At 53.6% G+C, this 144179-nt stretch overlaps 1 pseudogene across 1 annotated transcript; it reads right to left on the bottom strand.

Moving 5' to 3' along the window:
* Positions 1-29039: 29039 nt before the first annotated feature.
* Positions 29040-139796, bottom strand: LOC147116004 (NACHT, LRR and PYD domains-containing protein 3-like; annotated as a pseudogene). Its single transcript, XR_015078877.1, has 10 exons — positions 139787-139796; positions 96407-96544; positions 53338-55201; positions 49866-49952; positions 46321-46407; positions 45350-45520; positions 45085-45255; positions 39735-39905; positions 31379-31549; positions 29040-29268 (listed from the first exon to the last, which is right to left on the bottom strand). The product of XR_015078877.1 is annotated as an NACHT, LRR and PYD domains-containing protein 3-like (transcript).
* Positions 139797-144179: the final 4383 nt, after the last annotated feature.

The raw sequence follows: 144179 nt of genomic DNA, 5'->3' as shown, positions 1-144179 counted from the left end.
TCCAGAGCAGGACATGGGGTAGTGAGTGTTCTCAGACCCTGCTGTCCAGAGCTGGACATGGGGCGGTGAGTGTTCTCAGACCCTGCTATCCAGAGCAGGACATGGGGCAGTGAGTGTTCTCAGACCCTGCTGTCCAGAGCTGGACATGGGGCATTGATTGTTCTCAGGCCCTGCTGTCCAGAGCTGGACCCGGGGGCAGTGAGTGTTCTCAGACCCTGCTGTCCAGAGCTGGACATGGGGCGGTGAGTGTTCTCAGATCCTGCTGTCCAGAGCTGGACATGGGGCAGTGAGTGTTCTCAGACCCTGCTGTCCAGAACTGGACATGGGGCAGTGAGTGTTCTCAGACCCTGCTGTCCAGAGCTGGACATGGGGCAGTGAGTGTTCTCAGACCTGGCTGTCCAGAGCTCTGTAGGGGGTTTTTCCTGCTCTCTTGCCCGTTCTGGCCCCCTGCCAGGCTTCGTGCAAGAATTACCCTTGAGTGGTTCGACCCACCACCCCCCCCTACGGTTCTAGACCTTGGACTTAGATGCAGAGAACAGTCGTGCAGAGAAGAGGACTCAAAAGACCAGGCTGAATAGCACGAAATGGATGCTTTTATTTTTGAACAGTTTGAAGCATTACAAAATACATGTCATAGGCACAGATTAAAATAACTACAATCATGCACAAATTTATGAACTTGACTCTATGGAAATGGGGAACACACGGCACATCGAAAAAGGGGAAACACATTACGATTACCCTTAACTCCATCCCCTATACCTAAACTAAGTTTCGACCTGGGGAACTTGGGATCATGCTCACCACTCTCGAAATCGCGAAAAGGGGTTCGCAGACTTTTTGACACCGCTTCCCGTCGTCACGTGGATTGGAAGCTTCTGGCGCAGTCGATATTCTCTCCTCCCTCGAGGCGGTGGGGTAGGCCCAGCCTCGATGAGCGCTCGTCAAGGTTGAGATCCACAATCGTGGATTTTTGTTCATGGAGCAGACCTAGATGCAGGTTATGCACATGGGAGAATCTTGTGGCATCGATCGCCGGTTCTCCAGAGGGTTTATTCTCCGTCGGCCTGGGTCGTCGATGATCTCCCGACCCCAGTACCCGGGCCACCCTTGTCGTCTTCTCGTCGTGGCCGAGCCTTGTTTGGCTGAACACCGGCCAGGTTGTCCTTTTTCCGAAACCGTCCGTCTTTAAAAAGACGAAAACGTTTTCATCGATTCTGCATCTGCCGAAGTGGAAGTGGCGCCGATCCTGGCCCCGTCCGAAGAAGTTGAAGTCGTCCAAGAAGAAGAAGCAGCCGCCGTCCAGTCAAGTGAAGTTGTTCAAGTAACCCGAAGTCCGAAGTTTTTTTCGATGGACTTTCAATCCATAGTTATACTCTTTTGGGACAGTCTTATCTCCCGCCAAATCATAGTCCTGTCTTTGTATTAATTTTGGCGGGCAGAAATCTCTGCAGGGGCGCTTTGTCTTGTAACGGAGCCGGTGATAACTTAAACTGGCCTTCCTGGCCGATAATGTCTGTTAATGTCCTTTGCATTGTCACCGCGGCTCGGTTCGCATATTGATCGGTCCGGACATTTTCCTTGATGGCTGCTAAATGGTTTTTCCTTTGTACGATAAATGGGTATAAGTGTTTTTACATTGTCCGCCCATATCTTGATGGGCCCCATCCTGTACTTATAATCCATTGAATATGTATGCTGTTGCTCTGAGTTTCGGTTCCCAGATACTGGCTTTCGTGGGCTCACTGTCTTCAATCCACAAGCCTGTCTGGCTTGCAGTAACAGAAATAAAATGGTTCATAAACTGATCATGGGGCCTGGCGGCCATTTTGTATGCCCTTTTTATCAAAGGTTTCTCTGTGCAAGCTTACTTTGGTCAATAAACAGTCTTATTTTATCCAGTTTTCTTGCGTGATTTTTGCTGAAAATTGCGAATCTTACAGGCCCCCCTGTGATACTGATAGCTTGCTTAAAGTATCAATAATCCTTGATGAGCAAATTTTCCCTGATTCCCCACATCCAAACATTCCTGGCACTTAACTATCTATGCCCCTCACGACACATGCAGTTCCCATTTCCGGAGAAAATGAAAATTACCTCATGCACATTTGGAATCATAGACAGCAAATCTTAAACTATAACACCTTCACCTGTCAGATGGGCAGGGGTTGATACCCTTTTGCGCCATCTGCATGCATCTTTTATTAATCCAAAAAAACTTAAGAACAACTAATAACATAATACTTATTTCCTTATAACCCAAAACAAGCAAAAAAAAATTTTAAATGGAGGGACGCTTAATCTTATACTAGCAGCTTAGAGTGGGGTATCTGCTTCCCCCATTCGCACATAGCGTTCTCTCCATTCTCCTGTGTTCTCGTGCCTCTGGAGGCGTTTGCCTCTTTTGCAATGCACGAAGAGCAAAAATATCACAATCAAAACCTGACATACTACTAGGATATGGGATGCTATTCTAATCCAGGCGGGGACCTCTATGTTGGTGAACAAGTCCCACCATGGTGGGATGGTTATGTCCAATATGTCTTTTCCTATCTCTAAAGTCTTCTGCTCCAGTGTGTAGAAATGTTTCTGCGAAATTATAACGGCTTTTAAAATCTTGGTGAGGTGTTCGGGAAGAGGGGGAATGACATAACCAAAATGCGCGACAAATCGTTGTAAGTCTGTGAAATTCTCTTTGATAGTGATGTGTACGGTGGAGGGCGCAGGAATGGGAACAATTCGTTGTTGTGCCACTTGAACCTCGGCCCTGGGTTTGAAACAGAAACTGCTATCACCGACCGAACACCACTCGTGTTGTCCATATCGGTACTGAGGCGCTGCAGTGGTGACGCAGTATGTCCCACCCCCGATATATGCTACCTGTGGGGGCACATGGTCCTCTGCCATTGCCTCCATGGTGCAATTCACCGGCTTCGCGCTAGCGGTTCTGAACCCGCACTGTGGTTTCAAAAAGGCATTCAAGTGCTGGGGACACAGGATGATGTGTGCTCCCCGGCTCCGACATCCCAAGAGGTCGGTGCCTGTCATCGTACGCTCCCATCTGATGACGTAAGGCGGGACCACTGCGTAACGAATGTGTGCGCCCCCCCTGAATGACTCCAATGTTCTCTACTCTGTATACCGGGGCGGGCTTTGCTGCGGGACCCAACACCGGCATTCTTACTACTATTCCCATAATAGTGTGATTCGAATGTCCGCAGTCCACTGGAACTGGGTATGCTTCTGCGGCTAGTCTGAGCTGGCACGGGCTTAATGCATTCTCAAAAGGGTGGAGCGCTTGCAAGTGCTTGTTGCTGATCCAGGACGGGACCAAACCCTGTTTTAAATCCTCAAGATTACTGTGGCCCTCGCCCAGTAACCACGCCCCGTACAGCACACAGGCCTCGTTTTGCGCAGCTTGATCGGACGCATTCCGATCCTCCTTAATGAGTGCATTTACCGTTCTCGCGTGTTTCTCCAGCTCAGCAATTATGTCCTTAAAGTGTAGTGTCATGGCCTGGTCCTCATGCAACTCAGAACCCACGACCTTGTTTCCGTCTGTAAATATGTTCCTTAACTGGGCTTTTAAACCGTTGATCTGTGTCTGCAGCTCCACGTTATCTAGAGCGTTGACAACAGATGTCCCGGTATTAAAAGCAGTGAATATGTCATTTACAGTACCCCTTCTTTGCCTCCCGACTCGATCCAAAACTTCTGGCGGTGTGGTGTATAATTTGTCTCTGTCGATGTCGGCAAAGTCAAATTCGTAAAATTGTCTAAACATACGGGTTAACAGGACCTGGTATAATTGTTCCGTTTCTTTGGGACACCACTCCGGCAATCTTACCTCAGTGAGATTTAAAATCACTGAGGCCACCGCGTAGTGTACCCCTTGGTACAGCACCTGACCGGTGGGTACCAATACTAAACCGTTCCCGGGTCCCTTGGTGGTGGTTGGGCACCCTCCTTTCTGGGCTAGTGCTACCGGAAGCGTGGGCAGGGGCTTGCGTGGGCGGGTGATGAGTTCAGTGGCGTTCACCGGAATAGGGGAGTATGGGGCTCCGCACGCTCGAGTGCTAACATCCCATCTCATCCCCTTCCCTTCATCCTGCCACTGCCTCTGGAAGAAGATGGACACGCCCTTGGGGCAGACGTGTCTCGAACCCCACATACAGACATATATTCCCTCATCCGGTTCCCACCATTTGTCCCAACACACACGTAATTGTCCGTGAGTTCCCGTAATAGTCCGATGGGTATTATTACCCAGTCGCTCCCACTCGACCGTAGAGTTTCTCATGTCCTTTCCCAGCTTTCGTAGCCACCACCATCGCCTTGGTGGTACGTTCCCATTGCACACCAGACAAATCCTCTTTCCCACGGTGACACTGACTCTGGGCGCTAGGATCCTCACTCGAGGGCACGTTAATGAAGTCTCTTGGTAGGCAAAACCGAAATTGCTGGAATATTCCGTAGAATTCGTTCCCAGCCAACCTGGCCATCTCCCTTGGCGGAAGTAGGTGGCGGTTTCCTCTACCTCTCGCTCCCCCGTCCCATCCATTGCGATGGGGGCCGTGTCCCCGGAGCACCCGAAAATGATGACGTCCTTGGTGCGGCCTCGGTAGGCCCACCCGCACCCGATCGCCATGAACGCGACGACAATCCTTTCCATCGTATCCCAGGTTTCTGTAACCAACAAAATGATGTAGCCGGGCTCCCGATAGGTGCTGGCCTAAATTAATTGGACGCGCGGGTTCCTGGACCCCGCTCCCTAACAAACACACATACCGGGCAGACCTCAAAATTGTACTCTTAACACCATATACTTTACATTCCTTAAACTATGACCATAATTACCTATCTTAACTTATGTACAGCGCCGCCCTCCGTGGGGCGGCTTTCCGAATCCCTGTGAGGTCTGTCGTGTGCCACACCCTGCGGTGGGGCTGCATTGATCTTTGGCTTTGATCCCCCGCAGCCTGTCGCTGCTGAACGGGGATCATGTCTTCCTGGGGCTGCTTTAAACCGTGGTTGGGGAGGATGGGGAGAATCTGGCCAAAATTTTCTGGGCTGGGGCGCTCGAGCCGACCTACGAGGGGCTGCTTTGGGTTGGGCTCCCGGGGCCGATGGACCGGGGGTCGTGACTGTTACCGTTACAGTCTGTGGTTCCTCCACAGCTGCCAGCTCCAGCTCCCCTCCCTCAGGCTCCGCCCCCCCGGGGTCGGGATCTGTGGCTTCCGACTCCACCTCACCTGTCCCTACAGGTAACGAGTCTCCACCCCCACTCCCTACCTCCCCCAAGCTTGAGTCGAGGGCGGGACTGCCGTCCTCTGACTCTTCCTCCTCCGTGATTGGGTCTAAAGCGAGGTTGAGCTGTTCGGGCTCTCCCCTGCCTAAATCCCATTCAAAAGATGAGACCTCCCACTCCAATGGGATGGCCTCTCCCTTCACGCAGGCTACTGCTCCAGCCTGTGTGGTCTGTGACTCTGTTACAGGCTGAGGATCTTTGTTCTCAGACCTGGTCCCCTTTGGTGGCCCTTGTGTACCCGGTTTAAACAGTTTACACTGGTTGATGTGAAACCATTTGGTACGTCGGGGCGTCTTCACTGCATAAACCATGGGGCTGGCTTTGTCTACAATGCTGTATGGCCCCATGTACAGTGGTTCAAAACTCCCTACCCTGGCGTAGTTTCGGACCATGACCTGGTCCCCGACTACCCACTCTTGTTGTTTCCGAGGTTCCAACAACAGTTTATTTCCCTGGTGCTGTTTTCCCATGTTCCCAGCCGCCTGCCCATAAATCTGTCTCAGGCGCTCCAAGAGGGTTTGGGCGAATTTGTCCCGTTTCACCTCTCGGAGCTGGCCCTCAGTGAGCACCGGGGCTAGCACATGGGTGGGTGTTCGCATGATCCTTCCAGTCATTAACTCGTGCGGGGAATACCCCGTGCTTTTGGACTGGCTGGCTCGGATCCCCATGAGGACTAAAGGCAGGACCTCCGCCCATTTCTGGGGCGAGCCCATTGTCTCTTTCCTCAGCTTTTCCTTGAGGGTCCGATTCATACGCTCAACAATCCCGGATGACTGGGGATTGTATGCTACGTGCCACTTTCCCTCAATGCCCAAGAGCATGAGGGCGTTCTGCATTACTTGACCGGTGAACTGACTCCCTTGGTCGGACTCTACAAAACGGGGGAGTCCCCACCGTGAGAACACTTCCCGAATCAAGATCTTAGCAGTACCCAGTGCCGTAGCTGTTCTGCACGGGAAGGCTTCTACCCATTTGGTGAACACATCTACCAGGACAAGGCAGTACTTATAGCCTCCCTGGGCGGCGGGCAGGGGCCCTATGTAGTCGACCTGAATCGACTGCCATGGTCCCTCTACCCTCCTGATGTGCCCCATGGGCACCTTCCTTTTGTGGGGGTCTGGGTTGTTAGCAGCACACACAAGACAGCTTGCGCAGAACTCGCGGACATCGTCCCGAAGTCCCGGCCACCATCCCGCCTGCTCCACCCGTTGCCAGGTGACCTCAGGTCCGGGGTGTCCCGCTCCTGGACCCTCGTGGGCCAATTGCAGGAATTCCCTTCGGTGCTGCTGCGGCACAACCCACTGCTCCTCTCGGAACAGCATACCTTCTTTGACTGTGAGGGCTGCCGTACTGTACGGACCTTCTACCTGTTTGCCCTCTGTGAGGGCTTTTAGGACTGCTTTTAGGGCGGGATCCAGGGTTTGGACGGTCTTTAGGTCTGGGGGCGGTGTCACCCCTGTGTTCCCGGGAATTCCCTCCCTGCCTTGGATCGCCGCCACGGGTTCGGGTTCGTATGGGTCCCAGAGAATGCCGTTGCGGGCACCCTCCCTGGCTAGCGCATCCGCTTGCTGGTTGCCCTGACTGCGGGGTTCTGTAGTGGAGTGAGCCTTCACCTTATGGATGAACACCTCTCCTTTCTCCCCCACAGCTGCTAGGATCTTCTCCAGCAAGGGCTTAACTGTTAAAGGCCGCCCGCCCGCGGAGGTGTACCCGCGTCGGGACCAGATGGCGAGGTACTCTGTACACGAATTGCACGTGAACATGCTGTCTGAGCAAATCGTGTATGGGGTTGGGAAAATCTCGGGGTGGGTAACCACGTACGCCACCGCGGACAGTTCAGCCTGCTGCGCGCTCATAGTGCTGGGGAGCTTAATTGCCAGGGCAATGTTTGCCGCAGGGTCATAAACTCCACACCCTGTGAGTCGCTTGCCGTCAGCTACAGTGCTAGAACCGTCTACGTAGATCTCGCGGCCCGTGGGATGTATCCCGGCCCGTAAACCTATGTTAACTTCCCATACCCCTTCTACGGAACATTGATGGGCTGTCCCGGGATATGCCATATTGGCTGCGAGCCTTGGCGCGCAGAGGCCTTTAACTTTGAGATCCATCTGGGAAAGGAGGAGGGTCCAGCGCGCAATCCGAGCGCTGCTTACGGTCCCATCCTTAATCCTCCCGTCCAGAAGCATCTTCGTGGGGGTGTGATGGGTGAGGAGCGTAATGGGAGAGGTCCCTGTGAAGATCACTGATCTGTTCACAGCCCAATGCGTGGCCAGGAGATGCCGTTCGCAATTGGAGAAACTCCTCTCCACATCCGTGAGCACCCTGGAGGAATAAACTACTGGTCTTAGCTTGCCGTGCCGCTCTTGGAGCAGCATTGCGCTCAGGCTGTCCCCACTAGCGGCTACCTCCAGAAAGAACTCCTCTCCCCCATCTATGGCCCCTAGGGCTGGCGCGGTCTGCAGATCTCTTTTCAACTTCTCGAATGCTGCCTGGCACCCCTTGTCCCAAGACCACTCGACTCCCTTGGGTAAGAGTCGAAGTAGCGGGGCCGCTGTGGCAGCATAGTCCTCGATGAAATCTCTGCAGTACCCGGTCAATCCCAAAAAGGACCTTACACCCGTTACTGTGTTGGGAATCGGCAGATCTTGTATAGATTCCCGTCTGGCCTTATCTATGGCTCTTTCCCCAGCGCGGATGGCCAGACCCAGGAATTTAACTTCCTGCTGGCCGATCTGGGCTTTCTTTGGGTTTACTTTGAAACCCTTCCTTTCTAACAGTTCCAACAATTCGGCTAACAGTGGGCCGTGCTGCTCCCTTGTATCTGTGAACAGGAGTAAGTCGTCCACATACTGCACTATCTGGTTGGGCTGGCTGAACTCTTTCAAACTCCCCGCCATGCACTGATGGAAAATGCTGGGGCTGTTGTGAAAACCCTGTGGTAAGCAGTTCCAAGTGTACTGTTGCCCTTTGAAAGTAAAGGCAAACTTGTACTGGTCCTCCCGCCGCAGCGGAATGGACCAAAAACCGTTCGAGATGTCCAGCACCGTGAATGTGGTCGCCGATGCTGGAATACTCCCTATTAAGTCTGCAACTGCTGCTACCGTGGGCGCGCAGGCTGGGATATTACTATTGAGGACTCTATAGTCCACCGTGGCTCTCCACGAATTGTCCGGTTTCTTTACCGGCCATAATGGGGAGTTCACGTGGGTGGCTATCGTCCTCAACACGCCCTGCTGTACCAATGAAGATATTGCTGTCTCCATGTCGGGTTCTGCCTCCTTGGGGAAATTATACTGCTTTTGGGGTCGGATCATGGGGTCCCCGTCTACGCTGACTTCGAACCCAGTGACTCTCCCGCAGTCGTGCTTGTGGGTGGCGAACGCGGTCAGATTTTCTGACACACGCGCCTGCAAGTCCGTTGGGACGTTTGTTATCATGAGCTCGAGATCGTAACCTCCTGACGGCTTCATAGTGCACAGGGCCCCCTTTTCTTCCTTCCCCGGGATTACGACTACCTTACCTAAACCGCCCTCGGCTCCCCAGAGACAGTGATTTCTCAGGTCCACGAGGATCCCGTGTTCCACCAAGAAATCAGCCCCGAGGATGCCTTTCCCCCCCCACTCATTCCACTTCAATAGGATGCACGTCCATGTGGTGTGGAGCGCTCCCAACTGAATGGAGAGCGGGAGGGAGTGCGCGCCAGCCTGTGCTCTACCTGTGAAACCCGCTACTAAATATGGAGCCTGGGCAGACAGAGGTGAGGCAAAAGGTTTGTCCGTGTGGATCACGGTACACGAAGCTCCCGTATCCAACAGGTAACTACCCCTTTGTTTCTCCACCTCCATCTCCACCACAGGTCTTCTCCAAGCGTCATAGCGGAGCGGACACAAGTAGATGGGCTGCGCGGGCGTCAGTCATTTAGGTGTTTCGGCTGGGGTCTCGGGGGCGATAGGGCTGTTAGCAACCGCTACCTTCCCCTGCCAGGTCATCAGAGACCGCATAGTCTCCAAGACTGACTCGATCGCAGCGGGGTCCACAACCGCACCACCCCCTTTATTCGGGGCAGAGGCTACGGTTGGGTTCTGGACTGGTGTTGGGGCAGCGGCCTGCACTTGTGGTTGTGCTGGTGTTGGGTAAACTCTCGGGCCGTTGACGACTCGGGCTTGGGCTTGATCTTGGGCTGCGGCGAACGCTCTCTCCCTCTTATCCTTCCAAGGATTCCTACAGTCCTTGCGCCAATGACCCTCCTTCCCACACCCGTAACAACTGCTATTTGCTTGGGGATGGCGATTTCCCTCCTGACGCCATTCCTTTTTAGCAGAGGCTGCGGGTCTCACCTCATGCACCTTTCCTTTCACAACAGGCGTTTTCTTGCCCTTGTTGTTTCTATAACTGATCGTGAGCTGATCTAGTACTACTTCCTCCGTGGAGCGGGCATTAGTGGGGTCAAACCATGCTTTGGCCTGTTCCTTCACTACTGGCAGGCAACCTGCTACCAGGCACCGAAGCCAGTGAGCCCTTTGTTCGCCATCCAGCCCGGCCCGGGCCGGCCCGCCCGGGCAGCTGCGCCGATACACTGGCCACAACCTGTCGGCGAAAACCCGTGGGGGTTCTCCCTCTAGCTGCACTGTCTTTTCTAAACGGAGGAACGGAGTTCCGTCCCCCTCTCCCATGATCTCCAGAATCTCATCCCGTAGCAACTCATAGTCCCTGTGCCCTCTCTTGCTCTCGTCAGGGAGACACTGGAGGAGCGAACTGTCCAGGGAGAACAGCAGCATTTTAGACTGTTCAACCCCGTCGCAGTCATTGACTGCTGCGGTCTGCTCCACGTCCCTGAAATGCACGGAGGGATCTCCTGACTCGGAGAGTTTTGGGATGTGACTTATCATCTCTCTTAGCTGTCGTGCGCTATGAGGCATTATGATCTGACTCTCAAGGGGTCCGTCACTGCCATTTTCTTCATTTGGACCGATCCTCCGGTGTCTCGTTGGACACATTGGCGCCGACCCCGACTCTACTGTCTGGGGTTGCTCTACCTCAGGGCTCTCTTCCTCTACCGTCTCCGTCTCCTGTCCCGGAGTCCAAGACTCCTCATAGGCAGGAGGCGCAGAAGGTTCGGGGGTTGGTACCCCAACTGCCTCTTGTGGAATCGGTCTTTTGGATTCCTTGGCTAGCAACAGCTGACTCGCTGGTGGATTTATGAGACACACCAACCCGTTTGCCTTCGCTAGGGCCTTTCTCAGGTCCTCTAGCTCCCGGTGGCAAGTGCTGTGGTCGGTGTTCTCAGATCTATCCTCCATGGCCATCTTATATGCTGCCCTGGCTCCCAGGAGCTTTTCCTCTTGGGCATCTACTTGTTTGGCTAGACGGGAACACCTCTCTCTCATTCTACTTTCACTGGCCTTGGCCTCAACGACCTGACATTTTAAATATTCTACCCGGTTTTCGTGGCAGCGAATTACAGAGCGGCGTTCCTGGTTCAGCGCGTCAAGCGATTCAATCAGTTTTTGACCTCCCGCAAACTTTTCCTCTACGCCTTTAAGCAAGCCGTTGATCTGGACTGTCTGTGCTGCAACTACCTGGTCCAAAAGCTGGACTTGCTTCTTGTAGCACATCAGCCAGACCGCCTTTTCTACAGATTTCTTATGCTCTCTACCCGCTGTCCACTTGATGGCTGCGTCTAGCGGGCGCCTATCCCTTAGTAGATCAGATATCCATTGTTTTGTGAGGTTGACTTTTCCGAAAACATAATCTGCTATTCTTTCATCCATCACATTTCGTTTATTCAGATCTTGATCTAACACACTACTTTCCTGCTGCCAAGGTCCTGCCGCGGTCGCCATTTCTGTAGGGGGTTTTTCCTGCTCTCTTGCCCGTTCTGGCCCCCTGCCAGGCTTCGTGCAAGAATTACCCTTGAGTGGTTCGACCCACACCCCCCCCTACGGTTCTAGACCTTGGACTTAGATGCAGAGAACAGTAGTGCAGAGAAGAGGACTCAATAGACCAGGCTGAATAGCACGAAATGGATGCTTTTATTTTTGAACAGTTTGAAGCATTACAAAATACATGTCATAGGCACAGATTAAAATAACTACAATCATGCACAAATTTATGAACTTGACTCTATGGAAATGGGGAACACACGGCACATCGAAAAAGGGGAAACACATTACGATTACCCTTAACTCCATCCCCTATACCTAAACTAAGTTTCGACCTGGGGAACTTGGGATCATGCTCACCACTCTCGAAATCGCGAAAAGGGGTTCGCAGACTTTTTGACACCGCTTCCCGTCGTCACGTGGATTGGAAGCTTCTGGCGCAGTCGATATTCTCTCCTCCCTCGAGGCGGTGGGGTAGGCCCAGCCTCGATGAGCGCTCGTCAAGGTTGAGATCCACAATCGTGGATTTTTGTTCATGGAGCAGACCTAGATGCAGGTTATGCACATGGGAGAATCTTGTGGCATCGATCGCCGGTTCTCCAGAGGGTTTCTTCTCCGTCGGCCTGGGTCGTCGATGATCTCCCGACCCCAGTACCCGGGCCACCCTTGTCGTCTTCTCGTCGTGGCCGAGCCTTGTTTGGCTGAACACCGGCCACGTTGTCCTTTTTCCGAAACCGTCCGTCTTTAAAAAGACGAAAACGTTTTCATCGATTCTGCATCTGCCGAAGTGGAAGAGGCGCCGATCCTGGCCCCGTCCGAAGAAGTTGAAGTCGTCCAAGAAGAAGAAGCAGCCGCCGTCCAGTCAAGTGAAGTTGTTCAAGTAACCCGAAGTCCGAAGTTTTTTTAGATGGACTTTCAATCCATAGTTATACTCTTTTGGGACAGTCTTATCTCCCGCCAAATCATAGTCCTGTCTTTGTATTAATTTTGGCGGGCAGAAATCTCTGCAGGGGCGCTTTGTCTTGTAACGGAGCCGGTGATAACTTAAACTGGCCTTCCTGGCCGATAATGTCTGTTAATGTCCTTTGCATTGTCACCGCGGCTCGGTTCGCATATTGATCGGTCCGGACATTTTCCTTGATGGCTGCTAAATGGTTTTTCCTTTGTACGATAAATGGGTATAAGTGTTTTTACATTGTCCGCCCATATCTTGATGGGCCCCATCCTGTACTTATAATCCATTGAATATGTATGCTGTTGCTCTGAGTTTCGGTTCCCAGATACTGGCTTTCGTGGGCTCACTGTCTTCAATCCACAAGCCTGTCTGGCTTGCAGTAACAGAAATAAAACGGTTCATAAACTGATCACGGGGCCTGGCGGCCATTTTGTATGCCCTTTTTATCAAAGGTTTCTCTGTGCAAGCTTACTTTGGTCAATAAACAGTCTTATTTTATCCAGTTTTCTTGCGTGACTTTTGCTGAAAATTGCGAATCTTACAGCTGGACATGGGGCAGTGAGTGTTCTCAGACCCTGCTGTCCAGAGCTGGACATGGGGCGGTGAGTGTTCTCAGATCCTGCTGTCCAGAGCTGGACATGGGGCAGTGAGTGTTCTCAGACCCTGCTGTCCAGAGCTGGACATGGGGTAGTGAGTGTTCTCAGACTCTGCTGTCCAGAGCTGGACATGGGGCAGGGAGTGTTCTCAGACGCTGCTGTCCAGAGCTGGACATGGGGCAGTGAGTGTTCTCGGACCCTGCTGTCCAGACCTGGACATGGGGCGGTGAGTGTTCGTAGACCCTGCTGTCCAGAGCAGGACATGGGGCAGTGAGTATTCTCAGACACTGCTGCCCAGAGCTGGACATGGGGCAGTGAGTGTTCCCAGACCCTGCTGTCCAGAGCTGGACCCGGGGCAGTGAGTGTTCTCAGACCCTGCTGTCCAGAGCTGGACATGGGGCTGTGAGTGTTCTCAGACCCTGCTGTCCAGAGCTGGACATGGGGCAGTGAGTGTTCTCAGACCCTGCTGTCCAGAGCTGGACATGGGGCGCTGACTGTTCTCAGACCCTGCTGCCAGAGCTGGACATGGGGCGTTGATTGTTCTCAGACCCTGCTGTCCAGAGCTGGACATCGGGCGGTGAGTATTCGCAGACCCAGCTGTCCAGAGCAGGGCCCGGGGCAGTGAGTGTTCTCAGACCCTGCTGTCCAGAGCTGGACATGGGGCGGTGCATGTTCTCAGACCCTGCTTTCCAGAGCTGGACATGGGGCGGTGAGTGTTCTCAGACCCTGCTATCCAGAGCAGGACATGGGGCAGCGAGTGTTCTCAGACCCTGCTGTCCAGAGCTGGACATGGGGCGGTGAGTGTTCTCAGACCCTGCTATCCAGAGCAGGACATGGGGCAGTGAGTGTTCTCAGAACCTGCTGTCCAGAGCTGGACATGGGGCATTGATTGTACTCAGACCCTGCTGTCCAGAGCTGGACCCGGGGCAGTGAGTGTTCACAGACCCTGCTGTCCAGAGCTGGACCCAGGGTGGTGAGTGTTCTCAGACCCTGCTGTCCAGAGCTGAACCCGGGGCAGTGAGCGTTCTCAGACCCTGCTGTCCAGAGCAGGACATGGGGCGATGAGTGTTCTCAGACCCTGCTGTCCAGAGCAGGACCCGGGGCGGTGAGTGTTCTCAGACCCTGCTGTCCAGAGCTGGACATGGGGTGGTGAGTGTTCTCAGACCCTGCTGTCCAGAGCTGGACATGGGGCAGTGAGTGTTCTCAGACCCTGCTGTCCAGAGCTGGACATGGGGCGGTGAGTGTTTGTAGACCCTGCTGTGCAGAGTTGGACATGGGGCGGTGAGTGTTCTCAGACCCTGCTGTCCAGAGCTGGACATGGGGCGGTGAGTGTTCTCAGACCCTGCTGTCCAGAGCTGGAAATGGGGCAGTGAGCGTTCTCAGACCCTGCTGTCCAGAGCTGGACATGGGGCAGTGAGTGTTCTCAGACACTGCTGTCCAGAGCTGGACATGGGGCAGTGAGTGTTCTCAGACCCTGCTGTCCAGAGCTGGACCCGGGGCGGGGAGTATTCTCAGACCCTGCTGTCCAGAGCTGGACATGGGGCAGTGAGTGTTCTCAGACCCGGCTGTCCAGAGCTGGACATGGGGCAGTGAGTGTTCTCAGACCCTGCTGTCCAGAGCTGGACCCGGGGCAGTGAGTGTTCTCAGACCCTGCTTTCCAGAGCTGGACATGGGGCAGTGAGTGTTCTCAGACCCTTCTGTCGAGAGCAGGACATGGGACAGTGAGTGTTCTCAGACCCTGCTGTCCAGAGCAGGACATGGGGCGGTGAGTGTTCTCAGACCCTTCTGTCGAGAGCAGGACATGGGGCAGTGAGTGTTCTCAGACCCTGCTGTCCAGAGCAGGACATGGGGCGGTGAGTGTTCTCAGACCCTGCTGTGGAGAGCAGGACATGGGGCAGTGAGTGTTCTCAGACCCAGCAGTCCAGAGCTGGACATGGGGCAGTGAGTGTTCTCAGACCCTGCTGTCCAGAGTAGGACATGGGGCAGTGAGTGTTCTCAGACCCTGCTGTCCAGAGCTGGACATGGGGCGGCGGTGAGTGTTCTCAGACCCTTCTGTCCAGAGCAGGACCCGGGGCAGTGAGTGTTCTCAGACCCTGCTGTCCAGAGCTGGACATGGGGTAGTGAGTGTTCTCAGACCCTGCTGTCCAGAGCTGGACATGGGGTGGTGAGTGTTCTCAGACCCTGCTGTCCAGAGCTGGACATGGGGTGGTGAGTGTTCTCAGACCCTGCTGTCCAGAGCTGGACATGGGGCAGTGAGTGTTCTCAGACCCTGCTGTCTAGAGCTGGACATGGGGCGGTGAGTGTTCTCAGACCCTGCTTTCCAGAGCTGGACATGGGGCGGTGAGTGTTCTCAGACCCTGCTATCCAGAGCAGGACATGGGGCAGCGAGTGTTCTCAGACCCTGCTGTCCAGAGCTGGACATGGGGCGGTGAGTGTTCTCAGACCCTGCTATCCAGAGCTGGACATGGGGCGGTGAGTGTTCTCAGACCCTGCTGTCCAGAGCTGGACATGGGGCAGTGAGTGTTCTCAGACCCTGCTGTCCAGAGCTGGACATGGGGCGGTGAGTGTTCTCAGATCCTGCTGTCCAGAGCTGGACATGGGGCAGTGAGTTTTCTCAGACCCTGCTGTCCAGAGCTGGACATGGGGTAGTGAGTGTTCTCAGACTCTGCTGTTCAGAGCTGGACATGGGGCAGTGAGTGTTCTCAGACCCTGCTGTCCAGAGCTGGACATGGGGCAGTGAGTGTTCTCAGACCCTGCTGTCCAGAGCTGGACATGGGGCGGTGAGTGTTCATAGTCCCTGCTGTCCAGAGAAGGACATGGGGCAGTGAGTATTCTCAGACCCTGCTGTCCAGAGCTGGACATGGGGCAGTGAGTGTTCTCAGACCCTGCTGTCCAGAGCTGGACCAGGGGCAGTGAGTGTTCTCAGACCCTGCTGTCCAGAGCTGGACATGGGGCTGTGAGTGTTCTCAGACCCTGCTGTCCAGAGCAGGACATGGGGCAGTGAGTGTTCTCAGACCCTGCTGTCCAGAGCTGGACATGGGGTGGTGAGTGTTCTCAGACCCTGCTGTCCAGAGCTGGACATGGGGCGCTGATTGTTCTCAGACCCTGCTGTCCAGAGCTGGACATGGGGCATTGATTGTTCTCAGACCCTGCTGTCCAGAGCTGGACATGGGGCGGTGAGTATTCTCAGACCCTGCTGTCCAGAGCAGGGCCCGGGGCAGTGAGTGTTCTCAGACCCTGCTGTCCAGAGCTGGACATGGGGCAGTGAGTGTTCTCAGACCCTGCTGTCCAGAGCTGGACATGGGGCGGTGAGTGTTCTCAGACCCTGCTATCCAGAGCAGGACATGGGGCAGTGAGTGTTCTCAGACACTGCTGTCCAGAGCTGGACATGGGGCGGTGAGTATTCTCAGACCCTGCTGTCCAGAGCAGGGCCCGGGGCAGTGAGTGTTCTCAGACCCTGCTGTCCAGAGCAGGACCCGGGGCAGTGAGCGTTCTCAGACCCTGCTGTGCAGAGCTGGACATGGGGCAGTGAGTGTTCTCAGACCCTGCTGTCCAGAGCTGGACATGGGGCGGTGAGTGTTCTCAGACCCTGCTGTGGAGAGCAGGACATGGGGCAGTGAGTGTTCTCAGACCCAGCAGTCCAGAGCTGGACATGGGGCAGTGAGTGTTCTCAGACCCTGCTGTCCAGAGTAGGACATGGGGCAGTGAGTGTTCTCAGACCCTGCTGTCCAGAGCTGGACATGGGGCGGCGGTGAGTGTTCTCAGACCCTTCTGTCCAGAGCAGGACCCGGGGCAGTGAGTGTTCTCAGACCCTGCTGTCCAGAGCTGGACATGGGGTAGTGAGTGTTCTCAGACCCTGCTGTCCAGAGCTGGACATGGGGTGGTGAGTGTTCTCAGACCCTGCTGTCCAGAGCTGGACATGGGGTGGTGAGTGTTCTCAGACCCTGCTGTCCAGAGCTGGACATGGGGCAGTGAGTGTTCTCAGACCCTGCTGTCTAGAGCTGGACATGGGGCGGTGAGTGTTCTCAGACCCTGCTTTCCAGAGCTGGACATGGGGCGGTGAGTGTTCTCAGACCCTGCTATCCAGAGCAGGACATGGGGCAGCGAGTGTTCTCAGACCCTGCTGTCCAGAGCTGGACATGGGGCGGTGAGTGTTCTCAGACCCTGCTATCCAGAGCTGGACATGGGGCGGTGAGTGTTCTCAGACCCTGCTGTCCAGAGCTGGACATGGGGCAGTGAGTGTTCTCAGACCCTGCTGTCCAGAGCTGGACATGGGGCGGTGAGTGTTCTCAGATCCTGCTGTCCAGAGCTGGACATGGGGCAGTGAGTTTTCTCAGACCCTGCTGTCCAGAGCTGGACATGGGGTAGTGAGTGTTCTCAGACTCTGCTGTTCAGAGCTGGACATGGGGCAGTGAGTGTTCTCAGACCCTGCTGTCCAGAGCTGGACATGGGGCAGTGAGTGTTCTCAGACCCTGCTGTCCAGAGCTGGACATGGGGCGGTGAGTGTTCATAGTCCCTGCTGTCCAGAGAAGGACATGGGGCAGTGAGTATTCTCAGACCCTGCTGTCCAGAGCTGGACATGGGGCAGTGAGTGTTCTCAGACCCTGCTGTCCAGAGCTGGACCAGGGGCAGTGAGTGTTCTCAGACCCTGCTGTCCAGAGCTGGACATGGGGCTGTGAGTGTTCTCAGACCCTGCTGTCCAGAGCAGGACATGGGGCAGTGAGTGTTCTCAGACCCTGCTGTCCAGAGCTGGACATGGGGTGGTGAGTGTTCTCAGACCCTGCTGTCCAGAGCTGGACATGGGGCGCTGATTGTTCTCAGACCCTGCTGTCCAGAGCTGGACATGGGGCATTGATTGTTCTCAGACCCTGCTGTCCAGAGCTGGACATGGGGCGGTGAGTATTCTCAGACCCTGCTGTCCAGAGCAGGGCCCGGGGCAGTGAGTGTTCTCAGACCCTGCTGTCCAGAGCTGGACATGGGGCAGTGAGTGTTCTCAGACCCTGCTGTCCAGAGCTGGACATGGGGCGGTGAGTGTTCTCAGACCCTGCTATCCAGAGCAGGACATGGGGCAGTGAGTGTTCTCAGACACTGCTGTCCAGAGCTGGACATGGGGCGGTGAGTGTTCTCAGACCCTGCTATCCAGAGCAGGACATGGGGCAGTGAGTGTTCTCAGACCCTGCTGTCCAGAGCTGGACATGGGGCGGTGAGTGTTCTCAGACCCTGTTGTCCAGAGCAGGACCCGGGGCAGTGAGCGTTCTCAGACCCTGCTGTGCAGAGCTGGACATGGGGCAGTGAGTGTTCTCAGACCCTGCTGTCCAGAGCTGGACATGGGGCGGTGAGTGTTCTCAGACCCTGCTGTCCAGAGCTGGACATGGGGCAGTGAGTGTTCGTAGACCCTGCTGTCCAGAGCTGGACATGGGGCAGTGAGTGTTCTCAGACCCTGCTGTCCAGAGCTGGACCCGGGGCAGTGAGTGTTCTCAGACCCTGCTGTCCAGAGCTGGACATGGGGCAGTGAGTGTTCTCAGACCCTGTTGTCCGGAGCTGGACATGGGGCAGTGAGTGTTCTCAGACCCTGCTGTCCAGAGCAGGACCCGGGGCAGTGAGTGTTCTCAGACCCTGCTGTCCAGAGCTGGACATGGGACGGTGAGTGTTCTCAGACCCAGCTATCCAGAGCAGGACATGGGGCAGTGAGTGTTCTCAGACCCTGCTGTCCAGAGCTGGACATGGGGCGGTGAGTGTTCTCAGACCCTGCTGTCCAGAGCAGGACCCGGGGCAGTGAGCGTTCTCAGACCCTGCTGTCCAGAGCTGGACATGGGGCAGTGAGTGTTCTCAGACCCTGCTGTCCAGAGCTGGACATGGGGCGGTGAGTGTTCTCAGACCCTGCTGTCCAGAGCTGGACATGGGGCAGTGAGTGTTCGTAGACCCTGCTGTCCAGAGCTGGATATGGGGCAGTGAGTGTTCTCAGACCCTGCTGTCCAGAGCTGGACCCGGGGCAGTGAGTGTTCTCAGACCCTGCTGTCCAGAGCTGGACATGGGGCAGTGAGTGTTCTCAGACCCTGTTGTCCAGAGCTGGACATGGGGCAGTGACTGTTCTCAGACCCTGCTGTCCAGAGCAGGGCCCGGGGCAGTGAGTGTTCACAGACCCTGCTGTCCAGAGCTGGACATGGGTCGGTGAGTGTTCTCAGACCCTGCTGTCCAGAGCTAGACATGGGGTGGTGAGTGTTCTCAGACCCTGCTGTCCAGAGCTGGACCCGGGGCCGTGCGTGTTCTCAGACCCTGCTGTCCAGAGCTGGACCCGGGTCAGTGATTGTTCTCAGACCCTGCTATCCAGAGCTGGACATGGGGCGGTGAGTGTCCTCAGACCCTGCTGTCCAGAGCTGGACATGGGGCAGTGAGTGTTCTCAGATCCTGCTGTCCAGAGCTGGACCCAGGGCAGTGAGCGTTCTCGGACCCTGCTGTCCAGTGCTGGACCCGTGGCAGTGAGTGTTCTCAGTCCCTGCTGTCCAGAGCTGGACATGGGGCAGTACGTGTTCTCAGACCCTGCTGTCCAGAGCTGGACATGGGGCGGTGAGTGTTCTCACACCCTGCTGCCCAGAGCTGGAGACGGGGCAGTGAGTGTTCTCACACACTGCTGTCCAGAGCTGGACATGGGGTGGTGAGTGTTCTCAGACACTGCTGTCCATAGCTGGACATGGGGCAGTGAGTGTCCTCAGACCCTGCTGTCCAGAGCTGGACATGGGGCGGTGAGTGTTCTCAGACCCTGCTGTCCAGAGCTGGACCCGGGGCAGTGAGTGTTCTCAGACCCTGCTGTCCAGAGCTGGACCCGGGGCAGTGAGCGTTCTCAGACCCTGCTGTCCAGAGCTGGACATGGGGCGGTGAGTCTTCTCAGACCCTGCTGTCCAGAGCTGGACATGGGGCGGTGAGTTTTCTCAGACCCTGCTGTCCAGAGCTGGACATGGGGCGGTGAGTGTTCTCAGACCCTGCTGTCCAGAGCTGGAAATGGGGCGGTGAGCGTTCTCAGACCCTGCTGTCCAGAGCTGGACATGGGGCAGTGAGTGTTCTCAGACCCTGCTGTCCAGAGCTGGACATGGGGCAGTGAGTGTTCTCAGACCCTGCTGTCCAGAGCTGGACCCGGGGCAGTGAGTGTTCTCAGACCCTGCTGTCCAGAGCTGGACCCGGGGCAGTGAGCGTTCTCAGACCCTGCTGTCCAGAGCTGGACATGGGGCGGTGAGTGTTCTCAGACCCTGCTGTCCAGAGCTGGACATGGGGCGGTGAGTTTTCTCAGACCCTGCTGTCCAGAGCTGGACATGGGGCGGTGAGTGTTCTCAGACCCTGCTGTCCAGAGCTGGAAATGGGGCGGTGAGCGTTCTCAGACCCTGCTGTCCAGAGCTGGACATGGGGCAGTGAGTGTTCTCAGACCCTGCTGTCCAGAGCTGGACATGGGGCAGTGAGTGTTCTCAGACCCTGCTGTCCAGAGCTGGACCCGGGGCAGTGAGTATTCTCAGACCCTGCTGTCCAGAGCTGGACATGGGGCAGTGAGTGTTCTCAGACCCTGCTGTCCAGAGCAGGACATGGGGCGGTGAGTGTTCTCAGACCCTGCTGTGGAGAGCAGGACATGGGGCAGTGAGTGTTCTCAGACCCTGCTGTCCAGAGCTGGACATGGGGCAGTGAGTGTTCTCAGACCCTGCTGTCCAGAGCAGGACATGGGGCAGTGAGTGTTCTCAGACCCTGCTGTCCAGAGTTGGACACGGGGCGGCGGTGAGTGTTCTCAGACCCTGCTGTCCAGAGCAGGACCCGGGGCAGTGAGTGTTCTCAGACCCTGCTGTTCAGAGCTGGACATGGAGTAGTGAGTGTTCTCAGACCCTGCTGTCCAGAGCTGGACATGGGCGGTGAGTGTTCTCAGACCCTGCTGTCCAGAGCTGGACATGGGGCGGTGAGTGTTCTCAGACCCTGCTGTCCAGAGCTGGACATGGGGCAGTGAGTGTTCTCAGACCCTGCTGTCCAGAGCTGGACATGGGGCAGTGAGTGTTCTCAGACCCTGCTGTCCAGAGCTGGACATGGGGTGGTGAGTGTTCGTAGACCCTGCTGTCCAGAGCAGGACATGGGGAAGTGAGTATTCTCAGACCCTGCTGTCCAGAGCTGGACATGGGGCAGTGAGTGTTCTCAGACCCTGCTGTCCAGAGCTGGACCCGGGGCAGTGAGTGTTCTCAGACCCTGCTGTCCAGAGCTGGACATGGGGCTGTGAGTGTTCTCAGACCCTGCTGTCCAGAGCTGGACATGGGGCTGTGAGTGTTCTCAGACCCTGCTGTCCAGAGCTGGACATGGGGTGGTGAGTGTTCTCAGACCCTGCTGTCCAGAGCTGGACATGGGGCGCTGATTGTTCTCAGACCCTGCTGTCCAGAGCTGGACATGGGGCATTGATTGTTCTCAGACCCTGCTGTCCAGAGCTGGACATGGGGCGTTGATTGTTCTCAGACCCTGCTGTCCAGAGCTGGACATGGGGCCGTGAGTGTTCTCAGACCCTGCTGTCCACAGCTGGACATGGGGCGGTGAGTGTTCTCACACCCTGCTGTCCAGAGCTGGAGACGGGGCAGTGAATGTTCTCAGACGCTGCTGTCCAGAGCTGGACATGGGGTGGTCAGTGTTCTCAGACCCTGCTGTCCATAGCTGGACATGGGGCGGTGAGTGTCCTCAGACCCTGTTGTCAAGAGCTGGACATGGGGCGGTGATTGTTCTCAGACCCTGCTGTCCAGAGCTGGACCCGGGGCAGTGAGTGTTCTCAGACCCTGCTGTCCAGAGCTGGACATGGGGCAGTGAGTGTTCTCAGACCTTGCTGTCCAGAGCAGGACCCGGGGCGGTGGGTGTTCTCAGACCCTGCTGTCCAGAGCTGGACATGGGGCGGTGAGTGTTCTCAGACCCTGCTGTCCAGAGCTGGACATGGGGCGGTGAGTGTTCTCAGACCCTGCTGTCCAGAGCTGGACCCGGGGCAGTGAGTATTCTCTGACCCTGCTGTCCAGAGCTGGACATGGGGCAGTGAGTGTTCTCAGACCCTGCTGTCCAGAGCTGGACATGGGGCAGTGAGTGTTCTCAGACCCTGCTGTCCAGTGCTGGACCCGGGGCAGTGAGTATTCTCAGACCCTGCTGTCCAGAGCAGGACATGGGGCAGTGAGTGTTCTCAGACCCTGCTGTGCAGAGCAGGACATGGGGCAGTGAGTGTTCTCAGACCCTGCTGTCCAGAGCTGGACATGATGCGGTGAGTGTTCTCAGACCCTGCTGTCCAGAGCTGGACATGGGGCAGTGAGTGTTCTCAGACCCTGCTGTCCAGAGCTGGACATGGGGCAGTGAGTGTTCTCAGACCCTACTGTCCAGAGCAGGACATGGGGCGGTGAGTGTTCTCAGACCCTGCTGTGGAGAGCAGGACATGGGGCAGTGAGTGTTCTCAGACCCTGCTGTCCAGAGCACGACATGGGGCAGTGAGTGTTCTCAGACCCTGCTGTCCAGAGCTGGACATGGGGCGGCGGTGAGTGTTCTCAGACCCTGCTGTCCAGAGCAGGACCCGGGGCAGTGAGTGTTCTCAGACCCTGCTGTCCAGAGCTGGACATGGGGTAGTGAGTGTTCTCAGACCCTGCTGTCCAGAACTGGACATGGGGCGGTGAGTGTTCTCAGACCCTGCTGTCCAGAGCTGGACATGGGGCGGTGAGTGTTCTCAGACCCTGCTGTCCAGAGCTGGACATGGGGCAGTGAGTGTTCTCAGATCCTGCTGTCCAGAGCTGGACATGGGGCGGTGAGTGTTCGTAGACCCTGCTGTCCAGAGCAGGACATGGGGCAGTGAGTATTCTCAGACCCTGCTGTCCAGAGCTGGACATGGGGCAGTGAGTGTTCTCAGACCCTGCTGTCCAGAGCTGGACCCGGGGCAGTGAGTGTTCTCAGACCCTGCTGTCCAGAGCTGGACATGGGGCTGTGAGTGTTCTCAGACCCTGCTGTCCAGAGCTGGACATGGGGCAGTGAGTGTTCTCAGACCCTGCTGTCCAGAGCTGGACATGGGGTGGTGAGTGTTCTCAGACCCTGCTGTCCAGAGCTGGACATGGGGCGCTGATTGTTCTCAGACCCTGCTGTCCAGAGCTGGACCCAGGGCAGTGAGCGTTCTCGGACCCTGCTGTCCAGTGCTGGACCCGTGGCAGTGAGTGTTCTCAGTCCCTGCTGTCCAGAGCTGGACATGGGGCAGTACGTGTTCTCAGACCCTGCTGTCCAGAGCTGGACATGGGGCGGTGAGTGTTCTCACACCCTGCTGCCCAGAGCTGGAGACGGGGCAGTGAGTGTTCTCACACACTGCTGTCCAGAGCTGGACATGGGGTGGTGAGTGTTCTCAGACACTGCTGTCCATAGCTGGACATGGGGCAGTGAGTGTCCTCAGACCCTGCTGTCCAGAGCTGGACATGGGGCGGTGAGTGTTCTCAGACCCTGCTGTCCAGAGCTGGACCCGGGGCAGTGAGTGTTCTCAGACCCTGCTGTCCAGAGCTGGACCCGGGGCAGTGAGCGTTCTCAGACCCTGCTGTCCAGAGCTGGACATGGGGCGGTGAGTGTTCTCAGACCCTGCTGTCCAGAGCTGGACATGGGGCGGTGAGTTTTCTCAGACCCTGCTGTCCAGAGCTGGACATGGGGCGGTGAGTGTTCTCAGACCCTGCTGTCCAGAGCTGGAAATGGGGCGGTGAGCGTTCTCAGACCCTGCTGTCCAGAGCTGGACATGGGGCAGTGAGTGTTCTCAGACCCTGCTGTCCAGAGCTGGACATGGGGCAGTGAGTGTTCTCAGACCCTGCTGTCCAGAGCTGGACCCGGGGCAGTGAGTGTTCTCAGACCCTGCTGTCCAGAGCTGGACCCGGGGCAGTGAGCGTTCTCAGACCCTGCTGTCCAGAGCTGGACATGGGGCGGTGAGTGTTCTCAGACCCTGCTGTCCAGAGCTGGACATGGGGCGGTGAGTTTTCTCAGACCCTGCTGTCCAGAGCTGGACATGGGGCGGTGAGTGTTCTCAGACCCTGCTGTCCAGAGCTGGAAATGGGGCGGTGAGCGTTCTCAGACCCTGCTGTCCAGAGCTGGACATGGGGCAGTGAGTGTTCTCAGACCCTGCTGTCCAGAGCTGGACATGGGGCAGTGAGTGTTCTCAGACCCTGCTGTCCAGAGCTGGACCCGGGGCAGTGAGTATTCTCAGACCCTGCTGTCCAGAGCTGGACATGGGGCAGTGAGTGTTCTCAGACCCTGCTGTCCAGAGCAGGACATGGGGCGGTGAGTGTTCTCAGACCCTGCTGTGGAGAGCAGGACATGGGGCAGTGAGTGTTCTCAGACCCTGCTGTCCAGAGCTGGACATGGGGCAGTGAGTGTTCTCAGACCCTGCTGTCCAGAGCAGGACATGGGGCAGTGAGTGTTCTCAGACCCTGCTGTCCAGAGTTGGACACGGGGCGGCGGTGAGTGTTCTCAGACCCTGCTGTCCAGAGCAGGACCCGGGGCAGTGAGTGTTCTCAGACCCTGCTGTCCAGAGCTGGACATGGAGTAGTGAGTGTTCTCAGACCCTGCTGTCCAGAGCTGGACATGGGCGGTGAGTGTTCTCAGACCCTGCTGTCCAGAGCTGGACATGGGGCGGTGAGTGTTCTCAGACCCTGCTGTCCAGAGCTGGACATGGGGCAGTGAGTGTTCTCAGACCCTGCTGTCCAGAGCTGGACATGGGGCAGTGAGTGTTCTCAGACCCTGCTGTCCAGAGCTGGACATGGGGTGGTGAGTGTTCGTAGACCCTGCTGTCCAGAGCAGGACATGGGGAAGTGAGTATTCTCAGACCCTGCTGTCCAGAGCTGGACATGGGGCAGTGAGTGTTCTCAGACCCTGCTGTCCAGAGCTGGACCCGGGGCAGTGAGTGTTCTCAGACCCTGCTGTCCAGAGCTGGACATGGGGCTGTGAGTGTTCTCAGACCCTGCTGTCCAGAGCTGGACATGGGGCTGTGAGTGTTCTCAGACCCTGCTGTCCAGAGCTGGACATGGGGTGGTGAGTGTTCTCAGACCCTGCTGTCCAGAGCTGGACATGGGGCGCTGATTGTTCTCAGACCCTGCTGTCCAGAGCTGGACATGGGGCATTGATTGTTCTCAGACCCTGCTGTCCAGAGCTGGACATGGGGCGTTGATTGTTCTCAGACCCTGCTGTCCAGAGCTGGACATGGGGCCGTGAGTGTTCTCAGACCCTGCTGTCCACAGCTGGACATGGGGCGGTGAGTGTTCTCACACCCTGCTGTCCAGAGCTGGAGACGGGGCAGTGAATGTTCTCAGACGCTGCTGTCCAGAGCTGGACATGGGGTGGTCAGTGTTCTCAGACCCTGCTGTCCATAGCTGGACATGGGGCGGTGAGTGTCCTCAGACCCTGTTGTCAAGAGCTGGACATGGGGCGGTGATTGTTCTCAGACCCTGCTGTCCAGAGCTGGACCCGGGGCAGTGAGTGTTCTCAGACCCTGCTGTCCAGAGCTGGACATGGGGCAGTGAGTGTTCTCAGACCTTGCTGTCCAGAGCAGGACCCGGGGCGGTGAGTGTTCTCAGACCCTGCTGTCCAGAGCTGGACATGGGGCGGTGAGTGTTCTCAGACCCTGCTGTCCAGAGCTGGACATGGGGCAGTGAGTGTTCTCAGACCCTGCTGTCCAGAGCTGGACATGGGGCGGTGAGTGTTCGTAGACCCTGCTGTCCAGAGCTGGACATGGGGCGGTGAGTGTTCTCAGACCCTGCTGTCCAGAGCTGGACCCGGGGCAGTGAGTATTCTCTGACCCTGCTGTCCAGAGCTGGACATGGGGCAGTGAGTGTTCTCAGACCCTGCTGTCCAGAGCTGGACATGGGGCAGTGAGTGTTCTCAGGCCCTGCTGTCCAGAGCTGGACCCGGGGCAGTGAGTATTCTCAGACCCTGCTGTCCAGAGCTGGACATGGGGCAGTGAGTGTTCTCAGACCCTGCTGTCCAGAGCTGGACATGATGCGGTGAGTGTTCTCAGACCCTGCTGTCCAGAGCTGGACATGGGGCGGTGAGTGTTCTCAGACCCTGCTGTCCAGAGCTGGACATGGGGCAGTGAGTGTTCTCAGACACTGCTGTCCAGAGCTGGACATGGGGCGGTGAGTGTTCGTAGACCCTGCTGTCCAGAGCTGGACATGGGGCGGTGAGTGTTCTCAGACCCTGCTGTCCAGAGCTGGACCCGGGGCAGTGAGTATTCTCTGACCCTGCTGTCCAGAGCTGGACATGGGGCAGTGAGTGTTCTCAGACCCTGCTGTCCAGAGCTGGACATGGGGCAGTGAGTGTTCTCAGACCCTGCTGTCCAGTGCTGGACCCGGGGCAGTGAGTATTCTCAGACCCTGCTGTCCAGAGCAGGACATGGGGCAGTGAGTGTTCTCAGACACTGCTGTGCAGAGCAGGACATGGGGCAGTGAGTGTTCTCAGACCCTGCTGTCCAGAGCTGGACATGATGCGGTGAGTGTTCTCAGACCCTGCTGTCCAGAGCTGGACATGGGGCAGTGAGTGTTCTCAGACCCTGCTGTCCAGAGCTGGACATGGGGCAGTGAGTGTTCTCAGACCCTACTGTCCAGAGCAGGACATGGGGCGGTGAGTGTTCTCAGACCCTGCTGTGGAGAGCAGGACATGGGGCAGTGAGTGTTCTCAGACCCTGCTGTCCAGAGCAGGACATGGGGCAGTGAGTGTTCTCAGACCCTGCTGTCCAGAGCTGGACATGGGGCGGCGGTGAGTGTTCTCAGACCCTGCTGTCCAGAGCAGGACCCGGGGCAGTGAGTGTTCTCAGACCCTGCTGTCCAGAGCTGGACATGGGGTAGTGAGTGTTCTCAGACCCTGCTGTCCAGAACTGGACATGGGGCGGTGAGTGTTCTCAGACCCTGCTGTCCAGAGCTGGACATGGGGCGGTGAGTGTTCTCAGACCCTGCTGTCCAGAGCTGGACATGGGGCAGTGAGTGTTCTCAGATCCTGCTGTCCAGAGCTGGACATGGGGCGGTGAGTGTTCGTAGACCCTGCTGTCCAGAGCAGGACATGGGGCAGTGAGTATTCTCAGACCCTGCTGTCCAGAGCTGGACATGGGGCAGTGAGTGTTCTCAGACCCTGCTGTCCAGAGCTGGACATGGGGCGGTGAGTATTCTCAGACCCTGCTGTCCAGAGCTGGACATGGGGCGGTGAGTGTTCTCAGACCCTGCTATCCAGAGCAGGATATGGGGCAGTGAGTGTTCTCAGACCCTGCTGTCCAGAGCTGGACATGGGGCAGTGCGTGTTCTCAGATCCTGCTGTCCAGAGCTGGACATGGGGCGGTGAGTGTTCGTAGACCCTGCTGTCCAGAGCAGGACATGGGGCAGTGAGTATTCTCAGACCCTGCTGTCCAGAGCTGGACATGGGGCAGTGAGTGTTCTCAGACCCTGCTGTCCAGAGCTGGACCCGGGGCAGTGAGTGTTCTCAGACCCTGCTGTCCAGAGCTGGACATGGGGCTGTGAGTGTTCTCAGACCCTGCTGTCCAGAGCTGGACATGGGGCAGAGTGTTCTCAGACCCTGCTGTCCAGAGCTGGACATGGGGTGGTGAGTGTTCTCAGACCCTGCTGTCCAGAGCTGGACATGGGGCGCTGATTGTTCTCAGACCCTGCTGTCCAGAGCTGGACATGGGGCGTTGATTGTTCTCAGACCCTGCTGTCCAGAGCTGGACATGGGGCGGTTAGTATTCTCAGACCCTGCTGTCCAGAGCTGGACATGGGGCGGTGAGTGTTCTCAGACCCTGCTATCCAGAGCAGGACATGGGGCAGTGAGTGTTCTCAGACCCTGCTGTCCAGAGCTGGACATGGGGCGGTGAGTGTTCTCAGACCCTGCTATCCAGAGCAGGACATGGGGCGGTGAGTTTTCTCAGACCCTGCTATCCAGAGCAGGACAAGGGGCAGTGAGTGTTCTCAGACCCTGCTGTCCAGAGCAGGACATGGGGCAGTGAGTGTTCTCAGACCCTGCTGTCCAGAGCAGGACATGGGGCAGTGAGTGTTCTCAGACCCTGCTGTCCAGAGCATGACATGGGGCAGTGAGTGTTCTCAGACCCTGCTGTCCAGAGCATGACATGGGGCAGTGAGTGTTCTCAGACCCTGCTGTCCAGAGCTGGACATGGGGCGGTGAGTTTTCTCAGACCCTGCTATCCAGAGCAGGACATGGGGCAGTGAGTGTTCTCAGACTCTGCTGTCCAGAGCTGGACATGGGGCATTGAGTGTTCTCAGACCCTGCTGTCCAGAGCTGGACATGGGGCAGCGAGTGTTCTCAGATCCTGCTGTCCAGAGCTGGACATGGGGCGGTGAGTTTTCTCAGACCCTGCTATCCAGAGCAGGACATGGGGCAGTGAGTGTTCTCAGACCCTGCTATCCAGAGCAGGACATGGGGCTGTGAGTGTTCTCAGACCCTGCTGTCCAGAGCAGGACATGGGGCAGTGAGTGTTCTCAGACCCTGCTGTCCAGAGCAGGACATGGGGCAGTGAGTGTTATCAGACCCTGCTGTCCAGAGCTGGACATGGGGCGGTGAGTGTTCTCAGACCCAGCTTTCCAGAGCAGGACATGGGGCAGTGACTGTTCTCAGACCCTGCTGTCCAGAGCTGGACATGGGGCGGTGAGTGTTCTCAGACCCTGCTGTCCAGAGCTGGACATGGGGCAGTGAGTGTTCTCAGACCCTGCTGTCCAGAGCAGGACATGGGGCAGTGAGTGTTCTCAGACCCTGCTATCCAGAGCAGGACATGGGGCAGTGAGTGTTCCCAGACCCTGCTATCCAGAGCAGGACATGGGGCGGTGAGTGTTCTCAGACCCTGCTGTCCAGAGCTGGACATGGGGCAGTGAGTGTTCTCAGACCCTGCTGTCCAGAGCTGGACATGGGGCAGTGAGTGTTCTCAGACCCTGCTATCCAGAGCAGGACATGGGGCAGTGAGTGTTCTCAGACCCTGCTGTCCAGAGATGGACATGGGGCGGTGAGTGTTCTCAGACCCTGCTATCCAGAGCAGGACATGGGGCAGTGAGTGTTCTCAGACCCTGCTGTCCAGAGATGGACATGGGGCGGTGAGTGTTCTCAGACCCTGCTATCCAGAGCAGGACATGGGGCAGTGAGTGTTCTCAGACCCTGCTGTCCAGAGCAGGACATGGGGCAGTGAGTGTTCTCAGACCCAGCTGTCCAGAGCAGGACATGGGGCGGTGAGTGTTCTCAGACCCTGCTGTCGAGAGGTGAGCAGGACATGGGGCAGTGAGTGTTCTCAGACCCTGCTGCCGAGAGGTGAGCAGGCAGGAAAATTACACAGAAAATGAAATTTATTGAAGAGAAACAGTTACCTGCTTTGTGCTCTACAGGTAGAGTTTGCAGTTAGATTGCTGTTTTGCGAAGCACTGCAATTTGTTTGCTGACCCTCCCAGGTTGTTACAGCAGAGGTTCAGCTCTCTGAGTGTACATGTCACTCTCAGCGCAGACAGAATATCGTCACAACAAGCAGCAGTCAGACCATTGCCTTTTAAGCTGCAGGAAAGAAGCAGAGGCACTCAGTGACAGCAGCATCCAGTAAAAGTACACAGCTCAGCCCTCATTGCAACTCACACAAACTCAGAGATTACAGAAACCCCAAATATTACTGGATCCTGAAATATTACTCACACTCCCAAATACTGTATCACCACAAACTACCAAATATAAAGAAGATCCTGAAATATTACCCAGAATCTCAATGGCTCGATGGTTGATGTGGACAACAAAGAAAAATCCTAGATTAGTGAAGTTGGGGATGCTGCTAAGATTTAGTTAAGTTACATAGTTAGCAGGAAGCTGTACTCTACATCTAACCCGTGCTGTACCTGCCCTGGGACTGTTTGATGGGACAATGTAGAGGGAGCTTTACTCTGTATCTAACCCATGCTGTCCCTGCCCTGGGAGTGTTTGATGGGACAGTGTAGAGGGGACTTTACTCTGTATCTAACCCATGCTATCCCTGCCCTGGGAGTGTTTGATGGGACAGTGTAGAGGGGACTTTACTCTGTATCTAACCCATGCTGTCCCTGCCCTGGGAGTGTTTGATGGGACAGTGTAGAGGGAGCCTTACTCTGTATCTAACCCATGCTGTCCCTGCCCTGGGAGTGTTTGATGGGACAGTGTAGAGGGGACTTTACTCTGTATCTAACCCATGCTATCCCTGCCCTGGGAGTGTTTGATGGGACAGTGTAGAGGGGACTTTACTCTGTATCTAACCCATGCTGTCCCTGCCCTGGGAGTGTTTGATGGGACAGTGTAGAGGGAGCCTTACTCTGTATCTAACCCATGCTGTCCCTGCCCTGGGACTGTTTGATGGGACAGTGTAGAGGGAGCTTTACTCTGTATCTAACCCATGCTATCCCTGCCCTGGGAGTGTTTGATGGGACAGTGTAGAGGGAGCTTTACTCTTTATCTAACCTGTGCTGTACCTGATCTGGGAATGTTTGATGGGACAGTATAGAGGGAGCTTTACTCTGTATCTAACCCGTGCTGTGCCTGCCCTGGGAATGTTTGATGGGACAGTGTAGAGGGAGCTTTACTCTTTGTCTAACCCGTGCTGTACCTGCCCTGGGAGTGTTTGATGGGACAATGCAGAGGGAGCTTTACTCTGTATCTAACCTGTGCTGTACCTGCCCTGGGAGTGTTTGATGGGATAGTGTAGAGGGAGCTTTACTCTGTATCTAACCTGTGCTGTACCTGCCCTGGGAGTGTTTGATGGGATAGTGTAGAGGGAGCTTTACTCTGTATCTAACCCATGCTGTACCTGATCTGGGAGTGTTTGATGGGATAGTGTAGAGGGAGCTTTACTCTGTATCTAACCCATGCTGTACCTGATCTGGGAGTGTTTGATGGGATAGTGTAGAGGGAGCTTTACTCTGTATCTAACCCGTGCTGCACTTGACATAGGAATGATTGAACCTGACAAGGTTTCTGATATTCCTTGCACTAGTCAGTCAGGCAGATTATATGTAAAATGCACTGTGCCTACATTTGAGAGTTCAGGCCTTTAGTACAGCCCCAGTGTACAACACACAGGCCTTGTTGCTGACAGGGCTCTGCATCCAGACTGGGGCAGAAATGTAGCTACTACTTCAGGGCTCAGAAGCCTACCACAGCAGCAATGGCCGCTGGCTACAGGGCCTTCTGACTGCTGTCTAAGAACAGCAGCCGGAATGCCTCCTGCGCTGAGGATCTAATGGGTACCTATGGGAACAAAAATGTAGTCATTACCTTTTCAGGCCTCCGTTAACTTGCTATCTACCCCACCCTCTCGCCACAAGGAATTCTGCTGGCTTCTTTGAGCATCCCTCCAAATAGATGCCGAACTGAGATTCCCAGAGACAAATGAGGTGGCTGACCACCCGCACCAATGTCCATCCCATTACAATCCCAGTGCCTGCTGTAGGTGCAGATTCTATAATGACATGGAAATGGGGGTCTCCTCCCCTTTGTGTCTAGGAGCTAAGTGACTCTCGGGTGCATGATAAAATAACGTTGGGTTCGGGTTCCTGAAATGAGTAGTCTTCCAATCTGCATCATTAGGAACCCTCATATTGAATAAGTTCATCAGAAGGATAGAAACCAGCATTGAAATCAGCCTTACTTGACTTCCCGTATTATACAGTGTGGATTTTTCAGGGCCGCAAAGAGTGACTTCACTCCTGAATCTCGCAGGTTGTTGCTGGTCAGGTTGAGCTCAGTCAGTGTGGAACTGGCAGTGAGGGCGTCTGCAAGATCTGGGCAACAGCCACTTGTCAGGCTGTTGCGATACAGCCTGCAGGAAACAGAGAAACAGCAGTCTCACTGCCTGTACTAACCATGCACATCCTAGCAAATCCCTGCATCAGTAATACCGTCGCCTCATTGTCGTGAACAAGCTCGGGAATATCAAACCAGAATGAAAACATTTGCATTTATATAGCAACTTAACAGGATGTCCACAGTGATTCATATCCAATGTAGTATTATTGAAGTGCTGTGACTGTAGTCATATAGGCCAGGAATTTCCTCCGAGCTGCTCCTGCTTCACTGTTGTAACTTTGCCGGAAGTGTGGCAGAAGTCCCATTTACATGCGTTATCAGGGCTTCTACTATACTTCCAGAGCAGCTAAGGCATTGGAGCGGGAACAACTCTGGGGAAATTTCCAGCCATAGGTAAACAAACAGCAGCCAATTTGCACACACAAATATAAAATGGGATGAATAACTAGTGAATGTGTTTTATAGTGGTGTTGGTTAAGGGTCGAATGTTGGCCAGGGCACTGGGAGAACGTCCTGCCATTCTTCAAATAGTAACATGAGATCCTTTACATCCACCGGAACAGACAGACAGAGCCCCTTACTTTAGTGCATCCTTTGAAAAGCAGCACACCTGGCAATGCAACACTCCCTTAGTACTACACTGAAGTGGCAGCCTAGATTATCTGCTTACTCCACAACCTTCTAACTCAAAGTGCTCCCAACTGAGCAAAGCTGACATATGCTTGTTAGTGTAAGGTGTTCATTTTATTGAATGACTGTACTCCCTGACTATACTTGTGATGTTGTGGTTCAGACTCACTTAGTGTTTGGCTAATTAACCTTCACCGGGAGTGGTACTGAGTTGGACTAGAGACACACCAATGCTATTAACAAGCATAAGGAGTGCTCCTCCTGGCCCCACAAAAATCTTTTAAAGAAACACACACAAATCTTACCTTTTTAGGAGAGGCCTCTCAACACCTAGAGGAATGGAACTGGTATGTGCCATGCATGCTCTGCCTATTTCTCTTTGAAATTTGAAAAGAGTCCTATGACAGGCACATGATCTCCGATTTGCATAACTAAACAGCCTGTTTTGGGTGCGAGTGCTGGGCACCGATTTATGGACCTGCCTGAAAGTTGATTCAGGCGGGCAAATGGGCACACAAGGTCCCCACCAGACTCTCAACTGCCAGGCGCCCATTTTTCAGGTGTGAAATGGATTGCTGCAGCTGAAAGTCTCCCCCAGTCTTTCTCTGGATTGCATTACATCCATCTAGCACAGTATATTACATTGTGCAGTATTACAATGATTTGCATCAAATATATGATATGATATGATATATATATATGATAAAGTTAAGGCACATGGGATTGGGGGCAAAGTATTGACTTGGATAGAGAACTGGTTGGCAGACAGAAAGCAAAGAGTTGGAATAAACGGCTCTTTTTCCGAGTGGCAGGCAGTGACTAGTGGGGTACCACAGGGATCGGTCCTTGGACCCCAACTATTCACAATATATATTCATGATCTGGACGAGGGAATTAGATGTAATAGCTCCAAGTTTGCAGATGACACAAAGCTGGGTGGGCATGTGTGCTGTGAGGAGGATGCCGAGAAACTCCAGTATGATTTGGACAGGTTGGATGATTGGGCAGAAGCATGGCAGATGCAATATAATGTGGATAAATGCGAGGTTATACACTTTGGTGTCAAAAACAAGAAGGCAGATTATTATCTGAATGGCAATAGATTGGGAGAAGGGGAAGTGCAATGAGACCTGGGCATCCTTGTGCACCAGTCGCTGAAGGTAAGCATGCAGGTGCAGCAGGCAGTTAAGAAGGCAAATGGTATGTTGGCCTTCGTAGCGAGAGGGTTTGAGTACAGGAACAAGGATGTCTTGCTGCAGTTGTACAGGGCCTTGGTGAGACCACATCTTAAGTATTGTGTGCAGTTTTGGTCACCTTATCTGAGGAAGGATGTTCTTGCCATGGAAGGAGTGCAGCGAAGATTCACCAGGCTGATACCTGGGATGGCAGGAATGACGTATGAGGAGAGATTGGGTCGATTGGGCTTATATTCGCTGGAGTTTAGAAGAATGAGAGGGGATCTCATTGAAACTTATAACATTCTAACAGGACTAGACAGACTAGATGCAGGAAGGGTGTTCCCGATGGTCGGGGAGTCCAGAACCAGGGGGCACAGTCTAAGGATAAGGGGTAAGCCATTTAGGACAGCGACGAGGAGGAATTTCTTCACCCAGAGAGTGGTGAACCTGTGGAATTCTCTACCACAGGAGGCAGTAGAGGCCAATTCATTAAATATATTCAAGAAGGAGTTGGATATATTTCTTAAGGCTAAAGGGATCAAGGGATATGGGGAGAAAGCAGGGACAGGGTACTGAATTTGGATGATCAGCCATGATCGCATTGAATGGCGGAGCAGGCTCGAGGGGCCGAATGGCCTACTCCTGCTCCTATCTTCTATGTTTCTATGTTTTTATGATAAAGTAATTGATCATCATATTGATCAAGAACATTAGGTTACAGGAGTATAAAAATTAGCAGATGATACGGGAGTTGTTTTGTTTTTAGTTTTTACCTAGCTGTACTACTTGGGTTCAGCATTAATGACCACTCCTTAAGTGGGCCTTGTGTCCCGATAAGTTCGAGTGTGTCAGTATCCACAAGCCCCAGAGATCGAACAGAGCGCCTTTGCTGCAATATTCTGAGTTACTGGAATATATCAAGTGCTGCCTTGTCATCTCTACAACTTGCGTGGGAAGGTGAACACACACTCTAACAGACCGAAGCTCGGGCTATAAATCAACAGACACATTTATTTAACATTAAACAGGTAAAAGAACAGGGTGTGTGATAAAAATGATAACTTCCGGGAAGTTATGTCATCACTTCCTCTGAACTATGAACTATGAACTGTGTACATACCTCACTTCCTGTCAATGTCACTTCCTGTTGGACTGGTATAAATACTGGTCTGTTCAGTATTGTAAGAGGCTTCTACCAGAGGCATGGTAAAGACCTCTCTTGTGTGTATAGAGTGTGTTTATAAGTTACTTAAAGCTTACTTTAAAGTTACTTGATGGTAAGTCTCCTTTTTCTTACATCAATTTAAGTAACTTAAATTTTTACACTGACAAATACTAGACCTTCAGACAAACTCAGAAGTTAAGGATCCAGGGAACCACCCATCATGGAGAAAATCCTTAGACCTATTCGTCTGGACTTGGACCCGAATACACCAGCAGCTGGCAGGGTATGGAAGCATTGGTATCGTACTTTTGAGAATTTTCTGGATGAATGTAAAGCAGATGCTCCTGCTAAATTGAAGATACTTGTCAATTATGTGACCCCAAAAGTGTTCGAATATGTTGATGACTGGGATAATTACGAAGAGGTGATTCGGGCACTTAAGAAACTGTATGCGAAGACCCCAAATGAGGTCTATGCTAGACATCTACTGGCCACAGCCCGACAAGGGCCAGGGGAATCAATTGACGAATTCCTGCAAGAACTTCGCAGGCTCAGCGTAGATTGTAACTTTCAGGCAGCCTCAGCTGAGCTGTACCGCCAAGAAATGATTCGTGATGCTTTCATCTGCGGGATTGCCTCTCCATTTATACGCCAGCGTCTACTAGAAAGTAAAACACTTGAGCTACAAAGAGCTTTTGACCAAGCTTGTTCACTGGATTTGGCAAAGAGAAATGCAGACCTCAATCAGCTGCCCAGATCTCGATCTGCTGCTGTAGCTGCAACCAGACAATTCAAGCGGTCTCAGGTGAACCCTATCATGGGGGAATCTAATTCTGATAATTCTGATGAAGAAGAGGAGGACGACCCCACTTTAGCAGCCTCTTGGCAATCTAGGAAGGAATGCTTCTTTTGTGGAGATGCTTTTCACCCTAGGAAAACCTGCCCTGCTCGCAATGCAATCTGCAGCTATTGCGGGAAAAAAGGACACTTTGCTAAAGTTTGCCTATCAAGGGCCTCTACGAGGGCCAATCCAGCTAAGGCCTACCGAACTGCCCCAATTAGGGCCTATCAAGATGCTCCAGCTAGGACCTATCAAGCTTCCTCTCGAGCTCTCTCCCGAAGAAGCACACCGAGAGTTTTAGCCACTCTCTGTGCAACGACACCGATTACAGCTGCTTGCCCACAGAACCTGTCTCATGCAGCCACAAAAATTTCAATTAAAGGGCATACCTTAGATGCCTTAATTGACTCAGGAAGTACTGATAGTTTCATTAAGGAACAGATTGTTGCGAAATTGAAACTACATGTCTTCCCATCGGACCAGGCAATTGCGATGGCCCAGTCATCACTTAATACCAGAATCTCCGGCTTTTGTGTTGTTGATATGACACTTCATGGTCGTATGTATCCCTCCACCCGACTTTCGGTGCTCAAGGACTTATGTAGTGATCTCCTCTTAGGGCTGGACTTCCAAAAACAGCATAAGAAACTCACCATTGAGTTTGGTGGATCCAAACCCGGACTTACTATTTCTAATATACCGTCTAAATTACCATTTTGTGCATTATCAGCAGCTTCACTTGATGAACCCTCATTATTTGCCAGTATTCCGCCTCAATGCCAACCGATAATAACAAAATCGCGGCGCTTTAATCAGGAAGACCAATCTTTTATTGCGGCTGAAATCTCTCGACTTCTAGCAGAGGATATCATTGAACCATGTTCGTCGCCCTGGCGGGCTCAAGTCGTCATTGTCAAGAACCCTCTAAAACCTCACAAACAGCGACTATGCATCGATTATTCGCAAACCATCAATCAATATACCGACTTGGACGCCTACCCATTGCCACGCATTGATGATATGGTTAATAAACTGGCCGAATACAAAGTGTTCTCAACTTACGATTTAAAAAGTGCCTATCATCAGTTACCCTTGAAGTTCTCAGATAAGCAGTACACAGCCTTTGAGGCTAATGGACGGCTGTACCAATTTCGTCGCCTCCCATTCGGGGTTACTAATGGAGTGGCTGTCTTTCAACGGGCAATGGATGGCCTGGTTAAGCAGGGAAACCGAAGGGACACTTTTCCCTATCTTGATAACATTACCATTGCAGGTCACGATCAACAGGAACACGACTCCAACCTCCAAAAATTTTGGGATGCCCTCCATCGCCGTAATTTGACCCTGAATGAATCCAAATCTGTTGAGTCGCAACCGACCATCAACATCCTTGGCTACTGCGTAGGCAATGGTATCATTAAGCCAGACCCAGAAAGACTTCGCCCGCTCCAAGAGCTCCCGTCACCTAAGAATCCGGCTTCTTTACGTCGGGCTCTCGGTCTGTTTGCATACTACGCTAAATGGATTCCTCATTTTTCGGACAAAATCCAACCCTTGCTGCATGCTAGATCATTTCCACTGGGAACAGCGGCTGTTGCAGCCTTTAACCTTCTCAAAAAACAGTTGGAGAAAGCGGCTCTTCACTCCATCGATGAGAATCTCCCTTTCGTGGTTGAATGTGATGCCTCGGAGGTGGCGATCTCGGCTACTCTGAATCAGGAAGGTCGTCCTGTAGCATTTATGTCCAGGACCTCACAAGGTGCCGAGCTACATTATCCTCCGGTTGAGAAAGAAGCCACTGCCATCATAGAGGCAGTACGGAAGTGGAACCATTTTCTAGCTCGCCAGCACTTTACATTGATCACGGACCAACGATCAGTCGCCTTCATGCTCGATAATCGAAAACGAACCAAAATTAAGAATAATAAAATACAACTTTGGAGGATGGAACTGGCCTCTTTTGGTTATACCATTCTCTATCGGCCTGGCAAGGAGAATGTGGCCCCGGACACCCTCACACGGGCATTCTGCTCCACTATGGCATCCTCCACTCTCATGGATGTCCACAATGGTTTGTGTCATCCTGGCGTTACGCGCATGCTACATTTCGTACGATCACGGAATCTCCCTTTTTCCACTGGCGATGTAAAGAAAATATGCTCAGAATGCCGGCTTTGTGCGGAATTAAAACCTCAGTTCTTCCGCCCCTCAGATGGTATACTCATACATGCAACCCAACCGATGCAACGACTTAGCATCGATTTTAAGGGCCCAGTGCCCTCTTCAACTCGGAACACATATTTGCTCACCATGATCGACGAATATTCACGTTTTCCGTTTGCCTTCCCCTGCTCCAATATGCTGGCGTCCACAGTAATCTGCTGCCTTGAGCAGGTATTTTCTCTCTGTGGCATGCCGGCTTATATTCACTCAGATCGGGGTCCATCCTTTATGTCAAGGGAACTCAAGGACTACCTCTCAGAACGGGGAATTGCTACAAGCAAAACAACACCATACCATCCCATCGGAAATGGGCAGGTAGAGAGGTATAACGGTATCATCTGGAATTCCGTACGTCTCGCTTTAAGATCTCGGGGCCTACCAGACCAGCAATGGGAAACAGTGCTTCCGGATGCATTGCACTCTATACGGTCCCTGCTTTCTACAGCCACAAATACTACACCTCATGAGCGGTTCTTTGGATTCCAGCGTCGCTCATCTCATGGGACATCACTCCCGTCATGGCTAACTACTCCTGGACCTGTATTACTCCGAAGATACGTTCGGACGTCTAAAAATGACCCTCTTGTAGACGAGGTCGAACTAACCGATGCCAACCCCACCTATGCAAACATACGATATTCCGATGGCCGAGAATCTACCGTATCATTACGGGATCTGGCTCCCTGCCCACCAGGACCTAGTGGGACATCGGGTGATGGCATTTCACCAGGAAACTCTTGGGACCTATCGGGTACCCCTCTCCAGGATCCTGATCGGATACCAACTAGCTTGGTGCCGGTAGAACCCCGTGCTCAAGGTTGCGACCTTCCCAGTACCGCGCATGAAAGTACTGATCCGCCACAGACCAGCTCTGCACCTCCCTCTGAACAGAGGCAGTCCGACTTTGAACCTATTGGGGCTCGTACTCGAAGCCATGATCTCCCCGACCCTTCACAGGGCAATCCAGGCCACACAGACTCTGACCAATGGCCAACCGCATGTAAGCGGACCAGCGACCCTCTACGACGGGAATCCAAACGGGTGCGACTCTTCCTTGTTCGGCGGCTGCGGACCAAAAGGTAGACCACAGCCTCCTAATCCTGCAGGAGGGAAGAATGTGATAAAAATGATAACTTCCGGGAAGTTATGTCATCACTTCCTGTGAACTATGAACTATGAACTATGAACTGTGTACATACCTCACTTCCTGTCATATGTCACTTCCTGTTGGACTGGTATAAATACTGGTCTGTTCAGTATTGTAAGAGGCTTCTACCAGAGGCATGGTAAAGACCTCTCTTGTGTGTATATAGTGTGTTTATAAGTTACTTAAAGCTTACTTTAAAGTTACTTGATGGTAAGTCTCCTTTTTCTTACATCAGGGTGCAGTATGCATTTACAGCAGGATACAGTATACATTTTAAGCAATTTACAAACTCTGCGTTCCTCCTTGAAATATCACAACAACAAAGATCACCATAAAATCAATCCTTGACAAGAGGGGCACTCACTTCTGACATGGTGAAATGCTTCCATGGTGCCAGATCTAGCCCAGACTCTCTACTGGCTTTAGACTGACTCATGAGCTGAGCACAGAATGTCAAATAAGAACCCACAATTGGAAGATCCTAGTCACAGAGCTGCCCATCAAAAGGACTGCAAAGAATGATTAGTTCTGCCCCCTCGCAGACCTGACCCTTGTTTTCATCCCAGACATGGTGGTCAATCAAACTCAGTATCCCAGGATATCAATCACCTAGGATGTTGGATGGCTTGATTCACTGATCAGTAACAAATATTTCAAATTATCTGCTAGATGAGCCCCCAGCCAGGAACCATGTGAACAATAAAACCATGCATACCAAGGGCTTCCAGAACTAGGTCCCTGCCTTGCGCTGAGGTGTGAACGAAAGCTAGACTGTAATGTAAATTCTGTCCAGTTTGAAAAATCCACTCACAGTACCTAATAACTGTGGTCAGCAAGAAATAATCCAAAAAGTAACCTAACAAAGTAAAAGATACTTATTTTTTCACAGGGCCATAAAAGGCAGTAATTGAGTCCCAGAAATTTGAGAAAACCCATAAATCATTTCAGTTTTACCCTCTCATCTGAATCTTTCAATTAAATCATATTGCACAAGCCAACGACAATTGTACTTACCCCAGAGTTTGTAATTTACAGTTGGGATCTTTCAATGCTGCAGACAGTCGCTGTACTCCTGCATCTTTAAGGTTGTTGTAGCCCAGCTCCAAGGCCGCCAGTCTTTGGCTTGTTCTGAGAGTGTCGGCAAGATCCTCACAGCAGCCTTCTGTTAAACCAGTGTGGTGTAATCTACAGAGGTCAAGGGCAGAGGTCAGCAACAGAGGTCAGGGAGTGAGGACAAGGACAGCATTCAAGGAGAGAGTTTAGTACCAGAGGTTGGTAATATTAACGGGATGTTTTAATAAATTCAAAGAAGGAGCAGAACACAGAAGCATAACAAGAAGTAACATACTGTAATGTTTGGACAGTAATGGGCAAAGATTTTCTTCCTGACAGTTGCTACCCTTGTGATGGTCAGTTGATGTGAATGTAGGATGAATTCTTCCGATGTTTGTATTCAATAAACCCATCTCTTCCCTCTACCCTCAATTCATCTTCGATAGTTTGTTGAACAGTTAATAAAGCATTTGAAGGCATATTAGGAATAGCATTCACCTCATTTGTCTATGCCTAAATGGTAAAATTAACACTAGGTTCTGGTACAAAATGGATTGGATACAGAAAGAAAAAACGACTTGCATTTCTATAGTGCCTTTCATGACCTCAGGATGTCCCAAAGCACTTTACAGCCAATAAAATACCTTTGAAGTGTAGTTCCTGTTGTAATGCTGCAAACAGAGTAAAGCGCCCTCTACACTGTCCCATCAAACACTCCTAGGTCAAGTACAGCATAGGTTATATACAGAGTAAAGCTCCCTCTACACTGTCCCATCAAACACTCCTAGGTCAAGTACAGCATAGGTTAGATATAGAGTAAAGCTCCCTCTACATTGTATCTAACCTGTGCTAATCCTGACCCAGGAGCATTTGATGGGGCAGAGTAAAGCTCCCTCCACACTGTCCAACAATGTGCCTCAGCCCAACCTCAGAAGGGTGGCCTCTATGTGACATTTCCATCTCATAGTCCAGCCGGCCTGTTGCCTCTTTGACTGTGATAATTAATTTAGTGCCAAATATATTGGCAAATTCTGTAAAGTATGCCCAAATACAGTTTAATTTCTCTCTCCACTTCCCATTTTCTGTGAACTCCCTCTGTACCACTGTGATGAAATAACTGTGTTCTGATATTTGTACTTGTACTTGTAATGTCTGGAATGTTCCACCAGGGGGAACCACTAATGCTCCTCCCTGGCCCCGCCCCTCTTCTGGTATGTTCTACCAAGGGCTCGGTCGATGATGAACTCTGTTAACTCTGCCATGATTCTTATTTAATAAAAGGCTTCAGTCTTAAGCTTTAACTTCACGGGTTCGGGCAGTTTTTTGGCACATCAATTTTATTAAATAACTGCTTTTGGAAGATGGATCGATTTTTGAAACCAGAGCATCTGGATATCGATCCCCATTCGGCAGATACGTCAAAGAAACTTACGCATTGGCTCCGATGTTTTGAACACTTCATCGCATCATCGACCGATCCGACGGTTAACAAGTTGGGTCTTCTAACCAACTTGGTAAGTCATCAAACTTACTCTATAATTGAAGATATTACTACATATGAAGAGGCCCTCGCAGCTCTTAAAGCCCAGTACCTTAAGTCGGATAACGAAGTATACGCCAGGTATCTCCTGTCTACTCGCAGGCAATTACCCGAGGAATCGCTGGATGATTTCCTGCAGGACCTTAAGGCTTTGGCTAAGGGTTGCAACTACAAGGCTGTCTCTGCCATAGTGTATCAGGAAGAAGCCATCCGCGATTCTTTCATATCTGGCCTCCGATCTAATTATATTAGACAGAGACTCCTCGAGAACGACTCGTTAGTTTTAAAAACGGTCGTCGCTGCTGCTCGATCGTTAGATGTAGCCCAGAAGAATTCAGAAGTGTATGCATCAGCCCATGCATCTCTCTCAGCCTCGTGTGTTCCGAGTATGGAGGCATCCATAACACCAATGGAGCCTCCACTTAATCCTATTGTTGCGGCTGTGCCCCATGGGTCTAAGTGTTATTTTTGTGGCCAATCTAAACACCCCAGGCAAAGTTGCCCAGCCAGAGAGGCTACCTGTTTTAAATGTAAGAAACGGACATTTTAGTAAAGTGTGTAAGGGTAATCCTGTACCCGATGTCTTCTCTGCTGCCGCCTATTGTTTTACTCTAGCCTCGGCTACGGTTGACCAGACCATACCGTGTTCCTTGTCAAAATCTATGATGGACATTAAGATTAATGGTCGTCCTACTGGGTGTTTGATAGACTGTGGCAGTACTGAAAGTTTTATACACCCCAACCTTGTTAACTCCTGTTCATTGAAGGTGTATCCTACTCGAAGTGAAATTGTGATGGCGTCCAAATCCCTTACTTCGGAGGTAACTCGATATTGTAAAGTCACATTGACCGTTAAGGATACGGAGTATAAGGACTTTAAACTCCTCATATTACCTCAGTTGTGTGTGAACTTAATATTAGGCTTGGACTTCCAGTGTCAGCATGAGAGCGTTACCCTTAAGTATGGTGGATCTCAGCCTCCGCTCACAGTCTGCGGCCTTTCTACTTTAAACGTAAGTCCGCCTTCGCTGTTTGCGAACCTTGCTCCTAATTATAGTCCTATAGTGACTAAGAGTCGACGGTATAGTTCAGAAGATAAAACATTTATAAAAGAGGAAGTGGAAAGGCTTCAACGGGAGGGAATCATCGAACACAGTGGTAGCCCGTGGCGTGCCCAGGTGGTGGTGGTTAAAACTAATGAGAAGAAAAGACTTGTGGTCGATTATAGCCAGACTATAAACTTGTATACCCAATTAGACGCCTATCCTTTGCCTCGTATTTCTGAGATGGTGAACCAGATAGCTCAGTACTGCGTGTTCTCCACCATTGATTTAAAGTCTGCCTACCATCAACTCCCCATCAAAATAGAAGACCGACCTTATACGGCCTTCGAAGCTAATGGGCGCCTGTACCAATTCCTTCGGGTGCCCTTTGGAGTGACGAATGGGGTATCCGCCTTCCAACGGGAGATGGATCGTATGGTGGATGAATACACGTTGGAAGCAACATTCCCGTACATGGACAATGTTACCATCTGTGGGCGCGACCAATGGGAGCATGATCAAAATCTCGCGAAGTTCCTAGAGACTGCAAAGAGGTTAAACCTGACCTACAACGAAAACAAGTGTACCTTCAATACTACACGTTTGTGTATTCTTGGTTGCGTTGTGGAGAATGGGGTAATCGGGCCAGACCCTGAAAGATTACGCCCACTTAAGGAATTACCTTTACCTCACACTGTAAAAGCTTTAAGAAGGTGTCTGGGATTCTTCTCGTACTATGCCCAGTGGGTGGCTAGCTACTCAGATAAAGTCCGACCTCTTATTAAGTTGACGTCTTTTCCGCTATCGGCGGAAGCTCAGGAGGCTTTCCTTAATATCAAACGGGACATTGAGAAGGCAGTGGTATGTGCCGTGGATGAGAAGATCCCATTTCAAGTGGAAAGTGATGCATCTGATTTTGCGTTGGCAGCAACTCTTAACCAAGCTGGTAGACCAGTAGCTTTCTTCTCTCGTACATTGCAAGGACCAGAAGTTCGACATTCTTCAGTGGAAAAGGAGGCACAGGCAATTATTGAAGCAGTCAGGTATTGGAGACATTATCTCGCTGGCCAATGTTTTACGCTCATTACTGACCAGCGATCTGTGGCCTTTATGTTCAACACTAAGCAGAGAGGCAAGATCAAAAATGATAAGATTTTAAGATGGCGAATAGAACTGTCAACATATGACTATGATATTCAGTACAGGCTTGGAGTATTTAATGAGCCATCGGATGCTTTGTCACGAGGAGTATGTGCTAGTCTAGGTACAGATAAGCTTCAAAGTCTCCACGACGCACTCTGCCACCCTGGGGTTACCAGAATGAACCACTTCATTAAGTCCCACAATCTAACCTACTCTATTGAGGAGGTCGGGACAATGACCAGAACCTGTCATGTTTGTGCTGAATGCAAACCCCGCTTCTATAAGCCGTCCGAGCCAGCTCATCTTATTAAAGCAACTCGACCATTTGAGCGTTTGAGTCTCGATTTTAAAGGTCCCCTTCCACCGAGCGACCGTAATGTCTATTTTCTTAATATTATAGACGAGTATTCTCGGTTCCCTTTTGTTATCCCCTGTCCGGATGTGACTAGTGCTGTTGTAATTAAATGCCTCTGCCAACTGTTTTCCTTGTTCGGCATGCCTAACTATATACATAGTGATAGGGGTTCTTCCTTTATGAGCGAAGAATTGCGACAGTTTTTGCTATCGAAGGGGATTGCAACGAGTAGAACTACCAGCTATAACCCTCGTGGTAATGGGCAGGTCGAGAAAGAAAATGCGACAGTGTGGAAGGCTATCGTACTGTCTCTGAAGTCACGAGGCCTGCCGACCTCTCGCTGGCAGGATGTCCTGCCAGACGTGCTGCATTCCATAAGGTCTCTTTTGTGTACAGCGACGAATGCCACCCCTCATGAAAGGATGTTTAGTTTTCCAAGAAAAGCTACTAATGGATTATCGTTACCCACATGGTTGACGACCACGGGCCCTGTGTTGTTGCGCAGACATGTGAGAGGCCACAAGACTGATCTACTGGTGGAGGAAGTACAACTCCTCCATGCTAATCCCCAGTATGCGTATATTCAATATTCGGATGGGCGAGACGATACGGTCTCTATTAAAGATCTTGCACCTGCTGGAGCTCGAAAAGAGTTCGACTCTGAGAGTAGAGTTTTCAATCGTGGTATTGGACCTTCAGAGACACAAACCCTCAGTGTGGAAAATACTGATGATTCTGGGAATTCGAATGAACCGGAGTTAGTACTCCGGGAGGAGCCTCAGCAAGAGTTACGTCGTTCCCAGAGGATTATCAGACCTCCTGACAGACTGAATCTATAGCAGGGGGTGAATGTGATGAAATAACTGTGTTCTGATATTTGTACTTGTACTTGTAATGTCTGGAATGTTCCACCGGGGGGAACCACTAATGCTCCTCCCTGGCCCCGCCCCTCTTCTGGTATGTTCTACCAAGGGCTCGGTCGATGATGAACTCTGTTAATTCTGCCATGATTCTTACTTAATAAAAGGCTTCAGTCTTAAGCTTTAACTTCACGGATTCGGGCAGTTATTTGGCACATCAACCACATCCCAATCACAAGGGTAGATAGGTTTTGGCTGCAGAGCCCCTGCTAATATTACTCTTGAGTTGTCTGCTGGAGGTGAGTGAACCATCCACTGATCATCCCTTGCTGTGGAATAGATATAATAATCACAGGGTGGGGTTACCTACCCTAATTTCTCTATTTTACAGCCATCATCCTTAATCGCAGTGCACAGCAGTTTAATTCCCAAGTCACCAATATTATTGTACCCAAGATCCAGGCTTCTTAATGACTGGTTGGTTTTAAGGGCCAGGGCCAGTTCCTCACAGCAGCAGTGTGTGAAATCATTGCCCCATAACCTGCATAAATCACATAGGCACCATTAAGTACTGCCAAAAAAGTTTGAAAAAAACAGCAGCCAGATCAGTATTACCAATGACAGTGTTCACCTACCCCAGCTTCTCGATCTCACAGTCGGCGTCCTTCAGTGCAACAGAAAGCTGATTCACCCCTGTGTCTTTCAGCTGGTTGTATTTCAGGTCTAACTCTTTCAGAATCCGATTTGTCCTTAAAATAGATATGAGGTCTTCGCTGCACTGGTCTGTGAGAGCATTTGAACGCAGACTGCAGATCATAGAGAATTTATTGGAGTCATGATTTTGTAATCCATGTACAGAATCCAATTACACACAATAGCCACATGTGTGAGAATCACAAAGCCATTCATAAAATTCTCTGATGGGTCACTAACAGTGCATCCAATTCCACATATCATAGAATCATAGAATAGTACAACACAGAAGGTGGCCATTCGGCCCATCGAGTCTGCGCCAGCATTTAAAGCCTCTCCCGATGAGGGGTCTTCTCTTAAGTACCCCACTTGTTTGGGAATGTGTTTTGTGGTCGTCAAAGTGAGGCTTGCCCAGCATAGCATGTACTGTCAATATCCTGTGCTCCCAGCTCAGGAACAGCATGGATTAGAAACAGAGTAAAGCTCCGGCTAAACTGTTTCATCAAACACTCCAGCTTAGCTACAGCACAAGTTAGATACAGAATAAAGCTCCGTCTACACTGCCCAATCAAACACTCCCAGGTCAGGTATGGCAAGGGCTAGATACAAAGTAAAGCTCCCTCTCGTTGCCCCAACAAGCGCTCCCAGGTGAGATCCAACACAGGATAGGTACAGAGCAAAGGTCTGTCTGGATGTCTTGTCAAGCGTGCTACTGCATCTACACCCCCTATCCTTTTTCACAAAGGACCCTTATAGCCAGCATAGAGAGTTTGCGGCTGCAGCATGAGACTTTCACAATCAAACATAATGACTGGACAGCTAAGCAGGATTTAAATATAGGACGGACCTTGATACTCGCTGCAGTATCCTGCAGAAACTAAGCAGTTTTGAAAAGTAGGAAAGGTTTCCTTACTGCAGTGTCTCCAGCCTGCAACTCGAGCTCATCAGTGCAGCAGCCAGCTTTTTCAGGCCCGTATCTCCCAGCAAGTTATTTGTCAAGCTGGAATGTAAATCATATCACATTTATAATAAGGTCATAGAACAGGAGCATGCACTCCTAGGGCCATATGTGGCCCATGATCACTGGCAATCCGGCCCTCAAAGTCCAGGAAATTCAGTCCTAGTTGCGTTTCTACTTCTTATTGGTTGGTTTGTCCTGTTTGTATATTATGGGCCTGGAGGTTTAGAAGGGGCTGTTGTTAGTGCTGTTGCCTCTTGATGGATAAATGCTAAATCAGAACAGCAAGATCTGTCAGCATCAGTTACTTGAGTCAATGGAAACAGCAATTTAAACTCTATATATGGCCTCCAAGGCTCCATGATAAGCACCAATGTGGCCCATGAGAAAAGGCTTGGACACCACTGACACAGAGGACACAACATTCTTGAGCTGCTACCTTGGCCATGTGCATGGTGAAGGTCAGCATCAGAGCAGTGAGGGGTGGTTTCGTACTGAGCGCCCGCTAACAGTTTATACTCTGAGATTCTCCACTGGATGATCGTCAGAAGATTTTCATCAGTCAGTAACAGCTATAACCAGGGGGCATTCCAATCAAGGTAATCAAGGAGAAACAGTAACATTTTCAATCCATCTCTTGGGGGCTGAGTCAGGAATGCCCCAGGCTTGATCCTCAGTCCTTGCTGAGTTAGTTGATCTCACCTGAGGCAAAAGTTGGAGAGCTACAATTGAGCACAGCATCCCATGGTCAGGAAGTGGGAAAAATCAGCTTTGGTACCACCACTGATCACAATCCAGTGACCAGGAAAATTTGTGTGTTGATATCAGGTGGTAAAAGAATTGGGCTCGGCTGCGATGACCCCACAGCTAAGTAGGCTGCTGATATTTATTCGCCCGGAAATTATTGTGCAAGGTTATCGAGTGTTCAGATAGCAGCCAATGTGTGTGTTAACAGACTTTCCACCTATACTCTGCTATCAGCTCATCCCACTGAGCGATCGCTCAACAGATCCTTTATCCCCAGTTTCCTCCCCTTTCCCAAAGATGCTGACTCTCACTGAGGTATGGCTTCTTAGGGTGGCGGACACCCTTCAGTATGTCACTCAAGTGGCCATTCTTTATGTGTCAGCACAGTCAGTGAGTGGCAGCACAATATCCCACCGTGGTGGGGGAAAGCGAGAAATCACAGCTGACCCAGATCCAGTCCTCTCCCGATGTCCACACGTGTGCAGTTTCCAACAGGGGTCACTGGATGGCGATCTGGAGCAGGAACCCTGGGCATTGAGGCCAGTTGTAATCCTGTACCACTGCACCAGCTGAGATCAAATAACTCACCATGGACTGAGGATGGAACCCAGGACCTTCTGGTCCTTATGGCTCAGTACTACACTTGGCAGTGCAATGGCCTGCTGAGACAGGGGCTGAGCCGCTTATTCCCATTCTTATGGTTCCATTTCTGAATTCTACTTTCCTTTAACAGAAAAGAAAGACTTGCATTTATATAGAGCCTTTCACGACCTCAGGTCATCCCAAAGCGCTTTACAGCCAATTCACAGGATTGGGGGCAATATACTGGCATGGGTGGAAGATTGGCTATCTAACAGAAAACAGAGAGTTGGGATAAATGGTTCATTCTCGGGTTGGCAATCAGTAACTAGTGGTGTTCCGCAGGGGTCGGTGCTGGGACCCCAACTCTTTACAATCTATATTAACGATTTGGAGGAAGGGACCGAGTGCAATGTATCCAAGTTTGCCGACGATACAAAGATAGGAGGGAAAGCAGTGAGTGAGGAGGACATAAAAAACCTGCAAAAGGACATAGACAGGCTAAGTGAGTGGGCAAAAATTTGGCAGATGGAATATAATGTTGGAAAGTGTAAGGTTATGCACTTTGGCAGAAAAAAATCAAAGAGCAAGTTATTATCTAAATGGAGAGAAACTGCAAAGTGTTACAGTACAAAGGGATCTGGGGGTTCTGGTGCATGAAACACAGAAGGTTAGTATGCAGGTACAGCAGGTGATCAGGAAGGCCAATGGAATCTTGGCTTTTATTGCAAGGGGGATGGAGTATAAAAGCAGGGAAGCCTTGCTGCAGTTATACAGGGTATTGGTGAGGCCACACCTGGAATACTGCGTACAGTTTTGGTTTCCATATTTAAGAAAAGATATACTTGCTCTCGAGGCAGTTCAGAGAAGGTTCACTCGGTTGATTCCGGAGATGAGGGGGTTGACTTATGAGGAAAGGTTGAGTAGGTTGGGCCTCTGCTCATTGGAATTCAGAAGAATGAGAGGCAATCTTATCGAAACATATAAGATTGTGAGGGGGCTTGATCGGGTGGATGCGGTGAGGATGTTTCCACTGATGGGTGAGACTAGAACTAGGGGGCATAATCTTAGAATAAGGGGCTGCCCTTTCAAAACTGAGATGAGGAGAAACTTCTTCACTCAGAGGGTGGTGAATCTATGGAATTTGCTACCTCAGAGAGTTGTGGAAGCTGTGACATTAAATATATTTAAAACGGAGATAAACAGTTTCCTAGCTGATAAGGGAATAAGGGGTTACGGGGAGAAGGCAGGGAAGTGGACGTGAGTCTAGTTTCAGATCAGCCATGATCCTATTGAATGGCGGAGCAGGCCCGAGGGGCCGTATGGCCTACTCCTGCTCCTAATTAACATAAGAACATAAGAAGTAAGTATTTTGGAAGTGTAGTCACTGTTTTAATTTAGGAAACGCAGCAATCAATTTGCGCACAGCAAGCTCCCACAAACAGCAATGTGATAATGACCAGATAATCTGTTTTTTGTCAGTGATGTTGATTGAGGGATAAATATTGGCCAGGACACCGAGGATAATTCCCCTGCTCTTCTTTGAAATAGTGCCATGGGACCATTTACGCCCACCTGAGGGCAGACGGGGCCTCGGTGTAATGTCTCATCTGAAAGATAGCATCTCCAACAGTGCAGCATTCCCTCAGTACTGAACTGCAGTGTCAGTCTAGTTTTTTGTGCTCAGGTCTCTGGAGTAGGACTTGAAACCACAACCTTCTGATCAGAGGCAAGAGTGCTACCAATTGAGCCATGGATGACACTAGAGCTTGCAATTATATAGCACCTTTCATGACCACAGGACATCCCAAAGTGCTTCACTGCCAATAAAGTACTTCATTGAAATCTGTTTCAATGATGTGGGTTGAGGAATAAATATTGACCATTGACACCAGGAGAACTCTGCTGCTTCCTTTAAATAGTGCTGTGGGATCATTTACACCCACCTGAGAGCCCAGGCCCATCCTCAGCAACTCCAGCAGTGCCGCACTCCCTCAGTACCAAACTGAAGTATCAGCCTGGATTAAGTGCTCAAGTCTCTGGAGTGGAGCTTTGAACCCACAACCATCTGACTCAGAGATGAGAGTTCTACCATTGAGCCAAGACTGACACCTGGCTCCTACACACTGCTAAGAATTGTTCACAAGAGGATCTAATACCAAATTACAGCTTACCATAACTCCTTGACTTGGTTTTTACTGGAGAGCAGGAGTGCACTGATAGAACCGATCATTTCCGCACCCATGATACTGCCCGTTAACCTGGAGTTCAAAGAATGGGTCAAATAGATCAGGTAATGTCCGGAAAACAGGTGCAAAGAAACATGGAGTCAGATACAAATAATACTCCGGCATTGGATCCCGCTGTTTGCGCTTGTCCTATAGCATTGCTCATAGGTAGTCAAAGGCCTGGGCTACAGTTGTAATGTTATGATGTTAAGACGGAGCTGTGTTTAACCTGCCCTGTCCCTTGAAGGCCACTGCTCAAGTACTTGCATTATAAAAGTTGTTTAAATAGACATATGCTGAGGTAAGTATATGACCCACTGTGCACCCAGTCCCAGAATGTGAAAGGACAGTGTCTGACCCACTGTACCACCCAGTCCCAGAGTGTGAAAGGACAGTGTCTGACCCACTGTCCCACACAGTGCCAGAGTGTGAAAGGATAGTGCATGACCCACTGTACCACCCAGTCCCAGAGTGTGAAAGGACAGTGTCTGACCCACTATACCACCCAGTCCCAGAGTGTGAAAGGATAGTGTCTGACCCACTGCACCACCCAGTCCCAGAGTGTGAAAGGACAGTGTATGACCCACTGTACCACCCAGTCCCAGAGTGTGAAAGAACAGTGTCTGACCCACTGCACCACCCAGTCCCAGAGTGTGAAATGACAGTGTCTGACCCACTGTACCATTCCGTCCCAGAATGTGAAAGGACTGTGTCTGACCCACTGTATCACCCGGTCCCAGAGTGTGAAAGGACAGTGTCTGACCCACTATACCACCCAGTCCCAGAGTGTGAAAGGATAGTGTCTGACCCACTATACCACCCAGTCCCAGAGTGTGAAAGGACAGTGTCTGACCCACTGCACCACCCAGTCCCAGAGTGTGAAAGGACAGTGTCTGACCCATTGTACACCCAGTCCCAGAGTGTGAATGGACAGTGTCTGACCCACTGTACCATTCAGTCCCAGAATGTGAAAGGACAGTGTCTGACCCACTGTACCGCCCAGTCCCAGAGTGTGAAAGGACAGTGTCTGACCCACTGTACCACCCAGTCCCAGAGTGTGAAAGGACAGTGTCTGATCCACTGTACCACCCAGTCCCAGAGTGTGAAAGGACAGTGCTTGACGCACTGTACCGCCCAGTCCCAGAGTGCGAAAGGACAGTGTCTGACCTACTGTACCACCCAGTCCCAGAGTGTGAAAGGACAGTGTATGACCCACTGTACCACCCAGTCCCAGAGTGTGAAAGGACAGTGTCTGACCCACTATACCACCCAGTCCCAGAGTGTGAAAGGACAGTGTCTGACCCACTATACCACCCAGTCCCAGGGAGTGAATGGACAGTGTCTGACCCACTGTACCACCCAATCCCAGAGTGTGAAAGGACAGTGTCTGACCCACTATACCACCCAGTCCCAGAGTGTGAAAGGATAGTGTCTGACCCACTGCACCACCCAGTCCCAGAGTGTGAAAGGACAGTGTATGACCCACTGCACCACCCAGTCCCAGAGTGTGAAATGACAGTGTCTGACCCACTGTACCATTCAGTCCCAGAATGTGAAAGGACTGTGTCTGACCCACTGTATCACACAGTCGCAGAGATGTAAAGGACAGAGTCTGACCCACTATACCACCCAGTCCCAGAGTGTGAAAGGATAGTGTCTGACCCACTATACCACCCAGTCCCAGAGTGTGAAAGGACAGTGTCTGACCCACTGCACCACCCAGTCCCAGAGTGTGAAAGGACAGTGTCTGACCCACTGCACCACCCAGTCCCAGAGTGTGAAAGGACAGTGTCTGACCCACTGTACTGCCCAGTCCCAGAGTGTGAAAGGACAGATTCTGACCCACTGTACCACCCTGTCCCAGAGTGTGAAAGGACAGTGCCTGACCCATTGTACACCCAGTCCCAGAGTGTGAAAGGACAGTGTCTGACCCACTGTACCGCCCAGTCCCAGAGTGTGAAAGGACAGATTCTGACCCACTGTGCCACCCAGTCCCAGAGTGTGAAAGGACAGTGCCTGACCCATTGTACACCCAGTCCCAGAGTGTGAAAGGACAGTGTCTGACCCACTGTACCGCCCAGTCCCAGAGTGTGAAAGGACAGATTCTGACCCACTGTGCCACCCAGTCCGAGAGTGTGAAAGGACAGTGCCTGACCCAGTGTACCACCCAGTCCCAGAGTGTGAAAGGACTGTGTCTGAGTACCATCCAGTCCCAGAGTGTGAAAGGGCAGTGTCTGACCCACAGTACCGCCCAGTCCTAGAGTGTGAAAGGACAGTTTTTGACCCACTGTACCACCCAGTCCCAGAGTGTGAAAGGACAGTGTCTGACCCACTGTACTGCCCAGTCCCAGAGTGTGAAAGGACAGATTCTGACCCACTGTACCACCCTGTCCCAGAGTGTGAAAGGACAGTGCCTGACCCATTGTACACCCAGTCCCAGAGTGTGAAAGGACAGTGTCTGACCCACTGTACCGCCCAGTCCCAGAGTGTGAAAGGACAGATTCTGACCCACTGTGCCACCCAGTCCCAGAGTGTGAAAGGACAGTGCCTGACCCATTGTACACCCAGTCCCAGAGTGTGAAAGGACAGTGTCTGACCCACTGTACCGCCCAGTCCCAGAGTGTGAAAGGACAGATTCTGACCCACTGTGCCACCCAGTCCGAGAGTGTGAAAGGACAGTGCCTGACCCAGTGTACCACCCAGTCCCAGAGTGTGAAAGGACTGTGTCTGAGTACCATCCAGTCCCAGAGTGTGAAAGGGCAGTGTCTGACCCACAGTACCGCCCAGTCCTAGAGTGTGAAAGGACAGTTTTTGACCCACTGTACCACCCAGTCCCAGAGTGTGAAAGGACAGTGTCTGACCCATTGTACACCCAGTCCCAGAGTGTGAAAGGACAATTTCTGACCCACTGTACCACCCAGTCCCAGAGTGTGAAAGGACAGTTTCTGAACCACTGTATCTTCCAGTCCCAGAGTGTGAAAGGATATTGTCTGATCTACTGTCCCACCCAATACCAGAGTGTGAAAGGACTGCTGGTGGGCTAAGTAGACTGTGAGTGCAAGGCACCACCTGATGCACTGAAGAACTCGGCAGGCTCAATACACCTCATTAGAATGAACCAGAAATTAGATAGGAAAGTTCAAGACCTGAAGAGACTCTGCTGTCCATCTGGCCAGTCCAATAATCTAATACCTGTCAAAATTCTCACTGCATCAGATATCTATCCAATTCTCCCTTGAACGCTTCAACACTGTGTCTCCTGGGCAGTCAGTACACATGCTCAGCATCCTCATCCTATGTTGAATCTAAACTGTTTGTGCATCTCCCTCTTCTAAGCTCGAAATTAAAATAACATTTAAAAAATGTAACTGAAAAATAATAAAATGAACTCTCATTTCTTTAGTGTAAAAATACTTACGTTATTTTTTCGAAGAATTTAACAACTGGTAATAGTCTTTTCAAACCACCTGGTGATGTTCTGTATTTGGATAAATCAAATTCATCCCTGTCCGTATCTGACATTTTCAGAACGAAGGCCAACGCTGAATAATCGGCGAGCGACAGTTTTTGGGAGGACAGCACTCCATGCTGGAGGGATTTATTGATCTCCGTCACTACTGACTTGTCATTCAGCTCATTCAGACAATGGAATAGGTTGATGCACCTCTCCGGAGGGATGTCCTGCTGCAGCAGCTCCTTCATGTAACTTATGGTGTTCTGTAGGTCATCTTTCTGCTCCTCCACATGCGTTAAGAGACCTTGCAGGCACTTCTGAATCCTTCTCCTTCCCAACCCACAGAGAAATTGGAGAAACAGGTCCAAGTGGCCAGTGTGACTCAGAACCACCTCACTGCAGGCACTTTTACAAATCTGAAAGAAGGTGGGCTTTGAAAAGATCTCCCAGAACTGCCCCAGCATGCTGGATGTCATCAGGTTGCGTTTCTCATTGTGGTAGGATACAAAAATATAGAGAGCAGCAAAGTACTCTTGGACCGTGGCATGGACAAAGGAGTAGACCCGCCTGTGGGAGAGCGCGGTGTACTTGATATAATATTCTCTACAGAACCCGCCACAGATAGATGAGATGTCAATATTGTAGGATTTAAAATCCTCTTCATCAAAGACAAAAGTTTGAGACCTCAGAGAACGGAATGCGAGCTTGCCCAGATTGAGTATCGTCCCCCGATCTGACTGTAGTAACTGGCAGGTCTTCTCGATCTTTTCCTTTCCATGACCACGGTGCTGGTGGTGGTATGTCACCATGACAATCAGAAAGTTGGTATAAACCTCGGTTAGTGTGTCACCTCTAAATTCCTCAGCACAGGATGACTTGAAGACATGTTCCAGAACAGTGGCCAGGATCCAGCAGAAAGCAGGCACATAGCACATCATCCAAAGGCTACTTTGCTTCCTCACCAGTGCTATGATTTTCTCTGTCAGTTGTTTGTTCTGGCATTTCCTCCAGAAATATTCTTCCTTTTCTTCATCTTGGAATCCCTGTATTTCTGTCACTCTGTCCATGTAACGAGATGGGATTTGGTTAATTGCCGACGGGCGTGTCGTTATCCAAATCGATGCCGAAGGAAGGAGATTACCTCTGATGAGATTTGTCAACAATGACCGGAGAGGCACAGGCTTTCCTACATCAGAACACACGGGGTTATTTTCAAACTCCAAGGAAAACTGGCTTTCATCCAGCCCATCAAAAATAAACAGGGAGCGGGCGGAATGCTCTGGATAAGTCTCGCCCAGTTGCCTCATGTGTGGGTAATGTTGCTGCACCAGCTGCACAAGGCTCATGCTTTCCTCAGAAATCAGATTGAGCTCGCAGAATGGAAAGGCAAACACAAAGTCATAATCCTGGTGTGCTTTCGTCAGTGCCCAGTCAAGGAGGAACTTCTTTATGTAAATCGTCTTCCCGATGCCAGCGATCCCTCTGGTGATGACTACTCTCGGTTGCCGTTGCCCGTGCATGGGTCCGAAAATGTCATTGTGCTTCATAGTGTTTAAATATACCTTGCCGTGTCTGGGTGAGGATGATTCAATCTCTGGTACCTCGTGCTCCTGGTAAAGCTCGTTGCATTCGCCATTGGTGATCCAAAGCTCCGTGAACCTCTGAAGGAGATAGACGCGTTCCCCTGCAGTAGATGTGTAATCTGTAATGTATTCAAGTTTTTCCTTCAGGACCTTTTTATGATCGTTTGTAAGTTGACCATGTGATTCTTCTGTCGGTAAAATAGGGTGAAAATTTTACATTCTACTTATATTCCTGGCAGGGAATACTTGTACGGATCTGGACATCCAATATCAGTACTTAAAAATGGAATTCTGCAGAGTAAAACTGCGTCTACACAGTCCCATCAAACAATCCCAGGTCAGGCACAGAATGGGTTATATACAGAGTTAAACTCCCACTACACTACCCATCAAGCACTCCCAGGTCAGGCACAACACAGGTTAGATGTAGGGTCAAGTTCCCTCCATGCCATCACAACAATATGCTTGAACGCCCAACCATCATTTCTGTATCAGTGTGATATTTCCATTTGCTATCTACCTATTCTTGTGATCTACCTGAGATTTCCAATTTTACTGCCAATAGCATTGAAGTATGTTATAAATTAACAACCACTGTGAATTGGAGTGAGACCATCAAAATTGATGTAGATGGCAGAAGAAGTCCATTAGGCGGGACTGATTCAAACCCAGGACCCAGAGCTTAAAGGACAATGTCCAATTCACGGTACCACGACTTCCACGAGTGTGAAAGGGCGGTGTCTAGCCCACTGCAACATCCAGTCCCAGAGTGTGAAAGGACATTATATTAGTAGAATTTCTTGTTCAGTAAATCTATGTTTGCCTTGGCTTAGGGGAGGTTTACCATCAGACTATTTTTTTAGTTGAGAACCTGCCCCCAGATTCTGCACTGACAGATTGTTCACTATCACAGTGTTCACTGTGAGAGGGTGTATTGTCAGAGGGGTCACTGTCAAAGGGTTCAAGTTCAGAGGGGGCACTGTCAGAGGGGGCACTGTCAGAGGGGTCACGGTCAGAAGCTTCCCTGTCAGATTGGCCATGGTCAGAGGGGTCACGGTCAGAGGGGCCACTGTCAGAGGTGGCCACTGTCAGAGGGGGCACTGTCATAGGGCTCACTATCAGAGGGGTCACTGTCATAGGGCTCACTATCAGAGGGGTCACTGTCAGAGGGGTCACGGTCAGAGGGGCCACGGTCAGAGGGGCCACTGTCAGAGGGGGCATTGTCAGAGGCGGGTACTGTCAGAGGGGGCACTGTCAGAGGGGTCAGTGTCAGAGCAGCCATGGTCAGAGGGGCCACGGTCAGAGGGGCCACTGTCAGAGGGGGTACTGTCAGAGGGGGCATTGTCAGACGGGGCACTGTCAGACAGGGCACTGACAGAGGGGTCACTGTCAGAGTGGCCACGGTCAGAGGGGCCACAGTCAGAGGGGGCACTGTCAGAGGGGTTACTGTCAGAGGGGGCACTGTCAGAAGGGTCACTGTCAGATGGGGCACTGTCAGATGGGGCACTGTCAAAGGGGTCACTGTCAGAGTGGCCATGGTCAGAGGGGCCACAGTCAGAGGTGGCACTGTCAGAGGGGTTACTGTCATAGGGGTCACGGTCAGAGGGGGCACTGTCAGAGGGGTCACTGTCAGAGGGGCCATCGTCAGAGGGGCCACGGTCAGAGGGGCCACGGTCAAAGGGGTCAAGTTCAGAGGGGCACTGTCAGAGGGGGCACTGTCAGAGGGGTCACTGTCAAAGGGGTCACTGTCAAAGGGGTCACTGTCAAAAGGGTCACTGTCAAAAGGGGTCAAGATCAGAGGGGGCACTGTCAGAGGGGGCTTTGTCAAAGGGGTCACTGTCAAAGGGGCCATGGTCAGAAGGGGCACGTCAGAGGGGACACAGTCAGAGGGGACACAGTCAGAGGGGGCACTGTCAGAGGGGTCACGGTCAGAGGGGTCACTGTCAGAGGGGTCACTGTCAGAGGGGTCACTGTCAGAGGGGTCACTGTCAGAGCGGCCATGGTCAGAGGGGCCACGGTCAGAGGGGGTACTGTCAGAGGGGGTGCTGTCAGAGGGGGCACTGTCAGAGGGGGTACTGACAGAGGGGGCACTGTCAGAGGGGGTACTGTCAGAGGGGTCACGGTCAGAGGGGGCACTGTCAGAGGGGGTACTGTCAGAGGGGTCACGGTCAGAGGGGTCACTGTCAGAGGGGTCACTGTCAGAGGGGGTACTGTCAGAGGGGGTACTGTCAGAAGGGTTACTGTCAGGGGGGTACTGTCAGAGGGGTCACAGTCAGAGGGGCCACGGTCAGAGGGGGTACAGTCAGATGGGGGACTGTCAGAGGGGGTACTGTCAGAGGGGCCACTGTCAGAGGGGCCACTGTCAGAGGGGTCACTGTCAGAGTGGCCATGGTCAGAGAGGCCACAGTCAGAGGGGCCACTGTCATAGTGGCCACGGTCATAGGGGCCTCGGTCAGAGGGGGCACTGTCAGAGGGGTCACGGTAAAAGGGGTCATGTTCAGAGGGGTCATGGTCAGAGGGGTCACGGTAAAAGGGGTCATGTTCAGAGGTGTCATGGTCAGAGGGGTCATGTTAAGAGGGGTCATGGTCAGAAGGGTCACTGTCAGAGGGGCCACTGTCAGAAGTGGCACGGTCAGAGGCCACGGTCAGAGGGGACACTGTCAGAGGGGGCACTGTCAGAGGCGTCACGGTCAGAGGGGTACAGTCAGAGGGGGCAGTGTCAGAGCGGCCATGGTCAGAGGGGTCATGGTCAGAGGGGGTACTGTCAGAGGGGTCACGGTCAGAGGGGGCACTGTCAGAGGGGGTACTGTCAGAGGGGTCACGGTCAGAGGGGGCATTGTCAGAGGGGTCACAGTCAGAGGGGTCACTGTCAGGGGCTTCACGGTCAGAGTGGTCAATGTCAGAGTGGTCACAATCAGAGGGGTCACGGTCAGATGGTTCACGGTCAGAGCGGCTACTGTCAGAGGGGTCACTGTCAGAGGGGTCATGGTCAGAGGGGTCACTGTCAGAGGGGTCACTGTCAGAGGGGTCACTGTCAGAGGGGTCACTGTCAAAGGGGTCACTGTCAAAGGGGCAACGGTCAGAGGGGGCAATGTCAGAGGGGACACAGTCAGAGGGGGCACTGTCAGAGGGGGCACTGTCAGAGGGGGCACTGTCAGATGGGGCATCGTCAGTGGGGCCACGGTCAGAGGGGCCATGGTCAGAGGGGCCACGGTCAGAGGGGCCAATGTCAGAGCGGGTACTGTCAGATGGGGGACTGTCAGAGGGGGTACTGTCAGAGGGGGTACTGTCAGAGGGGTCACGGTCAGATGGGGCACTGTCAGAGGGGGTACTGTCAGAGGGGTCACGGTCAGAGGGGGCACTGTCAGAGGGGTCACGGTCAGAGGGGCCACTGTCAGAGGGGGCACTGTCTGAGGGGGTACTGTCAGAGGGGGCACCGTCAGAGGGGTCATGGTCAGAGGGAGAACAGTCAGAGGGGGTAATGTCAGAGGGGGCACTGTCAGAGGGGTCACGGTCAGAGGGGCCACTGTCAGAGGGGGCACTGTCAGAGGGGGTACTGTCAGAGGGGGCACTGTCAGAGGGGTCATGGTCAGAGGGGGTACTGTCAGAGGGGATAATGTCAGAGGGGGCACTGTCAGAGCGGGCACTGTCAGAGGGGGCACTGTCAGAGTGGCCATGGTCAGAGGGGCAACTGTCAGAGGAGTCACTGTCAGAGTGGCCATGGTCAGAGGGGCCACAGTCAGAGGGGCCACTGTCAGAGGGGCCACGGTCATAGGGGCCTCGGTCAGAGGGGGCACTGTAAGAGGGGTCATGGTCAGAGGGGTCATGGTCAGAGGCGTCATGGTAAGAGGGGTCATGGTCAGAGGGGTCATGGTCAGAAGGGTCACTGTCAGAGGGGCCACTGACAGAGGTGGCACGGTCAGAGGCCACGGTCAGAGGGGACTTTGTCAGAGGGGGCACTGTCAGAGGGGGCACTGTCAGAGGGGTCACGGTCAGAGGGGGCACTGTCAGAGGGGTCACTGTCAAAGGGGTCACTGTCAGAGCGGCCATGGTCAGAGAGGCCACGGCCAGAGGGGCCACTCTCAGAGGGGGCACTGTCAGAGGGGGCACTGTCAGAGGGGGCACTATCAGAGGGGTCACGGTCATAGGGGGTACTGTCAGAGGGGGTACTGTCAGAGGGGGCACTGTCAGAGTGGCCATGGTCAGAGGGGCCACTGTCAGAGGGGGCTCTGTCAGCGGTGTCACGGTAAGAGGGGTCATGGTCAGAGGGGTCACTGTCAGAGGGGGCACTGTCAGAGGTGACACTGTCAGAGGGGTCACGGTCAGAGGGGGTACAGTCAGAGGGGGTACAGTCAGAGGGGTCAATGTCAGAGGGGGTAATATCAGAGGGGTCACTGTCAGAGCGGCCATGGTCAGAGGGGCCACGGTCAGAGGGGGCACTGTCAGAGGGGGCACTGTCAGAGGGGGCACTGTCAGAGCGGGTAATGTCAGAGGGGTCACGGTCAGAGGGGTCAATTTCAGAGGGGGTACTGTCAGAGGGGTCACGGTCAGAGGGGGCACTCTCAGAGGGGTCACAGTCAGAGTGGTCACAGTCAGTGGGGTCATGGTCAGAGGGTTCACGGTCAGAGGGGCTATTGGCAGAGGGGTCACTGTCAGATGGGTCATGGTCAGAGGGGTCATGGTCAGAGCGGTCACTGTCAGAGGGGTCACTGTCAGAGTGGGCACTGTCAAAGGGGCCATGGTCAGAGGGGGCTCTGTCAGAGGGGACACAGTCAGAGGTGGCACTGTCAGAGGGGGCACTGTCAGAGGCGGCACTGTCAGAGGGGCCACGGTCAGAGGGGCCGTGACAGAGGGGCCAAGGTCAGAGGGGCCACGGTCAGAGGGGCCACTGTCAGATGGATCACGGTAAGAGGGGTGACGGTCAGAGGGGTCACTGTCAGAGGGGTCACTGTCAGAGTGGCCACGGTCAGAGGGGCCACGGCCAGCGGGGCCAATGTCAGAGCGGCCATGGTCAGAGGGGCCACGGTCAGAGGGGCCACTGTCAGAGGGGGCACTGTCAGAGGGGATACTGTCAGAGGGGTCATGGTCAGAGGGGGCACTGTCAGAGGGGGTACTGTCAGAGGGGTCACGGTCAGAGGGGCCAGTGTCAGAGGGGTCACTGTCAAAGGGGTCAAGTTCAGAGGGGGCACTGTCAGAGGGGGCACTGTCATAAGGGTCACTGTCAAAGGGGTCGCTGTCAAAAGGGTCATTGTCAAAGGGGTCTAGATCAGAGGGGGCACTGTCAAAGGGGACATTGTCAAAGGGGTCACTGTCAAAGGGGCCATGGTCAGAAGGGGCACATCAGAGGGGACACAGTCACAGGGGACACAGTCAGAGGGGGCACTGTCAGAGGGGTCACGGTCAGAGGGGTCACGGTCAGAGCGGTCACTGTCAGAGGGGTCACTGTAAGAGGGGATACTTTCAGAGGGGTCACGGTCAGAGTGGGCAATGTCAGAGGGGTCACTGTCAGAGGGACCACGGTCAGAGGGGTCACGGTCAGAGGGGTCACGGTCAGAGGGGTCACTGTCAGAGGGGTCACTTTCAGAGGGGTCACTGTAAGAGGGGATACTGCCAGAGGGGTCACGGTCAGAGGGGGCAATGTCAGAGGGGTCACTGTCAGAGGGACCACGGTCAGAGGGGCCACGGTCAGAGGTGCCACGGTTAGAGGGGCCAATGTCAGAGGGGCCAATGTCAGAGGGGCCAATGTCAGAGGGGGCACTGTCAGAGGGGGCACTGTCAGAGGGGGCACTGTCAGAGGGGGCACTGTCAAAGGGGTCACTGTCAAAGGGGTCAAGTTCAGAAGGGGCACTGTCAGAGGGGGCACTGTCAAAAGGGTTACTGTCAAAGGGGTCACTGTCAAAAGGGTCATTGTCAAAGGGGCCTAGATCAGAGGGGGCACTGTCAAAGGGGACATTGTCAAAGGGGTCACTGTCAAAGGGGCCATGGTCAGAAGGGTCACTGTCAGAGGGGTCACTCTCAGCGGGGTCACTGTCAGAGGGGTCACTGTCAGAGGGGGCACTGTCAGAGGGGTCACTGTCAGAGGGGGCACGGTCAGAGGGGGCACTGTCAGAGGGGTCACAGTCAGAGGGGTCACTGTCAGATGGGGTACTGTCAGAGGGGGTACTTTCAGAGGGGGTACTGTTAGAGGGGCCACGGTCAGAGGGGGTACTGTCAGATGGGGTACTGTCAGAGGGGGTAATGTCAGAGGGGGTACTGTCAGAGTTGGTGCTGCCAGAGGGGTTACGGTCAGAGGGGGCAATGTCAGAGGGGTCACAGTCAGAGGGGTCACTTTCAGAGGGGTCACTTTCAGAGGGTTCACGGTCAGAGGGGTTACTGTCAGAGGGGCCACTGTCAGACGGGGCACTGTCAGAGGGGTCAGTGTCATAGTGGCCATGGTCAGAGGGGCCACAGTCAGAGGGGTCACAGTCAGAGGGGTCACTTTCAGAGGGGTCACTTTCAGAGGGTTCACGGTCAGAGGGGTTACTGTCAGAGGGGCCACTGTCAGACGGGGCACTGTCAGAGGGGTCAGTGTCATAGTGGCCATGGTCAGAGGGGCCACAGTCAGAGGGGCCACTGTCAGAGGGGCCATGGTCATAGGGGCCTCGGTCAGAGGGGGCATTGTTAGAGGGGTCACGGTAAGAGGGGTCACGGTCAGAGGGGTCATGGTCAGAGGGGTCATGGCAAGAGGGGTCATGATCAGAGGGGTCATGGTCAGAAGGGTCACTGTCAGAGCGGCCACTGTCAAAGGTGGCACGGTCAGAGACCACGGTCAGAGGGGACAATGTCAGAGGGGGCACTGTCAGAGGGGTCACGGTCAGAGGGGGCAGTGTCGGAGGGGTCACTGTCAGAGGGGTCACTGTCAGAGCGGCCATGGTCAGAGAGGCCACGGTCAGAGAGACCACTGTCAGAGGGGGCACTGTCCGAGGGGTCACGGTCAGAGGGGGTACTGTCAAAGGGGGTACTGTCAGAGGGGGCACTGGCAGATTGGCCATGGTCAGAGGGGCCACTGTCAGAGGGGTCACTGTCAGAGGGGGCACAGTCAGAGGGGCCACGGTCAGAGGGGCCACTGTCAGAGGGGGTACTGTCAAAGGGGTCAAGTTCAGAGGAGGCACTGTCAAAGGGGTCACTGTCAAAGGGGCCACGGTCAGAAGGGGCACGTCAGAGGGGGCACAGTCAGAGGTGACACTGTCAGAGGGGTCACGGTCAGAGGGGCCACGGTCAGAGGGGGCACTGTCAGAGGAGGTACTGTCAGAGGGGGCACTGTCAGAGGGGGTACTGTCAGATGGGTCACGGTCAGAGGGGGCACTGTCAGAGGGGGTACTGTCAGAGGGGTCACGGTCAGAGGGGGCACTGTCAGAGGGGTCACAGTCAGAGGGGTCACTGTCAGGGGTTTCACGGTCAGAGCGGTCACTGTCAGAGTGGTCACAATCAGAGGGGTCACGGTCAGAGGGTTCACGGTCAGAGCGGCTACTATCAGAGGGGTCACTGTCAGAGGGGTCATGGTCAGAGGGGTCATTGTCAGAGGGGTCACTGTCAAAGCGGTCACTGTCAAAGGGGCCACGGTCAGAGGGGGCACTGTCAGAGGGGACAGAGTCAGAGGGGGCACTTTCAGAGGGGGCACTTTCAGAGGGGGCACTGTCAGAGGGGGCACTGTCAGAGGGTGCACTGTCAGAGGGGGCTCTGTCAGAGGGGCCACGGTCAGAGGGGCCACGGTCAGAGCGGCCATGGTCAGATGGGTCACGGTCAGAGGGATCACGGTCAGAGGGGTCACTGTCAGAGGGGTCACTGTCAGAGGGGTCACTGTCAGAGGGGTCACTGTCAGAGTGGGTCACTGTCAGAGTGGTCACTGTCAGAGTGGCCATGGTCAGAGGGGCCACGGTCAGAGGGGCCACTGTCAGAGGGGGCACTGTCAGAGGGGTCACGGTCAGAGGGGGTACTGTCAGATGGGGGACTGTTAGAAGGGGTACTGTCAGAGGGGGTACTGTCAGAGGGGTCACAGTCAGATGGGGCACTGTCAGAGGGGGTAATATCAGAGGGGTCACGGTCAGAGGGGGTACTGTCAGATGGGGGACTGTTAGAAGGGGTACTGTCAGAGGGGGTACTGTCAGAGGGGTCACAGTCAGATGGGGCACTGTCAGAGGGGGTAATATCAGAGGGGTCATGGTCAGAGGGGGCACTGTCAGAGGGGTCACAGTCAGAGGAGTCACTGTCAGAGGGTTCACGGTCAGAGGGGCCACTCTCAGATGGATAACTGTCAGAGGGGGTACTGTCAGAGGGGGCACTGTCAGAGGGGGTACTGTCAGAGGGGGTAATGTCAGAGGGGGTAATGTCAGAGGGGGCACTGTCAGAGGGGGCACTGTCAGAGGGGGCACTGTCAGAGTGGCCATGGTCAGAGGGGGCACTGTCAGAGGGGCCACTGTCAGAGGGGGCACTGTCAGAGGGGTCACGGTCAGAGGGGGTACTGTCAGAGGGGGTACTGTCAGAAGGGGCACTGTCAGAGTGGCCATGGTCAGAGGGGCCACTGTCAGAGGGGTCACTGTCAGAGGGGTCACTGTCAGCAGTGTCACGGTAAGAGGGGTCATGGTCAGAGGGGTCACTGTCAGAGGGGGCACTGTCAGAGGTGACACTGTCAGAGGGGTCACGGTCAGAGGGGGTATAGTCAGAGGGGGCACTATCAGAGGGGTCATTGTCAGAGCGGCCATGGTCAGAGGGGCCACGGTCAGAGGGGGCACTGTCAGAGGGGGTACTGTCAGAGGGGGCACTGTCAGAGGTGGTACTGTCAGAGGGGTCACGGTCAGAGGGGGCAGTGTCAGAGGGGTCACTGTCAGAGGGACCACGGTCAGAGCGGCCACGGTCAGAGGGGCCACGGTCAGAGGGGCCACTGTCAGAGGGGGCACTGTCAGACGGGGCACTGTCAGAGGGGATACTGTCAGAGGGGTCACGGTCAGAGGGGGCACTGTCAGAGGGGGTACTGTCAGAGGGGTCACGGTCAGAGGGGGCAGTGTCAGAGGGGTCAGTGTCAGAGGGGCCATGGTCAGATGGGCCACGGTCAGAGGGGCCACGGTCAGAGGGGTCATGGTCAGAAGGGTCACTGTCAGAGGGGCCACTGTCAGAGGTGGCACGGTCAGAGGCCACGGTCAGAGGGGACACTGTCAGAGGGGGCACTGTCAGAGGGGGCACTGTCAGAGCGGTCACGGTCAGAGGGGGCACGGTCAGAGGGGTCACTGTCAAAGGGGTCACTGTCAGAGCGGCCATGGTCAGAGAGGCCACGGTCAGAGGGGCCACTGTCAGAGGGGTCACAGTCAGAGGGGTCACAGTCAGAGGGGGCACTGTCAGAGGGGGCACTGTCAGAGGGGGCACTGTCAGAGGGGGCACTGTCAGAGGGGGCACTGTCAGAGAGGGTACTGTCAGAAGGGGCACTGTCAGAGTGGCCATGGTCAGAGGGGCCACTGTCAGAGGGGTCACTGTCAGAGGGGTCACTGTCAGCGGTGTCACGGTAAGAGGGGTCACTGTCAGAGGGGTCACTGTCAGCGGTGTCACGGTAAGAGGGTTCATGGTCAGAGGGGTCACTGTCAGAGGGGTCACTGTCAGAGGGGTCACTGTCAGAGGGGTCACTGTCAGAGGTGACACTGTCAGAGGGGTCACGGTCAGAGGGGTAACAGTCAGAGGGGGCACTGTCAGAGGGGGCACTATCAGAGGGGTCACTGTCAGAGCGGCCACGGTCAGAGGGGCCACGGTCAGAGGGGGCACTGTCGGAGGGGGTACTGTCAGAGGTGGCACTGTCAGAGGTGGTAATGTCAGAGGGGTCACGGTCAGAGGGGGCAATGTCAGAGGGGTCACTGTCAGAGGGACCACGGTCAGAGGGGCCACGGTCAGAGGGGTCACTGTCAGAGCGGCCATGGTCAGAGGGGCCACGGTCAGAGGGGCCACTGTCAGAGGGCCACTGTCAGAGGGGGTACTATCAGAGGGGTCACGGTCATAGGGGTCAGTGTCAGAGGGGTCAGTGTCAGAGGGGCCATGGTCAGAGGGGCCATGGTCAGAGGGGCCATGGTCAGAGGGGCCACGGTCAGAGGGGCCACGGTCAGAGGGGTCATGGTCAGAAGGGTCACTGTCAGAGGGGCCACTGTCAGAGGTGGCACGGTCAGAGGCCACGGTCAGAGGGGACACTGTCAGAGGGGGCACTGTCAGAGGGGGCACTGTCAGAGCGGTCACGGTCAGAGGGGGCACTGTCAGAGGGGTCACTGTCAATGGGGTCACTGTCAGAGCGGCCATGGTCAGAGAGGCCACGGTCAGAGGGGCCACTGTCAGAGGGGGCACTGTCAGAGGGGTCACGGTCAGAGGGGGTACTGTCAGAGGGGGTACTGTCAGAAGGGGCACTGTCAGAGTGGCCATGGTCAGAGGGGCCACTGTCAGAGGGGTCACTGTCAGCGGTGTCACGGTAAGAGGGTTCATGGTCAGAGGGGTCACTGTCAGAGGGGGCACTGTCAGAGGTGACACTGTCAGAGGGGTCACGGTCAGATGGGGTACAGTCAGAGGGGGCAATGTCAGAGGGGGCACTATCAGAGGGGTCACTGTCAGAGCGGCCATGGTCAGAGGGGCCACGGTCAGAGGGGGCAATGTCAGAGGTAGTACTGTCAGAGGGGGTATGGTCAGAGGGGGCAGTGTCAGAGGGGTCACTGTCAGAGGGACCACGGTCAGAGGGGCCACTGTCAGAGGGGGCACTGTCAGACGGGGCACTGTCAGAGGGGATACTGTCAGAGGGGTCACGGTCAGAGGGGGCACTGTCAGAGGGCGTACTGTCAGAGGGGTCATGGTCAGAGGGGGCAGTGTCAGAGGGCTCAGTGTCAGAGGGACCATGGTCAGAGGGGCCAAGGTCAGAGAGGCCACGGTCAGAGGGGCCACGGTCAGAGGGGCCACTGTCAGAGGGGGCACTGTCAGAGGGGGCACTGTCAGAGGGGGCACTGTCAGAGGGGGCACTGTCAAAGGGGTCACTGTCAAAGGGGTCAAGTTCAGAGGGGGCACTCTCAGAGGGGTCACTGTCAGAGGGGTCACTGTCAGAGGGGGCACTGTCAGAGGGGGTACTGTCAGAGGGGGTACTGTCAGAGGGGGCACGGTCAGAGGGGGCACTGTCAGAGGGGGCACTGTCAGAGGGGGCACTGTCAGAGGGGGCACTGTCAGAGGGGTCACTGTCAGAGGGGTCACTGTCAGAGGGGTCACTGTCAGAGGGGGCACTGTCAGAGGGGGCACTGTCAGAGGGGGCACGGTCAGAGGGGGCACTGTCAGAGGGGGTACTGTCAGAGGGGGTGCTGTCAGAGGGGTTACGGTCAGAGGGGTCACTTTCAGAGGGTTTGCGTTCAGAGGGGTCACTGTCAGAGGGGTCACTGTCAGAGGGGTTACTGTCAGAGGGGGTACTGTCAGCGGGGGCACTGTCAGACGGGGCAGTGTCAGAGGGGTCACTGTCAGAGTGGCCATGGTCAGGGGGGCCACAGTCAGAGGGGCCAATGTCAGAGGGGCCACGGTCATAGGGGCCTCGGTCAGAGGGGGCACTGTCAGAGGGATCACTGTAAGAGGGGTCATGGTCAGAGGGGTCATGGTCAGAGGGGGTACTGTCAGATGGGGGACTGTCAGAGGGGGTACTGTCAGAGGGGGTACTGTCAGAGGGGTCACAGTCAGATGGGGCACTGTCAGAGGGGGTAATGTCAGAGGGGTCATGGTCAGAGGGGGCAATGTCAGAGGGGTCACAGTCAGAGGAGTCACTGTCAGAGGGTTCACGGTCAGAGGGGCCACTCTCAGATGGGGCACTGTCAGAGGGGGTACTGTCAGAGGGGGCACTGTCAGAGGGGTCATGGTCAGAGGGGGTACAGTCAGAGGGGGTACTGTCAGATGGGGGACTGTCAGAGGGGGTACTGTCAGAGGGGGTACTGTCAGAGGGGTCACAGTCAGATGGGGTACAGTCAGAGGGGGTAATGTCAGAGGGGGTAATGTCAGAGGGGGCACTGTCAGAGGGGGCACTGTCAGAGGGGGCACTGTCAGAGGGGGAACTGTCAGAGTGGCCATGGTCAGAGAGGCCACTGTCAGAGGGGTCACTGTCAGAGCGGCCATGGTCAGAGAGGCCACGGTCAGAGGGGCCACTGTCAGAGGGGGCACTGTCAGAGGGGGCACTGTCAGAGGGGTCACGGTCAGAGGGGGTACTGTCAGAGGGGGTACTGTCAGAAGGGGCACTGTCAGAGTGGCCATGGTCAGAGGGGCCACTGTCAGAGGGGTCACTGTCAGAGGGGTCACTATCAGCTGTGTCACGGTAAGAGGGGTCATGGTCAGAGGGGTCACTGTCAGAGGGGGCACTGTCAGAGGTGACACTGTCAGAGGGCTCACGGTCAGAGGGGGTATAGTCAGAGGGTACACTGTCAGAGGGGGCACTATCAGAGGGGTCACTGTCAGAGCGGCCATGGTCAGAGGGGCCACGGTCAGGGGGGGCACTGTCAAAGGGGTCACTGTCAAAGGGGTCAAGTTCAGAGGGGGCACTGTCAGAGGGGGCACTGTCATAAGGGTCACTGTCAAAGGGGTCGCTGTCAAAAGGGTCATTGTCAAAGGGGTCTAGATCAGAGGGGGCACTGTCAAAGGGGACATTGTCAAAGGGGTCACTGTCAAAGGGGCCATGGTCAGAAGGGGCACATCAGAGGGGACACAGTCACAGGGGACACAGTCAGAGGGGGCACTGTCAGAGGGGTCACGGTCAGAGGGGTCACGGTCAGAGGGGTCACTGTCAGAGGGGTTACTGTAAGAGGGGATACTTTCAGAGGGGTCACGGTCAGAGGGGGCAATGTCAGAGGGGTCACTGTCAGAGGGACCACGGTCAGAGGGGTCATGGTCAGAGGGGTCACGGTCAGAGGGGTCACTGTCAGAGGGGTCACTGTCAGAGGGGTTACTGTAAGAGGGGATACTTTCAGAGGGGTCACGGTCAGAGGGGGCAATGTCAGAGGGGTCACTGTCAGAGGGACCACGGTCAGAGGGGTCATGGTCAGAGGGGTCACGGTCAGAGGGGTCACTGTCAGAGGGGTCACTTTCAGAGGGGTCACTGTAAGAGGGGATACTGCCAGAGGGGTCACGGTCAGAGGGGGCAATGTCAGAGGGGTCACTGTCAGAGGGGGCACAGTCAGAGTGGTTACTGTCAAAGGGGTCAAGTTCAGAGGGGGCACTTTCAGAGGGGCCACGGTCAGAGGGGCCACGGTCAGAGGGGCCACTGTCAGAGGGGCCACAGTCAGAGGGGGCACAGTCAGAGGGGTTACTGTCAGAGGAGGCACTGTCAGAGGGGTCATTGTCAGAGCGGCCATGATCAGAGGGGCCACGGTCAGAGGGGCCACTGTCAGAGCTGCACTGTCAGTGGGGGAAATGTCAGAGGGGTCATAGTCAGAGGGGGTACTGTCAGAGGGGGTACTGTTAGAGGGGGCACTGTCAGAGTGGCCATGGTCAGAGGGGACACTGTCAGAGGGGGCACATTCAGAGCGGCCATGGTCAGAGGGGCCACGGTCAGAGGGGTACTGTCATAGGGGGCACTGACAGAGGGGTCACGGCCAGAGGGGCCACTGTCAGATGCGGCACTGTCAGAGGGGTCACTGTCAGAGCGGCCATGGTCAGAGGGGCCACGGTCAGAGGGGCCACGGTCAGAGGGGCCACTGTCAGATGCGGCACTGTCAGAGGGGTCACTGTCAGAGCGGCCATGGTCAGAGGGGCCACGGTCAGAGGGGTCACGGCCAGAGGGGCCACTGTCAGATGCGGCACTGTCAGAGGGGTCACTGTCAGAGCGGCCATGGTCAGAGGGGCCACGGTCAGAGGGGCCATGGTCAGAGGGGGTACTGTCAGACGGGGCACTGTCAGACCGGGCACTGTCAGACGGGGCACTGTCAGAGGGGTCACTGTCAGAGTGGCCATGGTCAGAGGGGCCACAGTCAGAGGGGCCACTGTCAGAGGGGTTACTGTCAGAGGGGGCACTGTCAGAGGGGTCACTGTCAGAGCGGCCATGGTCGGAGGGGCCACGGTCAGAGGGGCCACGGTCAGAGGGGCCACGGTCAGAGGGGATACTGTCAGAGGGGTCACGGTCAGAGGGGGCACTGTCAGAGGGGGTACTGTCAGAATGGTCACGGTCAGAGGGGGCAGTGTCAGAGGGGCCACGGTCAGAGGGGATACTGTCAGAGGGGTCACGGTCAGAGGGGGCACTGTCAGAGGGGGTACTGTCAGAATGGTCACGGTCAGAGGGGGCAGTGTCAGAGGGGCCACGGTCAGAGGGGCCACGGTCAGAGGGGCCACGGTCAGAGGGGCCACTGTCAGAGGGGGCACTGTCAAAGGGGTCAAGTTCAGAGGGGGCACTTTCAGAGGGGCCACGGTCAGAGGAGCCACGGTCAGAGGGGCCACGGTCAGAGGGGGCAGTGTCAGAGGGGCCACGGTCAGAGGGGCCACGGTCAGAGGGGCCACGGTCAGAGGGGCCACTGTCAGAGGGGGCACTGTCAAAGTGGTCACTGTCAAAGGGGTCACTGTCAAAGGGGTCACTGTCAGAGGGGTTACTCTCAGAGGGGGCACTGTCAGAGGGGTCACTGTCAGAGCGGCCATGGTCAAAGGGGCCACGGTCAGGGGGGCCACGGTCATAGGGGGTACTGTCAAACGGGGCACTGTCAGACGGGGCACTGTCAGAGGGGTCACTGTCAGAGTGGCCATGGTCAGAGGGGCCACAGTCAGAGGGGGCACTGTCAGGGGGTTACTGTCAGAGGGGTCACTGTCAGAGGGGTCATGGTCAGAGGGGGTACTGTCAAAGGGGGTACTGTCAGAGGGGGCACTGTCAGAGTGGCCACGGTCAGAGGGGCCACAGTCAGAGGGGCCTCGGTCAGGGTGGTCATGGTCAGAGGGGTCACGGTAAGAGGGGTCATGGTCAGAGGGGTCACTGTCAGAGGGGGCACCTTCAGAGCGGCCATGCTCAGTGGGGCCATGGTCAGAGGGCTACTGTCATAAGGGGCACTGTCAGAGGGGTCACGGTCAGAGGGGTCACTGTCAGAGGGGGCACTGTCAGAGGGGTCACTGTCAGTGCGGCCATGGTCAGAGGGGCCACGGTCAGAGGGGCCACGGTCAGAGGGGCCACGGTCAGAGTGGGTACTGTCAGAGTGGACACTGTCAGACGGGGCACTGTCAGAGGGGTCACTGTCAGAGTGGCCATGGTCAGAGGGGCCACTGTCAGAGGGGCCACTATCAGAGGGGGCACTGTCAGAGGGGTCACGGTAAGAGTGGCCATAGTCAGAGGTGCCACTGTCAGAGGGGTCACTGTCAGAGGGGGCACTGTCAGAGGGGTCATGGTAAGATGGGTCATGGTCAGAGGAGCCATTGTCAGAGGGGGCACTGTCAGAGGGGTCACGGTCAGAGGGGGCACAGTCAGAGGGGTCAATGTCAGAGGGTTCACGGTGAGAACGGTCACTGTCAGAGGGGTCACAGTCAGAGGGGTCATTGTCAGAGGGGCCACAGTCAGAGGGGACACAGTCAGAGGGGTCACGGTCCGAGGGTTCACGGTCAGAGGGGCTACTGTCAGAGGGGTCACTGACAGAGGGGTCACGGTCAGGGGGGTCATGGTCAGAGGGGCTACTGAAAGAGGGGTCACTGTCAGAGGGGACACAGTCAGAGGGGGCACTGTCAGAGGGGTCACTTTCAGAGCGGCCATGGTCAGAGGGGCCACGGTCAGAGGGGGTACTGTCATAGGGGGTACTGTCAGAGGGTGGCACTGTCAGGGGTTACTGTCAGAGGGGTCACGGTCAGAGGGGTCACTGTCAGAGGGGTCACCCACAGAGGGGTCACAGTCAGAGGGGTCACTGTCAGAGGGTTCACGGTTAGAGCAGTCACTGTCAGAGGGGTCACAGTCAGAGGGGTCATTGTCAGAGGGGCCATAGTCAGAGGGGACACAGTCAGAGGGGTCACGGTCAGAGGGTTCACGGTCAGAGGTGCTACTGTCAGAGGGGTCACTGTCAGAGGGGTCACGGTCAGAGGGGTCATGGTCAGAGGGGCTACTGTCAGAGGGGTCACTGTCAGAGGGGACACAGTCAGAGGGGGCACTGTCAGAGGGGGCACTGTCAGAGGGGTCAAGGTCAGAGGGTTCCCTGTCAGAGTGGCCATGGTCAGAGGGGTCATGGTCAGAGGGGCCACTGTCAGAGGTGGCCACTGTCAGAAGGGGCACTGTCATAGGTCTCACTGTCAGAGGGGTCACTGTCAGAGGGGTCATGGTCAGAGGGGTCATGGTCAGAGGGGCCACGGTCAGAGGGGCCACGGTCAGAGGGGGCACGGTCAGAGGCGGGTACTGTCAGAGGGGACACTGTCAGAGGGGTCACTGTCAGAGCGGCCATGGTCAGAGGGGCCACGGTCAGAGGGGCCACGGTCAGAGGGGCCACGTTCAGAGGGGGTACTGTCAGAGGGGACACTGTCATAGGGCTCACTGTCAGAGGGGTCACTGTCAGAATGGCCATGGTCAGAGGGGCCACAGTCAGAGGGGGCACAGTCAGAGTGGTTACTTATTGTCAGACACTAACACAATACAGAAACACACTCAGAACCAAAAAAGAGCAATATATTAAGAATACACTCAGCTCCATGGAGGAATCCATTGATTCCAATTGTTTCTGGGAAAACTTGAAAACACTACACAAAAAACAACACGACGATTTGGCCATTCAAAATGGGGACACATGGGTAAACCACTTTGAAAAATTATACCAGAAAAAAACACTAAGACCAGAGCAACACCAAATATGCAAAAAACTGGAAAAGCTAGAAATGGCCATAAAAGATAACCAAAACCCGCTGGACGCCATAATAACAGAAAAAGAACTTCTTGAAAAACTCAAGGACCTGCGACCAGGAAAAGCCTGCGGGACAGATGGCATACTAAACGAGATGATTAAACACACAGACAACAAAATGAAACTGGCTATCCTAAAACTCTTCAACTTGGTTCTGAGTGTCGGTTATTTCCCTGATATCTGGAACAAAGGACTCATTACGCCCATATACAAAAGTGGGGACAAAATCGACCCAAACAACTATCGAGGCATCTGTGTAAACAGTAACCTGGGGAAGGTATTCTGTAGCATCATAAACAAAAGACTTATAAACTTCCTTGAGGAGCACAATGTCTTGAGTAAAAGCCAAATTGGATTCCTGCCAAACTATAGAACATCCGATCATATCTTCACCCTACAGACCCTAATTGACAAACACGTTCACAATAACAAAAGCAAAATCTACGCATGCTTTGTAGATTTCCAGAAGGCTTTCGACTCCATCTGGCATGACGGTTTATTCCTGAAACTTATCGAAAGTGGGGTAGGAGGGAAAACATATGATGTAATTAAATCAATGTATACAAACAACAAATGTGCAGTTAAAATTGGAGACAAACAAACAAAATACTTCCCACAGGGGCGGGGGGTGACGCAGGGCTCGCCAATCTCACCGACACTCTTTAATATTTACATAAATGGATTGGCAAAACTACTTGAACAATCTACAGCACCCGGCCTCACCCTATATGAATCCAAGGTTAAATTCCTCCTCTATGCAGACGACCTGGTTCTGCTGTCACCTACTAAAGAGGGGCTACAGCAAAACCTGGACCTGCTGGAGTCGTACTGCCAGACTTGGGCCCTGACAATAAATCCCCAAAAAACCAAAGTCCTTGTGTTCCAGCAAAGATCCAAACATCAGGGACCCAAAATAAATTTCACAGTAGGAACAACCAAAATTGAACAAACCACTAACTACACATACTTGGGCTTAAAAATCAGTTCTACGGGAAACTTCAAACTGGCTGTGAATGAACTGAAAGAGAAAGCAAGAAGGGCTTTCTATGCCATCAAAAAATCAATCCAAATAGAAATCCCAATTAGCATTTGGCTCAAAATTTTCAAATCAGTAATTGAACCAATTGCACTCTATGGCAGTGAGGTATGGGGACCGCTAACTCAACAAGAATTTGCAAAATGGGACAAACACCCAATTGAGATCCTACATGCAGAATTCTGTAAAAGTATCCTCCGGACTCAAAGGAAAACAGTAAACAATGCATGCAGGGCGGAACTAGGCCAATATCCATTAATAATCACTATCCAAAAAAGAGCCACCAAATTTTGGAATCACCTACAAATGAGCAATCCCCAATGCTATCACTACGACGCCCTGAAATGCCAAGAGCTGACCATAAAGAAGAATACCCTCAGTCAATTAGTCCTGGGACTCAGTGAAGTAACTACTAACAATACTAACAATAACCAGCCCCAGGACAGTGACAGGGTAACACAAAGAATTCGACCCAACACAATCGTCGCTAAGCAAAAGGAAAAATATCTGACATATTGGGCAGAAACAACAAAAACCCAAAGCAAACTCAATTGCTACTTGGCCCTAAACAGACAATACAACATAGCTGATTACCTGACCATGGTAAAGGATAACAAACTGAGAAGAACCTTGACAAGGTACAGACTTAGCGAACATAGCCTAGCGATCGAAAAAGGCAGACACAGGCAGACCAGGCTGCCAAGAGAGGACAGGATATGCTCTCACTGCAGTCAGGGAGTGGTGGAGACAGAGATGCACTTCCTCACAGCTTGTGGAAAATATCAGGGCATCAGGGAGAATTTCTACCAAAAATTCTCACAAATATGCCCTGATTTCAGAAATCTGAATGACAACCAAAAACTCCCATTCCTACTGGGAGAGGAGAGAAGCTGTATAACACTGGCGGCGCACTATGTTACAGCTTGCCATGAACAGAGGGACAACCAGTAAACTAAGAAAAAAATATATATAAACAATGCGAATGTATATTTATACACTCAGGGATATACCTGTTTATACACTGTATGAATAGAACTGCGTTTATGTGCTAAACCATAAATGTATTTTGATGCTTTGGCAACATAAGATGTAACTTATCATGCCAATAAAGCGATTTAAATTGTAAAAAAATTGTACTGTCAGAGGGGGCACTGTCAGAGGGGTCACTGTCATAGCGGCCATGGTCAGAGGGGCCACGGTCAGAGGGGCCACTGTCAGAGCTGCACTTTCAGAGGGGGTAATGTCAGAGGGGTCATGGTCAGAGGGGGTACTGTTAGAGGGGGCACTGTCAGAGTGGCCATGGTCAGAGGGGACACTGTCAGAGGGGGCACATTCAGAGCGGCCATGGTCAGAGGGGCCACGGTCAGAGGGGTACTGTCATAGGGGGCACTGTCAGAGGGGTCACGGCCAGAGGGGCCACTGTCAGAGGCGGCACTGTCAGAGGGGTCACTGGCAGAGCGGCCACGGTCAGAGGGGCCACGGTCAGAGGGGGTACTGTCAGACGGGGCACTGTCAGACGGGGCACTTTCAGAGGGGTCACTGTCAGAGGGGCCACAGTCAGAGGGGGCACTGTCAGAGGGGTTACTGTCAGAGGGGGCACTGTCAGAGGGGTCAATGTCAGAGCGGCCATGGTCAGAGGGGCCACTGTCAGAGGGGGCACTGTCAAAGGGGTCAAGTTCAGAGGGGGCACTTTCAGAGGGGCCACGGTCAGAGGGGCCACGGTCAGAGGGGCCACGGTCAGAGGGGCCACGGTCAGAGGGGCCACGGTCAGAGGGGCCACTGTCAGAGGGGGCACTGTCAAAGGGGTCACTGTCAAAGGGGTCACTGTCAAAGGGGTCAAGTTCAGAGGGGGCACTGTCAGAGGGGGCACTGTCAGAGGGGGCACTGTCAAAAGGGTCATTGTCAAAGGGGTCAAGATCAGAGGGGTCACTGTCAGAGGGGTCACTGTCAGAGGGGTCACTGTCAGAGGGGCCATGGTCAGAGGGGCCACGGTCAGAGGGGGCACTGTCAGAGGGGGCACTGTCAGAGGGGGTACTGTCAGAGGGGGCACTGTCAGAGGGGGTACTTTCAGAGGGGTCACGATCAGAGGGGGCACTGTCAGGGGGCACTGTCAGAGGGGGCACTGTCAGAGGGGGCACTGTCAGAGGGGTGACAGTCAGAGGGGGCACTGTCAGAGGGGTCACAGTCAGAGGGGTCACTGTCAGAGGTGGTACTGTCAGAAGGGGCACTGTCAGAGGGGGTACTGTCAGAGGGGCCACGGTCAGAGGGGGTACTGTCAGATGGGGTACTGTCAGAGGGGGTACTGTCAGAGGGGGTACTGTCAGAGGGGTTACGGTCAGAGGGGGCACTGTCAGAGGGGGTACTGTCAGAGGGGTCACTGTCAGAGGGGTCACAGTCAGAGGGGCCACGGTCAGAGGGGCCACGGTCAGAGGGGCCACGGTCAGAGGGGCCACGGTCAGAGGGGCCACGGTCAGAGGGGGCACTGTCAGTTGGGTCACGGTAAGAGGGGTCACGGTCAGGGGGGTCATTTTCCAAAAATATGCCCGGAATTCAGAAAATTGAATGACGACCAAAAACTCCCATACCTACTAGGGGAAGAGAGAAGTTGCATAACACTGGCGGCACACTATGTTACAGCTTGCCATAAACAGAGGGACAACCACTAAAGATAAGATAAGAGTATATATATTAATTATATGAAAGTATATTTATGCACTCAGGGATATATCTGTTTATACACTGTATGGATAGATCTATATTTTTGTGAACAAACATGAATGTTTTCCAATGCTTTGGCAACATAAGATGTAACTTGTCATGCCAATAAAGCGATTTGAATTGAATTGAATTGAATTGACTGTCAGAGTGGCCACGGTCAGAGGGTTCCCTGTCAGAGTGGCCATGGTCAGAGGGGTCACGGTCAGAGGGGCCACTGTCAGAGATGGCCACTGTCAGAGGGGGCACTGTCATAGGGCTCACTGTCAGAGGGGTCACTGTCAGAGGGGTCACTGTCAGAGGGGTCACGGTCAGAGGGGTCATGGTCAGAGGGGCCACGGTCAGAGGGCGCATGGTCAGAGGCGGGTACTGTCAGAGGGGACACTGTCAGAGGGGTCACTGTCAAAGGGGTCACTGTCAGAGGGGCCATGGTCAGAGGGGCCACGGTCAGAGGGGCCACGGTCAGAGGGGCCACGGTCAGAGGGGGTGCTGTCAGAGGGGACACTGTCATAGGGCTCACTGTCAGAGGGGTCACTGTCAGAGTGGCCATGGTCAGAGGGGCCACGGTCAGAGGGGCCACGGTCAGAGCTTCACTGTCAGAGGGGGTACTGTCAGAGGGGATACTGTCAGAGGGGATACTGTCAGAGGGGGTACTGTCAGAGGGGGTACTGTCAGAGGGGCCACGGTCAGAGGGGCCACGGTCAGAGGGGCCACGGTCAGAGGGGCCACGGTCAGAGGGGCCACGGTCAGAGGGGCCACTGTCAGAGGGGGCACTGTCAGAGGGGGCACTGTCAGAGGGGGCACTGTCAGAGGGGGCACTGTCAGAGGGGGCACTGTCAGAGGGGGTACTGTCAGAGGGGGCACTGTCAGAGGGGCCACTGTCAGAGGGGGTACTGTCAGAGGGGGCACTGTCAGAGTGGCCATGGTCAGAGGGGCCACTGTCAGAGGGGGCACTGTCAGAGGGGGCACTCTCAGAGGGGGCACTGTCAGAGGGGGTACTGTCAGTGGGGGTACTGTCAGAGGGGGTACTGTCAGAGGGGGTACTGTCAGAGGGGGCACTGTCAGAGTGGCCATGGTCAGAGGGGCCACTGTCAGAGGGGTCACTGTCAGAGTGGCCATGGTCAGAGGGGCCACTGTCAGAGGGGTCACTGTCAGAGTGGCCATGGTCAGAGGGGCCACAGTCAGAGGGGCCACTGTCAGAGGGGCCATGGTCAGAGGGGCCACAGTCAGAGGGGGCACTGTCAGAGGGGTTACTGTCAGAGGGGGCACTGTCAGAGGGGTCACTGTCAGAGCGGCCAAGGTCAGAGGGGCCACGGTCAGGGGGGCCACGGTCAGAGGGGCCACTGTCAGAGGGGGTACTGTCAGAGGGGTCACGGTCAGAGGGGGAAGTGTCAGTGGTGTCACTGTCAGAGGGGCCACGGTCAGAGGGGCCACGGTCAGAGGGGCCACGGTCAGAGGGGCCACTGTCAGAGGGGGCACTGTCAAAGGGGTCAAGTTCAGAGGGGGCACTGTCAGAGGGGCCACTGTCAGAGGGGCCACTGTCAGAGGGGCCACTGTCAGAGGGGCCACTGTCAGAGGGGGCACTGTCAAAGGGGGCACTGTCAAAAGGGGCACTGTCAAAAGGGTCATTGTCAAAGGGGTCAAGATCAGAGGGGGCACTGTCAGAGGGGTCACTGTCAAAGGGGCCATGGTCAGAAGGGGCTCGTCAGAGGGGACATGGTCAGAGGAGTCACTGTCAGAGGGGTCACTGTCACAGGGGTCACTGTCAGAGGGGTCACTGACAGAGGGGCCATGGTCAGAAGGGCCACGGTCAGAGCGGGTACTGTCAGAGGGGGCACTGTCAGAGGGGGCACTGTCATAGGGGGCACTGTCAGAGGGGTGTCGGTCAGAGGGGTGACGGTCAGAGGGGGCACTGTCAAAGGGGTCACAGTCAGAGGGGTCACTGTCAGAGGTGGTACTGTGCCCCAGGACAGTGACAGGGTAACACAAAGAATTCGACCCAACACAATCGTCGCTAAGCAAAAGGAAAAATATCTGTCATATTGGGCAGAAACAACAAAAACCCAAAGCAAACTCAATTGCTACTTGGCCCTAAACAGACAATACAACATAGCTGATTACCTGACCATGGTAAAGGATAACAAACTGAGAAGAACCTTGACAAGGTACAGACTTAGCGAACATAGCCTAGCGATCGAAAAAGGCAGACACAGGCAGACCAGGCTGCCAAGAGAAGACAGGATATGCTCTCACTGCAGTCAGGGAGTAGTTGAGACAGAGATGCACTTCCTCACAGCCTGTGGAAAATATCAGGGCATCAGAGAGAATTTCTATCAAAAATTCTCACAAATATGCCCTGAATTCAGAAATCTGACTGACAACCAAAAACTCCCATTCCTACTGGGGGAGGAGAGAAGCTGTGTAACACTGGCGGCACACTATGTTACAGCTTGCCATGAACAGAGGGACAACCAGTAAACTAAGACAACAGTATATATAAACAAGGCGAAAATATATTTATAAACTCAGGGATATACCTGTTTATACACTGTATGAATGGAACCGCGTTTATGTGTTCAACCATAAATGTATTTTGATGCTTTGGCAACATAAGATGTACCTTATCATGCCAATAAAGCGATTTGTATTGTATTGTATTGTATTGTACTGTCAGAAGGGGTACTGTCAGAGGGGGTACTGTTAGAGGGGTCACAATCAGAGGGGCCACGGTCAGAGGGGGTACTGTCAGATGGGGTACTGTCAGAGGGGGTACTGTCAGAGGGGGTACTGTCAGAGGGGTCACTGTCAGAGGGTTCACGGTCAGAGGGGTCACTGTCAGAGGGTTTACTGTCAGAGGGGTCACTGTCAGAGGGGCCACAGTCAGAGGGGTCAAAGTCAGAGGGGCCACGGTCAGAGGGGTCACGGTCAGAGGGGTCACGGTCAGAGGGGTCACGGTCAGAGGGGCCACGGTCAGAGGGGGCACTGTCAGAGGGGTCATGGTCAGAGGGGGTACTGTCAGAGGGGGTACTGTCAGAGGGGCACTGTCAGAGAGTGGCCATGGTCAGAGGGGCCACTGTCAGAGGGGGCACTGTCAGAGAGGTCACGATCAGAGGGGGTACTGTCAGAGGGGGTAATGTAAGAGGGGGCACTGTCAGAGTGGCCATGGTCAGAGGGGCCACTGTCAGAGGGGGATCTGTCAAAGGGGGCACTGTCAAAGGGTGCACTGTCAAAGGGGTCACTGTCAAAGGGGTCAAGTTCAGAGGGGGCACTGTCAGAGGGGGCACTGTCAAAGGGGTCACTGTTAAAGGGGTCACTGTCAAAAGGGTCATTGTCAAAGGGGTCAAGATCAGAGGGGGCACTGTCAGAGGGGGCATTGTCAAAGGGGTCACTGTCAAAGGGGCCATGGTCAGAAGGGGCTCGTCAGAGGGGACACAGTCACAGGGGACACAGTCAGAGGGGGCACTGTCAGAGGGGTCACGGTCAGAGGGGTCATGGTCAGAGGAGTCACTGTCAGAGGGGTCACTGTCAGAGGGGTCACTGTCAGAGGGGCCATGGTCAGAGGGGGTACTCTCAGAGGGGGCACTGTCAGAGGGGGCAATGTCAGAGGGGTTACTTTCAGAGGGGTCACGATCAGAGGGGGCACTGTCAGAGGGGTCACTGTCAGAGTGTCACTGTCAGAGTGTCACTGTCAGAGGGGTGACGGTCAGAGGGGTGACGGTCAGAGGGGGCACTGTCAGAGGGATCACAGTCAGAGGGGTCACTGTCAGAGGTGGTACTGTCAGAGGGGTCACAATCAGAGGGGCCACGGTCAGAGGGGGTACTGTCAGATGGGGTACTGTCAGAGGGGGTACTTTCAGAGGGGGTACTGTCAGAGGTGGTGCTGTCAGAGGCGTTATGGTCAGAGGGGGCCACTGTCAGAGGGGTCACTGTCAGAGGGGGCACTGTCAGAGGGGTCACGGTAAGAGGGGCCACGATCAGAGGGGCCACTGTCAGAGGGGTCACTGTCAGAGGGGGCACTGTCAGAGGGGTCACGGTAAGAGGGGTCACGGTCAGTGGGTCCACGGTCAGAGGGGCCACGCTCAGAGGGGCCACTGTCAGAGGGGGTACTGTCAAAGGGGTCAAGTTCAGAGGGGGCACTGTCAAAGGGGTCACTGTCAAAGGGGCCACGGTCAGAAGGGGCACGTCACAGGGGACACAGTCAGAGGTGACACTGTCAGAGGGGTCACTTTCAGAGCGGCCATGGCCAGAGGGGCCACGGTCAGAGCGGGTACTATCATAGGGGGTACTGTCAGAGGGGGCACTGTCAGAGGGGATACTGTCAGAGGGGTCACGGTCAGAGGGGGCACTGTCAGAGGGGGTACTGTCAGAGGGGTCACTGTCAGAGGGGTCACGGTCAGAGGGGGCACTGTCAGAGGGGTCACAGTCAGAGGGGTCACAGTCAGAGGGGTCACTGTCAGAGGGTTCTCGGTCAGAGCGGTCACTGTCAGAGGGGTCACTGTCAGAGGGGCCACAGTCAGAGGGGGCACTCTCAGATGGGTCACGGTAAGAGGGGTCACGGTCAGAGGGGTCACTGTCAGTGGGGTGACTTTCAGAGTGGCCACGGTCAGAGTGGCCACGGTCAGAGGGGCCATTGTAAGAGGGGGCACTGTCAGAGGTGTCACGGTCAGAGTGTTCCCTGTCAGAGTGGCCATGGTCAGAGGGGTCACGGTCAGAGGGGCCACTGTCAGAGGTGGCCACTGTCAAAGGGGGCACTGTCATAGGGCTCACTGTCAGAGGGGTCACTGTCAGAGGGGTCATGGTCAGAGGGGCCACGGTCAGAGGGGCCACGGTCAGAGGGGGCACGGTCAGAGGCGGGGATTGTCAGAGGGGGTACTGTCAGAGGGGGTGCTGTCAGAGGGGTTACGGTCAGAGGGGGCACTGTCAGAGGGGTCACAGTCAGAGGGGTCACTGTCAGAGGGTTCACGGTCAGAGGGGTCACTGTCAGAGGGTTACTGTCAGAGGGGTCACTGTCACAGGCGCCACAGTCAGAGGGGTCACAGTCAGAGGGGCCACGGTCAGAGGGGTCATGGCCAGAGGGGTCACGGTAAGAGGGGTCACGGTCAGAGGGGTCACTTTCAGAGGGGTCACTTTCAGAGGGGCCACTGTCAGAGGTGGCACGGTCAGAGGCCACGGTCAGAGGGGACTCTGTCAGAGGGGGCAATTTCAGAGGGGTCATGGTCAGAGGGGGCACTGTCAGAGGGGTCATTGTCAAAGGGGTCACTGTCAGAGAGGCCACGGTCAGAGGGGCCACGGTCAGAGGGGCCACTGTCAGAGGGGGCACTGTCAGAGGGGTTACGGTCAGAGGGGGTACTATCAGAGGGGGTACTGTCAGAGGGGGCACTGTCAGAGTGGCCATGGTCAGAGGGGCCACTGTCAGTGGGGTCACTGTCAGAGGGGGCACTTTCAGAGGGGTCACGGTAAGAGGGGTCACGGTCAGAGGGGTCACTGTCAGAGGGGTCACGGTCAGAGGGGTCACGGTCAGAGGGGGCACTGTCAGAGGGGTCATTGTCAAAGGGGTCATTGTCAGAGAGGCCACGGTCAGAGGGGCTACGGTCAGAGGGGCCACTGTCAGAGGGGGCACTGTCAGAGGGGGCACTGTCAGAGGGGTCACGGTCAGAGGGGATACTGTCAGAGAGGGTACTGTCAGAGGGGGCACTGTCAGAGTGGCCATGGTCAGAGCGGCCACTGTCAGAGGGGGCACTGTCAGAGGGGGCACTGTCAGAGGGGGCACTGTCAGAGGGGGCACTGTCAGAGGGGGCACTGTCAGAAGGGCTACTGTCAGAGGGGGTACTGTCAGAGGGGTCACAATCAGAGGGGCCACGGTCAGAGGGGGTACTGTCAGATGGGGCACTGTCAGAGGGGGTACTGTCAGAGGGGGTACTGTCAGAGGGGGTACTGTCAGAGGGGTCACCGTCAGAGGGGGCACTGTCAGAGGGGGTACTGTCAGAGGGGGTACTGTCAGAGGGGTCACGGTCAGAGGGGTCACCGTCAGAGGGGTCACCGTCAGAGGGGTCACCGTCAGAGGGTTCACAGTCAGAGGGGTCACTGTCAGAGGGGTTACTGTCAGAGGGGTCACTGTCAGAGGTGCCGCAGTCAGAGGGGTCACAGTCAGAGGGGTCACAGTCAGAGGGGTCACGGTCAGAGGGGGCACTGTCAGAGGGTTCACGGTCAGAGGGGCCACGGTCAGAGGGGCCACGGTCAGAGGGGCCACTGTCAGAGGGGGTACTGTCAGAGGGGGAACTGTCAGAGGGGGCACTGTCAGAGGGGTAATGGTCAGAGGGGGTACTGTCAGAGGGGGTACTGTCAGAGGGGGCACTGTCAGAGTGGCTATGGTCAGAGGGGCCACTGTCAGAGGGGTCACTGTCAGAGTGGCCATGGTCAGAGGGGCCACAGTCAGAGGGGCCACTGTCAGAGGGGCCACTGTCAGAGGGGCCACTGTCAGAGGGGCCACTGTCAGAGGGGCCACTGTCAGAGGGGCCACGGTCAGAGGGGTCTCGGTCAGAGGGGGCACTGTCAGAGGGGTCACGCTCAGAGGGGTCACGGTCAGAGGGGTCACTGTCAGAGGGGCCACTGTCAGAGGTGGCACGGTCAGAGGCGACGGTCAGAGGGGTCACTGTCAAAGGGGTCACTGTCAGAGCGGCCATGGTCAGAGAAGCCATGGTCAGAGGAGCCACTGTCAGAGGGGGCACTGTCAGAGGGGGCACTGTCAGAGGGGTCACGGTCAGAGGGGTGACGGTCAGAGGGGGCACTGTCAGAGGGGTCACTGTCAGAGGTGGTACTGTCAGAGGGGTCACAATCAGAGGGGCCACGGTCAGAGGGGGTACTGTCAGATGGGGTACTGTCAGAGGGGGTACTTTCAGAGGGGGTACTGTCAGAGGTGGTGCTGTCAGAGGCGTTATGGTCAGAGGGGGCCACTGTCAGAGGGGTCACTGTCAGAGGGGGCACTGTCAGAGGGGTCACGGTAAGAGGGGCCATGATCAGAGGGGCCACTGTCAGAGGGGTCACTGTCAGAGGGGGCACTGTCAGAGGGGTCACGGTAAGAGGGGTCACGGTCAGAGGGGCCACTGTCAGAGGGGCCACTGTCAAAGAGGCCATGGTCAGTGGGGCCACGCTCAGAGGGGCCACGCTCAGAGGGGCCACTGTCAGAGGGGGTACTGTCAAAGGGGTCAAGTTCAGAGGGGGCACTGTCAAAGGGGTCACTGTCAAAGGGGCCACGGTCAGAAGGGGCACGTCACAGGGGACACAGTCAGAGGTGACACTGTCAGAGGGGTCACTTTCAGAGCGGCCATGGCCAGAGGGGCCACGGTCAGAGCGGGTACTATCATAGGGGGTACTGTCAGAGGGGGCACTGTCAGAGGGGATACTGTCAGAGGGGTCACGGTCAGAGGGGGCACTGTCAGAGGGGGTACTGTCAGAGGGGTCACTGTCAGAGGGGGCACTGTCAGAGGGGTCACAGTCAGAGGGGTCACAGTCAGAGGGGTCACTGTCAGAGGGTTCTCGGTCAGAGCGGTCACTGTCAGAGGGGTCACTGTCAGAGGGGCCACAGTCAGAGGGGGCACTCTCAGATGGGTCACGGTAAGAGGGGTCACGGTCAGAGGGGTCACTGTCAGTGGGGTGACTTTCAGAGTGGCCACGGTCACGGTCAGAGGGGCCATTGTAAGAGGGGGCACTGTCAGAGGTGTCACGGTCAGAGTGTTCCCTGTCAGAGTGGCCATGGTCAGAGGGGTCACGGTCAGAGGGGCCACTGTCAGAGGTGGCCACTCTCAAAGGGGGCACTGTCATAGGGCTCACTGTCAGAGGGGTCACTGTCAGAGGGGTCATGGTCAGAGGGGCCACGGTCAGAGGGGCCACGGTCAGAGGGGGCATGGTCAGAGGCGGGGATTGTCAGAGGGGGTACTGTCAGAGGGGGTGCTGTCAGAGGGGTTACGGTCAGAGGGGGCACTGTCAGAGGGGTCACAGTCAGAGGGGTCACTGTCAGAGGGTTCACGGTCAGAGGGGTCACTGTCAGAGGGTTACTGTCAGAGGGGTCACTGTCAGAGGCGCCACAGTCAGAGGGGTCACAGTCAGAGGGGCCACGGTCAGAGGGGTCATGGCCAGAGGGGTCACGGTAAGAGGGGTCACGGTCAGAGGGGTCATGGTCAGAGGGGTCACTTTCAGAGGGGCCACTGTCAGAGGTGGCACGGTCAGAGGCCACGGTCAGAGGGGACTCTGTCAGAGGGGGCAATTTCAGAGGGGTCACGGTCAGAAGGGGCACTGTCAGAGGGGTCATTGTCAAAGGGGTCACTGTCAGAGAGGCCACGGTCAGAGGGGCCACGGTCAGAGGGGCCACGGTCAGAGGGGCCACTGTCAGAGGGGGCACTGTCAGAGTGGCCATGGTCAGAGGGGCCACTGTCAGTGGGGTCACTGTCAGAGGGGGCACTTTCAGAGGGGTCACGGTAAGAGGGGTCATGGTCAGAGGGGTCACTGTCAGAGGGGTCACGGTCAGAGGGGTCACGGTCAGAGGGGGCACTGTCAGAGGGGTCATTGTCAAAGGGGTCATTGTCAGAGAGGCCACGGTCAGAGGGGCTACGGTCAGAGGGGCCACTGTCAGAGGGGGCACTGTCAGAGGGGGCACTGTCAGAGGGGTCACGGTCAGAGGGGGTACTGTCAGAGAGGGTACTGTCAGAGGGGGCACTGTCAGAGCGGCCATGGTCAGAGGGGGCACTGTCAGAGGGGGCACTGTCAGAGGGGGCACTGTCAGAAGGGCTACTGTCAGAGGGGGTACTGTCAGAGGGGTCACAATCAGAGGGGCCACGGTCAGAGGGGGTACTGTCAGATGGGGCACTGTTAGAGGGGGTGCTGTCAGAGGGGGTACTGTCAGAGGGGGTACTGTCAGAGGGGTCACCGTCAGAGGGGGCACTGTCAGAGGGGGTACTGTCAGAGGGGGTACTGTCAGAGGGGTCACGGTCAGAGGGGGCACTGTCAGAGGGGTCACCGTCAGAGGGGTCACTGTCAGAGGGTTCACAGTCAGAGGGGTCACTGTCAGAGGGGTTACTGTCAGAGGGGTCACTGTCAGAGGTGCCGCAGTCAGAGGGGTCACAGTCAGAGGGGTCACGGTCAGAGGGGGCACTGTCAGAGGGTTCACGGTCAGAGGGGCCACGGTCAGAGGGGCCACGGTCAGAGGGGCCACTGTCAGAGGGGGTACTGTCAGAGGGGGAACTGTCAGAGGGGGCACTGTCAGAGGGGTAATGGTCAGAGGGGTAATGGTCAGAGGGGGTACTGTCAGAGGGGGTACTGTCAGAGGGGGCACTGTCAGAGTGGCTATGGTCAGAGGGGCCACTGTCAGAGGGGGCACTGTCAGAGTGGCCATGGTCAGAGGGGCCACAGTCAGAGGGGCCACTGTCAGAGGGGCCACGGTCAGAGGGGTCTCAGTCAGAGGGGGCACTGTCAGAGGGGTCACGCTCAGAGGGGTCATGGTCAGAGGGGTCACTGTCAGAGGGGCCACTGTCAGAGGTGGCACGGTCAGTGGCGACGGTCAGAGGGGACACTGACAGAGGGGGCACTGTCAGAGGGGTCACGGTCAGAGGGGGCACTGTCAGAGGGGTCACTGTCAAAGGGGTCACTGTCAGAGCGGCCATGGTCAGAGAGGCCATGGTCAGAGGAGCCACTGTCAGAGGGGGCACTGTCAGAGGGGGCACTGTCAGAGGGGTCACGGTCAGAGGGGGTACTGTCAGAGGGGGTACTGTCAGAGGTGGTACTGTCAGAGGGGGCACTGTCAGAGTGGCCATGGTCAGAGGGGCCACTGTCAGAGGGGTCACTGTCAGAGGGGCCACTGTCAGGGGGGCCACGGTCAGAGGGGCCACTGTCAGAGGGGCCACGGTCAGAGGGGCCACTGTCAGAGGGGCCACTGTCAGAGGGGGTACTGTCAAAGGGAACAAGTTCAGAGTGGGCACTGTCAAAGGGGTCACTGTCAAAGGGGCCACGGTCAAAAGGGGCACGTCAGAGGGGACACAGTCAGAGGTGACACTGTCCCAGGGGTCACTGTCAAAGGGGCCACGGTCAGAGGGGGCACTGTCAGAGGGGACACAGTCAGAGGGGACACAGTCAGAGGGGGCACTGTCAGAGGGGGCACTGTCAGAGGGGGCACTGTCAGAGGGTGCACTGTCAGGGGGGCCACGGTCAGAGGGGCCACGGTCAGCGGGGCCACGGTCAGAGGGGGCACTGTCAGATGGGTCACAGTAAGAGGGGTCACGGTAAGAGGGGTCATGGTCAGAGGGGTCACTGTCTGAGGGGTCACTGTCAGAGTGGCCACGGTCAGAGGGGCCACGGTCAGAGGGGCCACTGTCAGAGGGGGCACTGTCAGAGGGGTCACGGTCAGAGGGTTCCCTGTCAGAGTGGCCATGGTCAGAGGGGTCACGGTCAGAGGGGCCACTGTCAGAGGGGGCCAATGTCAGAGGGGGCACTCTCATAGGGCTCACTGCCAGAGGGGTTACTGTCAGAGGGGTCACTGTCAGAGGGGCCACGGTCAGAGGGGCCACAGTCAGACGGGTCACGGCCAGAGGGGCCACAGTCAGAGTGGTCACTATCAGAGGGGTCACAGTCAGAGGGGTTATGGTCAGCGGGGTCATGGTCAGAGGGGTCACTGTCAGAGGGGGCACTGTCAGAGGTGTCACGGTCAGAGGTGTCATGGTCAGAGGGGTCACAGTCAGTGGGGTCACAGTCAGAGGGGTCATGGTCAGAGGGGTCACAATCAGAGGGGTCACTGTCAGAGGGGTTACTTTCAGAGGTATCACTGTCAGAGGGGTTACTGTCAGAGGGGGCACTGTCAGAGGGGGTACTGTCAGAGGGGGTACTGTCAGAGGGGGCACTGTTAGAGGGGGCACTGTCGGAGAGGCTTTTATTTACTTGCTGATTTGTTCTTGTTGAACTTGTGTGGCCTGGAATGATTGTTCAGAGCGCTGTTGCCTCCTTCCAATTTCTTTTAGGAACAGGGAGTCACAGAGTTCATTCAGAGTTGGGTTACCTGACTGACTCTGCAACATAAAGTACATTTGCATTGCATAGAATTTGATTTATGATGCTTCAGTGCCTGATGTTCATTTACTTACCAGTTGGGACAGACAGGGGTAAAGTCATGCCGTGAGAATTTCTGCCTGGAATCAAAAACAGACATTGTTCACGTTAAATTCAAATGTTTGTAATTATATTTGGGCAAAACTGAGAAACGAAAATATCGAACTCTCTCATACTCTAATTAATTCTTTCCCAAGACCTGCAAATTTGTGGGATTCCGCACCTCCTTCAGTCTTCACTTCCTCCTAACTTTTGGCTTTTAAACAAAAAAAGAGTTACCTTGTTCTCTTTGCCCATAAAACAACACTAGGATAAGTTTTGCGAATGTGGATCCTTGCCTGCCGACAGCACACATTGGGAATTTGCGTGCCTGCATGCCCATAATGTCATGGGGGAGAGGGCGCAGGCACGATTCTTTTATATGTGCTCTTGTCGAACAAGGCCCACAGCAGGATGGCACATTTGTCTCAGTGACTGCACTTCAAAAATAATTCATTGCAAGCTGGCCAAGGTTGGGAACTAAATGTTCCAGGGTACTTGACCTTTCGAAAAGACAGGCAGAGTGGAAAAGGAGGGGGAGTAACCCTGATAATAAAGGATGACATAAGGACAGTTGCGAGAAAGGATCTTGGCTCGGAGGATCAGGAAATAGAATCAGTATGGGTGGAGATAAGGAATAACAAGGGATAGAAAACATTGGTAATAGTATATAGGCCCCCTAACAGTAGCTATAGTTGGACAGAGTATTAATCAAGAAATAGTTGGAGCTTGCAACAAAGGTAATGCAATAATCTTGGGGGACTTTAATCTTCATATCGACTGGACAAATCAAATTGGCAAAAGTAGCCTGGAGGACAAGTTCATGGAATGCATTCAGGATAGTTTCCTAGAACAATATGTCATGGAACTAACCAGGGAACAGGCTATTTTAGATCTTGTATTGTGTAATGAGACAGGGCTAATTAGCAAGCTCATAGTAAAGTATCCTCGGGGCAGAGTGATCATAATATGATAGAATTTCACATTAATTTTGAGAGTGACTTGCCTAAGTCTGAACTAGAGTCTTAGGCCTAGAAATTGGGTATAGCCCCGCTTGAGGCGTTAGAACTGGCGGTGCGCAAAGTTTATAGCCAGACGAAACTTATCGCCGCCTGGCGCGATATTGGGTTGCATCGCCCCCAAAGGGGATTGAGGCACTAAATCAGCCGTTGCACGGTGCTCTTAAGGCGCAAAAGGTCAGGCGCTACTCAATATCGACGCGGACGGGCGCAGCGCAGGTGAACTCAATTACGGGAAAGCACGAGACCTACAGGCGCCGGCCGGCTCTTAAAGGGGCGGGTCATTCAGACTGAGCTTAAACACCCAACGCCCTGTAGGCCTCAGATTCGGCGCTCGCCCTTGTCTGACGTTAGAAACTTGTGCATTATGGAGAAGGTTAGGCAGAGAGCAGAGCGCCTCAGCACTGAGGCTCTGGACCACTTGGTGGCTGCAGTTGAACACTGTCGAGAGGTCCTGTATCCGGATAATGGCAAGAGGCCAAATCAGAAGGCTTATCGACGATCTTGGAGGGAGGTTGCTGTGAGGGTGAATTCCAGCAGCATGGCGACCAGGACCCCTGTTCAGTGCAGGAAGAAATTCAACGACCTCACACGGATCGTTAGGATGAGTGATGGTTTACCAAACTTGTGCTTCCCTCCATCTGCAGCTGACTTCGGGCACCCTGCTGCAATGATGCGCCAATGGCCATCTGTCAGTATGTACCCATGGCCCTTTCTGGGCACACACATGGACAGATGTCTCAAGGCCTCATGTAAGGGCTCTTGCACCATGGGGGGCATGCGATGAGGTCTCAAGGCCTCATGTAAGGGCTCTTGCACCATGGGGGGCATGCGATGAGGTCTCAAGGCCTCATGTAACAGAACCTCCCCTTCTTTCCCCTGCAGTCCAAGATGGCACAGATTAGAAAGGAGCAGCGTCGAACCGGTGGCAGACCTGCACAAGTGGTCACTCTCATGGATCTGGAGGAGAGAGTGCACCAGATATTTGGAGGACGTCTGTCTGGTCCAGTGACCACTGCATCTGCCGACCCCATTACCGACAGCGAGGGTAAGACTCTCACCTTTTCCACCTGTTGCCTTCCACTTGGACCTCCCGCCAGCATGCATCCTCAGTGTGCAGCCATGTCAGAGCCTTGCCGCAATCTGGCATGCCTTTCAACAAACCTGTCCTTTTGCTAAAGCCACTCTTCCACCTCCCACTTTCAGATGAAGCAGCACCAACTCGGGCTCAACGCGCTGAAGCTGCCAGTGCCAGTGCCACCGGAGGCGAGGACCAGGAGAAATCCGGACCAGCTGTTGCAGAATCCGGGGAGCGGAGACATCTGCAGACTGGGGATAGTAGTCCCCTGGAGGGGAGGGGGGGTGGCTCTGAGGATGAACCAGTTGCCGGACCAAGCGGCATGGAGCAACACAGGGGGGATAGGCAAGTTCGGCCACCGTCTCCCCGCAGGGCAAGGCAGGTCGTCATGACTGCTGCACACAGTGCAGATGAGGTCCGTCGCCCTCCAAACAAGCTCCCATTCCGATGCCAGTTGGTCAAAAGGCTTTTAGGTGTAGTGGTGCAAGTGCTTCGGACAGGGTTGAAGGTCCCAAGTACTGTAAAGCTCAAATCCCAGAACTCCGCTCCACATTAACTCGCCAACTCTCTCTAGCAGCGAGCGCAATGAGCAGGCCAAGTGGCAGAAGATTCTGCAGTAGAGCTGTCCCCTTTAAATAGCACCCCCCTACTCCGAGACGGGCCTGTTAACCCTCCCTTGAACTGTCACTAATAGTGCTGGGCGCTAAGGCTCCGGGCGCCACCCAATATGCGCTCAGGCGCTCCTAAAAGGCGTTGCACACTGAAATGACGTCATGAGCTGCTTGCGCTCGCGGGCGCGCGCAAACACTTAGTGCAGGCGCTAAATATATAGTCAATATCTGAGTTGGCGCTATCTTCATAGCGTCCGCCCCAACATAGCGCTTTGCCCCAATTCTAGGTCTCTTTAGGCGCTCAGCGCCGGCGCTACCAACCCAATTTCTAGGCCTTAAACTTAAATAAAGCCAATTACATAGGTATGAGGGGCGAGTTGGCTAAGGTAGATTGGAAAAATAGATTAAAAGGTATGGCGGTAGATAAGCAGTGGCTAGCATTTAAAGAAATATTTCATAATTCTCAACAAAAATACATTCCATTGAGAAGCAAAAATTCCACGGGAAAAGTGATCCAATCGTGGATAGCTAAATAACTTAAGGATAGCATTAGATTGAAAGAAGAAGCTTATAATGTTGCAAAGAATAATAGTAACCCTGAGGATTGGGAGAGTTTCAGAAAACAGCAAAGGTGGACCAAAAAATTGATAAAAAGGGAAAAAATAGAATATGAGAGAAAACTAGCAAGAAATATAAAAGCAGATTGTAAGAGTTTCTACAAGTATGTAAAAAGGAAAAGAGTAGCAAAAGTAAACGTTGGTCCCTTAGAGGCTGAGACAGGAGAAATTATTATGGGGAATAAGGAAATGGCAGAAACGTTAAACAAATATTTTGTATCTGTCTTCACAGTAGAAGACACTAAAAGCATACCAAAAATGGAGGGGAACCAAGGGTCTAATGAGGGTGAGGAACTTAGCATAATTAATATAAGTAGAGAAAAAGTACTAGAGAAACTAATGGGACTAAAAGCCGACAAATCCCCTGGACCTGGCAGCCTATATCCTAGGGTTCTAAAAGAGGTGGCTGAAGAGATAGTGGGTGCATTGGTTTTGATCTTCCAAAATTCCCTAGATTCTGGAATGGTCCCAGCAGATTGGAAGGTCGTAAATGTAACACCGCTATTCAAGAAAGGAGGGGGAGAAAAAACAGGGAACTACAGGCCAGTTAGCCTGACATCAGTCATCGGGAAAATGCTGGAATCCATTGTTAAGGAAGTGGTATCAAGTCACATAGATTAGGCAGGGTCAACATGGTTTTTTGAGGATGTAACTAGCAGGGTAGATAAAGGGGAACCAGTGGATGTAGTATATTTGGATTTCCAAAAGGCATTCGATAAGGTGCCACATAATAGGTTATTACACAAGTTTAGGGCTCATGGTGTTGGGGGTAATATAGTAGCATGGATAGAGGATTGGTTAACAGACAAAAAACAGAGAGTAGGGATAAACAGATCTTTTTCAGGTTGGCAGGCTGTAACTAGTGGAGTGCCGCAAGGATCAGTGTTGGGCCCTCAGCTATTTACAATCTATATTAATGACTTAGATGAAGGGACCGAGTGTGATGTATCCAAATTTGCTGATGATACAAAGCTAGGTGGGACAGTAAGCTGCAAGGAGAACACAAAGGGGGGAATTTTGCCAGCACTCAGGGGGCGGGTTTGGAGGTGGGATCGATGACAAAATTGCCAAACCCGCTGTCAAGCCACCTCCAAACAGTCTTCCCGGGTGTCGGGTCCCCAATTTGCGCATGGACCCGACACCTAGCGGCGGGAAGAGGATTATAGGCCATTAACTGCTTGTTAACAGGTTGTTAACAGGCAGTTAAGAGGCTTTTTCCAATTTTGACAGGCCTACTGCGGGCTTCCCGATGTCCGGGCACCACGCCAGGGTAAGTGTGGTGTGCTGTGGGTCTACTGTAATGTTTCTTCATTGATGACAGCTGCAGAAGTGGTGTGAAGGATCCAATGGTACACTGGTAAGAAAATGTTGGAAAAATCATTTTTAATGTATTTAGACTTTTCTGTAAGTAACAAGTTTTGAAGTGTTTGTGTAGTCCCACCTCATGCAGAGAACCTCTCTCACCAGTGACAGATCGCTTCTGTAACCTCACCTGCAGCTGCCATCTGTTCTAGCCTAAGGAGGGAGTCACTGGAGAGCCTGGGTGAAAGGGCTCACCTTTGTACAGTGAGTGTCAGTGTTTGCAGCACCTCAATGCTGTCAAACACTGAAAAATCACCTGTCAAAAAAAATTGTGTGTGGCCCCTTTAAGAAAACTGGCAGATGACGCGTCAACAACTGAAGTCATCTGACACCGGCTTTCTCTTAATTGGCCGGCAAGCCAGCGGGATCGGAACCCGGAAGGTAGCTGTCCCGCCCCCAAGCCGCATCGAAAGGTAAAATCCAGCCCTAAGAGTCTGCAAAGGGATGTAGGTAGACTAAGTGAGTGGGCAGTAAGGTGGCAGATGGAGTATAATGTAAGGAACTGTGAGGTTATTCACTTTGGTAGGAAGAATAGAAAAACGAAATATTTTTTAAATGGTGAGAAACTTTCAAATGTTGGTGTTCAGAGAGATTTGGGTGTCCTCGTGCAAGAAACACAGAAAGCTAGCATGCAGGTACAGCAAGCAATAAGGAAGGCAAATGGCATGTTGGCCTTTATTGCAAGGGGGTTGGAGTATGAGAGTAAGGAAGTCTTGCTACAATTGTACATGGCCTTGGGGAGACCACACCTGGAGTACTGTGCACAGTTTTGGTCTCCTTATTTAAGGAAGGATATACTTGCCTTGGAGGCAGTGCAACAAAGGTTCACTAGATTGATTCCTGGGATGAGAGGGCTGTCCTATGATGAGAGTTTGTGTAGAATGGGCCTATACTTTCTGGAGTTTAGAAGAATGAGAAGTGATCTCATAGAAACATACAAGATTCTGAAGGGGATTGACATATTGATGCTGAGAGGTTGTTTCCCCTGGCTGGAGTGTCTAGAACTAGGGGGCATAGTCTCAGGATAAGGGGTAAGCCATTTAAGACTGAGATGAGGAGGAATTTCTTCACTCAGAGGGTTTTGAATCTTTGGAATTCCCTGCCCCAGAGGGCTGTGAATGCTGAGTCTTTGGGCTCGAATTTCCAAGCCCCGTGGAGGCAGGTTTGGAGGCGGGAGTGGTGGGAAAATTGCAGAATCGGGGGGCAGGAACCCATCCCGCCCCCAACCCGCCTCCGTGCCAATGTCCCAGGAGGCGGGTATCCGACCTGTGCTGGGAGCCGCCTCCCCGAGGCGGGAAGGTGATTAGTGCCAATTAACTGCCGGTTAACAGATAGTTAACAGGCAGTTTTTTGCCTAATCCCTATTTTTAGCCCTGAAGTGTGGGCTTCCTAACGGCTCCGAACCACGCCAAGTTAGCGAGGCGGACCGTCTGTCTGAAGGGCTTGGAGGGGTCAAGATGTCCGTTGTGCAGGTGAGTGAGAGATCTCTCCAGACCAGAAAGCAGAAGGCTGCAGCTTTTGACAGTTCAGCGGCCATTCTGCTTTCTGTGCCGCTGAGCTGAGGGACTCCCGAGAACTGAAGGAAGGAAGCCTGCAGGAGAAAGTAAAGGTAAGTAAAACTTATTAAAACACTTTACACTTACCTCACACACTTACCTCTGCACACATACACCCATCACTCACCTGCACAACGGACATCTCGACCCCTCCAAGCCCTTCAGACCGACGGTCCGCCTCGCTAACTTGGCGTGGTTCGGAGCCGTCGGGAAGCCCACACTTCAGAGATCTCTAACTGAGTCTGAGTAGAAGGACTCAAGTTAGAAGACAGATTGTCAGTGTTTGACAGCTTCATAGAGCTGTCAAACGCTGATTTTTCATCTGTCAAAAGCTCTTGACAGATGAAATGTCAATCACTGATGTCACCAGTAACCAGGTGTCCCTTAATTGGCCTGCTGAGCCCGCTGGGCGGGCTTAACAAGGTCAATCAAGGGAAAATAGCGTGGGTTGGCCACAAGTCGATGGAGGCGGGACTAGAACCCAAAAAGTGGGAGTCCCACCTCCATCACGTCCCCATTGACAAAATCCAGCCCTTTGAGTATATTCAAGGCTGAGATAGATAGATGTTTGGACTCGGGGATTCAAGGGATATGGGGATCCGGCGGGAAAGTGGAGTTGAGGTCGATGATCAGCCATGATCTTATTGAATGGCGGAGCAGGCTCGAGGGGCCATATGGCCTACTCCTGCTCTTATTTCTTATGTTCTTATGTTCTTATGGAAGGTGTTTGGGCTATCCTGAGGAGGTGCTAAGGCATTGTATAAATACCACCACTTTCTCTATACCCCTCCTTGTAATATCTAGATACAGTATATGCTTTTTTTTACAGCTCTATCAACTTGTCCTTCTATCTTTTAAAGATTTGTTTATCTGAACCCTATGTCGCTCTGCTCCTACGATTCCTTTTAAAGTTTTATCGTTTATTGTATATTTCTGCTGTAGTGAAGACATTTAACTTGCAAGGAAAGCCACACAACTTGTGAAATGGACTCGGTGATGGCCTACCATATGTACAGGGTTGCCACCAGTGAATGTCTGCTTTCAGGTGCCACAGGTAGAAATACTTCTCATACCTTACTGAATAGGTGGCAACCCCATTCAGCAGCTCACTGCCTGCCAGTAGCAATTCACTGCACCCCTTCGCTGCTTTCTCCATCAGATTGTCCCTCTCCCACCTTCTTCTCCATCTGTATTTTTCCTGGTTTGTCCAACACTTGTATCACCTTGTCTCATCTCATTTCTTTTTTCTCCACTTCATTTCTTCCCTGCAGAATGGCTGCCCCATTGTATGAGGCCAGTGGGGGATGGAGCTGCAGGCCTAATTACTAAGCCAATCACAACCAAGACAGAGAGAGAGAGGGATGGCTGCTTGCTTTAACTACCCCGTGATAAATCTCTGTTGTAAGTAAGGTTGTGGGACTATGAGTGCAGAACATGCTCCACTTCCTCAGTGACAATTCTAACTTTAAGACCCCACGTCACTGACTCTAACCAAAGAAAATAATCTTTTCCTATTCATTTTATCAAACCTCATCATGCTTTTAAAATCCTCTGCTCTTTTTGATATATATTAATGACCTGGACTTGGGTATACAGGGCATCATTTCAAAGTTTGCAGATGACACAAAACTCGGAAGTGTAGTAAACATTGAGTAGCATAGTAACAAACTTTAGGGGGCACATAGACAGATTAATGAAATGGGCAGACAAATGGCAGATGCAATTTAATACAGAGAAGTGTGAAGTGATGCATTTTGGTAGGATGGAATGAGGAGAGGGAATATAAACTAAATGGTACAATTTTAAAGGGGTTCAGGAACGGAGAGGCCTGGGGATGTATGTCCACAAATCTTTGAAGATGGCAGGGCAAGTAGAGAAGGCCGTTAAAGAAAGCATATGGGATCCTTGCCTTTATTAATCGAGGTATTGAGTACAAAGCAAGGACGTTATGCTAAACCTTTCTAAAACACTGGTTAGGCCTCAGCTGGGCTATTGTGTTCAATTCTAGGCACCACACTTTAGCAAAGATGTCAAGGCTTTAGAAAGGGTGCAGAGGAGATTTACTAGAATGGTACCAGGGATGAGGAACTTCAGTTATATGGAGAGACTGGAAAAACTGGGGTTGTTCTCCTTAGAGCAGAGAAGGTTAAGAGGAGAAATAACATCAGAAAATGCTGGAAAAACTCAGCAGGCCAGGCAACATCCGTGGAGAGAAATTAGAGTCAACGTTTCAGGTCAAAATCTTGATAAAGGGTTTTGACCCGAAACGTTGACTCTAATTTCTCTCCACGGATGTTGCCTGGCCTGCTGAGTTTTTCCAGCATTTTCTGTTGTTATTTCGGATTTCCAGCATCTGCAGTATTTTGCTATCGGTTAAGAGGAGATTTGATAGAGGTGTTCAAAATCATGAACGGCTTTGGTAGAGTAAATAAGAAGAAACTGTTTCCAGTGGCAGAAGTGTGGTAACCAGAGGACACAGACTTAAGGTGATAAGTAAAAGAATTAGAGGCGACATATGGACTTTTTTTTTACGCAGTGAGTTGTTGTGATCTGGAATGTCTTGCCTGAAAGGATGGTGGATGGAGATTTAATAGTAAGTTTCAAAAGGAAATTGGATAAATACTTGAAGGGAAAACATTTACAGGGCTATGAGGACAGAGCTAGGGAGTGGGACTAATTGAATAGCTCTTTCAAAGAGCTGGCACAGGCACGATGGGTCAAATGACCTCCTGTGCTGTATCATTCTATGACTGTATGATAAATCTCCTCATAGCCTTCTCTGCTCCAGCGGAATTAGTCCCAGTTTCTCAAGTACCGCCTCATAACTATAGTTTTGCATCTCTGTTAGCACCTGGTGAATCTACACTGGAGACTCTGATTTTAATGTCATTTATAAAATGGGGTTCCCAAAAAACATATATACTCACACGCACACACTTATCAGTGGGAGTCACTGGATAATGATCAGAAGGAGAAACCCTGGTTGATTGTTCCCTGTAGTGTATGTACCTTTAAGAGAGAACTACTTTTACAGCTCCTGTATACTGTAGTAGCGGCAGTGACCACACCTGTATATAAGCCTTGAGCATGCCTCTGTACCCCAGTCTTGAGACTACCCTACTCCAGTAAATACCTGTTGATTGTTAAGTTACAGCATCCGTGTGGTTATTGAAAAACATCATACTCTCAGAATCACAGATCTAACATTCCCCTCCTTAGTTCAGGCCTGCTAAAGCCAAGAGTAGCACCCTACCAGCTGAGATCAGCTAACTCGACACAGACCTGGGATAGCACCTGGGACATTCCCGACGTGAAAACTGGCAAAACACAGCTTGAGGTCTATAAAAAAAATGTTCTGGAACCTTCCTTATGATTTCACAGGGATGTAATAAAACCCAACGAGAATGATTTATTTTCCTGTTGTTGATGCCCATGGAATCTCCTGGTGGATATTATCTTACCGTCCTGGCTGCTCCTGAAAACACTCTCCACGTTGATTGTGATGGGCATGGAGCTGATGTTAGAGTTCTCAATAACTGGCGAGATGATGCTGCTCCCTGTTTCTGCATTCAGTGACAAACTGATCATTTCGTTCCTCCCTGGAAGAGTGGAAGGAGTTACACTCATTGGATGAATTTGTAAACTAACAATGCAGCTTCTAATACTACCCTTATAGTTCCTAACTCTAGCTGGGTACTGTTTCATAGGTGCCAGCCGCTGTCTGATAGCTCTGCGACTACTTTTCATTTGTGACTGAGTTGACAATTGAGGGGCACCACAGCACCAGATCTTCATCCGATAACTACAAGGACCCACATTCCCAATCCCAGAGTGCAAACGGATACTGTGCAAACAAAACTGTAAAAAGGGGAATGTCTAACCCACTGTACCACCCAGTCCCAGAGTGTGAAAGGACAGTGACTGACCATCTGTACCACCCAGTCCCAGAGTGTGAAAGGACAGTGACTGACCATCTGTACCACCCAGTCGCAGAGTGTGAAAGAACAGTGTCTGACACACTGTACCACCCAGTCCCAGAGTGTGAAAACAGTGTCTGACCCACTGTACCACCCTGTCCCAGAGTGTGAAAACACAGTGTCTGACCCAATGTACCACCCAGTCCCAGAGTGTGAAAGGGCAGTGTCTGATGCAAAGCACCACCCAGTCCCAGAGTGTGAAAGAACAGTGTCTGACCCACTGTACCACCCAGTCTCAGAGTGTGAAAACACAGTGTCTGACCCACTGTACCACCCTGTCCCAGAGTGTGAAAACACAGTGTCTGACCCACTGTACCACCCAGTCCCAGAGTGTGAAAGGACAGTGTCTGATGCAACGCACCACCCAGTCCCAGTGTGAAAGAATAGTGTCTGACCCACTGTACCAGCCAGTCCCAGAGTGTGAAAGGACAGAGTCTGACCCACTGTACCACCGAGTCCCAGAGTGTGAAAGGGCAGTGTGTGACCTGCTGTACCACCCACTCCCAGAGTGTGCAAGGACAGTGACTTACCATCTGTACAACCCAGTCCGAGAGTTTGAAAGGACAGTGTCTGACCGAATGTACCACACAGTCCCAGAGTGTGAAAGGACAGTGTCTGACCCACTGTACCACCCAGTCCCAGAGTGTGAAAGGACAGTGTCTGACCCAATGTAACACCCAGGCCCAGCGTGTGAAAGGACAATGTCTGACCTACTCTACCACTCAGTCTCAGAGTGTGAAAGGACAGTGTCTGGCCCACTGTACCACCCAGTCCCAGAGTGTGAAAGGCAGTGTCTGAGCCACTGTACCACCCAGTCCCAGAGTGTGAAAGGACAGAGTCTGACCCACTGATCCACCGAGTCCCAGAGTGAGAAAGGACAGTGTTTGACCTACTGTACCACCCAGTCCCAGAGTGTGAAAGGACAGTGTCTGACCCACTGTACCACCCAGTCCCAGAGTGTGAACGGACAGTGTCTGACCTGCTGTACCACCCAGTCCCAGAATGTGAAAGGATAGTGTCTGACCCACTGTACCACCCAGTCCCAGAGTGTGAAAGGACAGTGTCTGACCCTCTGTACCACCCAGTCCCAGAGTGTGAAAGGACAGTGTCTGACCCAATGTACCACCCAGTCCCAGAGTGTGAAAGGACATTGTCTGACCCAATGTACCACCCAGTCCCAGAGTGTGAAAGGACAGTGTCTGAACCACTGTACCACCCAGTCCCAGTGTGAAAGGACAGTGTCTGACCCACTGTACCAGCCAGTCCCAGAGTGTGAAAGGACAGTGTCTGACCCACTGTACCACCCAGTCTCAGAGTGTGAAAGGACAGTGTCTGACCCACTGTACCAGCCAGTCCCAGAGTGTGAAAGGACAGTGTCTGACCCACTGTACCATCCAGTCCCAGAGTGTGAAAGGACAGTGTCCGACCTGCTGTACCACCCAATCCCAGAGTATGAAAGGACAGAGTTTGACCCAGTGTTCCACCGAGTCCCAGAGTTTGAAAGGACATTGTGTGACCTGCTGTACTACCCAGTCCCAGAGTGTGAAAGGACAGTGTCTGACCCACTGTACCACACAGTCCCAGAGTGAGAAAGGACAGTGACTGACCCACTGTAACACCCAGTCCCAGAGTGTGAAAGGACAGTGTCTCACCCACTGTACCACAGTCCCAAAGAGTGAAAACACAGTGTCTGACCCACTGTACCACACAGTCCAAAAGTGTGAAAGGACAGTGTCTGACACACTGTACCACCCAGTCCCAGAGTGTGCAAGGACAGTGTCTGACCGACTGTACCGCACAGTCCCAGAGTGTGAAAGGACAGTGTCTGACCTACTGTACCACACAGTCCCAGAGTGCGAAAGGACAATGTCTGACCCACTGTGCCACCTAGTCCCAGAGTGTGAAAGGACAGTGTCTGACCCACTGTACCACCCAGTCTCAGAGTGTGAAAGGACAGTGTCTGACCCAATGTAACAGCCAGGCCCAGCGTGAGAAAGGACAATGTCTGACCCACTTTACCACTCAGTCTCAGAGTATGAAAGGACAGTGTCTGACCTACGGTACCACCCAGTCCCAGAGTGTGAAAGGACTGTGTCTGACCCACTGTACCATCCAGTCCCCGAGTGTGAAAGGACAGAGTCTGACCCACTGTACCATCCAGTCCCCGAGTGTGAAAGGACAGAGTCTGACCCACTGATCCACCGAGTCCCAGAGTGAGAAAGGACAGTGTTTGACCTACTGTACCACCCAGTCCCAGAGTGTGAAAGGGCATTGACTGACCCACTGTACCACCCAGTCCCTGAGTGTGAAAGGACAGTGTCTGACCCACTGTACCAGCCAGTCCCAGAGTGTGAAAGGACAGTGTCTGACCCACTGTACCATCCAGTGCCAGAGTGCGAAAGGACAGTGTCTGACCCACTGTACCACCCAGTCCCAGAGTGTGAAAGGACAGTGTCTGACCCACTGTACCACCCAGTCCCAGAGTGTGAAAGGACAGTGTCTGACCTACTGTACCACCCAGTCCCAGAGTGTGAAAGGACAGTGTCTGACCTACTGTACCACCCAGTCCCAGAGTGTGAAAGGACAGTGTCTGACCTACTGTACCACACAGTCCCAGAGTGCGAAAGGACAATGTCTGACCCACTGTGCCACCTAGTCCCAGAGTGTGAAAGGATAGTGTCTGACCCACTCTACCACTCAGTCTCAGAGTATGAAAGGACAGTGTCTGACCTACGGTACCACCCAGTCCCAGAGTGTGAAAGGACTGTGTCTGACCCACTGTACCATCCAGTCCCCGAGTGTGAAAGGACAGAGTCTGACCCACTGTACCATCCAGTCCCCGAGTGTGAAAGGACAGAGTCTGACCCACTGATCCACCGAGTCCCAGAGTGAGAAAGGACAGTGTTTGACCTACTGTACCACCCAGTCCCAGAGTGTGAAAGGGCATTGACTGACCCACTGTACCACCCAGTCCCTGAGTGTGAAAGGACAGTGTCTGACCCACTGTACCAGCCAGTCCCAGAGTGTGAAAGGACAGTGTCTGACCCACTGTACCATCCAGTGCCAGAGTGCGAAAGGACAGTGTCTGACCCACTGTACCACCCAGTCCCAGAGTGTGAAAGGACAGTGTCTGACCCACTGTACCACCCAGTCCCAGAGTGTGAAAGGACAGTGTCTGACCTACTGTACCACCCAGTCCCAGAGTGTGAAAGGACAGTGTCTGACCTACTGTACCACACAGTCCCAGAGTGCGAAAGGACAATGTCTGACCCACTGTGCCACCTAGTCCCAGAGTGTGAAAGGATAGTGTCTGACCCACTCTACCACTCAGTCTCAGAGTATGAAAGGACAGTGTCTGACCTACGGTACCACCCAGTCCCAGAGTGTGAAAGGACAGTGTCTGACCCACTGTACCATCCAGTGCCAGAGTGCGAAAGGACAGTGTCTGACCCACTGTACCACCCAGTCCCAGAGTGTGAAAGGACAGTGTCTGACCCTCTGTACCACCCAGTCCCAAAGTGTGAAATGACAGTGTCTGACCCACTGTACCACCCAGTCCCAGAGTGTGAAAGGACAGTGTCTGACCTACTGTACCACCCAGTCCCAGAGTGTGAAAGGGCAGTGTCTGACCCACTGTACCACCCAGTCCCAGAGTGTGAAAGGACAGTGTCTGACCCTCTGCACCACCCAGTCCCAGAGTGTGAAATGACAGTGTCTGACCCACTGTACCACCCAGTCCCAGAGTGTGAAAGGACAGTGTCTGACCCACTGTACCACCCAGTCCCAGAGTGTGAAAGGACAGTGTCTGACCCTCTGTACTACCCAGTCCCATAGTGTGAAATGACAGTGTCTGGCCCACTGTACCACCCAGTCCCAGAGTGTGAAAGGACAGTGTCTGACCTACTGTACCACACAGTCCCAGAGTGTGAAAGGACAGTGTCTGACACACTGTACCACCCAGTCCCAGACTGTGAAAGGACAGTGTCTGACCTACTGTACCACACAGTCCCAGAGTGTGAAAGGACAGTGTCTGACCCTCTGTACCACCCAGTCCCAGAGTGTGAAATGACAGTGTCTGACCCACTGTACCACCCAGTCCCAGAGTGTGAAAGGACAGTGTCTGACCCACTGTACCACCCAGTCCCAAAGTGTGAAAGGACAGTGTCTGACCCACTGTACCACCCAGTCCCAGAGTGTGAAAGGACAGTGTCTGACCCAATGTAGCACCCAGTGCCAGAATATAAGAGGACAGTTTCTGACCCACTGTACCACCCAGTCCCAGAGTGTGAAAGGACAATGTCTGACCCACTGCACCACCCAGTCCCAGAGTGTGAAAGGACAGTGTCTGACCTACAGTACCACCCAGTCGCAGAGTGTGAAAGGACAGTGTCTGACCCACTGTACCACCCAGTCCCAGAGTGTGAAAGGACAGTGTCTGACCCACTGTACACCCAGTCCCAGAGTGTGAAAGGACAGTGTCTGACCCACTGTACCACCCAGACCCAGAGTGTGAAAGGACAGTGTCTGACCCACTGTACCAGCTAGTCCCAGAGTGTGAAAGGACCGTGTGTGACCTGCTGTACTACCCAGTCCCAGAGTGTGAAAGGACCGTGTGTGACCTGCTGTACTACCCACTCCCAGAGTGTGAAAGGACCGTGTGTGACCTGCTGTACCACCCAGTCCCAGAGTGTGAAAGGACAGTGTCTGACCCACTGTACCGCCCAGTCCCAGAATATAAAAGGACAGTGTCTGACCCACCGTACCACCCAGTCCCAGAGTGTGAAAGGACCGTGTGTGACCTGCTGTACTACCCAGTCCCAGAGTGTGAAAGGACTGAGTCTGACCCACTGTACCACCCAGTCCCAGCTTGTGAAAGGACAGTGTCTGACCTACTGTACCACCCAGTCCCAGAGTGTGAAAGGACAGTGTCTGACCCACTGTACCACCGAATCCCAGAGTGTGAAAGGACAGTGTCTGACGCACTGTACCACCCAGTCTGAGTGCGAAAGGACAGTGTCTGACCCACTGTACCGCCCAGTCCCAGAGTGTGAAAGGACAGTGTCTGACCCACTGTACCACCCAGTCTGAGTGCGAAAGGACAGTGTCTGACCCACTGTACCGCCCAGTCCCAGAGTGTGAAAGGACAGAGTCTGACTCACTGTACCACCCAGTCTCAGAGTGTGAAAGGACAGTGTCTGACCCACTGTACCACCCAGTCCCAGAGTGTGAAAGGACAGTGTCTGCCCCACTGTACCACCCAGTCCCAGAGTGTGAAAGGACAATGTCTGACCCACTGTGCCACCCAGTCCCAGAGTGTGAAAGGAAAGTGGCCGACCCACTGTACCACCCAGTCCCAGAGTGTGAAAGGACAGTGTCTGACCCACCGCACCACCCAGTCCCAGAGTGTGAAAGTACTGTCTGACCCATTGTACCACGCAGTACCATAATGTAGGAGGACAGTGTCTGAACCACTGTACCACCCAGTCCCAGAGCGTGAAAGGACAGTGGCTGACCCACCGCACCACCCAGTCCCTGAGTGTGAAAGGACAGTCTCTGACACACGGTGCCACCCATTCCCAGAGTGTGAACGGACCGTGTCTGACCCAACGCACCACCCAGTCCCAGAGTGGGAAAGGACAGTGTCTGACCCACTGTACCACCCAGTCCCAGAGTGTGAAAGGACAGTGCCTGACCGACTGTACCACCCAGTCCCAGAGTGTGAAAGGACAGTGTCTGACCCACTGTACCACCCAGTCCCAGAGTGTGAAAGGACAGTGTCTCTCCCAATGTTCCACCCAGTCCCAGAGTGTGAAAGGACTGAGTCTGACCCACTGTTCCACCGAGTCCCAGAGTGTGAAAGGACAGTGTCTGACCGACTGTAGCACCCAGTCCCAGAGTTGGAAAGAACAGTGTCTGACCCACTGTACCGGCCAGTCCCAGAGTGTGAAAGGACAGTGTGTGACCCACTGTACTACCCAGTCCCAGAGTGTGAAAGGACAGTGTCTGACCCACTGCAACACCGCATCCCAGAGTGTGAAAGGACAGTGTCTGACCGACTGTACCACCCAGTCCCAGGGTGTGAAATGACAGTGTCTGACCCACTGTACCACCCAGTCCCAGAGCGTGAAAGGACAGTGTCTGACCCACTGTACCACCCAGTCCCAGAATGTGAAAGGACAGTGTCTGACCCACCGCACCACCCAGTCCCTGAGTGTGAAAGGACAGTGTCTGACCCACGGTACCACCCATTCCCAGAGTGTGAACGGACAGTGTCTAACCCACCGCACCACCCAGTCCCAGAGTGTGAAATGACAGTGTCTGACCCAATGTACCACCCAGTCCCAGAGTGTGAAAGGACAGTGTCTGACCTACTGTACCACCCAGTCCCAGAGTGTGAAAGGACAGTCTCTGACCCACTGTACCGCCCAGTCCCAGAGTGAGAAAGGACAGTGTCTGACCCACTGTGCCACCAAGTCTCAGAGTGTGAAAGGACAGTGTCTGACCGACTGTACCACCCAGTCCCAGAGTGTGAAAGGACAGTGTCTGACACACTGTACCACCCAGTCCCAGAGTGTGAAAGGACTGCATCTGACCCACTGTTCCACCGAGTCCCAGAGTGTGAAAGGACAGTGTTTGACCCACTGTACCGCCCAGTCCCAGAGTGTGAAAGGACAGTGTCTGACCCACTGCAACACCGCATCCCAAAGGGTGAAAGGACAGTGTCTGACCCACTGTACCACCGAGTCCCAGAGTGTGAAAGGACAGTGTCTGACCCACTGTACCGCCCATTCCCAGAGTGTGAAAGGACAGTGTCTGACCCACTGCACCACCGCATCCCAGAGTGTGAAAGGACAGTGTCTGGCCGACTGTACCACCCAGTCCCAGAGCGTGAAAGGACAGTGTCTGACCCACTGTACCACCCAGTTGCAGAGTGTGAAAGGACAGTGTCTGACCGACTGTACCACCCAGTCACAGAGTGTGAAAGGACAGTGTCTGACCCACTGTACCACCCAGTCCCAGAGTGTGAAAGGACAGTGTCTGGCCGACTGTACCACCCAGTCCCAGAGCGTGAAAGGACAGTGTCTGACCCACTGTACCACCCAGTTGCAGAGTGTGAAAGGACAGTGTCTGACCCACAGTTCCACCGAGTCCCAGAGTGTGAAAGGACAGTGTCTGACCCACTGCAACACCGCATGCGAGAGTGTGAAAGGACAGTGTCTGACCCACTGTACCGCCCAGTCCCAGAGCGTGAAAGGACAGTGTGTGACCCACTGTACGACACAGTCCCAGAGTGTGAAAGGACAGTGTCTGACCCACTGTACCACCGAGTCCCAGAGTGTGAAAGGACAGTGTCTGACCCACTGTACCACCCAGTCCCAGAGTGTGAAAGGACAGTGTCTGACCCACTGCACCACCCATTCCCAGAGTGTGAAAGGACAGTGTCTGACCCACCGCACCACCCAGTCCCAGAGTGTGAAAGGACAGTGTCTGACCCACTGTACCACCGAGTCCCAGAATGTGAAAGGACAGTGTCTGACGCACTGTACCACCCAGTCCCAGAGTGCGAAAGGACAGTGTCTGATCCATTGTACCACCCAGTGCCAGAGTGTGAAAGGACAGTGTCTGACCCACTGTACCACCCAGTCCCAGAGTGTGAAAGGACAGTGTCTGATCCACTGCACCACCCAGTTGCAGAGTGTGAAAGGACAGTGTCTGACCGACTGTACCACCCAGTCACAGAGTGTGAAAGGACAGTGTCTGACCCACTGTACCACCCAGTCCCAGAGTGTGAAAGGACAGTGTCTCTCCCAATGTTTCACCGAGTCCCAGATTGTGAAAGGACAGTGTCTGACCCACTGTACCACCCAGTCCCAGAGTGTGAAAGGACAGTGTCTGAGCCACTGTACCACCCAGTCCCAGAGTGTGAAAGGACAATGTCTGACCAACTGTACCACCCAGTCCCAGAGTGTGAAAAGACAGTGGCCGACCCACTGTACCACCCAGTCCCAGAGTGTGAAAGGGCAGTGTCTGACCCACCGCACCACCCAGTCCCAGAGTGTGAAAGTAGTGTCTGACCCATTGTACCACCCAGTACCATAATGTAGGAGGACAGTGTCTGACCCACTGTACCACCCAGTTCCAGAGCGTGAAAGGACAGTGTCTGACCCACCGCACCACCCAGTCCCTGAGTGTGAAAGGACAGTGTCTGACACACGGTGCCACCCATTCCCAGAGTGTGAACGGACAGTGTCTGACCCACCGCACCACCCAGTCCCAGAGTGTGAAATGACAGTGTCTGACCCACTGTACCACCCAGTCCAGAGCGTGAAAGGACAGTGTCTGACCCACTGTACCACCCAGACCCAGAGTGTGAAAGGACAGTGTCTGACCCACTGTACCACCCAGTCCCAGAGCATGAAAGGACAGTGTCTGACCCACTGTACCGCCGAGTCCCAGAGTGAGAAAGGACAGTGTGTTACCCATTGTACTACACAGTCCCAGAGCGTGAAAGGACAGTGTCTGACCCACTGCACCGCCCAGTCCCAGAGTGTGAAAGGACAGTGTCTGACCCACTGCACCACCGCATCCCAGAGTGTGAAAGGACAGTGTCTGACCGACTGTACCACCCAGTCCCAGAGTGTGAAAGGACAGTGTCTGACCCACTGTACCACCCAGTTGCAGAGTGTGAAAGGACAGTGTCTGACCGACTGTACCACCCAGTCACAGAGTGTGAAAGGACAGTGTCTGACCGACTGTACCACCCAGTCACAGAGCGTGAAAGGACAGTGTCTGACCCGCTGTACCACCCAGTCCCAGAGTGTGAAACGACAGTGCCTGACCCACTGTACCACCCCGTCTCAGAGTGTGAAAGGACAATGTCTGACCCACTGTGCCACCAAGTCCCAGAGTGTGAAAGAACAGTGTCTGACCGACTGTACCGCACCGTCGCAGTGTGTGAAAGGGCAGTGTCTCTCCCAATGTTCCACCGAGTCCCAGAGTGGGAAAGGACAGTGTCTGACCCACTGTACCACCCAGCCCCAGAGTGTGAAAGGACAGTGCCTGACCGACTGTTCCACCGAGTACCAGAGTGTGAAAGGACTGCGTCTGACCCACTGTTCCACCGAGTCCCAGAATGTGAAAGGACAGTGTTTGACCCACTGTACCACCCAGTCCCAGAGTGTGGAAGGACAGTGTCTGACCCACTGCAACACCGCATCCCAGAGGGTGAAAGCACAGTGTCTGACCCACTGTACCACCGAGTCCCAGAGCGTGAAAGGACAGTGTCTGACCCACTGCACCGCCCAGTCCCAGAGTGTGAAAGGACAGTGTCTGACCCACTGCACCACCGCATCCCAGAGTGTGAAAGGACAGTGTCTGACCGACTGTACCACCCAGTCCCAGAGTGTGAAAGGACAGTGTCTGACCCACTGTACCACCCAGTTGTAGAGTGTGAAAGGACAGTGTCTGACTGACTGTACCACCCAGTCCCAGAGTGTGAAACAACAGTGTCTGACCCACTGTACCACCCAGTCCCAGAGTATGAAATGACAGTGTCTGACCCACTGCAACACCGCATGCGAGAGTGTGAAAGGACAGTGTCTGACCGACTGAACCACCCAGTCCCGTAGTGTGAAAGGACAGTGTCTGACCGACTGTACCACCCAGTCCCAGAGTGTGAAAGGACAGTGTCTGACCCACTGTACCGCCCAGTCCCAGAGTGTGAAAGGACAGTGTGTGACCCACTGTACTACACAGTCCCAGAGTGTGAAAGGACAGTGTCTGACCCACTGTACCACCGAGTCCCAGAGTGTGAAAGAACAGTGTCTGACCGACTGTACCGCACCGTCGCAGAGTGTGAAAGGGCAGTGTCTCTCCCAATGTTCCACCGATTACCAGATTGTGAAAGGACTGCGTCTGACCCACTGTTCCACCGAGTCCCAGAGTGTGAAAGGACAGTGTTTGACCCACTGTACCGCCCAGTCCCAGAGTGTGAAAGGACAGTGTCTGACCCACTGCAACACCGCATCCCAGAGGGTGAAAGCACAGTGTCTGACCCACTGTACCACCGAGTCCCAGAGCGTGAAAGGACAGTGTCTGACCCAATGCACCGCCCAGTCCCAGAGTGTGAAAGGACAGTGTCTGACCCACTGCACCACCGCATCCCAGAGTGTGAAAGGACAGTGTCTGACCGACTGTACCACCCAGTCCCAGAGTGTGAAAGGACAGTGTCTGACCCACTGTACCACCCAGTTGTAGAGTGTGAAAGGACAGTGTCTGACTGACTGTACCACCCAGTCCCAGAGTGTGAAACGACAGTGTCTGACCCACTGTACCACCCAGTCCCAGAGTATGAAATGACAGTGTCTGACCCACTGCAACACCGCATGCGAGAGTGTGAAAGGACAGTGTCTGACCGACTGTACCATCCAGTCCCGTAGTGTGAAAGGACAGTGTCTGACCCACTGTACCGCCCAGTCCCAGAGTGTGAAAGGACAGTGTGTGACCCACTGTACTACACAGTCCCAGAGTGTGAAAGGACAGCGTCTGACCCACTGTACCACCGAGTCCCAGAGTGTGAAAGGACAGTGTCTGACCCACTGCACCACCCAGTCCCAGAGTGTGAAAGGACAGTGTCTGACCCACTGTACCGCCCAGTCCCAGAGTGTGAAAGGACAGTGTCTGACCCACTGTACCGCCCAGTCCCAGAGTGTGAAAGGACAGTGTCTGACCCACTGTACCGCCCAGTCCCAGAGTGTGAAAGGACATTGTCTGACCCACTGTACCACCCAGTCCCAGAGTGTGAAAGGACAGTGGCCGACCCACTGTACCGCCCAGTCCCAGAGTGCGAAAGGACAGTGTCTGACCCACTGTACCGCCCAGTCCCAGAGTGTGAAAGGACAGTGTCTGACCCACTGTACCGCCCAGTCCCAGAGTGTGAAAGGACAGTGTCTGACCCACTGTACCGCCCAGTCCCAGAGTGTGAAAGGACATTGTCTGACCCACTGTACCACCCAGTCCCAGAGTGTGAAAGGACAGTGGCCGACCCACTGTACCACCCAGTCCCAGAGTGTGAAAGGAAAGTTTCTGACCCACCGCACCACCCAGTCCCAGAGTGTGAAAGTAGTGTCTGACCCATTGTACCACCCAGTACCATAATGTAGGAGGACAGTGTCTGACCCACTGTACCACCCAGTCCCAGAGTGTGAAAGGACAGTGTCTGACCCACTGTACCACCCAGTCCCAGAATGTGAAAGGACAATGTCTGACCCACTGTACCAACCTGTCCCAGGGTGTGAAAGGACAGTTTCTGACCCACTGTACCACCCAGTCCCAGAGTGTGAAAGGACAGTGTCTGACCCACTGTACCACCCAGTCCCAGAGTGTGAAAGGACAGTGTCTGATCCACTGTACCACCCAGTTGCAGAGTGTGAAAGGACAGTGTCTGACCGACTGTACCACCCAGTCACAGAGTGTGAAAGGACAGTGTCTGACCGACTGTACCACCCAGTCACAGAGTGTGAAAGGACAGTGTCTGACCCACTGTACCACCCAGTCCCAGAGTTTGAAAGGACAGTGTCTGACCCACTGTACCACCCAGTCCCAGAATGTGAAAGGACAATGTCTGACCCACTGTACCAACCTGTCCCAGGGTGTGAAAGGACAGTTTCTGACCCACTGTACCACCCAGTCCCAGAGTGTGAAAGGACAGTGTCTGACCCACTGTACCACCCAGTCCCAGAGTGTGAAAGGACAGTGTCTGATCCACTGTACCACCCAGTTGCAGAGTGTGAAAGGACAGTGTCTGACCGACTGTACCACCCAGTCCCAGCTTGTGAAAGGACTGAGTCTGACCCACAGTTCCACCTAGTCCCAGAGTGTGAAAGGACAGTGTTTGACCCACTGTACCGCCCAGTCCCAGAGTATGAAAGGACAGTGTCTGACCCACTGCAACACCGCATCCCAGAGTGTGAAAGGACAGTGTCTGACCGACTGTACCACCCAGTCCCGTAGTGTGAAAGGACAGTGTGTGACCCACTGTACTACCCAGTCCCAGAGTGTGAAAGGACAGTGTCTGACCCACTGTACCACCCAGTCCCAGAGTGTGAAAGGACAGTGTCTGACCCACTGTACTACCCAGTCCGAGTGTGAAAGGACAGTGTCTGACCCACTGTACCACCCAGTCCCAGAGTGTGAAAGGACAGTGTCTGACCCACTGTACCACCCAGTCCCAGAGTGTGAAAGGACAGTGTCTGACCCACTGTACCACCGAGTCCCAGAATGTGAAAGGTCAGTGTCTGACGCACTGCACCACCCAGTCCCAGAGTGTGAAAGGACAGTTTCTGACCCACTGTACCACCCAGTCCCAGAGTGTGAAAGGACAGTGTCTGACCCACTGTACCACCCAGTCCCAGAGTGTGAAAGGACAGTGTCTGAGCCACTGTACCACCCAGTCCCAGAGTGTGAAAGGACAATGTCTGACCCACTGTACCACCCAGTCCCAGAGTGTGAAAGTAGTGTCTGACCCATTGTACCACCCAGTACCATAATGTAGGAGGACAGTGTTTGACCCACTGTACCACCCAGTTCCAGAGCGTGAAAGGACAGTGTCTGACACACGGTGCCACCCATTCCCAGAGTGTGAACGGACAGTGTTTGACCCACCGCACCTCCCAGTCCCAGAGTGTGAACTGACAGTGTCTGACCCACTGTACCACCCAGTCCCAGAGCGTGAAAGGACAGTGTCTGACCCACTGTACCACCCAGTCCCAGAGTGTGAAAGGACAGTGTCTGACCCACTGTACCACCCAGTCCCAGAGCATGAAAGGACAGTGTCTGACCCAATGTACCGCCGAGTCCCAGAGTGAGAAAGGACAGTGTCTGACCTACTGTAACACCCAGTCCCAGAGTGTGAAAGGACAGTGCCTGACCCACTGTACCACCCCGTCTCAGAGTGTGAAAGGACAGTGTCTGACCCACTGTGCCACCAAGTCCCAGAGTGTGAAAGAACAGTGTCTGACCGACTGTACCGCACCGTCGCAGAGTGTGAAAGGCAGTGTCTCTCCCAATGTTCCACCGAGTCCCAGAGTGGGAAAGGACAGTGTCTGACCCACTGTACCACCCAGTCCCAGAGTGTGAAAGGACAGTGCCTGACCGACTGTACCACCTAGTCCCAGAGTGTGAAAGGACTGAGTCTGACCCACTGTTCCACCGAGTCCCAGAATGTGAAAGGACAGTGTTTGACCCACTGTACCGCCCAGACCCAGAGTGTGAATGGACAGTATCTGACCCACTGCAACACCGCATCCCAGAGTGTGAAAGGACAGTGTCTGGCCGACTGTAGCACCCAGTCCCAGAGTTGGAAAGAACAGTGTCTGACCCACTGTACCACCCAGTCCCAGAGTGTGAAAGGACAGTGTGTGACCCACTGTACCACCCAGTCCCAGAGTGTGAAAGGACAGTGTCTGACCCACTGTACTGCCCAGTCCCAGAGTACGAAAGGACAGTGTCTGACCCACTGCAACACCGCATCCCAGAGTGTGAAAGGACAGTGTCTGACCGACTGTACCACCCAGTCCCAGGGTGTGAAATGACAGTGTCTGACCCACTGTACCACCCAGTCCCAGAGCGTGAAAGGACAGTGTCTGACCCACTGTACCACCCAGTCCCAGAATGTGAAAGGACAGTGTCTGACCCACTGTACCACCCAGTCCCAGGGTGTGAAACGACAGTGTCTGATCCAATGTACCACCCAGTCCCAGAGTGTGAAAGGACAGTGTCTGACCTACTGTACCACCCAGTCCCAGGGTGTGAAACGACAGTGCCTGACCCACTGTACCACCCAGTCCCAGAGTGTGAAAGGACAGTGCCTGACCCACTGTACCACCCAGTCCCAGAGTGTGAAAGGACAGTGTCTGACCCACTGTACCACCCAGTCCCAGCGTGTGAAAGGACAGTGTCTGACCCACTGTACCACCCAGTCCCAGGGTGTGAAACGACAGTGCCTGACCCACTGTACCACCCAGTCCCAGAGTGTGAAAGGACAGTGCCTGACCCACTGTACCACCCAGTCCCAGAGTGTGAAAGGACAGTGTCTGACCCACTGTACCACCCAGTCCCAGAGTGTGAAAGGACTGAGTCTGACCCACTGTTCCACCCAGACCCAGAGTGTGAATGGACAGTGTCTGACCGACTGTAGCACCCAGTCCCAGAGTTGGAAAGAACAGTGTCTGACGCACTGTACCACCCAGTCCCAGAGTGTGAAAAGACAGTGTCTGACCCACTGTACCATCGCGTCCCAGAGTGTGAAAGGACAGTGTCTGACCCACTGTACCACCCAGTCCCAGAGTGTGAAAGGACAGTGTTTGACCCACTGTACCACCCAGTCCCAGAGTGTGAAAGGACAGTGTCTGACCCACAGTGCCACCCATTCCCAGAGTGTGAACGGACAGTTGCTGACCCACCGCACCACCCAGTCCCAGAGTGTGAAAGGACAGTGTCTGACCCACTGTACCACCCAGTCCCAGAGTGTGAAAGGACAGAGTCTGATCCACTGTACCACCCATTCCCAGAGTGTGAACGGACAGTGTCTGACCAACCGCACCACCCAGTCCCAGAGTGTGAAATGACAGTGTCTGGCCTATTGTACCACCCAGTTTCAGAGTGTGAAAGGACAGTGTCTGACGCACTGTACAACCGAGTCCCGGAGTGTGAAAGGACAGTGTCTGACCCACTGTACCGTCCAGTCCCAGAGTGTGAAAGGACAGTGTCTGACCCACTGTACCGCCCAGTCCCAGAGTGTGAAAGGACAGTGTCTGACCCACTGTACCGCCCAGTCCCAGAGTATGAAAGGACAGTGTCTGACCCACTGTACTATCCAGTCCCAGAGTGTGTCAGGACAGTGTCTGACCCACTGTACCACCCAGTCCCAGAGTGTGAAAGGACAGTGTCTGACCCACTGTACCGCCCAGTCCCAGAGTATGAAAGGACAGTGTCTGACCCACTGCAACACCGCATCCCAGAGTGTGAAAGGACTGTGTCTGACCCACTGTACCACCCAGTCCCAGGGTGTGAAATGACAGTGTCTGTCCCACCGCACTACCCAGTCCCTGATTGTGAAAGGACAGTGTCTGACCCACGGTGCCACCCATTCCCAGAGTGTGAACGGAAAGTGTCTGACCCACCGCACCACCCAGTCCCAGAGTGTGAAAGGACAGTGTCTGACCGACTGTACCACCCAGTCCCAGAGTGTGAAAGGACAGTGTCTGACACAGTGTACCACCCAGTCCCAGAGTGTGAAAGGACAGCGTCTCACCCACTGTTCCACCGAGTACCAGAGTGTGAAAGGACAGTGTCTGACCCACTGCACCACCGCATCCCAGAGTGTGAAAGGACAGTGTCTGACCGACTATACCACCCAGTCTCAGAGTGTGAAAGGACAGTGTCTGACACAGTGTACCACCCAGTCCCAGAGTGTGAAAGGACAGCGTCTCACCCACTGTTCCACCGAGTACCAGAGTGTGAAAGGCCAGTGTTTGACCCACTGTACCGCCCAGTCCCAGAGTGTGAAAGGGCAGTGTCTGACCCACTGTACCACCGAGTCCCGGAGTGTGAAAGGACAGTGTCTGACCCACTGTACCGCCCAGTCCCAGAGTGGGAAAGGACAGTGTTTGACCCACTGTACGACACAGTCCCAGAGTGTGAAAGGACAGTGTCTGACCCACTGTACCACCCAGTCCCAGAGTGTGAAACGACAGTGGCTGACCCACTGTACCACCCCGTCTCAGAGTGTGAAAGGACAGTGTCTGACCCACTGCACCACCGCATCCCAGAGTGTGAAAGGACAGTGTCTGACCGACTGTACCACCTAGTCCCAGAGTGTGAAAGGACAGTGTCTCACCCACTGTTCCACCGAGTACCAGAGTGTGAAAGGCCAGTGTTTGACCCACTGTACCACCCAGTCCCAGAGTATGAAAGGACAGTGTCTGACCGACTGTACCGCCCTGTCCCAGAGTGTGAAAGAGCAGTGTCTGACCCACTGTACCACCGAGTCCCAGAGTGTGAAAGGACAGTGTCTGACCCACTGTACCGCCCAGTCCCAGAGTGTGAAAGGACAGTGCCTGACCCACTGTACCACCCAGTTGCAGAGTGTGAAAGGACAGTGTCTGACCCACTGTACCACCCAGTCTCAGAGTGTGAAAGGACAGTGTCTGACCGACTGTACCACCCAGTCCCAGAGTGTGAAAGGACTGAGTCTGACCCACTGTTCCACCGAGTACCAGAGTGTGAAAGGACAGAGTCTGACCTACTGTACAACCCAGTCCCAGAGTGTGAAAGGACAGAGTCTGACCTACTGTACAACCCAGTCTCAGAGTGTGAAAGGACAGTGTCTGACCGACTGTACCAACCAGTCCCAGAGTGTGAAAGGACTGAGTCTGACCCACTGTTCCACCGAGTACCAGAGTGTGAAAGGACAGAGTCTGACTCACTGTACCGCCCAGACCCAGAGTGTGAATGGACAGTGTCTGACCCACTGCAACACCGCATCCCAGAGTGTGAAAGGACAGTGTCTGACCCACCGCACCACCCAGTCCCAGAGTGTGAAAGGACAGTGTCTGACCCACTGTACCACCCAGTCCCAGAGTGTGAAAGAACAGAGTCTGACCCACTGCACCACCCATTCCCAGAGTGTGAACGGCCAGCGTCTGACCCACCGCACCACCCAGTCCCAGAGTGTGAAATGACAGTGTCTGACCCACTGTACTACCCAGCCCCGTGTGTGAAAGGACAGTGTCTGAGCCTCTGTACCACCCAGTCCCAGAGTGTGAAAGGACAGTGTCTGACCGACTGTACCACCCAGTCCCAGAATGTGAAAGGACAGTGTCTGACCCACTGTACCACCCAGTCCCAGAGTGTGAAAGGACAGTGTCTGACCCACTGTACCACCCAGTCCCAGAGTTTGAAAGGAGTGTCTGACCGACTGTACCACCCAGTCCCAGAGTGTGAAAGGACAGTGTCTGACCCACTGTACCACCCAGTCCCAGAGTGTGAAAGGACAGTGTCTCTCCCAATGTTCCACCGAGTGCCAGAGTGTGAAAGGACAGTGTCTGACCCACTGCACCACCCAGTCCCAGAGTTGGAAAGAACAGTGTCTGACGCACTGTACCACCCAGTCCCAGAGAGTGAAAGGACAGTGTCTGATCCACTGTACCACCCAGTCCCAGAATGTGAAAGGACAGTGTGCGACCCACTGCACCACCCAGTGCCAGAGTGTGAAAGGATAAAGTCTGACGCACTGTATCACCCAATCCTAGAGTGTGAAAGGACAGTGACTGACCCACTGTACCACCCAGTCGCAGAATCTAAGAGGGCAGTGTCTGACCCACTGTACCACCCGGTCCTGGTGTGTGAAAGGACAATGTCTGCCCCACCGCCCCACACAGTCCCAGAGTGTGAAAGGACAGTGTCTGACCCACTGTTGCACCCAGTCCCAGCGTGTGAAAGGACAGTGTCTGATCCACTGTACCAGCAAGTCCCAGAATATTAAAGGACAGTGTCTGACCCGCTGTACCACCCAGTCCCAGAGTGTGAAAGGACAGCGTCTGACCTGTTGTACCGCCCAGTCCCAGAGTATGAAAGGACAGTGTCTGACCAACTGTACCACCCAGTCTCATTGTTTGAAAGGACAGTGTCTGACCCACTGTAAAACCCAGTCCCAGAGTGTGAAAGGACAGTGGCTGACCCACTGTACCACCCAGTCCCAGAGTGTGAAAGGACAGTGGCTGACCCACTGTACCACCCAGTCCCAGAGTGTGAAAGGACAGTGGCTGACCCACTGTACCAGCCAGTCCCAGAGTATGAAAGGAGAGTGTCTGACTGACTGTACCACCCAGTCTCATTGTTTGAAAGGACAGTGTCTGACCCAATGTACCACCCAGTCCCAGAGTGTGAAAGGACAGTAGCTGACCCACTGTACCACCCAGTCCCAGAGTGTGAAAGGACAGTGTCTGACCCTCTGTACCACCCAGTCCCAGAGTGTGAAAGGGCAGCATCTAACCCACTGTACCACACAGTCCCAGAGTGTGAAAGGGCAGCATCTAACCCACTGTGCCACACAGTCCCAGATTGTGAAAGGACAGTGTCTGACCAACTGTACCACACAGTCCCAGATTGTGAAAGGACACTGTCTGACCCACTGTGCCACCCAGTCCCAGAGTGTGAAAGAACAGTGTCTGACCCACTGTACCACCCAGTCCCAGAGTGTGAAAGGACAGTGTCTGACCTGCTGTACCACCCAGTCCCAGATTGTGAAAGGACAGTGGCCGACCCACTGTACCACGCTGTCCTAGAGTGTGAAAGGACAGTGTCTCACCCACTGTACTACCCAGTCCCAGAGTGTGAAAGGACAGTGTCTGACCCACTGTACCGCCGAGTCCCAGAGTGTGAAAGGACAGTGTGTGACCCACTGTACTACCCAGTCCCAGAGTGTGAAAGGACAGTGTCTGACCCACTGTACCTCCCAGTCCCAGAGTGTGAAAGGACAGTGTCTGACCCACTGCAACACCGCATCCCAGAGTGTGAAAGGACAGTGTCTGACCGACTGTACCACCCAGTCGCAGGGTGTGAAAGGACAGTGTCTGACCCACTGTACCACCCAGTCCCAGAGCGTGAAAGGACAGTGTCTGACCCACTGTACCACCCAGTCCCAGAATGTGAAATGACAGTGCCTGACCCACTGTACCACCCAGTCCCAGAGCGTGAAAGGACAGTGTCTGACCCACTGTACCACCCAGTCCCAGAGTGTGAAACGACAGTGCCTGACCCACTGTACCGCCCAGTCCCAGAGTACGAAAGGACAGTGTCTGACCCACTGCAACACCGCATCCCAGAGTGTGAAAGGACAGTGTCTGACCCACTGTACCACCCAGTCTCAGAGTGTGAATGGACAGTGTCTGACCCACTGTACCACCCAGTCCCAGAGTGTGAAACGACAGTGTGTGACCCACTGTACTACCCAGCCCCAGAGTGTGAAAGGACAGTGTCTGACCCTCTGTACCACCCAGTCCCAGAGTGTGAAAGGACAGTGTCTGACCGACTGTACTACCCAGTCCCAGAGTGTGAAAGGACAGTGTCTGACCCACTGTACCACCCAGTCCCAGAGTGTGAAAGGACAGTGTCTGACCCACTGTACCACCCAGTCCCAGAGTGTCAAAGGACAGTGTCTGACCCTCTGTACCACCCAGTCCCAGAGTGTGAAAGGACAGTGTCTGACCGACTGTACTACCCAGTCCCAGAGTGTGAAAGGACAGTGTCTGACCCACTGTACCACCCAGTCCCAGAGTGTGAAAGGACAGTGTCTCTCGCAATGTTCCACCGAGTACCAGAGTGTGACAGGACAGTGTCTGACCCACTGCACCACCCAGTCACAGAGTTGGAAAGAACAGTGTCTGACGCACTGTACCACCCAGTCCCAGAGTGTGAAAGGACAGTGTCTGATCCACTGTACCACCCAGTCCCAGAATGTGAAAGGACAGTGTGCGACCCACCGCACCACCCAGTGCCAGAGTGTGAAAGGATAAAGTCTGACGCACTGTATCACCCAGTCCTTGACTGTGAATGGACAGTGACTGACCCACTGTACCACCCAGTCGCAGAATCTAAGAGGGGAGAGTCTGACCCACTGTACCACCCGGTCCCTGTGTGTGAAAGGACAATGTCTGCCCCACCGCCCCACACAGTCCCAGAGTGTGAAAGGACAGTGTCTGACCCACTGTTGTACCCAGTCCCAGTGTGTGAAAGGACAGTGTCTGATCCACTGTACCACCCAGTCCCAGAATGTGAAAGGACAGTGTCTGACCCACTGTACCACCCAGTCCCAGAATGTGAAAGGACAGTGTCTGACCCACTGTACCACCCCGTCTCAGAGTGTGAAAGGACAGTATCTGACCCACTGTGTCACAAAGTCCCATATTGTGAATGGACAGAGTCTGACCCACTGCACCACCGCATCCCAGAGTGTGAAAGGACAGTGTCTGACCGACTGTACCACACAGTCCCAGAGTGTGAAAGGACAGTGCCTGACACACTGTACCACCCAGTCCCAGAGTGTGAAAGGACTGCGTCTGACCCACTGTTCCACCGAGTCCCAGAGTGTGAAAGGACAGTGTCTGACCGACTGTACCACCCAGTCCAAGATTGTGAAAGGACAGTGTCTGACCCACTGTACCACCGCATCCCAGAGTGTGAAAGGACAGTGTCTGACCGACTGTAGCACCCAGTCCCAGAGCTGGAAAGAACAGTGTCTGACGCACTGTACCACCCAGTCCCAGAATGTGAAAAGACAGTGTCTGACCCACTGTACCACCCAGTCCCAGAGTGTGAAAGGACAGTGTCTGACCCACTGTGCCACCCATTCCCAGAGTGTGAATGGACAGTGTCTGACCCACCGCACCACCCAGTCCCAGAGTGTGAAAGGACAGTGTCTGACCCACTGTACCACCCATTCCCAGAATGTGAACGGACAGTGTCTGACCCACCGCACCACCCAGTCCCAGAGTGTGAAAGGACAGTGTCTGACCCTCTGTACCACCCAGTCCCAGAGTGTGAAAGGACAGTGTCTGACCCACTGAATCACCCAGTCCCAGAGTGTGAAAGGACAGTGTCTGACCCACTGCACCACCGCATCCCAGGTTGTGAAAGGACAGTGTCTGACCGACTGTACCACCCAGTCCCAGAGTGTGAAAGGACAGTGTCTGACCTACTGTACCACCCAGTTGCAGAGTGTGAAAGGAGTGTCTGACCGACTGTACCACCCAGTCCCAGAGTGTGAAAGGACATTGTCTGACCCACTGTACCACCCAGTCCCAGAGTTGGAATGAACAGTGTCTGACGCACTGTACCACCCAGTCCCAGAGTGAGAAAGGACAGTGTCTGATCCACTGTACCACCCAGTCCCAGAATGTGAAAGGACAATGTGCAACCCACCGCACCACCCAGTGCCAGAGTGTGAAAGGATAAAGTCTGACGCACTGTATCACCCAGTCCGAGAGTGTGAATGGACAGTGACTGACCCACTGTACCACCCAGTCGCAGAATCTAAGAGGGGAGAGTCTGACCCACTGTACTACCCGGTCCCTGTGTGTGAAAGGACAATGTCTGCCCCACCGCCCCACAGAGTCCCAGAGTGTGAAAGGACAGTGTCTGGCCCACTGTTGTACCCAGTCCCAGTGTGTGAAAGGACAGTGTCTGATCCACTGTACCACCAAGTCCCAGAATATTGAAGGACAGTGTCTGACCCACTGTGCCACCCAGTCCCAGAGTGTGAAAGGTCAGCGTCTGACCTGTTGTACCTCCCAGTCCCAGAGTATGAAAGGACAGTGTCTGACCCACTGTACCACCCAGTCCCAGAATGTGAAAGGACAGTGTCTGACCCACTGTACCACCGAGTCCCAGGGTGTGAAAGGACAGTGTCTGACCCACTGTACCACCGAGTCCCAGGGTGTGAAAGGACAGTGTCTGACCCACTGTACCACCCAGTCCCAGAGTGAGAAAGGACAGTGTCTAACCCACTGTACTACACAGTCCCAGAGTGTGAAAGGACAGTGTCTGACCCACTGTACCACCCAGTCCCAGAGTGTGAAACGACAGTGTCTGACCCACTGTACCACCCCGTCTCAGAGTGTGAAAGGACAGTGTCTGACCCACTGTGCCACCAAGTCCCAGAGTGTGAAAGGACAGTGTCTGACCGACTGTACCACCCAGTCCCAGAGTGTGAAAGGACAGTGTCTGACCGACTGTACCACCCAGTCCCAGAGTGTGAAAGGACAGTGTCTGACCGACTGTACCACCCAGTCCCAGAGTTTGAAAGGACAGTGTTTGACCCACTGCACCGCCCAGTCCCAGAGTGTGAAAGGACAGTGTCTGACCCACTGCAACAACGAGTCCCAGAGTGTGAAAGGACAGTGTCTGACCCACTGTACCGCCCAGTCCCAGAGTGTGAAAGGACAGTGTCTGACCCACTGCACCACCGCATCCCGGAGTGTGAAAGGACAGTGTCTGACCGACTGTACCACCCAGTCCCAGAGTGTGAAAGGACAGTGTCTGACCCACTGTACCACCCAGTTATAGAGTGTGAAAGGACAGTGTCTGACCGACTGTACCACCCAGTCCCAGAGTGTGAAAGGACAGTGTCTGACCCACTGTACCACCCAGTCCCACAGTGTGAAAGGACAGTATCTCTCCCAATGTTCCACCGAGTACCAGAGTGTGAAAGAACAGTGTTTGACCCACTGTACCGCCCAGACCCAGAGTATGAATGGACAGTGTCTGACCCACTGCAACACCGCATCCCAGAGTGTGAAAGGACAGCGTCTGACCGACTGTAGCACCCAGTCCCAGAGCTGGAAAGAACACTGTCTGACGCACTGTACCACCCAGTCCCAGAGTGTGAAAAGACAGTGTCTGACCCACTGTACCACCGCGTCCAGAGTGTGAAAGGACAGTGTCTGACCCACTGTACCACCCAGTCACAGAGTGTGAAAGGACAGTGTCTGACCCACTGTACCACCCAGTCCCAGAGTGTGAAAGGACAGTGTCTGACCCACTGTGCCACCCATTCCCAGAGTGTGAACGGACAGTGTCTGACCCACCGCACCACCCAGCCCCAGAGTGTGAATGGACAGAGTCTGACCCACTGTACCACCCATTCCCAGAGTGTGAACGGACAGTATCTGACCCACCGCACCACCCAGTCCCAGAGTGTGAAAGGACAGTATCTGACCCACCGCACCACCCAGTCCCAGAGTGTGAAAGGATAGTGTCTGACCCACTGTACCGTCCAGTCCCAGAGTGTGAAAGGACAGTGTCTGACCGACTGTACCACCCAGTCCCAGAGTGTGAAAGGACAGTGTCTGACCCACTGTACCACCCAGTCGCAGAGTGTGAACGGACAGTGTCTGACCCACTGTACCACCCAGTCCCAGAGTGTGAAAGGACAGTGTCTGACCCACTGCACCACCGCATCCCAGAGTGTGAAAGGACAGTGTCTGACCGACTGTACCACCGAGTCCCAGAGTGTGAAAGGACAGTGTCTGACCCACTGTACCTCCCAGTTGCAGAGTGTGAAAGGAGTGTCTGACCGACTGTACCAACCAGTCCCAGAGTGTGAAAGGACAGTGTCTGACCCATTGTACCACCCAGTCCCAGAGTGTGAAAGGACAGTGTCTGACCCATTGTACCACCCAGTCCCAGAGTGTGAAAGGACAGTGTCTCTCCCAATGTTCCACCGAGTACCAGAGTGTGAAAGAACAGTGTCTGACCCACTGTACCACCCAGTCCCAGAGTTGGAAAGAACAGTGTATGACGCACTGTACCACCCAGTCCCAGAGTGTGAAAGGACAGTGTCTGATCCACTGTACCACCCAGTCCCAGAATGTGAAAGGACAGTGTGCGACCCACCGCACCACCCAGTGCCAGAGTGTGAAAGGATAAAGTCTGACGCACTGTATCACCCAGCCCTAGAGTGTGAAAGGACAGTGACTGACCCACTGTACCACCCATTCGCAGAATCTAAGAGGGCAGTGTCTGACCCACTGTAACACACGGTACCTGTGTGTGAAAGGACAATGTCTGCCCCACCGCCCCACCCAGTCCCAGAGTGTGAAAGGACAGTGTCTGACCCACTGTTGTACCCAGTCCCAGCGTGTGAAAGGACAGTGTCTGATCCACTGTACAACCAAGTCCCAGAATATTAAAGGACACTGTCTGACCCACTGTACCACCCAGTCCCAGCGTATGAAAGGACAGTGTCTGACCAACTGTACCACCCAGTCTCATTGTTTGAAAGGACAGTGTCTGACCCACTGTACCACCCAGTCCCAGAGTGTGAAAAGACAGTGGCTGACCCACTGTACCACCCAGTCCCAGAGTGTGAAAGGACAGTGGCTGACCCACTGTACCACCCAGTCCCAGAGTGTGAAAGGACAGTGGCTGACCCACTGTACCAGCCAGTCCCAGAGTGTGAAAGGACAGTGTCTGACCCACTGTGCCACCCATTCCCAGAGTGTGAATGGACAGTGTCTGACCCACTGTACCGCCCAGTCCCAGAGTACGAAAGGACAGTGTCTGACCCACTGCAACACCGCATCCCAGAGTGTGAAAGGACAGTGTCTGACCCACTGTACCACCCAGTCTCAGAGTGTGAATGGACAGTGTCTGACCCACTGTACCACCCAGTGCCAGAGTGTGAAACGACAGTGTGTGACCCACTGTACTACCCAGCCCCAGAGTGTGAAAGGACAGTGTCTGACCCTCTGTACCACCCAGTCCCAGAGTGTGAAAGGACAGTGTCTGACCGACTGTACTACCCAGTCCCAGAGTGTGAAAGGACAGTGTCTGACCCACTGTACCACCCAGTCCCAGAGTGTGAAAGGACAGTGTCTGACCCACTGTACCACCCAGTCGCAGAGTGTCAAAGGACAGTGTCTGACCCTCTGTACCACCCAGTCCCAGAGTGTGAAAGGACAGTGTCTGACCGACTGTACTACCCAGTCCCAGAGTGTGAAAGGACAGTGTCTGACCCACTGTACCACCCAGTCCAAGAGTGTGAAAGGACAGTGTCTCTCCCAATGTTCCACCGAGTACCAGAGTGTGACAGGACAGTGTCTGACCCACTGCACCACCCAGTCACAGAGTTGGAAAGAACAGTGTCTGACGCACTGTACCACCCAGTCCCAGAGTGTGAAAGGACAGTGTCTGATCCACTGTACCACCCAGTCCCAGAATGTGAAAGGACAGTGTGCGACCCACCGCACCACCCAGTGCCAGAGTGTGAAAGGATAAAGTCTGACGCACTGTATCACCCAGTCCTTGACTGTGAATGGACAGTGACTGACCCACTGTACCACCCAGTCGCAGAATCTAAGAGGGGAGAGTCTGACCCACTGTACCACCCGGTCCCTGTGTGTGAAAGGACAATGTCTGCCCCACCGCCCCACACAGTCCCAGAGTGTGAAAGGACAGTGTCTGACCCACTGTTGTACCCAGTCCCAGTGTGTGAAAGGACAGTGTCTGATCCACTGTACCACCAAGTCCCAGAATATTTAAGGACAGTGTCTGAGCCACTTTGCCACCCAGTCCTAGAGTGTGAAAGGACAGCGTCTGACCTCTTGTACCTCTCAGTCCCAGAGTATGAAAGGACAGTGTCTGACCAACTGTACCACCCAGTCTCATTGTTTGAAAGGAGAGTGTCTGACCCACTGTACCACCCAGTCCCAGAGTGTGAAAGGACAGTGGCTGACCCACTGTACCACCCAGTCCCAGAGTGTGAAAGGACAGTGGCTGACCCACTGTACCACCCAGTCCCAGAGTATGAAAGGAGAGTGTCTGACTGACTGTACCACCCAGTCTCATTGTTTGAAAGGACAGTGTCTGACCCACTGTACCACCCAGTCCCAGAGTGTGAAAGGAAAGTTGCTGACCCACTGTACCACCCAGTCCCAGAGTGTGAAAGGACAGTGTCTGACCCATTGTACCACCCAGTCCCAGAGTGTGAAAGGACAGCATCTAACCCACTGTACCACCCAGTCCCAGACTGTGAAAGGACAGCATCTAACCCACTGTACCACACAGTCCCAGATTGTGAAAGGACAGTGTCTGACCAACTGTACCACACAGTCCCAGATTGTGAAAGGACAGTGTCTGACCTACTGTGCCACCCAGTCCCAGAGTGTGATAGGACAGTGCCTGACCCACTGTACCACCCAGTCCCAGAGTGTGAAAGGACAGTGTCTGACCCACTGCAACACCGCATCCCAGAGTGTGAAAGGACAGTGTCTGACCGACTGTACCACCCAGTCACAGGGTGTGAAATGACAGTGTCTGACCCACTGTACCACCCAGTCCCAGAGCGTGAAAGGACAGTGTCTGACCCACTGTACCACCCAGTCCCAGAATGTGAAAGGACAGTGTCTGACCCACTGTACCACCCAGTCCCAGAGTGTGAAAGGACTGAGTCTGACCCACTGTTCCACCGAGTCCCAGAGTGTGAAAGAACAGTGTTTGACCCACTGTACCGCCCAGACCCAGAGTGTGAACGGACAGTTTCTGACCCACTGCAACACCGCATCCCAGAATGTGAAAGGACAGCGTCTGACCGACTGTAGCACCCAGTCCCAGAGCTGGAAAGAACAGTGTCTGACGCACTGTACCACCCAGTCCCAGAGTGTGAAAAGACAGTGTCTGACCCACTGTACCACCGCGTCCAGAGTGTGAAAGGACAATGTCTGACTCACTGTACCACCAAGTCACAGAGTGTGAAAGGACAGTGTCTGACCCACCGCACCACCCAGTCCCAGAGTGTGAAAGGACAGTGTCTGACCCACTGTACCACCCAGTCCCAGAGTGTGAATGGACAGAGTCTGACCCACTGTACCACCCATTCCCAGATGTGAATGGACAGTGTCTGACCCACCGCACCACCCAGTCCCAGAGTGTGAAATGACAGTGTCTGACCCACTGTACCACCCAGTCCCAGAGTGTGAATGGACAGTGCTGACCTATTGTACCACCCAGTTTCAGAGTGTGAAAAGACAGTGTCTGACCCACTGTACCACCGATTCGCGGAGTGTGAAAGGTCAGTGTCTGACCCACTGTACCGTCCAGTCCCAGAGTGTGAAAGGACAGTGTCTGACCCACTGTACTACCCAGCCCCAGAGTGTGAAAGGACAGTGTCTGACCCTCTGTACCACCCAGTCCCAGAGTGTGAAAGGACAGTGTCTGACCGACTGTACCACCCAGTCCCAGAGTGTGAAAGGACAGTGTCTGACCCACTGTACCACCCAGTCGCAGAGTGTGAAAGGACAGTGTCTGACCCACTGTACCACCCAGTCCCAGAGTGTGAAAGGACAGTGTCTGACCGACTGCACCACCGCATCCCAGAGTGTGAAAGGACAGTGTCTGACCGACTGTACCACCGAGTCCCAGAGTGTGAAAGGACAGTGTCTGACCCACTGTACCACCCAGTCCCAGAGTGTGAAAGGACAGTGTCTGACCCACTGAATCACCCAGTCCCAGAGTGTGAAAGGACAGTGTCTGACCCACTGTACCACCCAGTCCCAGAGTGTCAAAGGACAGTGTCTGACCCACTGTACCACCCAGTTGCAGAGTGTGAAAGGAGTGTCTGACCGACTGTACCATCCAGTCCCAGAGTGTGAAAGGACAGTGTCTGATCCACTGTACCACCCAGTCCCAGAATGTGAAAGGACAGTGTGCGACCCACCGCACCACCCAGTGCCAGAGTGTGAAAGGATAAAGTCTGACGCACTGTATCACCCAGTCCTTGACTGTGAATGGACAGTGACTGACCCACTGTACCACCCAGTCGCAGAATCTAAGAGGGGAGAGTCTGACCCACTGTACCACCTGGTCCCTGTGTGTGAAAGGACAATGTCTGCCCCACCGCCCCACACAGTCCCAGAGTGTGAAAGGACAGTGTCTGACCCACTGTTGTACCCAGTCCAAGTGTGTGAAAGGACAGTGTCTGATCCACTGTACCACCAAGTCCCAGAATATTTAAGGACAGTGTCTGAGCCACTTTGCCACCCAGTCCTAGAGTGTGAAAGGACAGCGTCTGACCTGTTGTACCTCTCAGTCCCAGAGTGTGAAAGGACAGTGGCTGACCCACTGTACCACCCAGTCCCAGAGTGTGAAAGGACAGTGGCTGACCCACTGTACCACCCAGTCCCAGAGTATGAAAGGAGAGTGTCTGACTGACTGTACCACCCAGTCTCATTGTTTGAAAGGACAGTGTCTGACCCACTGTACCACCCAGTCCCAGAGTGTGAAAGGACAGTAGCTGACCCACTGTACCACCCAGTCCCAGAGTGTGAAAGGACAGTGTCTGACCCATTGTACCACCCAGTCCCAGAGTGTGAAAGGACAGCATCTAACCCACTGTACCACCCAGTCCCAGACTGTGAAAGGACAGCATCTAACCCATTGTACCACACAGTCCCAGATTGTGAAAGGACAGTGTCTGACCAACTGTACCACACAGTCCCAGATTGTGAAAGGACAGTGTCTGACCTACTGTGCCACCCAGTCCCAGAGTGTGATAGGACAGTGTCTGACCCACTGTACCACCCAGTCCCAGAGTGTGAAAGGACAGTGTCTGACCCACTGCAACACCGCATCCCAGAGTGTGAAAGGACAGCGTCTGACCGACTGTACCACCCAGTCGCAGGGTGTGAAATGACAGTGTCTGACCCACTGTACCACCCAGTCCCAGAGCGTGAAAGGACAGTGTCTGACCCACTGTACCACCCAGTCCCAGAGTGTGAAAGGACAGTGTCTGACCCACTGTACCACCCAGTCCCAGAATGTGAAAGGACAGTGTCTGACCCACTGTACCAACCAGTCCCAGGGTGAGAAAGGACAGTGTCTGACCCACTGCACCACCCAGTCCCAGAATGTGAAAGGACAGTGTCTGACCCACTGTACCACCCAGTCCCAGAGCGTGAAAGGACAGTGTCTAACCCACTGTACCACCCAGTCCCAGAGTGTGAAAGGACAGTGTCTGACCCACTGTACCACCCAGTCCCAGAATGTGAAAGGACAGTGTCTGACCCACTGTACCACCCAGTCCCAGGGTGAGAAAGGACAGTGTCTGACCCACTGTACCGCCCAGTCCCAGAGTGAGAAAGGGCAGTGTGTGACCCACTGTACTACACAGTCCCAGAGTGAGAAAGGACAGTGTCTGACCCACCGCACCACCCAGTCCCAGAGTGTGAAAGGACAGTGTCTGACCCACTGTACCACCCAGTCCCAGAGTGTGAATGGACAGAGTCTGACCCACTGTACCACCCATTCCCAGAGTGTGAACGGACAGTGTCTGACCCACCGCACCACCCAGTCCCAGAGTGTGAAATGACAGTGTCTGACCCACTGTACCACCCAGTCCCAGAGTGTGAATGGAGAGTGTCTGACCTATTGTACCACCCAGTTTCAGAGTGTGAAAAGACAGTGTCTGACCCACTGTACCACCGAGTCGCGGAGTGTGAAAGGTCAGTGTCTGACCCACTGTACCGTCCAGTCCCAGAGTGTGAAAGGACAGTGTCTGACCCACTGTACTACCCAGCCCCAGAGTGTGAAAGGACAGTGTCTGACCCTCTGTACCACCCAGTCCCAGAGTGTGAAAGGACAGTGTCTGACCGACTGTACCACCCAGTCCCAGAGTGTGAAAGGACAGTGTCTGACCCACTGTACCACCCAGTCGCAGAGTGTGAAAGGACAGTGTCTGACCCACTGTACCACCCACTCCCAGAGTGTGAAAGGGCAGTGTCTGACCCACTGCACCACCGCATCCCAGAGTGTGAAAGGACAGTGTCTGACCGACTGTACCACCGAGTCCCAGAGTGTGAAAGGACAGTGTCTGACCCACTGTACCTCCCAGTTGCAGAGTGTGAAAGGAGTGTCTGACCGACTGTACCACCCAGTCCCAGAGTGTGAAAGGACAGTGTCTGACCCATTGTACCACCCAGTCCCAGAGTGTGAAAGGACAGTGTCTCTCCCAATGTTCCACCGAGTACCAGAGTGTGAAAAGACAGTGTCTGACCCACTGTACCACCCAGTCCCAGAGTTGGAAAGAACAGTGTATGACGCACTGTACCACCCAGTCCCAGAGTGTGAAAGGACAGTGTCTGACCCACTGAATCACCCAGTCCCAGAGTGTGAAAGGACAGTGTCTGACCCACTGTACCACCCAGTCCCAGAGTGTGAAAGGATAAAGTCTGACGCACTGTATCACCCAGTCCTAGAGTGTGAAAGGACAGTGTCTGACCCACTGAATCACCCAGTCCCAGAGTGTGAAAGGACAGTGTCTGACCCACTGAATCACCCAGTCCCAGAGTGTGTACGGACAGTGTCTGATCCACTGCACCACCGCATCCCAGATTGTGAAAGGACAGTGTCTGACCGACTGTACCACCCAGTTGCAGAGTGTGAAAGGAGTGTCTGACCGACTGTACCATCCAGTCCCAGAGTGTGAAAGGACATTGTCTGACCCACTGTACCACCCAGTCCCAGAGTGTGAAAGGACAGTGTCTCTCCCAATGTTCCACCGAGTCCCAGAATGTGAAAGGACAGTGTGCGACCCACCGCACCACCCAGTGCCAGAGTGTGAAAGGATAAAGTCTGACGCACTGTATCACCCAGTCCTTGACTGTGAATGGACAGTGACTGACCCACTGTACCACCCAGTCGCAGAATCTAAGAGGGGAGAGTCTGACCCACTGTACCACCCGGTCCCTGTGTGTGAAAGGACAATGTCTGCCCCACCGCCCCACACAGTCCCAGAGTGTGAAAGGACAGTGTCTGACCCACTGTTGTACCCAGTCCCAGTGTGTGAAAGGACAGTGTCTGATCCACTGTACCACCAAGTCCCAGAATATTTAAGGACAGTGTCTGAGCCACTGTGCCACCCAGTCCCAGAGTATGAAAGGAGAGTGTCTGACTGACTGTACCACATAGTCTCATTGTTTGAAAGGACAGTGTCTGACCCACTGTACCACCCAGTCCCAGAGTGTGAAAGGACAGTAGCTGACCCACTGTACCACCCAGTCCCAGAGTGTGAAAGGACAGTGTCTGACCCATTGTACCACCCAGTCCCAGACTGTGAAAGGACAGCATCTAACCCACTGTACCACACAGTCCCAGATTGTGAAAGGACAGTGTCTGACCTACTGTGCCACCCAGTCCCAGAGTGTGATAGGACAGTGTCTGACCCACTGTGCCACCCAGTCCCAGAGTGTGAAAGGACAGTGTTTGACCCACTGTACCACCCAGTCCCAGAGTGTGAAAGGACAGTGTCTGACCCACTGCAACACCGCATCCCAGAGTGTGAAAGGACAGTGTCTGACCGACTGTACCACCCAGTCGCAGGGTGTGAAATGACAGTGCCTGACCCACTGTACCACCCAGTCCCAGAGCGTGAAAGGACAGTGTCTGACCCACTGTACCACCCAGTCCCAGAATGTGAAAGGACAGTGTCTGACCCACTGTACCACCCAGTCCCAGGGTGTGAAACGACAGTGTCTGACCCACCGCACCACCCAGTCCCTGAGTGTGAACGGACAGTGTCTGACCCACTGTACCGCCCAATCCCAGATTGAGAAAGGACAGTATGTGACCCACTGTACTACACAGTCCTAGAGTGAGAAAGGACAGTGTCGGACCCACTGTACCACCCAGTCCCAGAGTGTGAAACGACAGTGTCTGACCCACTGTACCACCCAGTCCTAGAGTTTGAAAGGACAGTGTCTGACCCTCTGTACCACCCAGTCCCATAGTGTGAAAGGACAGTGTCTGACCCACTGTACCACCGAGTCCCAGAGTGTGAAAGGACAGTGTCTGACCCACTGTACCGCCCAGTCCCAGAGTGTGAAAGGACAGTGTCTGATCCACTGCACCACCGCATCCCAGATTGTGAAAGGACAGTGTCTGACCGACTGTACCACCCAGTCCCAGAGTGTCAAAGGACAGTGTCTGACCCACTGTACCACCCAGTTGCAGAGTGTGAAAGGAGTGTCTGACCGACTGTACCATCCAGTCCCAGAGTGTGAAAGGACAGTGTCTGATCCACTGTACCACCCAGTCCCAGAATGTGAAAGGACAGTGTGCGACCCACCGCACCACCCAGTGCCAGAGTGTGAAAGGATAAAGTCTGACGCACTGTATCACCCAGTCCTTGACTGTGAATGGACAGTGACTGACCCACTGTACCACCCAGTCGCAGAATCTAAGAGGGGAGAGTCTGCCCCACCGCCCCACACAGTCCCAGAGTGTGAAAGGACAGTGTCTGACCCACTGTTGTACCCAGTCCCAGTGTGTGAAAGGACAGTGTCTGATCCACTGTACCACCAAGTCCCAGAATATTTAAGGACAGTGTCTGAGCCACTTTGCCACCCAGTCCTAGAGTGTGAAAGGACAGCGTCTGACCTGTTGTACCTCTCAGTCCCAGAGTGTGAAAGGACAGTGGCTGACCCACTGTACCACCCAGTCCCAGAGTGTGAAAGGACAGTGGCTGACCCACTGTACCACCCAGTCCCAGAGTATGAAAGGAGAGTGTCTGACTGACTGTACCACCCAGTCTCATTGTTTGAAAGGACAGTGTCTGACCCACTGTACCACCCAGTCCCAGAGTGTGAAAGGACAGTAGCTGACCCACTGTACCACCCAGTCCCAGAGTGTGAAAGGACAGTGTCTGACCCATTGTACCACCCAGTCCCAGAGTGTGAAAGGACAGCATCTAACCCACTGTACCACCCAGTCCCAGACTGTGAAAGGACAGCATCTAACCCATTGTACCACACAGTCCCAGATTGTGAAAGGACAGTGTCTGACCAACTGTACCACACAGTCCCAGATTGTGAAAGGACAGTGTCTGACCTACTGTGCCACCCAGTCCCAGAGTGTGATAGGACAGTGTCTGACCCACTGTACCACCCAGTCCCAGAGTGTGAAAGGACAGTGTCTGACCCACTGCAACACCGCATCCCAGAGTGTGAAAGGACAGCGTCTGACCGACTGTACCACCCAGTCGCAGGGTGTGAAATGACAGTGTCTGACCCACTGTACCACCCAGTCCCAGAGCGTGAAAGGACAGTGTCTGACCCACTGTACCACCCAGTCCCAGAGTGTGAAAGGACAGTGTCTGACCCACTGTACCACCCAGTCCCAGAATGTGAAAGGACAGTGTCTGACCCACTGTACCAACCAGTCCCAGGGTGAGAAAGGACAGTGTCTGACCCACTGCACCACCCAGTCCCAGAATGTGAAAGGACAGTGTCTGACCCACTGTACCACCCAGTCCCAGAGCGTGAAAGGACAGTGTCTAACCCACTGTACCACCCAGTCCCAGAGTGTGAAAGGACAGTGTCTGACCCACTGTACCACCCAGTCCCAGAATGTGAAAGGACAGTGTCTGACCCACTGTACCACCCAGTCCCAGGGTGAGAAAGGACAGTGTCTGACCCACTGTACCGCCCAGTCCCAGAGTGAGAAAGGACAGTGTGTGACCCACTGTACTACACAGTCCCAGAGTGAGAAAGGACAGTGTCTGACCCACCGCACCACCCAGTCCCAGAGTGTGAAAGGACAGTGTCTGACCCACTGTACCACCCAGTCCCAGAGTGTGAATGGACAGAGTCTGACCCACTGTACCACCCATTCCCAGAGTGTGAACGGACAGTGTCTGACCCACCGCACCACCCAGTCCCAGAGTGTGAAATGACAGTGTCTGACCCACTGTACCACCCAGTCCCAGAGTGTGAATGGAGAGTGTCTGACCTATTGTACCACCCAGTTTCAGAGTGTGAAAAGACAGTGTCTGACCCACTGTACCACCGAGTCGCGGAGTGTGAAAGGTCAGTGTCTGACCCACTGTACCGTCCAGTCCCAGAGTGTGAAAGGACAGTGTCTGACCCACTGTACTACCCAGCCCCAGAGTGTGAAAGGACAGTGTCTGACCCTCTGTACCACCCAGTCCCAGAGTGTGAAAGGACAGTGTCTGACCCACTGAATCACCCAGTCCCAGAGTGTGAAAGGACAGTGTCTGACCCACTGAATCACCCAGTCCCAGAGTGTGTACGGACAGTGTCTGATCCACTGCACCACCGCATCCCAGATTGTGAAAGGACAGTGTCTGACCGACTGTACCACCCAGTTGCAGAGTGTGAAAGGAGTGTCTGACCGACTGTACCATCCAGTCCCAGAGTGTGAAAGGACATTGTCTGACCCACTGTACCACCCAGTCCCAGAGTGTGAAAGGACAGTGTCTCTCCCAATGTTCCACCGAGTCCCAGAATGTGAAAGGACAGTGTGCGACCCACCGCACCACCCAGTGCCAGAGTGTGAAAGGATAAAGTCTGACGCACTGTATCACCCAGTCCTTGACTGTGAATGGACAGTGACTGACCCACTGTACCACCCAGTCGCAGAATCTAAGAGGGGAGAGTCTGACCCACTGTACCACCCGGTCCCTGTGTGTGAAAGGACAATGTCTGCCCCACCGCCCCACACAGTCCCAGAGTGTGAAAGGACAGTGTCTGACCCACTGTTGTACCCAGTCCCAGTGTGTGAAAGGACAGTGTCTGATCCACTGTACCACCAAGTCCCAGAATATTTAAGGACAGTGTCTGAGCCACTGTGCCACCCAGTCCCAGAGTATGAAAGGAGAGTGTCTGACTGACTGTACCACATAGTCTCATTGTTTGAAAGGACAGTGTCTGACCCACTGTACCACCCAGTCCCAGAGTGTGAAAGGACAGTAGCTGACCCACTGTACCACCCAGTCCCAGAGTGTGAAAGGACAGTGTCTGACCCATTGTACCACCCAGTCCCAGACTGTGAAAGGACAGCATCTAACCCACTGTACCACACAGTCCCAGATTGTGAAAGGACAGTGTCTGACCTACTGTGCCACCCAGTCCCAGAGTGTGATAGGACAGTGTCTGACCCACTGTGCCACCCAGTCCCAGAGTGTGAAAGGACAGTGTTTGACCCACTGTACCACCCAGTCCCAGAGTGTGAAAGGACAGTGTCTGACCCACTGCAACACCGCATCCCAGAGTGTGAAAGGACAGTGTCTGACCGACTGTACCACCCAGTCGCAGGGTGTGAAATGACAGTGCCTGACCCACTGTACCACCCAGTCCCAGAGCGTGAAAGGACAGTGTCTGACCCACTGTACCACCCAGTCCCAGAATGTGAAAGGACAGTGTCTGACCCACTGTACCACCCAGTCCCAGGGTGTGAAACGACAGTGTCTGACCCACCGCACCACCCAGTCCCTGAGTGTGAACGGACAGTGTCTGACCCACTGTACCGCCCAGTCCCAGATTGAGAAAGGACAGTATGTGACCCACTGTACTACACAGTCCTAGAGTGAGAAAGGACAGTGTCGGACCCACTGTACCACCCAGTCCCAGAGTGTGAAACGACAGTGTCTGACCCACTGTACCACCCAGTCCTAGAGTTTGAAAGGACAGTGTCTGACCCTCTGTACCACCCAGTCCCATAGTGTGAAAGGACAGTGTCTGACCCACTGTACCACCGAGTCCCAGAGTGTGAAAGGACAGTGTCTGACCCACTGTACCGCCCAGTCCCAGAGTGTGAAAGGACAGTGTCTGACCCATTGTACCACCCAGTCCCAGAGTGTGAAAGGACAGTGTCTGATCCACTGTACCACCCAGTCCAAGAGTGTGAAAGGACAGTGTCTCTCCCAATGTTCCACCGAGTACCAGAGTGTGAAAGGACAGAGTCTGACCTACTGTACAACCCAGTCCCAGAGTGCGAAAGGACTGAGTCTGACCCACTGTTCCACCGAGTCCCAGAGTGTGAAAGAACAGTGTTTGACCCACTGTACCGCCCAGACCCAGAGTGTGAATGGACAGTGTCTGACCCACTGCAACACCGCATCCCAGAATGTGAAAGGACAGCGTCTGACCGACTGTAGCACCCAGTCCCAGAGCTGGAAAGAACAGTGTCTGACGCACTGTACCACCCAGTCCCAGAGTGTGAAAAGACAGTGTCTGACCGACTGTACGACCGCGTCCAGAGTGTGAAAGGACAATGTCTGACCCACTGTACCACCCAGTCACAGAGTGTGAAAGGACAGTGTCTGACCCACTGTACCACCCAGTCCCAGAGTGTGAAAGGACAGTGTCTGACCCACTGTGCCACCCATTCCCAGAGTGTGAATGGACAGTGTCTGACGCACCGCACCACCCAGTCCCAGAGTGTGAAAGGACAGTGTCTGACCCACTGTACCACCCAGTCCCAGAGTGTGAATGGACAGAGTCTGACCCACTGTACCACCCATTCCCAGAGTGTGAACGGACAGTGTCTGACCCACCGCACCACCCAGTCCCAGAGTGTGAAATGACAGTGTCTGACCCACTGTACCACCCAGTCCCAGAGTGTGAATGGAGAGTGTCTGACCTATTGTACCACCCAGTTTCAGAGTGTGAAAAGACAGTGTCTGACCCACTGTACCACCGAGTCGCGGAGTGTGAAAGGTCAGTGTCTGACCCACTGTACCGTCCAGTCCCAGAGTGTGAAAGGACAGTGTCTGACCCACTGTACTACCCAGCCCCAGAGTGTGAAAGGACAGTGTCCGACCCTCTGTACCACCCAGTCCCAGAGTGTGAAAGGACAGTGTCTGACCGACTGTACCACCCAGTCCCAGAGTGTGAAAGGACAGTGTCTGACCCACTGTACCACCCAGTCGCAGAGTGTGAAAGGACAGTGTCTGACCCACTGTACCACCCAGTCCCAGAGTGTGAAAGGACAGTGTCTGACCGACTGTACCACCGAGTCCCAGAGTGTGAAAGGACAGTGTCTGACCCACTGTACCTCCCAGTTGCAGAGTGTGAAAGGAGTGTCTGACCGACTGTACCACCCAGTCCCAGAGTGTGAAAGGACAGTGTCTGACCCATTGTACCACCCAGTCCCAGAGTGTGAAAGGACAGTGTCTCTCCCAATGTTCCACCGAGTACCAGAGTGTGAAAGAACAGTGTCTGTCCCACTGTACCACCCAGTCCCAGAGTTGGAAAGAACAGTGTATGACGCACTGTACCACCCAGTCCCAGAGTGTGAAAGGACAGTGTCTGATCCACTGTACCACCCAGTCCCAGAATGTGAAAGGACAGTGTGCGACCCACCGCACCACCCAGTGCCAGAGTGTGAAAGGATAAAGTCTGACGCACTGCATCACCCAGTCCTAGAGTGTGAAAGGACAGTGACTGACCCACTGTACCACCCATTCGCAGAATCTAAGAGGGCAGTGTCTGACCCACAGTACCACCCGGTCCCTGTGTGTGAAAGGACAATGTCTGCCCCACCGCCCCACCCTGTCCCAGAGTGTGAAAGGACAGTGTCTGACCCACTGTATCACCCAGTCCCAGCGTATGAAAGGACAGTGTCTGACCAACTGTACCACCCAGTCTCATTGTTTGAAAGGACAGTGTCTGACCCACTGTACCACCCAGTCCCAGAGTGTGAAAGGACAGTGGCTGACCCACTGTACCACCCAGTCCCAGAGTGTGAAAGGACAGTGGCTGACCCACTGTACCAGCCAGTCCCAGAATATGAAAGGAGAGTGTCTGACTGACTGTACCACCCAGTCTCATTGTTTGAAAGGACAGTGTCTGACCCACTGTACCACCCAGTCCCAGAGTGTGAAAGGACAGTGTCTGACCCACTGTACCACCCAGTCCCGGAGTGTGAAAGGACAGTGTCTGACCCTCTGTACCGCCCAGTCCCAGAGTGGGAAAGGACAGTGTGTGACCCACTGTACTACACAGTCCCAGAGTGTGAAAGGACAGTGTCTGACCCACTGTACCACCCAGTCCCAGAGTGTGAAAGGACAGTGTGTGACCCACTGTGTCACAAAGTCCCATATTGTGAATGGACAGAGTCTGACCCACTGCACCACCGCATCCCAGAGTGTGAAAGGACAGTGTCTGACCGACTGTACCACCCAGTCCCAGAGTGTGAAAGGACTGCGTCTGACCCACTGTTCCACCGAGTCCCAGAGTGTGAAAGGACAGTGTTTGACCCACTGTACCGCCCAGTCCCAGAGTGTGAAAGGACAGTGTCTGACCCACTGCAACACCGCATCCCAGAGGGTGAAAGGACAGTGTTTGACCCACTGTACCGCCCAGTCCCAGAGTGTGAAAGGACAGTGTCTGACCCACTGCAACACCGCATCCCAGAGTGTGAAAGGACAGTGTTTGACCCACTGTACCGCCCAGTCCCAGAGTGTGAAAGGACAGTGTCTGACACACTGTACCACCCAGTCCCAGAGTGTGAAAGGCCAGTGTTTGACCCACTGTACCGCCCAGTCCCAGAGTGTGAAAGGACTGCGTCTGACCCACTGTACCACCGAGTCCCAGAGTGTGAAAGGACAGTGTTTGACCCACTGTACCGCCCAGTCCCAGAGTGTGAAAGGACAGTGTCTGACCCACTGCAACACCGCATCCCAGAGGGTGAAAGGACAGTGTCTGACCCACTGTACCACCGAGTCCCAGAGTGTGAAAGGACAGTGTCTGACCGACTGTACCACCCAGTGCCAGAGTGTGAAAGGACAGAGTCTGACCTACTGTACCACCGAGTCCCAGAGTGTGAAAGAACAGTGTTTGACCCACTGTACCGCCCAGACCCAGAGTGTCAATGGACAGTGTCTGACCCACTGCAACACCGCATCCCAGAGTGTGAAAGGACAGTGTCTGACCGACTGTAGCACCCAGCCCCAGAGATGGAAAGAACAGTGTATGACGCACTGTACCACCCAGTCCCAGAGTGTTAAAAGACAGTGTCTGACCCACTGACCACCGCGTCCAGAGTGTGAAAGGACAATGTCTGACCCACTGTACCACCCAGTCACAGAGTGTGAAAGGACAGTGTCTGACCCACTGTACCACTCAGTCCCAGAGTGTGAAAGGACAGTGTCTGACCCACTGTGCCACCCATTCCCAGAGTGTGAACGGACAGTGTCTGACCCACCGCACCACCCAGTCCCAGAGTGTGAAAGGACAGTGTCTGACCCACTGTACCACCCAGTCCCAGAGTGTGAATGGACAGAGTCTGACCCACTGTACCACCCATTCCCAGAGTGTGAACGGACAGTGTCTGACCCACCGCACCACCCAGTCCCAGAGTGTGAAATGACAGTGTCTGACCCACTGTACCACCCAGTCCCAGAGTGTGAATGGACAGTGTCTGACCTATTGTACCACCCAGTTTCAGAGTGTGAAAGGACAGTGTCTGACCCACTGTACCGCCCAGTCCCAGAGTGGGAAAGGACAGTGTGTGACCCACTGTACTACACAGTCCCAGAGTGTGAAAGGACAGTGTCTGACCCACTGTACCACCCAGTCCCAGAGTGTGAAAGGACAGTGTGTGACCCACTGTGTCACAAAGTCCCATATTGTGAATGGACAGAGTCTGACCCACTGCACCACCGCATCCCAGAGTGTGAAAGGACAGTGTCTGACCGACTGTACCACCCAGTCCCAGAGTGTGAAAGGACTGCGTCTGACCCACTGTTCCACCGAGTCCCAGAGTGTGAAAGGACAGTGTTTGACCCACTGTACCGCCCAGTCCCAGAGTGTGAAAGGACAGTGTCTGACCCACTGCAACACCGCATCCCAGAGGGTGAAAGGACAGTGTTTGACCCACTGTACCGCCCAGTCCCAGAGTGTGAAAGGACAGTGTCTGACCCACTGCAACACCGCATCCCAGAGTGTGAAAGGACAGTGTTTGACCCACTGTACCGCCCAGTCCCAGAGTGTGAAAGGACAGTGTCTGACACACTGTACCACCCAGTCCCAGAGTGTGAAAGGCCAGTGTTTGACCCACTGTACCGCCCAGTCCCAGAGTGTGAAAGGACTGCGTCTGACCCACTGTACCACCGAGTCCCAGAGTGTGAAAGGACAGTGTTTGACCCACTGTACCGCCCAGTCCCAGAGTGTGAAAGGACAGTGTCTGACCCACTGCAACACCGCATCCCAGAGGGTGAAAGGACAGTGTCTGACCCACTGTACCACCGAGTCCCAGAGTGTGAAAGGACAGTGTCTGACCCACTGTACCGCCCAGTCCCAGAGTGTGAAAGGACTGAGTCTGACCCACTGCACCACCGAATCCCAGAGTGTGAAAGGACAGTGTCTGACCGACTGTACCACCCAGTGCCAGAGTGTGAAAGGACAGAGTCTGACCTACTGTACCACCGAGTCCCAGAGTGTGAAAGAACAGTGTTTGACCCACTGTACCGCCCAGACCCAGAGTGTCAATGGACAGTGTCTGACCCACTGCAACACCGCATCCCAGAGTGTGAAAGGACAGTGTCTGACCGACTGTAGCACCCAGCCCCAGAGGGTGAAAGGACAGTGTCTGACCCACTGCAACACCGCATCCCAGAGGGTGAAAGGACAGTGTCTGACCCACTGTACCACCGAGTCCCAGAGTGTGAAAGGACAGTGTCTCACCCACTGTACCGCCCAGTCCCAGAGTGTGAAAGGACTGAGTCTGACCCACTGCACCACCGAATCCCAGAGTGTGAAAGGACAGTGTCTGACCGACTGTACCACCCAGTGCCAGAGTGTGAAAGGACAGAGTCTGACCTACTGTACCACCGAGTCCCAGAGTGTGAAAGAACAGTGTTTGACCCACTGTACCGCCCAGACCCAGAGTGTCAATGGACAGTGTCTGACCCACTGCAACACCGCATCCCAGAGTGTGAAAGGACAGTGTCTGACCGACTGTAGCACCCAGCCCCAGAGCTGGAAAGAACAGTGTATGACGCACTGTACCACCCAGTCCCAGAGTGTTAAAAGACAGTGTCTGACCCACTGACCACCGCGTCCAGAGTGTGAAAGGACAATGTCTGACCCACTGTACCACCCAGTCACAGAGTGTGAAAGGACAGTGTCTGACCCACTGTACCACTCAGTCCCAGAGTGTGAAAGGACAGTGTCTGACCCACTGTGCCACCCATTCCCAGAGTGTGAACGGACAGTGTCTGACCCACCGCACCACCCAGTCCCAGAGTGTGAAAGGACAGTGTCTGACCCACTGTACCACCCAGTCCCAGAGTGTGAATGGACAGAGTCTGACCCACTGTACCACCCATTCCCAGAGTGTGAACGGACAGTGTCTGACCCACCGCACCACCCAGTCCCAGAGTGTGAAATGACAGTGTCTGACCCACTGTACCACCCAGTCCCAGAGTGTGAATGGACAGTGTCTGACCTATTGTACCACCCAGTTTCAGAGTGTGAAAGGACAGTGTCTGACCCACTGTACCGTCCAGTCCCAGAGTGTGAAAGGACAGTGTCTGACCGACTGTACCACCCAGTCCCAGAGTGTGAAAGGACAGTGTCTGACCCACTGTACCACCCAGTTGCAGAGTGTGAAAGGAGTGTCTGACCGACTGTACCACCCAGTCCCAGAGTGTGAAAGGACAGTGTCTGACCCATTGTACCACCCAGTCCCAGAGTGTGAAAGGACAGTGTCTGACCCATTGTACCACCCAGTCCCAGAGTGTGAAAGGACAGTGTCTGACCCACTGTACTGCCCAGTCCCAGAGTGTGAAAGGACAGTGTGCGACCCTCCGCACCACCCAGTGCCAGAGTGTGAAAGGATAAAGCCTGACGCACTGTATCACCCAGTCCTAGAGTGTGAAAGGACAATGTCTGCCCCCCCGCCCCACCCAGTCCCAGAGTGTGAAAGGACTGTGTCTGACCCACTGTTGTACCCAGTCCCAGCGTGTGAAAGGACAGTGTCTGATCCACTGTACCACCAAGTCCCAGAATATTAAACGACAGTGTCTGACCCACTGTACCACCCAGTCCCAGCGTATGAAAGGACAGTGTCTGACCAACTGTACCACCCAGTCTCATTGTTTGAAAGGACAGTGTCTGACCCAGTGTACCACCCAGTCCCAGAGTGTGAAAAGACAGTGGCTGACCCACTGTACCACCCAGTCCCAGAGTGTGAAAGGACAGTGGTTGACCCACTGTACCAGCCAGTCCCAGAGTATGAAAGGAGAGTGTCTGACTGACTGTACCACCCAGTCTCATTGTTTGAAAGGACATTGTCTGACCCACTGTACCACCCAGTCCCAGAGTGTGAAAGGACAGTAGCTGACCCACTGTACCACCCAGTCCCAGAGTGTGAAAGGACAGTGTCTGACCCATTGTACCACCCAGTCCCAGAGTGTGAAAGGACAGCATCTAACCCACTGTACCACCCAGTCCCAGAGTGTGAAAGGACAGCATCTAACCCACTGTACCACACAGTCCCAGATTGTGAAAGGACAGTGTCTGACCAACTGTACCACACATTCCCAGATTGTGAAAGGACACTGTCTGACCCACTGTGCCACCCAGTCCCAGAGTGTGAAAGGACAGTGTCTGACCCACTGTACCACCCAGTCCCAGAGTGTGAAAGGACAGTGTCTGACCCACTGTACCACCCAGTCCCAGATTGTGAAAGGACAGTGTCTGACCCACTGTACCACCCAGTCCCAGATTGTGAAAGGACAGTGTCTGACCCACTGTACCACCCAGTCCCAGAGTGTGAAAGGACAATGTCTGACCCACTGTACCACCCAGGCCCAGAGTGTCAAAGGACAGTGTCTGACCTGCTGTACCACCCAGTCCCAGAATGTGAAAGGACAGTGCCTGACCCACTGTACCACCCAGCCCCAGAGTGTGAAAGGACCATGTCTGACCCACTGTACCACACAGTCCCAGAGTGTGACAGGACAGTGTCTGACCTGCTGTACCACCCAGTCCCAGATTGTGAAAGGACAGTGGCCGACCCACTGTACCACGTAGTCCTAGAGTGTGAAAGGATAATGTCTGACCCACTGTACCACCGAGTCCCAGAGTGTGAAAGGACAGTGTCTGACCCACTGCACCACCCAGTCCCAGAGTGTGAAAGGACAGTGCCTGACCCACTGCACCACCCAGTCCCAGAGTGTGAAAGTCCAGTGTCTGACCCATTGTTCCACTGAGTCCCAGAGTGTAAAATGACAGTGTCTGACCCACTGTACCAGCCAGTCCCAGAGTGTGAAAGGACAGTGTCTGACCCACTGTACCACCCAGTCCCAGTGTGTAAAATGACAGTGTCTGACCCACTGTACCAGCCAGTCCCAGAGTGTGAAAGGACAGTGTCTGACCCACTGTACCAGCCAGTCCCAGAGTGTGAAAGGACAGTGTCTGACCCACTGCGCCACCCATTCCCAGTGTGTGAAAGGAGTGTCAGTTCCTTTTTATGTCCTTCTCTTGTGTTGCAGTGTAATACACTTACCTGTTGCCATGCTGAGAGGCTTTGCTCTTTCGGGCAATATCTTCAGTCACCTGTTTGAGAGTTATGATGAGCTGAGACTGTTGATCTCTGGAAGACAGCTATGGATATATGTGAGTAAGCTTTCCTGTGAAGATTTAACTTGAGCATTAGTTTGAAACTTGGTCAAGAAAATCATTGAGTGATAGATATGTGGTTAATAGGGAAAAATCTAAAGAAATGACTTGCAAAGAAAAGGGGTTGAGGTAGTGGACTCAAACATGCCAGTTACCTCAACGCCAACAGGCTACACATCTGCCATCTGCACTATAAATCACCACTATGCCTTCATCTACCTTCAGCTCTTCATCATAAAACTGTATCAGGGTTTTCATGTCTGCAGTCTGTTGCCACACTGGGCTGAGTGTTTTGTGTTTTATACAATCACGGTTAGAGAAAACAAGCATCACATGTACAAGAATTTATACTCGGCTTGGGAAACCCGGCAGCTAAATGGAGATGGGAGCAGCTGGATCCAGCAGGTAAGTGCTTTTTATAGCACTGCTTGTGGGCCAGGAGGGACAGGAGTATTTCCCCGGCCCCTGAAGCAAACCTTCTGCCGGTCGTGGCCTCTCCTTGCTGCCGCGATCGGCCAACCCCCACCCCCCCATCATGCCTTGATCTTTGCCTCCTTCCCAATTGCCGTGCTCCGAGCCACCCCCCACCAAGCACCGATCTTTTCCGATTGCCGAGGACCATTCCCAACGTTCCCCGGCTGCAGCCTTCTACCGCTGGCTTTCCCGCCCAGCAACCGGCCAGCCTGACAATCTGGCTGGCTGACGGGCAGGATTCGGAATAAAACAATGATAATGAGCGCCTGCCGTTATATTCGTCAGGATCTCTGTGTTCCTGGAATTTCCAGGTTTCCCTTCCGCAACCGCGCTGCTCTGCTCACTCCCCGACTCCCCTGAATATTGTGTTCTCTAATTCCACTATTCTCTGCAATCACTCAGTTTCTGTGGCCCTTGGATGCAAGTGTCTTTTTCAGTTACATGCAGAGAGGAAGTCTGGTAGGATTCGTTCACAGTCTCTCACCTCCTGCTCCCAGCTCACTATCAAAAGATATTATAATATTTCTGTAATAAAAAACCTAAACCCAGTAAAAACACCAGAGGATGAGATTCTCCTCAATCAGAACTTCAATGAAAAAGTGGGAGAGTATAACATGGGAAATCCTGCTTTGAATTTTTCTGGTAAACTTATCAACAGAATGAATTTCATTCTCTGAGTGAATCATATTGTACAAATAATTTTGCTGACATATTCTGTCGTGTTATTTTTTGGGCTGATTTTCACCCTGGACGTGTAACCCTTGTGTTTTTACACCTACATTTAAAAAAATATATATAAAACCTGAAAAAACATTTCACAGGAAATTAAAAACAAGTTACAGCGAAAACCACAAATCTAAGGAAAGGTTAAAAAACTATTCACAGGAAATTATAAACAAGTTGCAGCAAGAGCCGCAAATCTAAGGCAAGGTGAACGGCCCCATGAAGGCACAGCATTTGTCTCTTGGTAGGAATAGGAAGCTGATAGAATCACTCATGGACTCTAATTATCTCATGAATATCACAACCCCCACTCCACCCACCCCCAGTGAGTGAGGCCACAGTTGTGTGCTGTTTTTGGTGCTCCATTACAGTAAAGGCATTAAAGATAGAGAACGTACAGCGTAGATTCATTGGGATGATATCAGGGATGGGAAACTATGGTTATGTGAAGAGACTTGAGATACTGGGACTATTTCCCCTGGAGTTGAGAAGGATAGGAAGAAATTGAAAGAGATTTTTAGAATTATGAAGGGCTTTGAAGGAGTGAATAGGGAAAAACTATTTAGTCTGGTTCAGGAATCAGCGATCAGGAATCAATTTAAAATGATCACAAAGAGAGACAAGGAGAGAGGTTAGGAGAAATTTCTTTCTGCACATAGTTGTCAGAGAATGGAATGCCTTGCCAGAGGGAATGGTTGATACGGTAAACAGAGTACACATTGTAAAAATGAGTGCGATTGCACGCTTCAGAGAAAATCATCTTTGTTATGACACAGAAAGATAAGAATAACCACCATTTAAAAAACAGGCAACACGGAATGAGTTATACCAACAGATACGGAGAGATTGTACTTACATTGTTTACAAATGGTGAGCACTTCAGACAGATGCAGTTGGTGGGCGAAATGATATGCTTCAGAATCTGAAATAAAAAGATGGAGTATACGCCTCTGTCTGCGTCACGTTCTCAGTTCCTGTAATCACTCTGAATTACAGAGAAAAAGTAATTTTGTCTTCCTGTTTTGCACTATTAATCAATTCACTCAAACGTGGTAGATGCTTTGTGCTGATAACACTCACGCCCCCACGTAATGTATTCCTAACATGACAGTAACATTCAATATAATCAGATTTCTCAATACCACAGATTTTACTCAGCAGTCAAAGTGGAAAACATGAGTCACTATGTGCCTTTGTTCCCTTCCCTGCCCACCACTGATCTCTTTCATGGTTGCATGAAATGGCCTATATTGTGCTAGCAACCTTGAGTCAAAATCAATCCTTCATGTATTGATAGATGTGCATCTTCCTACATCCCTATATGATTTCCTGAACATATTTTCACCCATTTTTCACCCTTTCTCTCCTGAAAATACAGGAGTAGATTTTCCCATTAGTAATGCTCGATTTATGGGTGTAAAAGAATTTTTGTGATTGGAAAATCTGTTATGCTAGATCACACACCTGCTGGTACCCCTGCACCAGAATATACTTACTTTCATTTGTCAAAGAAGCAGTGCCTTCAGTAACTTATTTTGGACTTTGATTAACAAGTGAATTTATTTAACAACTAAATACAGTAATATATAACATGTATATGTTTATAGTATAAATGATAACATCTAGCACCTCAAAAGACAATCGACAAATGGCACTGAGTATCGCATTATTGACCCTCTTGCCTTGGAGCTGAATATGATGTCCCCTTCCAATGCTGCTAAAGCATCAGACTGGTGGGTAGAGAATGTGTATCCTTGGACGTCCATCTATCGAACTCCTTGATGTCTGTTGAAACCCTCACTGCCCCAGATTTCTTCTGAACAACCACAAGAGGAAGAAGCCCACTTGCTTGTGAATTTCCGAATGATTCCCTTCTCCTCCATTTCATTTAAGGCTTTGTCTAATTTGCTGATTGTTAGCAGATGCAAATCTATGGTGTGGCACCGTGAACAATCTGTCACCTTTCACACAAAAGTTTTTGACCTGTTCAACTTAAGTCCCAGTATCTAATTATCCAAATCTCTCAGATCTGCACACGGGCTCACATCAGCAAGTTTCTTATTGCAACAACAACTCACATTTATGCTACACCTTTAAAATAGGAATACGTCTGAAGGCGGTTTACAGAGTTATAATCACACAAAAATGGATGACAAGCCAAAGAAGGAGATCTTAAGAGGTGTGACCTAAAGCTTGGTCAAAGAGGTGGGTTTTAAGAAAGGTCTTAAAGTATGAGCGAGAGTTGGTGAGGTGGAGGGGTTTATAGAGGGAATTTCAAAGTGTGGGGCCTAGAAGGCTGAAGACATAGCTATCAATGGTGGGGCAAAGGGAGAGGGGTTGCACAAGAGGCTAGAGTTGGAGGAATGGAGAGTTCTGGGGGAGGTTTGTAGGGTTGGAGGTTACAGAGATAGGAATGGGCAAGGTCACAAAGGGATTTAAACACAAGTATGAGCATTTTAAATTAGTGGTGTTGGGGAACCAGGAGTGTAGGAATGTAGGTCAGCAAGGACAGGGGTGATGAATGAGCGGGACTTGGTGTTGGATAGGATACGGGCAGCAGAGGTTTGGATGAGCCAAAGATTACAGAGAGTGGAGGATGGAAGGCTGGCCAGGTGAGCATTAGAATAGTTGAGTCTGGTGGAGACAAAAAGATCCATGTAGGATTTCAGTACCAGATGGGCTGGGGAAGGCGAAGAGAAAATCAATGTTACAGAGGTGGATGGAGGGGATATGGAGTCAGAAGCTCAGCTTGTGGTCTAATAGGATGTAAAGATTTAAAACAGTCTGCTTCAACCAGCGAGAGTGGCCTGGGAAGGGAATGGAATCCATGACAAGGGTACAGATTTTATGGTGGGAGCTGAAGACAATGGCTTTGGTCTTCCCAATGTTTAACTGGAGGAAATTACAGCTTATCCAAGACTGGATGTGAAACAAGCAGTCTGACAACACAAAGGCAGTTGAGAGGTCAAGTGAGGTGGTGGAGAGGTAGAGCTGGGTGTGGTCAGCATACATGTGGAAGTTGACTCCATGTATTTGGATGATGTCGCCAAGGTGTGGCATGTTGATGAAAGAGAGGAGAGGAA

The sequence above is a fragment of the Somniosus microcephalus genome, chromosome 6 (genome assembly GCF_052327205.1).
Source record: "Somniosus microcephalus isolate GS21.2 chromosome 6, FLI_Smic_1.0, whole genome shotgun sequence".
NCBI lineage: Eukaryota > Metazoa > Chordata > Chondrichthyes > Squaliformes > Somniosidae > Somniosus > Somniosus microcephalus.
Note: the sequence above shows the minus strand (reverse complement) of the source record. Positions and strands in the feature narration are given on the sequence as shown.